This window comes from Phoca vitulina, unplaced genomic scaffold (assembly GCF_004348235.1).
Source record: "Phoca vitulina isolate PV1807 unplaced genomic scaffold, GSC_HSeal_1.0 scaffold17, whole genome shotgun sequence".
NCBI classification, from domain to species: domain Eukaryota; kingdom Metazoa; phylum Chordata; class Mammalia; order Carnivora; family Phocidae; genus Phoca; species Phoca vitulina.
This window is the reverse complement of record NW_022589720.1, coordinates 8,131,573-8,275,751: the sequence shown is the minus strand read 5'-3', so window position 1 is coordinate 8,275,751 and position 144,179 is coordinate 8,131,573. Positions and strand designations below refer to the sequence as shown.

The window sequence follows — 144,179 nt, the reverse complement described above, 5'->3', positions numbered from 1 at the left end:
GGGGCTCGACCCGGGTCATTAATGACCTCTAATCACGATCATTTACACACATTTCCCAAGACATTCTCAAGCAAGGTCTGGAACCCACACTCTTGGTTAATGTAGGAGACGCCCAGGGCCCAACTTGGATGGAAATAACCAGACTTTGAAGGGTCACTTCTGGAGAAGAGAAGGAGGCCATGGGCTGGAAGCGTGGGACCCATGATGGGGCTCCAAGGGTCTGGAGACCCTTCCTCCATGGACACAGCGGGTAGTGAATGCTGCCAACAGTCTCCTGATAACCAGATTCCCAGGAGTCGGGGGCAGGGGCTGCTGTCCAGTGGGGGCTGGGTGCACCAGGGGGTGGCAGGAAGGGCGCTGAGGGCCCGAGAGGTTCAGGACACAGGGACCCAGCGCAGGCTGGTGCTCTGCTACACCCTGTCACCTCCTTTCTCCAGAACCAGACGCTACCTCTCCAAGGAGCATCCTCTGCTGATTGGGCTGCAATTTTCTTATAGTCCAGTTCTGTGTGCAAATATGCATTTGTATACTTTCTACACACAGTAATATAGCGATTTTAACATTTTTTTTCCTTGTCTGCTTTTCAACAGTGAATGTATACATACATGTATATAGACAGACCAGGAGGGAGAGGGAGCATGTGTGTTTTATATATATAATGGCTCAAGCTTCCTCGGCCACCTTTTTGGGGCTCCCTTTGGGCAGGGAGCCACCCTACTGTGCATTTATGTACTCCCTGGAATGGTGTTCTAGTGTTCTTAAACTATGACATGTGCCGCCTTTTCAAAACATGCATAGGAGAGTGTGTACTAACACAGGCAGCGTGTGCTAACATGGAAGGATGCTCAGCATACCCTAAATGCAGAAAACAGGATGGCTCTTCTGTAAGAAAAAAGAAGTTTAATATGAAAACAAGTGCGTCTGTCTATCCATAGATAGAAAGATTGGACGGAGAGCCATGTATTAACTGTGACCATTTCCATGTGGTAGAATGACAGCTGATTTTAACATGTTCACACTTGTCTTCTTTTCAGCAATGGACTTGTGTTACTTTGTCCTATCTCCCACCTCCCCAGGAGTGTTGACAGGTGGGGGAGCTCAATACAATTTCAGATGTTAGGAAATAACAATAGCTTCACAAGGACCCTACGTTTTTAATACCTGGTCTCCTGAGGTCCAGGAGCTTTGCACTGGCTCTGGGATCTCCCCCGTTAGAAGATGCCAGAAGCCGTGGCAAGAGCCCAGGAGGAGAATCCCTCGGTGGGAGTCTCCACATTCAGCCCAGCATGACCCCACCTCTTCCCTGCTTTAGGAAGCACCCATGTCCATAATCTCATGAAACAAAAACTACTGGGATCGCCCACAGCCACCGTTTGAGAATGATTACCCCACCACCACCACCAAACAAAAAACACAAAGAAAACACACAACTCACCTGCTGCTTGCTAGTCTCTGGCTCCTGCCTGAACTCAACTCAGGAGATGGACCACAGATGGTCCTGGGGAGATGAAATAATACAGATGAGGAGGTCACTCCTGGGTCACTGTCCCTTATACTCCCCCAAACCTGCTTCCTCCATGCTCACTCTGCCTGCCTCCTTCCACTTCTGTTGCCTGAAATCGCCCTTTCCCTTCTTGTCTTGCAGCCCGCCCAAGGCGACCGTGTTCATCTCTGGTGTGATCGCCCGGGTAAGAGCCACTCCATCAAACCCTTGGCATGGGGTCGGACTCCTCCTGTCCTTGTTAAACCCCACTCATCTGTCGGGATCCCGGGCCCCTGGGCTGTCGTGTCCATGGGGCACTTCTGTCGCGAGCCCTGTGTGGAACGGTGACCGTATGGTGCACACCCCCTCTCCTCCCCTCAGGCCCCCGCTTGTCTTTAGACCCAACCAGGGCTCGGCCGGCCACCCCCGAGCCCGGAGTTTCTGGGTGACCTGTGAGCTGAGCATGCTTTTTCGTCTTTAAATGGTTGAAAAACTCAAAATAAGAAGTATATGTTATGACACGTGGAAATTACGTGAAATTCCTATCCCGGCGGCCACGGATGAAGTCTCAGTGGTACACAGCCATGACCATTCATGCACGTGCGTGTGTGGCCGCTTTCCCACCACAGTGGCAAAGCGTGTGACCCACAAAGCCTGAAATACTTACTGTCTGGCCCATTACAGAAAATGCTTGCCAACCACTGGACTGAATCACAGGTGTTTGTCGCACCCTTTACCTTTCAAGAGCCCCTTCTTCTGGTGAGACCCAACTTTTTTTCTTTTTTTAAAGATTTATTTATTTAGAGAGAGAGCGAGCACAAGCGGGAGGGGCCGGGAGAGGGAGAGAGAATCTCAAGCAGACTCCGTGTGAGCGTGGAGCCCGAGGCGGGGCTCGATCTCAGGACCCTGAGATCTCAACTTGAGCCAAAACCAAGATTCGGACACTTAACTGACTATACCACCCAGGTGCCCCCCCCAACATTTTTTTTTTTAACGACCTACCAGCAAAGTCGCGTTTGAGGGATGGCACAGGAATACCATCCACTGCCCTGTGGCTCGAGTGCATTCGAGCCCTTAGCATATGGTGAATGAAGAACAGGGCCCCTGGGACAGACCGGTGGTGCACCTACTACGTGCGAGAAAACTAAATGCTGACCCAAGTCCTGTTGGCTCAGCCAAAGCTGGCCATGGCCCTAGCCTGCTCGCGGTGGCCTGGGCCCCAGCCACCTCCACACCTGCACTGTTGGCTCAAGAAGGCAGTTCCGCCTGACAAATAGCCGGGTACCTTCTTTGCGACTCAGCAGGTTGAATCTGGCTTCACCTCCCGGCTCTCAGCCCCGCCCTGTGTGTCTCCTTCCCAACCAGTGCCCTGACTCAGCTGTGGCAGCAAATCAGGATTGAAGACACTGGATTTGGTTCTGTCTTGCCCCAATTCAAAAGGTCACAAGAACAGCTCTAGCAGAAGAAAGGCACCCAACACCAGCTTAGTTCTGAGGGAGTCCCACGATGACCTGAGCTCAAGGCGTGGGGGCAGAGACCATGAGCATCCTCACCCCTGGGATGGTTCCTGGGCCTCAGGGCCCCCCTCCGCACCCCAGAGAGCTTCAGGACCCCCAGAGTCCCAGAGGACAGCCGCTGCCTGCCAGTAGGTCCCCATGCCATCACCCACCGTGCAGGGAAGCCGGTAGCCGTGGCATTGGGGGCCTTGCTAGCACGTCGCCCCGCTGTTCACTGTCGGTGAGCCAGTGCATTCTGTCTCTTGACAGGGCGACAAAGACTTCCCCCCGGCGGCCGCGCAGGTGGCTCACCAGAAGCCCCACGCCTCCATGGACAAGCATCCTTCCCCGAGAACCCAGCACATCCAGCAGCCTCGCAAGTGAACGGCGGGGACCCAGCGCCTCCACCAGCAGTGCCTCAGTTTCCCGACCTTTCGTATTTCCCTGGCAAAGAGAACCGGCATTTTCTTAAAAACACTGCTCCACTGGGAAATCTAAGACAAAGTCAAGTGCCCCTGCCTTTGCCTTAAATTTCCATATCTGAAGCTAGAAAGGATCTGACCCCCAACCTTGTGTCCAGGGAGTCATGGTTTCCCTGCAAGTGCCATAAGCCGAACTTGCCCAGACCTGAGTCAAGGGAAGTTTCCAGAGCTCAGCTTTACTTCTCTGTCCGCAATCATCCAAGGCCCCACCTGTGGTCTTAAAAACAAGAGGGGCGCACATTTGGGAGGATGAGACAGATGAAGGCGAGAGAAGTCGCGCACTTCATGCTTTTTAGTAACAGGACACTGCGTCTTAACAGCTAGGGGAGAACGGGGCGTGAATTATGGGACAGGTTTCAGGAAGGCAGGGAAGGGTTTTGGTGAAAGTGACACCAGCGTCCCTGAATTCCTCTCCCCATGAGATGGGGGTCACTACACAGGGGACACCAGGTGCTCCCGGGAAAAGCCAAAGAGAAGCTCCCATCGTTGAAATGGCTCTTTAATCTCAGGAGCCACCTCCTGGAAAATTAGAATCTAGGCAGTCTGCCCAAAGGGAGCCCCCAGCAGGAGATCACAGTGTGCGTCCCAAGTCCGGCACCGCCTCCTGATCCAGACAGCCTCCACCGGGGCAATCAGGCAAAGCTGCGTGTTTCAGAATCCCCTCTAGAGCTGCTTTGGGGTTCTAGAAGTGCCCACCAACCGATGGAGGAATAGACATAAAGCTAGTTCTGGAATACTAAAGCAACAGCATTGCATGCATGGAGAGACCAGATGAAAACCCGCCCGTTGTCTCCTAGAGAAAGGTAGAAACACCGTGTTCCGATTGAGCTAGAAGAACCTGTCCCTCCAACAAGTGCAGGTGTGCCTGGGCCCGTGTTCACCTGGGCGAGTCCGGTCGTCCTACACTTTCAGCCCATTTTTCCTGCCCAGAGCTGCCCTAGACTGCTCCCCGGCTCATGGCTATAGAGTGCTTTTATTTTTCTGAAAAGCCAGCGGGCTGGTCTACTCAGCCATTGCAGCTTCCAGAACAGAGGCTTTGGGAGCGCGTACGGCGCCGACATCCCACTCGCCAACAGCCGTGTCTGCGGCGGGTCAGCGGCTGCACACACCAGCCTCGCGGATGTCCTTACCCAACCTGCGTCCGCCAGCCGGTAAAAGTGACGCAGACCTCATCAGAGCCGCCTCTCGCCCTTCCCCGAGGGAGAAGCAGCTCTGCTCCACATTCTAGAGGCCAGGTTTGGTTTCCCTTCTCGTTGATTTGCTGGGAGGCAGGGTCTAACCCTCAAGGCACCCTGTCATCACACCTGGTATTTCTTAAATGCTGAGATGCTGGTATGAACTGGCTTGCAGAGATGCAGACTGGGGGTGGGAGGCAGCATGCCCTGGAGCACAGCGAGCCAGCAGCCGCCCCCAGCTACCTCCTGGAGCTAGGTCAGGCCTGTGCGGACCACCATACCCTCCCCTACGAAATTCAGAAAGTCAGACGCATCCCTGATACTTTTTAGTTTTGCAGCCCGGAGTGTCGCGTTGTTTCCCAAGGTACATTGTTCATGACCTTTTCGCTACTCCTGACTTGTCTCCCTGGGCTCTAAATCATTACATGCAAAATATTTTCCTGAATGAATTCATCAATTGTGAACCTCGAGAATAATAATGCTTGTAATAAAACTCTTGCATTTCTTCTCAGGGCATGTATTTTCTTATATTTCAGAGATTTTTCTTGTACGTTTTACGGGGGTTCCCAGATGGTTTCAGTAGAATCATGAGCGTGCCTATGTGATGGATATTTTCACAAATTGTTGCCCAGCCACGAAGTCGAACTGTCGGACACCTGACACCTTGAGTCTCATCATCTACTTTAAAATGTCTTAAAATGGAAGAGCTTAATGCAGCTGATTAAAACCTATTACTTGTGCCCAGCAGCTGGCCCTACGCTAGGTAGGCCCTCCGGGACAGACTTAAGAAGGAATTAGTAGTAAGCTCGGGGGTGGCTGTGAGCAGCTTTTGATGAAAAAAACACATTTGCCTTTATCCAGAGCTCTCTGGGAACCCTACGGATGGGAGGAGAAGGTGAGCACAACTGTCAGACCTCGAGATCCAGACAGATCATGGACTTGGACTGGGAGGGTCCCTTGAGGTTCCCCCACAGGGACTCCGTGGTCGGCTGAGGCCCTGGGTGTCATGGCGGCGGGGGAGGGGAGGGACGGGGAGGGGGGTTGATAAGCCAGAGTCAGCATCTCCCAACAAGCCTGGTCATTCCTCAGCCCGGGTGTCCCCTCTGGGGCCACTGTTTGTATGAGTGCATCAGCCGTACTCAACTGAGACCTGAAAGAGGGTCTTACACATTTAGTATCACTCGGTGGACAGTTGGTCTCTGTAAATAAATGCTGGTGGCCAGAAATGCCAAACACACAGCCATCGTGGACAAGAATTGCCTCCAGGGCTTTATTATTAACACTGTCACCTGCGTTGTTCCCCCATTGTTGCCGTCACACGGTTCCCCAAACTGGCCGGCTTAAAACAATGGAAATGTATCATTTCATGGTTCTGGAGTCTAGAGGCTTGGAATCAACGTTATCAGCAGGGCCCTGCTCCCTAGGAAGGCTCTGGATGATGCTCATGCCCTTCTTATGATGGCTGCTGGTATTCCTCGGTGTTTACTGCTGGCTGCAACATAAATACAATGGATTTCTTTGTGTGCATCTGTGTCCACATCCCCTTCATCTTCTAAGGACACCGTCATTGGATTAGTGCTCACCCTAATCCCGTATGACATCACATTAAGGAATTAGATCTGCAAAGACCCTATTTCCAAATAAGGCCACGTTCACAGAGAGCGGGGATTAGGACTTGACATGTCATCTGGGGAAACGTAATTCAACCCAGAGCATCAGCCGTGTGCTGAAAAGCCAGGAACCTCCCTCCCTGCTCACACTGTTTGACGTACTGTTCATTCCGTAAATGGCTTTTCTGAATAAACTTCGCTGTGAGAATGCGTTCCCGGCTGCAGATTAGTGAGAGCCATCACAGCCTGCCTGCAGGAGACGGGGAGACGTACGGGAGAGGCATCCGCATGCTTGGAGCCTCCAGCCGGGTGTCTGTCTGTTGACAGCTCTCTCATTTTACAGATGGGAAGCCTGAAGCACAGTGCCCGGTGGCAGAAGTCGCTGTCAGCCAACGTTGGTCTAAGGGGGACCTACAAATAGCCCATAAGCCCATGAAAAGAGGCTCAGTATCATTAGTCACCAGAGAAATGCAAATCACAGTCCCTTCACACCCACTAAGATGGCTAAAATCAAAAAGTCAAATAATAACGAGTGTTGGCAAAGATGCGGGGAAATCAGAACCCCCACGCCGTGCTACTGGGAGCGTAAAATGGTGGCAGCCACTGAGAGCAATGAAAACACATGTCGACATAAAACTCACAAACATTTGTAGCGGCAGCACTCACAACAGCCTGAAGGTGCAAACAATCTAAACGTCCATCAACTGAAGGACAGTTCAACAAAATGTAGTATATCTATACAGGGGGTGTCATGTGGCCCTAAAAAGGAGTGAAGCACTAACGTAAGGCACAAGGCGGATGAACCTTGAACACATTACGCTCAGTGAAAGATGCCAGGCACAAAAGACCATGTAGTATAGGATTCCGTTCCTCGGAAATGTCCAGAACAGAGACTAACCAGAAACAGGTGCCAACAAGACCGAGCACGGACGGGGGGAGAATGGGTGAGGGAAGCGAGAGACGGGGTGGGGCCTCCGAGCAGAGCTGCCGAGCGGGGCTTGGGTACAGTGAGGCCACGGCGTGGAGCGCTGTCCGGGCCGGAGGGGGCAGCCTGCATCCACCCGCGGGGGTGGAGAATGACAGGACTGGGGAGGGAGAGAGGGTGGGGCCCTTGGGGACACACTGAAGATGGGACCCCAGGGTTCCAGGCAAGGGGAGAGAGGCAGGCAAGCCAGGGACCGCATGGGCATGGGTTCTGGAGAGTTCTGCTGGCAGGACCCAGAGACTGGGGAGGACCAGGAGCTCCATGAGGAGGCCTCGGTGACCCGTGAGCTGGGGTTTCCGGGACGAGGAGAGACAAGCCAGATTTCCCAGGAGTCGGAGTGGAGCAGCCTGCTAAGACCCTAGCTGGCAGGGAGAGTCGGTTTGAAGGAGAATCAGCACGAGCCAACGAGAGACTTCCTTGCCCGAGCTTGCGGGGGGAGCCCCAGTGCGCTGATGACGGGAGGAGATGCGCGCTGGTGGGAAAGGTGCGGGGACGCAGGAATGGGCCCCCCGCCCCGTGGGCCACCGCAGGAAGCTCCCACTCGGGGAGGATGGAACAGAATCCACGTGGGCCCAGGAAGATCCCACCGAGGTCAGGACAGCTGGCGCTCTCTCCGCACATGCAGGTGCTCCCGCTGAGCCTGTCTGCAGATGGGGGCGGTGAAGAGCCGGGGTGGTGATACGCGGGGCCTGGTGAAGGTGATGAAACCCGCTCCGGAGCGCAGGAAGAATGGTTGAGACACACACAGAGAGGAGCGGGGTCTGTATGGAACTATTCCATCCCGTCTTAGGGCTTCCACCAGCCCTGAGGGGAGGAATTGGAGAAAGGAGAGGCTGCCCTGCACTCGAGCTCAGGGATAGGTGGTGCGGCCAAGCGCAGGGACTCGGGACCGGGTGCAGGTGCTTCCTACAGCAGCTCGAGCTAGCGGAGATTGGGGGCCGCCGGGGAAGGTCGCCGCTGACCCCTGCCGCATGTTCGTGCTGTGCCAGGCATCCGTTACTGGGCTAAGCACCCTCCGTGCACCGGCCACCAGAACCCTCTCAGTGATCCCAGGAGAGTGGAGATGGCTCGCTGCATCATCACACCCGCTCACAAGACAAGGCAAAGGAGACTCGGGAGACTTGGACTTGCATGCAAGCAGTTTGGCTACAGAGTGCAAGTTCAATAAGACGCCCCACAGCCTGGTAGCCTGGAAGGGCAGATGCCATGGAAGGGACACTTGGGGGTCAGGTGACGGCCCGAGGGACTGCAGGCAGAGGAATTCGGGGGAGCCAGGCAGCGGGATGGCAAAGATCAAGTGAGAGGAGGCAAGGAGATGAGATGGCCTGGAAGGGGCAGTCTGGAAGCTGAGACCCCAAGGATTATGACTTGGATGCTGAAGTCCTCGGGGAGACAGGGAATCCCAGGGGTGACCGGATGCGAGCAGTTTGGATAGGCACGGAGTGAGTGTAAGCAGAAGGCACAAACCACAGAGAAAAAAGGTCTGTGATGAGGACAAATGCTGATCTAAAAACCCCACAGGGACAAAAAGCTCTGGTTAGCTGCTGCCCTTTGAAAGGGGAGGATAGGGCAGGCGCGGGCTGCGCTGTCCTGTGCTGAGCTGAGCCTTAATGGAGGCCAGGTCTTGAGCAGATAAGCCCAGACATGCCCCGTGATGGTGAGGTGGTGAGGGGGACTTGCGGCAAGGCGGGGGGCAGGGGGCCATGCACTGGGACGGGGTGGGGGTGGGGGGGCCAGCTTACACCTGCTTGCGCCAACCTTGCCTCTGCTGAGGCCAGTTCTTCAGTTAGCATCTCTGGTCCTCAGTTCTCCACCTGTCTGACTGGGCCGTTATGTAAGCAAAGAAAGGGGTTTTGCAAGGATGAAAAAAAATCATGGATATTAACTTCCTGGTTAATATAGATACCAGTTTCAAAAGAACAGAGCTCCCAACATGGGCAGGTGGCACTGGTAGGGTGCAGAGATTTGGGATAGCAGGGACAGGGGATTGCGGAAAGGGAGAGCTGGATCAATGCCAGCCCAGGCTGTGTCTAGGACCAATAGCACGCAGTTAGAGAGGAGACCACCGAGGCCCAGCTAATTATCAGCAGAGCAGGAATGGGCAGATCCCCAGGACCTGGAGGACCCTAGGGACCCCCTAGGACAGAGGTCAACAAGGCTTGCATTTGCCCCTAGCTTCTGCATGCTGTGCACTGGGCTTCTGTCCCCAGTAGGAAGCTCAGCCCCTTGACTGGTTTCAACAAGAAATCCCCTGGTAACGTTCACAAGTGTTATGGGGTTGATGGGAGACTTGAGAGGTTATGGGGAGGCACGTATGGTCTTCCTGGGCTGCCACCTCATCCAGCTGCTGCCCGTGGAGCCAGACCCTGTGCTCTGCCCTGAAATAGACTGAGAAGGAGACCACCTCTCCAGGCTGGATCAGCTGTGAGGCCCGCTGCCACCCTGGCCTGGTCTGGGGAGACCGGCCCCCCACTCTCAACACATCCCCGCCTCTGCCATTCCCTCCCTGGGTCCAGGGGAAAAGACAGGGGCCATATGACAGCCTCTCCTCATCCTCAGGTCCACACCTAGGACATCAATGCCCACCCACCTCAGAGGACCGCCTCGGCTCTACTCTTCATTCCAGGGTCAGCCCCTGATGGCGCTTGGGCGGCCGCCATCGGAGCTCAGAGCAAGGGTGGCCCTCCGAGGTCACGGTCCAGTCTCCTGCTGGGAACCTGCAGACCTGGGCAGCTGGCTTTTCTTCTCTGGGCCTCAGCTTTATCACTGCCGAAAGGAACCTTCCTGAACTTCCCGGGGGAGGCGGGGAGCACTCAGCCGATCTTAATTTATCATCATCATCGTGATGGTTGTCAATTTATGGTGCAAGAGCAGAGACACCATGAGATTCTGTCCGACTCAAGCAAACACCAGGCAGAGGCTGAGGAGCAGGGCAAAAGCAGTGGGGGGCCTGCGATGGGCCTTTCGAGCACCCTCAGGCACCACGATCTCAAAGGCTGAGTCCAGTGCACCCAAGCACATGCCCAAACCCAGACAATACTGCTCCCCATCCTTGGTCCTGGTGCTTTCACAAGCTAGGTAGGGACGCAGAGAGCCGGTGTGTGCACCGGGAGCAAAGCGTCTGGGTGCGACCAGCCCACAGCTTCACAGAAACCAGCCGGAAATGGTGGGAACCCCCGGGGACAGTGGAATGATCACCAGCCAAGTGGAGGGCACTGCCCGGCCCCGGGTGGGGGCGCCACGCTCGGGCACCCCGAGAAGGGGCAGGGCCGGAGGGAGGATCTGGAGGGAGAGGAAAGATATTGCCAGACCCAGCAGGTTTTTAATTAATGAAATATTTTTAAAACATCTGTCTCCTGCCTCGGTGGCCCGTGGTGCTCTTCTGTTCTGCAGCTTTTTCTAACTTCACAGCTGCCATGCTGGTTAAATGCTTCTTTTTACAAACCCCAAAGTAAACTTTTTTTTCCCCCCCAAGACTTGGTATCCTGCTGGCCTCTGCGGTATAAAAAACAAAAACAAACCAAAAAACCCACAAAAAACAAAACCCCAGGCATTTCGTAACCATCCCAGGAGGCGTCTACAGCCATATGCTCTTGGAGCCGAGGCGGGCTGAGCGGGTGGTGCTGGTTAACTGTGAAACTCGGAGTGTTCGAAATTTCCTCAGTAGTTGCATTAGCCAGAGTTCTCCAGAGAAGCAGAACGGACAGGAGGTGATGGTGGATGACGCTTGGTATAGATAGATGATCGCTAGCTAGAGAGATAAAGAGATTTATTATAAAGAATCAGCTCCCCTGTTTATGGAGGCTGACCAGTCCAAACTCTGCAGGTTGGGCCAGCAGGTGCAAGACCCAGAGAAGAGTTCAAGCCCAAGTTCAAGCCCAAAGGCCGTCTGCTGGCCAAACTCCCTCTTGCTGGGGGCGGTCAGTCTTTCGTTCTTTTCAGGCCTTCACATGACTGGATGAGGCCCACCACAGCATGGAGGGCACCTGCTTCCCTCGAAGTCCACCGACTTAAATGTAAATCTCAACCAGAGCCTCACAGAAACATCCAGAATCATGTTCTAACAAATACCTAGGCCCCGTGGCCCAGCCAAGAGGACACATAAAATGAACCATCTTGACCTTTCATTGCTGCTCATTTTTCTCGGGTTCCTCAAAGCATCTCGAACTTGTTTTCACTTCTACCACGCTGAAGCATCTGCATCTCTTTGCAACATTCTGTCGAACATCTAAGCAGACCTTTCAAACAGACTGTCTAAAATGCAATTAAGGGCATTCAGGACAAAAAATAATAATTTTCTCCCTCACCCTCCCCCTTAATCCTAAATATTATTATAAATTTATATTTATATTATAAATATTATTATAAATCCAACTATAAATCCAATTTAAGAAAAAAATCGAATTTATCAACTGAAAAAGACCCAACATGATCTGATCTAATGAACTGATACAATGAGGAAGATTTGGGACCTCACCCCAGAAGCTCTGAATCAGCTTTTTGATTACCTTTCAGCACTGTCATTCTGTGCTGCTGAGGGTCACCTAAAAGAGAGAGCCCAACATGTTGTCACACAAAGGCTCAGTTTCCATGCAAATTACCAGAAACCTGTTTGCATCATTCTTTAAATAGAGATGTATCGAGAACATGGAATGTATTTGGAGTATTAATGAAATCTTCATTATCTCTGGGGCAGTGGTTTTCACCTTTGGGCGATTTTACCCCCCAGAGAACTTTAGGCAATATCTGGAAACATTTTTAGTTGTCCCAGCTGGGGACTGGGGAGGAAGGGAGAGGTGCTAGGGGTAGCATCTGGTGAGTAGAGGCCAGGGGTGCAACCAAAAATCCTACAATGCACAGGACAGCCCCAACAACAAAGAATTATCCAGAGCAAAATATCAACAATACCAAAGATGAGAAGCCCTAATGGTCCTGTTCTTGAATTGCATGACGTCTAACAATGCAATTACATAATTAGAGGCAAATTTCCCTCATCCTGGAATCTTGAAAAAAATTATATATGTGTTTCAGTGACGAGGGCACGTTTGGTGCAAGCAGCTCAAGTAGCTTGAGCTTGTGTATGCTTTTCAGTCCCTGGAGCAGCAAATAGCAAATTGCCCTGATGCAGATCGGCTCCTGGATGCAATGGAAAATTTTAAAGAAAGCAAGCCTTTCCTTCAGGGAAAGCATGCAGTGCTTCTCCAGCATAAGAGTGACCTCCTGGGTCACCAATACAAGGAAGAGCGGAGATAAATGTCCCCCCCCCCCCCCCCCGTGGCTTCCCCAGCACACTCGCTAGGACAGACAGGACAGACACGCAGACTTTTGACTCAGCTACTTCATATCCTCATAAGAAGGTCTAGAAACCTCTGTCCAAATGACTGCATCCTGTTTTCCAAAATGGACCGTGTACATCTCAAGCTGATTAACCTCAGGGTTAGTGCACACGGCAGAGGAGTGAAGAGTGAAATTGGAAAATGGGCATCTCTCTGCAGAGCGAGTAGCCGAGCATCATGTGGAGGGAAGAGAAAGCTGTGTGGGTACAGATCTCCTTTGGGCAGGGACTTCGGCCGCACCTTGTACCCCTGTGTCCTGGCAGAGTCCCCAGCCACCCACCAGCAGCCCCTCTGCAAACCCTCGTTTCAGCCACCGAAGGACTAAGGTCAGCTGTGACCTCTTGGAGGGGGTGGCTGCTTCTGACCCACAACTCCACCCTACCTGGGTGACACACTGGGAAAGGTGACATCTCTATACCCCTCCAAAATGAGGATGCCCAATGAGCTGCTCTACATTTAGCAGCAGCGTGTACAACTAGACCACATTCCAAGGTATAGAGGAACCACATTTCAGAGCGGGAGACAGAACAGACGTTTGCAAAAGTCACGCGCTTCATCACAAAATTCTCCACCCTCAATGTCAATGATGCCTCAGCCTCTGTACGTCAGTTGGCTAGAAACTTTCGGGTTCAGTCATTTCTAGAAACACTCTTTGTCAGGGTGTCATCACTAACCGGAGAAGCCGTGTGTGACTATGGAAGTCATTCGGTACAAAGGAGTAGCTCTTTCAGTTAGGTTCAGACTCATCCTCATTCCGGTCACGAGAATTACCAAACAGCAGAGGCGGTGTCGGGCCGGAGCCAGAAAAGCAGCCCCCAGATCTCCTGTGCCCACAGCAACAGAGTGCTGTGGGCAAGTCCTCGTCCTTGCCTGCAGGACCAGTGCAAGAAACCCACATCCTGGCACGCGCCATCTCTCCAACTAGTGTAGACTGGGCCTCAGAAGGGAGATTTTTAGTAGAAAGTCCCTCTCAACAAAAATTACACCCAAACAAACAAACAAACCTAAGCAACAGGATTTGGAGTCACCATAAGTCAGATTTCCTTCAAACATAATCCAGAAACCCCCTCAAAGACGTATGATGTCAAATCATATACGTTTCCCAGCCCTAGGATGATGCCAAGGCCATCCTGCCAGTTAAGATAATTGATGAAGTCCTTCATAGATTTATTGTTTGGCTTTCATAGCTAAAGCTTTTTTCCTGCCTTAAAACGAATGTTGTTTTCAACTTAATAGGTGATTTTACTATCCTCATAGAGGCTCTTAGTATATTAAAAGGATCCCCCAAAAAAGTTATCCTAGGAAACAACAACAAAACCAAAGGATTATTACTTTGCAGGCACAAAGTACTGCGATGTCTAAGAAAGAGAACCCGCCTTAGCATGATAAACAAGTATTTTTTTCAAAGACAATTAGGTAACCTGAATATAATAAGAAAAGGATAAATGAGCACTTATTAATTAATGCTTTGTTTCAACTATATAAACTTAACCAGAGTTACACTATTTTCCATGACTCCCAAAGGCATCCAAGCAGATATATTTCCCACCCCCATACTCACCACCAGCATCTTCATCATCACCACAGCCATCCTCCTCCTCCTCACATTTATTGAGCATTTACTATGTGCCAGGCGCTCACGGCAACTCCACCTGGTAGACGTTACCTTCGCTATTATATAGACAAGACAACTGAAGCCTAGAGTGGTAAGCAACTTTCTTGTTCACACAGCTAGTGGCAAAGCTAAGATTGATCTGACACCAAGCTCTAGGCTTTCCACCACCCGATCCATCGCCCACCCACTGACAACCCAGACCATCTCTGGGATCCCCCACAGAAGAGAGCTCCAATGCTCCTCTGCCCACCAACAGAAGTCATCTTGGGCAGCAGAAGATCCCAAGAGCTGGAGGAACGGCAAGGTCCTCTGGTTGCCAAACATCTAGACTGAAGCCTGAGAGATGCCTAGGTTCTGCTCCCAGGATGGGTAGCCCTAGGAGAAATGTGAGCCCCATTCCTCTTGAAGGTCTTTATTGCGCCAGATCACAAAAGGGAGGAAATCATGACAGACTAGATTTAAGTCCTGCTTCGCTGTCTGGAAATCCAAGTCTAAGTTCTAGTAGACATTGTCTCCTCCAGCAGTAAATGGGACCCTTTTAGGCACACACTGCCAGTGCTCATCTCCAGTGGGGCTGGAGGAGCAAACTGGAAGGGAAAGTTCTATGAGGGGAGCAGGTCTACAGTGGTGAGGATCCCCCAGAATCAGATGGAGAAGAGGACAGGGCCTCCTTCTGCTTGCACCCCAGGAGATGATTGAGAGTAGAAAATACAAATAAAACATTGACCTTCTTCTGCTTTGGTGCAGGGATGCCAGTTTCTCCCCCGTGTCCACTCCCCCTTACTCTTCGGAACAGAGCCCCATTATCGCTGTAGAGGCAATGCCCCAGTTCCACAGCTCCATTTTTCAACGTGACAGGTAGGTGCAGGACAAAGTTCTGGTGAATGCCACACAAGTGGGTGGTGTCTTAAAGGGAGGTGAATCATCCAGAAGATTTGCCTCTTGTTGCCCTTGACCCCTTTCTCTTGTGGAAAACAGATGTGATGGCTTGTACTTCAGCAGCCAACTTGGATTATGAGGCAACCAAGGGAATGGGCACTCCTGCCAAGGATGACAGAACAGAAGGATAGAAAGAGCTTGGATCCCTGATGACAGCGGCACTACCGTCCCAGCCCCAGCTTGCCCCTCTAGACGTTGCCTAGAGAAAAACAAACCCTGACGTATTTTAGCCACTTTTTTGTCCATAACAGAAAAGTTTAGAGCACAGACCTTGAAGCTGGGCCTCGATTATATCTCAGCACCTCCACTCACTAGCACTGAGACCTTGCGTAGGTTTCTTGATCTCTCTGTATCTCAGTTTCCCCACGTGTAAAATGAGGCAAATAATAGTTTCTATGTGACAGGGTTGTTACGTGCCTGGCACACAGTAGCATGGTAAGCTTTTCTAGTTTAAATCATAATGACGGTGATGGTCACGACAATACCAACGACAATGACAATGACCATTACTGAGTTTTCGCTCATATGCAGCTCAACCTAATCCCATCTGACACAAATGCTCACAGTGGCCAAGCAGGAGTGGGTTTTCCCTGGAACCGAGGAGGAGACATCACTCCTTCACCTCCTCCAGCAGCTGCTCCAGGAAGCCATGAGGTCAGAAAATCACAGGCCAGTCTCCAGGAAGGAGCACCCGGAGCAACCCTGGGAACCCCAGTAAATGACTTGTTCAGCCAACTACCAGGTTCAGTTTTGCTAAGTTGGCCGATGAGTTTTAGGCAATAGAGAGGATGTCAAGGTTGTGTTGAGGGAAGGAAGGAGGAGAGACCATCCAGACACCACGGGATAAGAGTGAGGTCCCCTAGGGAGCAGATGCCTAGCCGAGGAGAGTTGGTAAGGTTGTCGGGGATGACGCTCCATGTGCCCAGCCCCCCTCCACCTCCTCCGAACCCTACAATGAGACCTCCAGGCTCCTCGTGTGCATTCCCGTCCTGAGTTCCTGAAGCATCCTATGCTCATGACTTCTTCAGCATAATTTCCATCTATTAGTAAATGAGAAAAGAGAAGCTCACAGTAATTAAACACTTTATTGGCTGTATTCTCCAATCTCTTGGGGCAACGCCAGGCTCCGCTGTCCTGTGCTCTAACCCTGAGGACACTGGCACAGACCAGAGTCAGGACCACTGGGTGCTGGTGGAGGGCTGGAAGTAAAGGCTCTCACTGCCTCGTGGAAGGCCCACTTCCCTCTTTGGCTGCTTCTCTCAGTTCCAGGTGGCTGGATGCTCAGAGGGCAGGTTAGCAGCAACCATCCGGCTCTGAGGTCCCCCTCCTCCCAGAAGACCTGAGGATGGGCCTCCTCACTAGGCTCCACTGCGGGCTCTGGGGAGAAATGAGGCACTTCTCCCAGGGGCCACCCTTCTTCCTTTTCATGGTGGTTAGAAAGATCTTGACCCAGGTGGTCTGGGACGCTGCTCCTGGAACTGAGACCACCAGAGCAGCTGAGCCAAACACAGATCATAGTCTGCTACACCATGATTGGCAGTGCAGCCCTAAGAGCAAAGAGCTGGGACACCTCTCCACCTGCTTGGAGACCATGCATGATCCAAGGCAGTTCACCAGAGGAGGGGCTTACACAGGGCCTGGGTAATGACGGTCCTCATGCCAACTGCAAGCCATTATTATGATGACCTACCTTCCATTGGGAATCACAAGGGTTCTTGAGAGGCATTCCTGATCACTTGGAGGTCATGGAGGCAGAGAAGAGATGGAGAACCCCTGAGGACTGCCAACCAACTTAACCAGCAAAGAGTCTAAGTTCAGAGTGGCCCCCAGCACTGTGTTCAGGACTGGCAACAGACAGGGTGCGCAGCGTTCATTCAGAGACTCATTCTTTAAGGAAATGATGAACACTGCCTGGGTCACAAGGAGAACTTGTAGCAAAGCCAGGACTGGACCTCTGTCTGTCTGTCTCCAAAGACCTTTCCCCACACAGCCTAGAATATGTATATTGTCATTTCATTTAATTAAGCAAGCCAAGCATCTTCTTCCCCGTATGCTTTTCTGGGAGAAAAGCCAGGCTGAATCTAATAAAGCAGGGTACTTTCCACGTTGCTGTTTTCTACCGAGCTGATTGAGCTAGTTTCCACTGTCATTTAGTATTGTCCTTGTGGAACACCAGTCCCCTCATCAACGTGGCCTGATCAGCAGTATCCCTAGCAGGACAGCCACCACTGCTCCCACCTCCCCCGGCGCAAGTCCGTTCTTTCACTTGTCCTGGGCAGATGAAGGGAGGAGGTTGGTGGCTGCCCCAGGTGTGCTTGGGGCCTCCTCCAGCTTCTGCTCACCTCCCCGGCACAGAGCCCAGGCCCCATGAATGACCCCGGGAGATGCATACAGAGAGCAGCTCAGATGGGGAAGGGAGCCACAAGAACCCGACTGACCCATGGTCGGAGGCTCAAGCTCAGCCCTCGAGGCTGTCCCAGGACCAGGAACAGAGAGGGAAATGACGCCCTCTTCTCCTTGCTTCTGTAGGATGGAGGGACTTTTGTCTGGGGGATGTCGAGTGCATTTGGTGCAGGTCCCAGCCATGGCCACTCTTGCGGCATCAGGATAAAAAGGTCCAGCTGGGCCATGGATGTGGCCCCTGACAGCCGAGGAGCTTTCAGAGCCAATGGGAAGAGAGCAGGTGTTAAGTGGGAGACGGTGCGGGGGAGGGCAGGCTTTAGCGCTCCACTCCCCACCTGGGAGTCTGGTCTAAAGTTAGAAAGCAGATGTCCCTGTGATTGTCCCTAGGTTTTAGTCTGGAGTAAGCAGAGAAAGGGAGGAAACAACTTTTCATTGGCTGCCAACTCTGTCAACCTTGTTGAAGATCTCGGTACAGTTTCTGTGTCATTTAATTAAATCTTCATGAAAACCCTGCAAACCAGGAAAATCCCCACTTTATTTATTTGTTTGTTTGTTTGTTTGTTTGTTTATTTATTTATTTTAGAGAGAGAGAGGATTGGGAGGACAGAGGGAGAAGGAGAGAGAGAATTTCAAGCAGGCTCTGCACGAGGCGTTCGATCTCACGACCCTGAGATCATGACCTGAGCCAAAATCAAGAGTCAGACGCTTAACCGACTGAACCCCCCAGCTGACCCCCCCCTTTAAAACCAGGGCACTGAAGCATGAGGTTAGGTTACTTGCCCAGAGCCCTGCAGCCAGAAGGGGGCAGAGTGGACCCAGGGTCCATGCTCTCCTCTCTCCTGGCTCCTCTGTTGCTTGCCTCCCAGAGCACGTCTGCCCATGGCCTATACTCAAGGGCCTCAGTCCCAAGTCAGGAAACCAGCGTCCAGCTCGCCAGTCTGCAGATACTACTGGACCAACTGCTGGGGGCCAAGCCCTGTTCCAGAGGCTGAAAGATGGCAGTGAACCACAAAGACGTGGCCTCTGCACTCGTAGCCTTCAGGGGTGCAGCGAGGAGAAGGGGCTGGTGACACCGGTGGCCATCAAGGTGGGGGCGCTGGACAGAGTGTTGGGAAGGAGTCCCGTGGGCAGGCAAAGTTTAGGGGGCAGCATTCCCAGGCTCCCAATATCTCTGACTCCATGGTCTGGGGTGGTGTGGGTTGAATTGTGTCTCCCAACAAGATTTGTTGAGGTCCTAACCCCAGATGCCTGTGAATGTGAAGCTCGTTTGGAAATAAGATCATTGCACATATAATTTAGACGGGGTCATCCTGGATGAGAGTGGGTGCTAATCCAATGACTCGTGGCCTCATAAAAGAGGAATATGTAGGCACAGACACAAAGAGAAGAAAGACAGCCATGTGGAGGTGGCGTGTCCACAAGCCAGAGACTCCAAAGGTTGCTGGCAACCAACGGAAGCTGGAAGAGGCAAGGAGGGATCCTCCCCTAGAGCCTTCAGTGGGGCACAGCCCTGCGGACGCTGTGATCTCAAACATCTAGCCTCCAGACCCTGGAGGGAATACATTTCTGGGTTTGAAGCCATCCAAGTTAGTTCCAGTTGTCACAGCAATCACAGGAAACTAATACAGGAGGGACCAGGATGTATTTCCGACCATTTTCCAAGCGATCCTGACGCTGCCGGTCCCAGACACGCTAGCCCTTGAAGAGCCACTGGTTTAAGTGACTGTGGAGATTAATCCACTGGCTCAGGGAGAACATGAGTGTCGCTGCGGCATCTCCAGGGCACCTGGCCTGCGTGTGCGAGTTCAAGAGACACAGGTGGGGGCTCAGCATGGGATGGGACTTGAGCCCAGCACCTGCACGGCAGTGGGAGGGAAGGCCAGGGAACGCTTTTCCCATCCAACCAATGACCTTTCCCATCCAACCCCACAGAGGGCATCATGTACTCCAACCAAGGGAGTAGGGCCATCCCAACGGGGTTTGGTGAGGAAGGACACCAAGCCTGCCCCTGGCAAGGGCCACTCAGGATAGCTAGTAGGTAAAAGCCAGTCTCCCATTCCCCGGGAGGCCCCCCAGGGACCGGGGATGATGGGGCAGTGGGACGGCTAAGGGCTCCCAGCCAACGGACTCCTTTGCCCAGGGAGTGAAGACACCTTGCCATCTTGTCCACTACAAGATAACTTGCCCACCACAGCCCCAAACCCTCCTGCTCCTGGTGGCCCAGAAAGAGGCACCCCGTCCAGCTTCTCATGCAGGCTCTTGGCACTATTAATAAAGCTCCTTTTTTCAATAAGAGCTAAAGAAAAGTTGATATCCTACCCTCGCAACTAATTTCTTGATTTTGTTTTTGAAATAATGCTTTTGAAATATCAAGGTCGATTAGAGTTTGAGTTATACATTTATTTATTTATCTATTTATTTATTTATTTTTAGCCAGGAAGATGTATTAACATTTTGTTAGGTTTTTGTTTTAAGGGAGAGCCATGACGAGCTCGGGCAGGAGAACAGGTCTTGAGGCAGCCGGGGCAGGGTGGGCGGCTGCTGGGTCGGGGAGCCCTGGGATGGGGAGTTGCTGGCCTACTGGCCATTTACCTGAGCCATCTGCACCTCAGAGCTTGTGTCCTCAGCAGACCGGAGGCTTTCAGAACACCTGGGCCACCTTTCCTGTCCCCGGCTGCAAACCAGCCAGGACGTCACAAGGGAGATGGCAGGAGTGACCTTGGGGAGCCAGCATGCAGGGCTGCATGCACGCAGGAGTCCTGAGGTCCTCCGAGGCTGACGTTCTCGACCACAGGACTGCCCGGTGGGGAGACACCGCTCCCGCGGCTGGGGGACAGGGCGGGCAGCGAGGGAATGCACCTGCCTGAGGCCTATCCCACCAAGCCCTCGGCTGCAGTGGGCGGGAGGCTGCAGCTTCACCGGCCCCAAGCACAATCAGTGAGGGAAATAAAGGGGACGAGACACCCCCGTCCCCTCACTTTTCACATCCCATTTTCACTTTTTTTAAGAACTATCCTTTGTACGTGTTCCTATTTTCTAATATGTCTACCCAACACACACACGTTGGTCACAAACAACAAAGACAAATAATCTCCAATCACAATTGTGGCCTAGAAAATTTTATTTAAAATTTGACTTCCTATTTAGGTCCTTCCTTAATAATAATGATTTTCAGGGAGTTGAATGACGATCTGTTAATGGGTCAGACTTCAGACTTCCTAAAGGCGAAGCGGAATTTCCCAAATAAATAGGAGCTGTTTTCAGTCTCATCAAAAATAACCTAGGGGCTCACGGTGGGGCATGGGACTCCTGATCTCCGAGCCGTGAGTTCGAGCCCCACATTGGGGGTAGAGATTATTTTTTTAAAAATAATAAAAATCTTAAAAAAAAAAAAAGAAACACAAATTCAAATATTAAAAAAATTACGTTTGGCTAAATCATAATTTCACACTTTTATACCAGACACCTTGACAATATGTGATAAAATGAGAGAAAAACCCCACAATCTGTGTCAAACAGCTATGATCTGAAATTTATAGCAAAATCCTACAAATCGGCAAGACTGACACCAAAAAGTACAATAAAAAACACATGAGAAACAGATACAAATAAGGAATCTGTCAAACAGGAAATAAAAATGGTTGGAAGACACACGAAAAGAGGCTCTACCGCACCAGTAATTGGAGAACTGAAAATTAAAATGAGATACAGCTTTTTAACCCGCCAGCCCGGCAGCCCTCAGCCTGTCAGATGAACAGCAGGTGTTGCTGCGGGAGGCACACGGCCTCTTTTGTCCACGGGTGGGTGGCCGAGGACTCAACTCAGGAGGCTGTGCAAAGAACAACGCCGCAGGGTCTACTGAAATTAAAATCTGCCTTCCCTTCACCCTGGTCAATCCTAGAGAAATATTCCCTGTGCAGGTCAAGACTCTCCATTACTCCTAAGTGGTAGGAACCAAAAATACTGCAATAACCCGAGACCAGGAAATGGTTCGGTGAACCAGGGCGCATCTCTACTGAGGAATACCGGATGGACCCCACATGAACGAAGGGGCCAAACGTGCTCTCCCCAAAACAGAAGTGAAGGAAACCGTGCATACAACGGGATCTCGTTTGTATAACACACAAAGGGAAGAAAACATTTAAAACCTATTTCTAGAAGGATGCATAAATAATTGGTCGGAGGGACTGCCCCCGGGGAGGGTCAGTTGCTTGTCAGCTGAGACCCTTTTACAGAGTTTGGTTTATTTTTTCTGAGTGCGTGCATTACTTTTTTAGCCATTAAAAGAAAATGAAGTTAATTTTAGAGTTCTTTGATTTAAGCTTTTCAAGGACATGTTTTAAATAAAGAAACTCCAGAACAACATTTACATTGTACCAGTTAGGTAAAAGAATACACAGAGAGATATGTGTGGCTCAGTCAGTCAACGGTCTGCCTTTGGCTCAGGTCATGATCCCGGGGTCCTGGGATCGAGCCCCGCATCAGGCCCCCCGCTCAGCTGAGAGTCTGCTTCTCCCTCTGCCTGCCGCTTCCCCTGCTTCTGCTCTCTCTCTCTGTTAAATAAATAGATAAAATCTAAAAAAAAAAAAAAAAAAGAATACAGACAAAGCAAAACTGGATGCCCCTGAAAAGATGAAAACTGCAACAGGATTATTTTAACATAAGTGAAAATATTCCTGGATGAATCATAAATTTAAAAATCTTACCGTTGAAAAGTAAAAGTGTGTCAGAAGAAGAAAGTTGCACATCTATTTCGAGCAAAGTAAGAGACATTAAAAATACTGATGTATTTGTCTCATTTTCTCATTTATACACACTTTGGTTTATTCCAATACCACACCATTGTACCAGGAGAGTGTTTATTTCACAAGTGATTTTTAATCCTGTAGCCACAATTCCCCCATATGTTTACATTATTTTTCTTCTATACTTTTTAAATATGAGATACAGAATTTGTCAGAGGTTAAAAGGGACACATTCTTCCTGCTGAATAAGGTATCCTATTTAACCTAAAGAGTATTATTAACCTTTTGGAGAGCAAGAATTTGAAGCTGCTGGGAGTCACATGTATTTGTAGGTCCCGAAGTAGCCCTGAGGTCTAAATAGGAAAATATCTTTTATAAACTGTAACAAAACTCACGTCAAAATAAAAACCTATGAAATGTACACAGTTCTATCCAGAGTCAACATTTTTACAATATCCATTTTCAGAAACAATGAAAATAGCTTTATGTTCAGAAAACAGAGCCTATATACCAAGGTGGCCTAACGTGCAATCTGGCTTCTCGTGCTGAAGTCTGTTCAGTCCTCTTATTATTAAAAATACACACCCTCACACGCCCCCAAAAAATGCCAGGCGGGACAAGGATTTGAAAGAAGAGAATTCCAAGGAGAGCGTTTTCTGTTCATCTGAGCAGGGGATCTCATTCCCATTCCTCAGGATGTCCCCAAGGCTCGCAGCGTTTATAGGATCCTTATATAGTTCGCATCCAGTTCTCCAGAGTCATACAGTTCCAAACCAGCTTCTAGAACATCTGCTCAAAAACTGGCATTAAAGTGCTTCAATGCAACCTCCCAAAACAGTATAAAGTGTCAGGGCAACACAGGTCACTGCTCTCCCCGGAATGACCAGCTTCATCTTTGTTTCTCGCCTACATTTCCTTTTAAAACAATACAGAGGTGTAACACTAGGATGAATAAATTTCTCTCAAAAACCCAACTGTGTTAGCTTTCACTAGACTACCTAATCCTTGGGCAGACTTGGGAAAATCCTAGCGCTTCCTCAGGGTAAGATGTTGATTCGACGGCTAACCTGGCACCAAATTCCAAGAAATTCAGGCCCCCACCCCGTGGCCACCGCTGAATGGCCAGTGGTGCTCCCCAAGCACAGTTGTCTCCGGCTTCCGCCTCTCGATGTGAAGGATGAACGTCAAAGGCAGAGAGGTGCCCCAGATCAGCTACTGGACCTCGCCGAGGAGCTCCTCTAGCTGCTTCGCGGTAAGATCTGGGTTCTGACACGCTGGCCGTGTTACGTGTCCCATTGGACAAAGTGCTTCCAGTGAGTCTTGGGCTGTCCAACCCCCCTGAACACACGCATCGAAGCAGGTCACCCCCGACCTTCCCCGGGAGCCACAGCAGAGGTCACCTTTGCGATCACACAGCCTGGTCTCCCTTCAGTTCATCTGTGTGTGTGCATGCCCACGCGTGTGCACGCTCACACCTTGGCACACCCAGCAGCCAAGGGCCATCAGAGCCCTGCAGGGGGCGCTGTGCCTGTCACAGGCCGGCTCACAGTGAGGAGATCGTGTGCACAACCCGGGCATCGAAAACTAGCCAAATCAGTTCAGGTAGTGGTGGGTTGGTGTTTTTGCCTTTTTTTTTTTTTTTTTTTTTTTTTTAATTTTTTTTTCTTCAAAAAACCACCTCCAGAAGGAATTTTTTTTTTAGCCTCTTCTTTTAAATGTTAATGAAGAAACATGTGAATTCAAGGTCCCAGAAATGAGCAGCTGACTCCAGAGTTACCCAGACGAACGAAACAAGTTCTAAATGCTTCAAGGTGTGAAACGGGGAACACAGCCATCAGTCTTTTAGGAAGAACTTTGTGGGTACCAGCACTCCCACTGTGACCATTGTCTTCCCAGTTCCAGTTGCTGCCAGAAACGTGACCTCATTGTTCTCTAAGGACCAGTTGCAATGGCCCCTCCATCTTCCCTCCCCTACAGCAAGTTGGTTCGGGAACCGAGGACCCCGCACACAGCGGACTTGGTGTGCGGAGAACCCACAGCCAGTGCAGTCCAGGGACCCACACAGGCCGGAAAGGGTCCCGAGCAAATACCAGGGTACCTGTTAGAATTTTCCCAAATGCTGTAAAAAAGAACAAGTGTGAGCACTCCGTCACCTAAAAGCCTGTGACCAGAAGCTTTACAATGGTTGATGATGGATCTCCAGAGCCTGGGGCGTCCGTGTGTGGTACGAGAATGGGCAATGAGCGAGCAGGGATCTCCAGGTGAACCCGGGGAAAGGGAACAGTTGACTTACATCAGGCCTGGAACTCCGAGGAATTTCCAGGAAATTAAGAAAAGACAGTCTGCTCTCCGACTGTTGTGGGGACAAGGGGGTAGAGGTAGGGCTCTTGCCAGACGCTGCAAGAGACAAACCAGGCCCACTTCTTAGTCTTGGCTCCTTTACTGAATTCTCGGGGAGACCTTTCTTCATGACTTGGTACCCCGGATTCTTCCCTGTCATCCCAAAGATGACAGGCTTTGCATCCATTTCGGGACTGGGGGCTGGTCCCACCTCATGGGATTCTGTTTCACACAAAACCGCCGGGCCCCCACTCGGATGCGGGATCCCCAGAGACCTGCTCACCCCCTAAAGCACGGAAGGAAGTGGGGAGAGGCAGTCTGCAACGGCCTTTCTGCACGCACAAGCCCTGTGTTCAGCTGACATCACGAATCTCTCCGTCCTTCTCCGCAGAATGAGCTTGGTGTCCCAGGAAGGCCTGAAGCTGAGACAAGGAACTGCAATTTCTGATCTTCATGTGGCTGAGGTACCCGGTACTGCCAGGCGCCTGCCGGGTGATGGAATACTCCTTCCTCGGAGAGAGGAAGGAAGGTCAACGATGTTCTGGTCCATGATGTTCTGGGCTGTGCTTCTCTAGGGTGGCCAAAGACATGGAGAGTTTATGCTCTGAACGCTGAGGTCATTCCAGACGAACCTCTCCCAGCTTTTCCCTCCTCCTGCCCAGCGGGGAGACTACGGAACACTGGAGTCACATAAGCCGGGACGAGAAACTGTCACTGTCACCCCGCCCACCCGGGAGCAGACGGGGAGGAGCCAGTTCTAGAGGTAAAATCGGTGAATAGCCATCTGTGTTATCATGACCACCACTACTTAACATACAGGCTGAATTTTTTTAAATACAAGGGTTCACATCCACAAGAGGTAACTAAGAGGTAACTGAGAGGTGCTGAGGTAACCTCACGTCCACCCCAGAGCCATTTCAGCTGCCAAAGTCCCGGGTCTCCAATAACTAGAAAATCGCAACGGAGATGGCGGACATTTCCCTAGAAGACAGCAGCATTGACATCATCTTGGAAATATTTCTTCTGTCTAGTGTAATCATAATTCACTCGAACATTTTAGCAAAAGTATTAAAATATACTTCATCTTTTCCTCTAACTACATTTATATATAAATCCCTGAGAAGGTACCTGTCAACTTGAAATTCACTATTTACAGTTAATAAACATCAGGGGAGCAAGCAGACCCCAGCTCCCCCATTCCCTCCGACAGCAGAGTGGTGCTGTCATCTGTCAGGAGAGCAAACTAGGTCCCCCTCCCTTAAATGGGCATAAGGGGGGTGCTGGGTGGCTCAGTTGGTTGAGCATCCAATACTTGGTTTCAGCTCAGGTCATGATCTCATGGGTTGTGGGATCGAGCCCCACCGTCGGGCTCCTTGCTCAGCGTGGAGTCTGCTTGAAAGATTTTCTCCCTCTGTCCCTCCTCTTCTCTCTCTCTCTCAAAATAAATAAATAAATCTTAAAAAATAATAATAATAAAAGGCGTAGGGGGCTGTGCCGAAATCCTAAACCATCTGCACAGAAGCTGGGGAAATCTGTCCTTCAGTCACTGGGTCGGTGGAGGTCATTACGTAATTCAGCAGGGACACCACACTGCCTCTCATGATCGCCTTGCTTTTCTGCCCTTTTTAGACCTCAGAGTGGTGGTGCCAGGGAGGATCAGGGCAGCTAGCCGCAGCTGCCGAAGAAAACAGGCAAAGGAAGGAGAGGCAAGCAAGGAAGAGAGCGGGCAGAGGGGAAGGCAGGGAAGAAATGTGGCAACGAAGCTGAGAGGACATGCGGAGAGCAGGAGGAGGTGACTGCCCATCATCACCCCTGCCCCTGACCGACGCTGGAAGCGAGCGAGCAGCAAAGGGTGACCCCTCAGTGAGAAAACGCAGCCAGCCATTCAAAGCAATGAAAATACATAAACCAGACAATGATCTCAAAGGATGCCGGGTCGTACTGTCAGGGAGACTAGGGATGTTTCTCTTCACCTCAGGGACCAGCTCTCGTCTCATCCAAGGGGACCTGGCCAATACCAACTCTTGGACACTAGGGTGACCTGCAGCCACACAGTGTCGGTGATGCTAAAAGCGGGTCCAGACCTCTATTCCATTCTGGAAAGAGGGAGGAGCTCACTAAAATCTGACTTATCATCACACCTACCCATCAGGCTGGTGCTGCGCAATGCCTGTTAATTGAGGTTTCTGGAGAGGTGAGTGTGAGACCCCAGATAGCTCAATGCCTCATGGTGCCAAGTGGGAGGGACTAGGGAGAGGCCAGTGCCATCCCTGCCCACGTCATGAGACAGGCACTCATCACACCCCAGCCAGGGAGCACGATTTGACATGCGAATCCAGGGTTGTAAGAGCTTCCAAATCGGTCTCCACTATTTTAAATCTACAGCTTCCGAGGAGGAGAATTTTTAAATAAAGTGCTGTCAGAGTGCATATATGACAGATACTCTGCAACCCAGATGGCCAGAGATTCAGTAGACTCTCTTAGTGCTTTGGAGATTAAAAAAAAGTATGGACAGAACTCCCACTGAGAGCTCAGGGCTCCGGGCAAATCACGTACGTGCTCTGCCCAAGACCCCGCATCTTGGAAATTCTACAAAGTCCGCATGAGGATGAACTGAACATCACGGGCAGTCCAAGGAAAAATAAAAGTAATTCCACACCAGGAATTGAGTCTGGAGGAGGGAGCCATCCAACCCACTCCGGGAGAATTTGCCTAAAACAAGTTTGCTTAATATTCAGTTCTAATCCCTGTTCTTCTAGCCCACCCCCCTTCTCAGCGGTTTGTATCACTCTGGTGCCTTATTCTTTTGCATCTTTTTTACATTTTAAGGATATCTGAATTCAATTTATCTAAGAGCACAGAGGACTTAATTTTGTATTTCTAGTAAAAATTTATTACATTTGCCCCCATTTTATTAGATAATAGATTTTTCTCGTATCTATTTTTGAATATGTTAAAGGCTTTGCATCCAGTTTATCTAAAGTCCCTTGCTTAAAATACTTAGTTCCAGCAATAAGTACATGCTTCTCTATGCATGGTTTCATACTTTGACAACAGGTTTTTCTTCATTCTTATTACCGTCTAAGTAAGAGAGCTTTAAAATAAGACACAAGAAAATCTGATTCCCCTGTCTCATGTCATCATTTTGCTGGAAAAGGAAATGCCTCCATCAAATAGAAACAAATATTCAGAATCACTGAATCAAATCAGTAAGAACATACAATGCTCATGTGTGCGTCCAATGAGAAGGAACGACAAACAGCAAGAAAGGGGAGACTTCGACAAATTCTGTATGAAATCATAGAGATATCACAAATAATTATTGCCAGAAACAGTATGTTAAACAAAGGGTCTTCGGGCAAATGTATTAAAACCGTCTTAAATACAAACAGCCCCATCACCAGTAAAATGCTGCAAATTTGATCATGATTAAAAATACAAAATTATTCAGACCCTTTGATAAACTGGTCTTATAAATTTCTCAAGTGAGGTTCTAAAGGTAGGCTCTGAGGCAAATTTGCCCGCCAGGTGTACTGATCGCTAGGGGAACTGGTTTCAGGCGAATGGACCTGTGCCCGGCCCAATTCACGCAAGGGTGCAGCCTGAGCAAACAAACAGGGAGCCCTTCTGGGTCCAGGTTCGAGGGAGCCTGTCTGCCGGGGATGTGCAGGGAGGTGCAGCGCTGCGGGAGGGGCGAGGGCAGGAGGGAGGCACACCCGCATCCTTCTCCGCGCGGAGCCCCGCTGCCCCCTCCCCCACCGCACACGCTTCCAGGCAGCTGACCCCTCACGTCCTTTTCCTCCAGGAGGGCGCCCGCTTTTCCTTCTTCGCCGCCGCAGCCACCCGCTGCTTCTCCGCCTCTTCCGCCTTCCTCTTTTCCTCCTTGGCCTCCTTGTACCGCCACTTGGGGAGCTGCAGGTGGGTGCTGTCCTTGGTGCTGCCCTTGGCGGCCGCCCGCTCCGGCTGGAAGGTGGGCGCGGGCGCCTTGCTGATGCGCACCCTGGGGATGACCACGCCGGGCCGCACGCTGCTCCTCCTCAGCAGCTGCAGGGGCAGGAGGCTGGTCCTCCGCGGGGCCCCCAGCAGCTGCGGAGACGGGAGGCTGGCTCTCGGGGCCACCTCTCTAGAGACCCCAACGGCCTGGGAGGTCCGGACTGGCTGCTCAGAGCCCTCGATCTCGTCACTCTCCTGGGCGTGCGTGTCCCGGTTCCCCCGAGCCTCCAGGATTTCCTGCACCGCCAGCCGCCTTTTCCCCACACAGGGCGGGTTCTCGGGGCACACAGTCTGGCAGACGATGGCCACGGCGGGGCTGTAGAGGCTCGTGGTCATCCTGACCATGTGGTCCAGGACACCCCCATCCTCCAGGCCCTGGCGTGAGCGGGAGGTCAGCATGGACCGCACAAGCTCGGTGAGCCTCTGCAAGCAGTTTTTGGAGCCCGAGGGCTTCAGAACGGCCTCCGGAGGCAGCGGCAGCTCTGGTTTGTATTTTTCCCCAAACTGTTCCGGGCAGGGTCGCTCCAGCAGCCTCTGGATGAGGCGGACGGCCTCCAACCGTCCGGTGTAAGTGGCCCACTCCTGGGGCGACATCCCACGGCGGGGGTCCCTGGCATGGACATCTGCTCCTGAAAATAAAAAAAAACGCAAACACAAGCAGTAATGGGTGAATGTGACAAGAACTCTCCCGGCCAATGGCAGGAAACGAAAGAGTGAAATGGATCAAAGGTAAAACTTCCAAAACCTAGTGACAGACTACCTGGAGCTGTGCCACCTGGATGAGCGTGCAGCTGACCGTGAACTACTGCATGTACTATTATTACAACACAGCCCACCTTTAAGTGCTCCATTTAATGGCCCACCTTTCCTAAACAAAACTGCCTGAACTCAGCACCTAAATCATGGAATTTTTAAAGAAATAAGATTTCATGGCTTTCCAGCAATGGAGAGAGGACTAGACAGCAAAGGTGCTCTGTGAACACATCAATGATGTTACTAGAATGTTCCGGAATACTAAAAGGAATAATCACTTGCAAAGCATCTGGTGTCCTATTTACTTATCATCTCATGTTTTCCTCACAGATCTCTTGTGAGGAATGTGAGGGTCCCTATTTTGCAGGAAATGTGTGGTGCTTCACTTCTTGTACTGAGTGGCTAGGAGGTCCTGGGTCTATCCTCTTTACCAGATCCTGGGCTTTTCCAGGGCAGAGCCCACATCTTACTCGTTTTCTTTTCCTCACACTTCTCACCCTGGCTGGTAGGAGGCATGCATTGAATAAAGGTTTGTTACAGAGCGGATGGTAGTCACAGTGGCCAAGGGACCTACCTGAGGCCTCGAAGATGGTAACAGGGAAAGTCTCAGCCCTGTACACTTCCTGCCACCCCGCAGAGAGAGGACCGCTTCCTCTGACAGTTACTTGTCTGTGCCAACATGGTCAGACTAAAGTACCCAGGGATTTAAACAAACACCAATCTAGCTAGGTGCCCGGTAAAGGTATTTCACAGATGCAGTTGGCACCCACAATCAGTTGACTGAGCCAAGATTATCCTCAATAATGTGGGTGGGCCTCATCCAATCAGTTGAAGGCCTTCAGACCAAAAGCTAAAGTTTTCGGGAGAAAAAAGAATTCAGCCTGAAGACTGTAGCATTAACTCGTGTCCAAGTTTCCAGCCCGATGGCCTGCCCCCACTAATTCTGGGCTCTCCCACCCCCAAAAGCACGTGAGCCAATTCTTTAAAAGAAATCTCTTAATGTATATCTCTTGTTGGTTCTGCGTCTCTGGAGAACCCTGCCTCCTACATCCTCAGTCTCCCTTACACTAGTCACTTCCTTAATAAATCTCCCCCATACCACCCACTGGCCCCTCCTAATACTGCAAATTTAAACTTCAACTCAACTTGATGAAATGTTCATAAATTTCAGTGTGGTACTATAAGAGAAATTAATAAGGAATTGCTGTTCAATTCATCTTGGTCCAATCTCAGCCTCATACAGTTAAAAATCATTCAGGATTTCAGGTCCCATTAGTCATACTTTCCCTGGCAAAGCAATGTGGAGAACTAGGGCAATTATCTAGTCTGTGAGCTCCCCAGGGACCAGGACTGGCGGAGGCTCCTGCATTTATATCCCACGCAGACCCAGGTGTGTGACGTGCGGCGGCAGCTCAGCGTGTGCTGAACGGAGGCGAGGACAGCTCACCAGCCTCCCTGCCCCGGCACCCCTCCCGTGGCCCCCCAGCCCAGGCAGGCCCAGCCCACCTGAGATCGCCTCATAGTGCTCTTCATCCTGGGGCACATTTAAAAAATAGGCATACTAGAGGAGTGGTAATTATTTGGAACTGGAAATCGGGATGGAACTCATTAGCCAGAGTACAATTTATAAACTGACAAAAATGAAAAGGGGGCAGTAAAAATGTCACCGCGAAAAATAGATGACACATTAAACCTTAATTAATTGCATGTCACTTAAAAAGGTACAAACTGCAAAATTAAAATGAACACGGCTGGAGAGAGACATTTTTCAAGAGCTAATGGAAAACTAAAAGAACAGCTGTCCACAGTGTAGCACACTTCTTCCTGTGCCTTCCTCGTGCCTTTTCAAGATGATCTTGGAAACTGCACACATTCTGAAGAACAAGGCCATGCGGACGGGAGTGCAGCCTAAGGATGTGAGTCATGCCATAATTTGGGGATCCACTTCCTTCAGCAGTCAGTAAGGGCAATATTAACGGCCTGGACGGTGTGATTAAATCATGGAAGGCCAGCACCAATGATGAACCCTATATACAGAAACCTTTCAGAGAACACGGAGAACTCTGATAGGCCTGTGTATGCATCTTCTGCCCATGAACTACTGGCACCCTCACCCCCTACCCAAGGCTGTTTCACCCAGGGCTCCAGCCACGCAGACAAAAGTTGGGCTCCCACCCATGCATCCATTTGCCGCCATGTTGAATGCTATGAGTTGTCTACACAAAGTCCTCTGTTTTACTCAAGGCAGCAACATACTCAGTTCTAGGCAATGCATCATGACTGGTGTAAACCAGGGTTTTGCCACCTCGGGACTGTTGATGTTTTGGGCCAGATCATTATGTGGTGTGGGGGCTCTCCTGTGCATTAGTAAGACTTCTAATGGCAACCCTTGTCTCTACCCAGTAGATGCCCGTAGCATTTCACAGTTGTGACAGGCCAAAATGTCCCCACATATTACCAGATGTTCTGGGGGGGCGGCGGGGGGCAACACCCAGTTGAGAATTACTGGTCTAACCCAGTAACTGCAATCCTCTTCCCCGTTTTCTTAGCCTCGCTTATAGCTGGTCATCGAGCCCCAAAGAGAAGGCTTTTGTACCCTGATAAAAGTGACTATGTGGTTGGTGGTGCTGCTTCCTGTCTGAAGCCTAGAGTTCTGGTGACCAAGTTTCAGGGGGGAGAGGAAGGGGGTGTCATAGGGGGAGCTGGGTGGACAGAAAAAGGAACCTAGTTCTGTGATGTCCTCATGGAGTTCAGGCCAGCTCTGCACCGTGACTGCCTACCTCAAGACTTCTGGCGAGGTGAGCAAAACAGATGCTTGTTTTCTTTCAGCCACTCTCAAGTCAGGATGTCTGTGACGGGAAGCAGAAAGCGTTCGAAAACAGGTGCTAAAGGAAAACAAACTACCTTCCATCACTCACCGTCAGAAGCTTTCTCCGCAGAGTCGTGGCCAGGTCATGGGACTAGCAGTAGGCAGGCAGAGCCTGGGGTGCGTGACTTCCTTTCCTGTTTCTCTGCCAGCCCCCCATGTTATCTACCCTTCTAAGCCCAGCACTGGTCCCCCTCCCACCAAGAGGCCTTTCTGGTCTCACGGGACCCTTTTGGACCAGTCCCTGCAGGTCTCCTCCTGTGCCATCGTGGCCTGTGTCTTGGGTACTTGGGATATAATCGATGTGAAAAATCAGGATGCAGGGTCTCAGGAAAGAGACCTGATTTGGGGGGTGGGAAAGATGGTGCGTTCTGCTTCCAGCCTGCCCCACCCCCGAAGGCATTTCCGAGCTATCTTGTACTTGGTCTTTCAGAGGGTCTCAACAGGGCTGACCCCCAGCTGCCCAAGGATCCCCCTTCCCCATCCTTCACGTGGCTTCCTGGCTCCCCTTCCAGAAAAACTAGTTGCCCCCAAGTCCTTGTCTCAAGGTTTGCTTTTGGGCCAAGCGAAATGCCCAAGCTAAGACCCTGCCCTCGGTGACATGGAATGCGTGACTTTTGGCCCTTTCCCTGCATAATCATTTGAAACTATTCCAACTCAGCAAATTCTCAGGTCACAGGAAATCCATGTTTTCCTTATAAACAGAAAGAAACCTCTGTAGTGATATCAAATCACTTGGCTTTCCAGAAGCACACAGTCGGGGCTTGCCTGGGACAAGAATGGCCACAGGCCCAACAACAGGAGTGCCTCTCCCTCGTTGAACAAGCCTCCTACACCTCCCGAGAGGTCTGCTTGGTTGCCCAGAATCACGGGAAGAGGCGAGCATCTTGTTTGCGCGTGTCTGCTTCCCAAATGCTACAGCAATCACACACTTCAGGGATAAAAGCCGGCTCTTTTAAGCGAGTCTGGAGCCTTCCAACCTCCACTGAGCTCTGCTTCTCTTCAGAGAAAATCACATCCTCGTTATGGCTTCTCAGAGCCACTTATTTAAATAGACCTGTCACTTCGGGGCATTAATATTCCATTGAATTAACAAGAACCCACAGCCCCATTTGCGATGCGTATCAGCAGAGCTGACATTATTCCTTGGGAAGCCAAAAACCAAAGAGCCAATAAATCAGCTTTTCGGAACCTGGTTACATTTTTATGAAAATCCAAAGTTTTGATAATTCTAACGTTACTTCGTTCTGCCTGACAAGGTAAAATAAGATGATGATATGTGTCTGGATGTTATGAACTACTGGAAAATCTAAACCATTTAGGGGGACATCCAACTCAATGATCCATCATTTCTAAAAGGAAATGGTTCCTATTGAGTATAATGAAGTTGCAATTCGGAAATTCAACTCAGGTGCAGAAGGATGCTTGCGCTTGAAAAAATGAGGATGAGATCGATGCACATCTCTACCCTAACCATTCAACATAATACTGTTTGTGCCTTTTGCTTTTGAAATGATCACAGGATGCCCATTCTGTGATTAGCTCTCAAGGAACCTTCCCCAGCCGCACACAAATGCACTCGCTGTTGAAATGCCAATCCAAAGAAATATTCAGGCATTATTATCTTTAAAGGCTTTAGTTTTTCTAAATATTGATATATTAAATTTAAATAACAAAACTTAAAAATACTTGTGCACATTTTTTAAATATCCCAACCAGTATCCTTATTGCTATCCACCCAAGCCAGGAGGGACTTTGATCGCACAGGTCTTTTTTTTTCTTTTAAGACATACATGCACATCTACTGTAAAAGGAAAACGTAATGCATTTTCCTGGGGCGTTCAGGAGGGCACTTGTGATGAGCTCTGGGTTTTGTATGTAAGTGATGAAGCACTACATTCTACTCCTGGGACTAATATTACACTACATGTTAACTAACTAGAACTTAAATAAAAACTTGAAACATTAAAAATCGATCAATCAATCATAGTTGGGGGGGGAGTAAATTACTAAAAACCTACACTCAATTATAACTAGCTCCAGAAGTAGTAAAAGCAGATGAAGCTTCCCCCAAACACAAAAGCATCATAAACACCGTTTAATTAGGAAGAACGACCTCTTGTTGCTATAGGACAGGCAAGGCCTAAGCTCAGTTGAAACTGTTATCTTGCCTTTAAAAAATGAACTGTCAGAGTCAAAAGCACAATCAATGGGATTAAATCTAATTACGTTCTTTTTTATTTCTGTGAAAGTTTTCATCTCTGAAGCCTGTCATCACTTACCGAATTTCTTTTTCTCCCAGCATCCCCTAAAACACTCAGATTGAAGTGGGAGAAAAGAATCCAAGCAAGCTGTGAATCCTAGAACCCCAATGTAATCACAAGGAGAATGACAGACAGGCTGGGGACACTGTGTACAGGCCATATGGAGACTGTCAGGTCAGGAATGAGGAGGTGAGACTGAGAAACTGTCCCCGGCCTCAGGACCCTGGGGACACGGGACAGTTACATGTGGGAGCCTGGATGGGAGCCTGGAACGGAAAGGGGACAGCAGTGGATGCATGGGCGAAATCCGAATAAAGTCTGGAGTTCAGTTAATAGTAATGTACCAGTGTAGGCCCCTCCGTGAGATGTTAACATGCAGGAGACAAGTGAGGGCCATCTGGGACTTTCTGTATTATCTCTGTCACTTTCCATACATCTAAATTAGTCCCAAATAAAAGTTTCCTTTAAAAAAAAGAAGAAGAAGCAAGTTGTCTAAAGAGGACTACCAGCCTAGGCTGATGCCTAGCAGAAGGCCGTTGCGCCCTCGGAGAACCACAGTGGGAGGGCAAATGCCACCTCTCTGGGATCTCGTGGGGCCAAGCAGGATGGGCTGAGCCCAGTGCCACGAACAAAGACAAAATGAAGCAAAATAAGGAAATTAAACCATGTGGGCACAGCATCTCACACTGATTGAATCATTAGATGCCAACTCTGCACCTGACCCTTTGTGTGTGCATTACACACATTTTCTCGTTTAATTCTCAAAATAACCCAACGAGGCTAGCTAAAGATGATCATGGACTGCATTCTAGAGGGAAGAGGGGAGCTGGGGGCTGACTGAATCTAACTGGGCAGTTCCTTAAATCTGCATAGCCCTGGAGAGTTTACAAAGCAGGGTCACATTTCATCCTGGGGGGTGGGAAGGAAGTCATGACACCCATGATGGGGAACGGGAGGCTCAGAGAAGGAAGTGCTCCCTCCAAGATGACCAGGTCATAAAGGGCAAGGTGGGGGTGCCCATCTTTCCACTCGGTGACATGTCACTGACAAAGGAAACTGCTGCATCCTGTATCAGCATGTGACTCCAACCACCAGCAAGTGGGGATCTAGGATGGCTACTGGGCCCACACCGCCATCCCTATGTCCACCCTCAATGGGACAGGCTTGCACTCGGAGCCAAGACCCTCGGATGCCCCCATCCTTGTGCTCACCGTCAATAAGACAGGCTTTCACTCGGAGCCGAGACCCCCAGATACCCCCATCCCTGTGCCCACCCTCAGTAGGAGAGGCTTGCCGCTCAAAGCCAAGGCCAGAACACACATTTCTAAAGAAGAACAAATATGGGCAGGAGGAAGCTAAGATGGAGGGAAGAGTTTATCAGGGAGCAAGGAGGGGTTTCCTGTAGGGTGACCAGTAATGTGACCTCCCGCCCCACCCGGAAGGGTTTGCTTTCCTTTCCGTCTGTTTCAGCTCAGTTGATGAAAACCACACCCTTCAAAGAAACTATTCGTTGCATCCACTAGGCTCCGTCTCTATGGAACTGATGCATCTCAGTACATGTTCTCCAAAGGAGCAAGATCGGCATTTCCCAAGACCCTTGGGGACCCCCCCTCCCTGCCCCAGGATGGGCGGAGACAAACCTGCTAGCATCAGGGCTCGGATGCACTCCGTTCGGCCCTGCATGGCAGCTTTCATTAGGGCAGTGAACCCAAACACGTTCCTCCTCTCAAGGTCAAGGCCAGGAAAATAGTTCAGCAAGTAGCTGGTGATGGTGGCATGCCCTGCGAAGAGAATCACACACGTTTATTGAGCCCATTCCACCAACGGTGTGCATGCCCCGGAAGCCTCCCCAGAGCCAGGACGGCCACACGGTCAACCTCCAGGACCAGCCCACCTGTGTGGGTGGCTGAGGCTGCCCCTGAGACACGAGAAATAATTCTCACGGCGTCCAGGAAACAGCAAGACACAGGGCGCCACCCCAGTTCATTCCGGTTCTCTGCGGCCCACCCACCGGGGAGCCCAGCTGTCTGTCAACCGGGTAAGGAAGGACCGTGGGGAGCCAGCATGCGGCGGGGGCGGCATATGGAAACTGCACTAAGCGAGCCTCTGGCGATGCTGGCTGATCGGGGGAAGGTCCTGGATGCTGTCAGCTCCCAGCAGGAGATGCCAACGCAAACAGATGCAAAACTAAAAATGAACCTCAGAGCCATTTCTCAGTGCTCCCTAGGAGAGGGTCATCATCACAGCGAGGGGATATGCCAATTCATGCTGTCACCTGCTGTTACCACTCAGACGTGTCTCTGTCTGTCTCTTTCTCTCTGTTACACACACACACACACACACACACACACACACACACACAGAGGCAGGAAGCAAGGAACGTGGGGAATGTTGCTACCCAGACCCACCCAGCCCCTGCACCCCCAGGCCCTTCTCTGAGCTGCCATCCCCAACCTCGCCCCTGCTGACCTCAGCTAATAGGCCCTGGAGAGTTCGAGCAGTCTGCAGGAGTCTCTCCCCTGGGCACCGGTGGAGGGGCTGGGTGCCCAGTCTCCTTCCTTACACGCTGGGAATCCAGCCCTCTGAAATCTCCCCGTTCTTCCCAGTGCACACATGTTCCTGGGGAACCCCCACTGTCAGGCTGCAGGCGTGGGGCCTCGTGGACACTCCGGTGCTCTCTGTCGTTAACTGAGCATCACCTCCTCTCCTCCCGCCCCGGCCCCCGGGGGGCCTCTGCACCATCGAGATGCCAGAGCCATGAAGCCCCTTCCCCAGCTGACTCTGCAACAGGTAGCGCATGAGATCTGGGATGTGGCAGAGGAGGTGAGGCCTCATGGCTGCCCGCTCTCAACAAAAAGTGCGGTGCGGATTCTTCTAGAACCATTGTTGTCTGCTTACCATGGACCTCAGCCCATCTCCTGAACTCACGGCAAAAATTAAAAGGTGAGCCATGAAGCTTTCTGAGAGAGAAACACTGACTAACATGACCTCGCCCGAAACAAGCTAGAAATGGGTACATGCGGGTGCACCCCACTATCACCATGACTCACGGATTCCAACCAGCAGCTGGTGCTTTTTCACTCAGTTACTCACTCGGCCCTCCATGGTCATCGAAGGTTTCAGGGTGGGGAAGATGCCAGCTGGCAGGAGCCCGGAGCAGCTTAACTGCTCTCAACTGTGTGTGTGTTGGGGGGGGGGGGGTCCTTTGATCTCAGTTAGGTTCGTCACCCAGCTAAACGCTTTGCAGCACCTGTCCGTTAGATTTAGAGTGAAACGAATTGCAATTCGTTTAGAGCCATTTCTTTTAAAACGTGAAAGCATCTGTCGTAATTTGCAGCAGGATGTCCTTTGCACCGTTATATCCCGAACACTTTGAACAGTCGGGGAGAGGAAATATTGAAAATCCACAAAGCGAACAGCCCATTATACAGAACTGTTCTGCTTATTATGTTGAGCTCTGGAAAACCAACATGTGGCCAACTTGTTCTGACTACAGGCACAAGCTTTCACTAATGCATGGAATGCAGCCCGCCTCCCCACTGGCTTTCTCAGGACACAGGTGGCCTCGTCCAATGAAATCAAGGGTGCACAAGACGCTTCTAAGTATATACAGATATTAACCTCTCTTCTGTTAAAAACAAGACAACAGGTCCAAAATGGAGTCGCTTATGCTAAGCCCCCAATCACCAAACCGAGACTTAATTACAGTTTGGGTTTTTCCAGAGATGGAATCTTAAACCAATCAATCAGGAATCACCTGATCAGCACTAGTGATCCTGATCATCTGCCTGATAGACCCCTGGTATCCCCTCAAGGAAAGTGACCTTGCAATAACCAACCCACTTTTCTGCCCTGTATAGTTTCCTTATTCTTCCTCCCCCCTTCCCCTTCCTTCCTCCTCTGACTATAAAAATCTCCTACTGTGTACAACTCCTTGGAGCGCCTTTCTATCTGCTAGATGGGATGCTGCCCGATTTGAATCAACTTTTGCTCAAACTCGACATTTTTAATTTGCCACAGTTTCTCTTTTAACACTTCTTTGAAACCATGACAATTAACCAAGGGGAGCTTTCCTTTTCTTTAGTAAGACAGATAGATAGTGATAGATAAATAGGTAGACGGACAGGCTAACGCACACAGCCTTCCTTACATAACAGAACCAGAATATGCACCATACCGAAATCTAGTTTGAGCCCAGTCCAACTTTCTGGGATAGGATTTCGTTCCTGAAGTCCTCCGACAAAGCCCTTTCTAAAGTGGGGTCACCATAGAGACCCCCAAAGTGCCCCCGATGAGCCTGCCTAAGGGAAGAGCGCAAGTGACCCAGGGGTTAAGTGAATTCTGGATGAATTAGCTTCAGTAGCACGATTAAATGCCAGTGTGGAGAGAGAACTTCGGACTTAGAAGAGCTGATTGTGAGAACACCCAAGGTCAAGTCCCAGCCTGTCACTTAAAATCTGGGCTGTTTGGGGCTACTGGATGGCACAGTCGGTTAAACATCTTCCTTCAGCTCAGATCATGATCCCAGAGGTCCTGGGATGGAGTCCCACATCAGGCTCCCTGCTCAGTGGGGAGTCTGCTCCTCCCTCTCTTTCCACCCCTCCCCCGGCTTGTGTTCTCTCTCTCTTTCTCTCAGATAAATAAATAAAATCTTAAAAAAAAAAAATCTGGGTAGCCCTGGGAAGGTGAGTCAACTTCACTGAGTCTCTGTTTCCACTTCTGGAAAATGGGAGATAATTTCAGCATCACCACTGTGAAACTTCCAGAAGACAGGGTGTGTAAAAAGTGCCCTGCAGAAAAATTCCAAATAACCGATGCAGGTACCACACTCTCAAGGAAGTGGGACATAACAACCAATTCCTTAACTCGTGGGCTTTGCATTGTGGCTTCCTTCCAAAGAGGGACTACAGCGAGCAGGTAGGGGACAGTGGAGCCACTTGACAAACATGACCTCAACCAGGTGACCAAGGTGAACAGCAGTGATGAGTCATGTCGACGGCTGTACTGACAAAGACTTTTGCTTGACCAAACTTTAGTCAGCCTCCTGAATCTTCCGGGCCCAGCTGTGCACTTCCTTGGAAAATCTAGTTTTAGCAAGAACTCTGCTCAGTTTGACCAGCACCCCACCCTTCATATCTGATCACGGTCCTCATCCTCTACACCCCCCGGGGGATGACGGATCACCCTGGCCTGCCTTCAGCAAGAACCGCATTAGCTCAGTTTAGCCACAACTTCCCTTACCCCTCTGAGTCATTTTCCACCTGCTGACCCCACCCTGCTCCTTGGCTATAAATCCCCACTTGCCCGTGCTGTACTTGGAGTTGAGCCAACATCTCTCCCCCACTGCAAAATCCCATTGCGGTGTTCCCTCCACCTATCACAGTGGTCCTGAATGAAGTCGGCCTTACCATCTTTAGCAAGTGTCACTCCATTTTTTTTTAATGGTACCCTTGATAAGATGTGAATAGAATGGCACTTTCCTCTGTGGTCCTCCCCGCCTCCGCTGACTTCTAACTCTAGTCTAATCATGAGCAAACATGAGGCACACCCAAATTGAGGGACATTCCACAAACTCCCTGACCAGTACTCCCCACACTGTCAAGGTCATAAAAACAAGAAAAGTGTGAGAAACCGTCACAGCCAAGAGGAGCTTGACATGACAGCTAAATGTAATGCGGGCCCCCACACGGGATTCTGGAACAGAAGAAGAGCATTAGAGAAAAGCTGAGGAAGTCTGAGTAAAGAGTGGACTTGAGTGAACGATAATAAAGCATTGATCCTGGTTCATTCATTGTGCCAAACGTATCCCGATACTGTAAGATCCCAATGACAGGGGACACCGCGTGCGGGCATATGAGACTCTCTGTACCCTCTCTTCAGCTCTTCTGTGAGTCTAACTATTCTAAAATCAAAAGTGTTTATTTAAAAAGGGTGATCTATAGCGCGCCTGGGTGGCTCAGTGGGTTAAGTAGTCTGCCTTTGGCTCAGGTCATGATCTCAGGGTCCTGGGATCGAGCCCCATATTGGGCTCCCTGCTCATTGGGGAGTCTGCTTCTCCCTCTCCCTCTGCCCCTCCACCCCTGCTTGTGCTCACTCATTCTGTCTCAAATAAATAAAATCTTTAAAAATTAAAAATCAAAAAATTTTTTAAATTAAAAAATAAAAAGGGGGATCTAGCATGGAGCCACTCGACAAGAATACAAGGCAGGACAATGATTCTGGGTGGGTAGCTGGGTGCAGATCCTCTCCCCGCTGTGCCCAAGCCTTCCTCAGTGGTGGGCATGCAATGAATCCCAGGAAGGCAGGCAGGGGGGTGGAGAGGCGTGGCCGACATGGAGGGCTCCTAAAGAAGTGAATAGACAGGACTCGGTGATCGTTTGGCTGAGCCAGCAGCAGAAACTAAAAAGCCGAAGATGACTTCTGGTATCGCCCGACCACCAAGTTTCCGGCTCCACCACCGCTGGCCAATGGCGTGTTCTCCGAGTGACGATATGAGGGTGGGAATCCAAGACACCTGTGGTGCCCATGGATGGACAAGCTCGCCTGGCTCCTCCACCTGGCCCACCTATGCTTCTGTTTCCCAGCTGACTATCCCCCAAGCTGCATGTGGAAAATTTTTAACTTTCCCACTGCTTTTTTTTCCTTTTTTTAAATATGGAACTTCATGAATTTGCATGTCATCCTTGCACAGAGGCCATGCTAATGTCTGGAATGTTCCAATTTTAGTGGATGGCTGCCGAAGCGAGCACAACTTTCCCACTCTTAAAATCACCTACCTCACAGCTAACCCCACTCTCAGGAGATGACACACCTCTACCTCACAGAGGGAACAGAAACCACAAGAAGGGAACCTGCTCAACTTTCCTTCATCATCCCACAAACTTCCCCACATCCACAAGCAGCCTCTCCTCCTTCCCTCCTTAGCAAAAAGGAAGGGTGACTCTTCTATTTAAAGATGCCAATCTCGGGCGCCTGGGTGGCTCAGTTGGTTAAGCAACTGCCTTCGGCTCAGGTCATGATCCTGGAGTCCCGGGATCGAGTCCCGCATCGGGCTCCCTGCTCAGCAGGGAGTCTGCTTCTCCCTCTCCCGCTCCCCCCCTCTTGTGCTCTCTCTCTCTCTCTCAAATAAATAAATAAAATCTTTTTAAAAAAAATTAAAATTAAAAAAAAAAAATTAAAGATGCCAATCTCTCCTCCCCTTCCAGTGCTTTAAAAACACTCTCCACTCACTTCCATGGAATATTTGTGCTTCAGATGACCTCCTCTTTCTCTTTGACCTCTCCCTCCTTGCAAATCCATTCCCGTCAGACTGCAGTGATGGCCCACATTTTTCACTTTGCCCTTTGTCACATTGGCCAGTGGGACATCTAAAGGCATGATGCAGAAGCCTGAAGTGCACTTACTTGGCTACACTTCCTAAGAAGTGTGAGAGGGAGTCTAGCTATCTTCATGAGTAGAACTTGCCCAGGCTAGGCTGATGGTCCCAGGAAGAGGACAAGAAGTGTGTGGAGCAGAGCTGTCCCAGCTGAAGTACACAAGCACACCCTAGAACAAGGTCCAGCTCACTCACACATATGTGAGCAAAAGCCATCTAGATTATCCGATCCCCAGGGCACTGGGGTGGCTCAATCATTAAACGTCTGCCTTCGGCTCAGGTCATGGTCCCAGGGTCCTGGGATCGAGTCCCACATCGGGCTCCCTGCTCCACGGGAAGCCTGCTTCTCCCTCCCCCACCCCCACCCCCCCGCTTGTGTTCCCTCTCTCGCTGTGTCTCTCTCTGTCAAATAAATAAATAAAACCTTTTTTAAAAAAAATAGATCACCCGATCCTCAGCCCATTCAATGATGCAGGAGCAATAAAGCATATTTTACACTAGAGTTTGGGGTTGCTTGTTATGCAGCAATACCTAACTGGATATGCATGTGCAAGGGTCTCCCACCTTAAAAAAAAATAATTATATATAATTAGGCTGCTCTAACACACTACCATAGGCCGGGTGGCTTAAACAACAATATTTATTTCTCACAGTTCTGGAGGCTGGGGAGTCCAAGATCAAGATGCCAGTAGATCCAGGGTCTGGTGCGACCTGCTTCCTGATTCACAGACTGCTGTTCTTCTTGTTGTGTCCCCACATGGCAGAAGAGGGAACTTTCTGGAGTCTCTTTTGTAAGGGTGCTAATTCTGTTCCTGAGGGCTCCACCATCACGACCTAATCACCTCCCAAAAGCCCACCTCCGAATACCATCATCTTGGGGGCCAGGATTTAACACAAGTTTGGAAGAAACAAAAACATCCAGTCCATTGCAATGACCAATAATAATTCTGTGGACCTGTCTCCCCACTCTAGCCTCTACCCTCAGTCCTCCAACTTCTCAGTTCAACTTCCAGAGTCATCCACTCTCATTCTTGCTACTTTCACTCCCCAAATCCTCCTGAAACTGCCTTCCATCAGTCCCCAATGACCATATTGTAGGGAAACCCAATGGCTATGAGTCAGTTTTCCTCTAATTTGACCTCTCCAGTGTTTACACCTTGTCCATTCCATCCTTTTTGAAACATTCTCTTTTCATGGATATCCTGATAGTTCATCCTTCTGATTTTCCTTCTATCTCTCCGGCCACTCCTTCTCAATTTCCTTTATGAGTTTCTCTGTTCTCTCCTTCCTGAAATGCTGTTGTGCCTCAGATGCATGACTAAGCCCTCCTCTTATCCATACACTCTTCCTTGGTGACCTATCCATGCTCCTGGATCCAGTTATCACCCTAGAACTCTTTAGCTCTGTCTCTCTTCCTGACTTTCTTATCTAAATATCTGTCTAATGGATATTTCATCTTGAGTGTCCCACAAACAAATCAAACCTGCTCCTCTCTCTCATGTTTCTTATTCAGTGATGAACAAAACTAATGGCATAGGTGTCCAAGCCAGAAATCTAGGCTTCATCTTCAGCCCTCCCTCACTTTTTCTCATTCTAACCATCATGCAATTCTGCCAACCCCCATCTCTTAAATGTCTTGCAAGTCTATCCTTGTTCCTCCATCCCCATATCTACTCCCTGATCTGGGTCACCACACCCCCACTGGGCTATAGCCCCTCTCCTAACTGTCCTCCCTGGTCCCATTTCTGCCCTCCTATCACTTCTCCACACTACCAACATGATAACTCCAAAACACTCTTCCAACCAAGACAACTATACTTAAAACACTTAACAGTTGCTCCTTCTTAGATGAAGTCCCAACTCCTTAACAAGCTAGCTCCTTTTAAAAATCTGGCCCTACTCCCTGAAATGTAGCAGAAGATGCCACCCAGAAATATGCTACTTTGACACAGGATTATTTTGAACTGAAGGCAGACACAAGAAAAGCTCCCTGCCCTCACCCATTTGCCTAAAAGCAAGACATACATTTCCAAAGGAGTCGCTCCTTCCCTTGTACCAGAAAGGACAGAAGTTAATCACTAAGGCAACTGCAGATCTTATCAGCCTGGAGATGGCACCAGAGAAATCTACATAACAAACCTTCCAGTCTTTATCTACCATTAGTTAACCTTCCCACATAGTGCCATCTCTGGAAGCCTAAAACTACTTTCCTCTGCCCTGTCATTTCTCCCCATATTTATTCTTTGTTGAAGATCCCATATGAGCTGGAGTTCTAAGTCACTTCTTTGAGTTACTCACTTTTCCCTGGGTATCTCCCATGTATACATGAGGTATACATGTCTATAAACTTGTTTTTCTTTTGTTACCCAGCTATTTGATGAGCCATCTCTTGCAATGGAAGCTCTTCCTTGGTCCCCCAAACTGGATTAGGCACCTGAACCATGATATCCCAAGTCCACATTCCCATGTGGCTATGGATCCCCACCCCCACTACAACCCTTATGACCATGTTCATACATCCAAAACTCCCAGCTGGCTGCAAACTCAATAAATCCATATTTGGTAAATGATAAGATGCAAGGATTACTACTCCCTTGGAAAAAATTCACTTATCAAAAAGGTTGTTAATTGTCAAACTATTACCCATGTTACCTAAAAATTACATGGACATCACAAATATTAATTGTTAATTCACTCAACATTTTAGTGAATACCAGTCTTGGGTTAAGAATCTTATTTACTCCTTTATTCAAGGGAAGCAAACAGACAATAAACCCGTGTTCCTCTAAAAATGGGAAAATGTTATAGAATTTGAGTTGCCTAAAGATTTGACTGGTTTGACTCCAGGTACTTGAAATGTACTTTTCCAAACCAGGCCAGTAGAGGGAACCATTGGCTTTGGAAATGTCACATCTGACCAAAGCGGCAGGAGTGAATAGATGTTCCCCAAGGGTGGAGGTGGGGAGTGGGGAGATACGGATAGGGGAGCGTGGAAGGGCAGTACAGACAGGCTTCCTCTTGGTTTGCTGGACGAGCAGGTGTCAGACTGAACAGCGGGGTGAGCTGCTGCAGGGAGGGGCTTTGCAGTGGCCAGTGAGAAGGGCTCAGAAAACTGGAGTTTATAGGAAAAGACAAGGCAATGCTAGGAAAGCCCAGAGACTTGCCAAGCTCTAATTTCTTAATAGAAACACTAGAAACCAAGAAAAAGGAAAACACTTTAAAAAGCTAAAAAGAAAAAATCTGAATGAAGTCAGACTAACATCATGATCATGTGAGGTGATAACAAAATTAATAAAAAATAAAGAGGCATTTAGGGGCATCTGGGTGGCTCAGTTGGTTAAGCATCCGGGATTCCTGATTTCGACTCAGGTCATGATCTCAAGGTGGTGAGATCGAGCCCCATGTCCAGCCCCTCACTCAGCAGGGAGTCTGCTTGAGATTCTCTCTCCCTCTCTCTCTCTATCTCTCTCCCTCTGCCCCCCCACCCATGCCCTCCAAGTAAATAAATGAATGAAATCTAAAAAAAAAAAAAAGGCATTTATTCCTGGCTTCGGGCCAAGTGGTACATTCTCCTCTGAAGGGGGCCCTCCCTAAATCTGGTTTATGAGCCAGGCCATGCACAAATGGCCTGAGGAGCATCCCCACACCCTCCCACTCCCCCCAACCCTCCAGAACCTCACTGCCACTCTACCCCTGCAGCGAGCAGCATGCATAATGCCAGGCTGGCTCTCTATGCACTTCCTTCAGAACTGTAAAAATAAGTTCAAGGAATAACAAGTTTCAAGGATGCACCAGAGGTTACTTATACCCAACCAACCCTATCTTATCACCAGTTTAAAAAGACACCCGCTACTCCCTCACTTTGCCTCACCCCTGCCCTTCTGTTAAAGAGGAAGGACACATGGAGAAATAAACGCACAACTCCAACCCTGAGTCCTACTCATTGCCTTGGTTATCTTACTTTATATTTTATTTTTGTTGGGGGAGGTAGAAGTTGAAATTGCTGGCTAAATGAGACCTAGAGATTATCGGAGGATTTATTTTCATACATTCATACATACGTATTTCATACATTTCACACAGTCTTTCCATCGTAAAGGCCTAATACAGATTCGGCTGAATGTTTATTATGCATTAAGTATCTGAAGAGGTTAGACTTTCTAGAGAACACCCGACAGGCAGATCAAGGCATTTGTGCCCTAGTGTATACTCACAAATGCTGAGTGAGTGCCGTAGAAAGCCAGGACCCCCAAATTCCGGACGGTCAGTGAGGTTGCAGGATCAAATAATATAAATATACGGTTGCTTTAAGGTTTTCCTTAACCACACAGATCCTGCTGGGGCCAGCGTTGACTAGACCAAGTCATTCGGGGTCATTCTACCACCCTTGCCAGCGACGTGTCTTGGCCCGGGGCGTGTGACACAGCCCTGGCAGTGAGATATAAACGAAACTCTGCTGGAGGCTTCTGGAAATGTTTTCCTGCCCTAGAGAACAGGACACACAGACAGGGATCTGCTCCTCCCTCCTGGAGCCTGTGCTGCAGTCCTGGCATCATGAGGAAAAGGTCACCAGCCCTGGTGAGAAGCTGGCCCCAGTCCCGGCCTTATGGGGCCGCTCAATGAAGCAACCCCTTAACAGGGGCCTTCGAACACATCGTGTTGCAAAAGAAGGCAGTTTCTTCATTGCCGAAGTCCTGTTTTGCTGGGTATTCAGTAAACTGCACCCAGAAACACAGATCCTGGGCCCCAATGAGAATCAGGGAAACACAACTGCAAACCGTCATTCAGGGACTGGCAAACACTAAAAATTGATCTTTCCCAGGGTTGGCAAGAATACCCTTGGGGACCTGGTAGGAAGTATAAACGGGTATGGTTTTCCCTGAAGGCCCCTTGGCAGCGGCTACGTACACACGTGTCCTTTGATGAAGCAGTTGAGTTCTAAGACTCTCTCCGCACATCGTTTCCTCTTCCTTCTCTGCCCTGGCTTTCAGGCCCCGAGGCTGGCCTCCACACAGCACCTGCCCATTCTCGGCCCTCGGGTCTCTGGTGTGGCTCAGGAGGGGCTGGGGCAGAAGGAGAGGGAGACGGGGCGGCGGGCGGGGGGGCTCACCCCTGCCTCCCCGCCCATGTCCCGCCCCACAGGCTGTGGGCTTACTGAGGGGCAGCCCCCTGTCACCTCTCAGGGTCCCACCCCTAGCCCGGCCCAGCCTCCACGGCTAGTCAATTCTTCACTTCGGCCCCCTGAGAACAACTGCCGCTCAAAACTCCCTCCTCCAAAAGGCACCCCCAGAACACAAATGGCTTCACGACAGTGCGGTCTGGAACGGGCTAATTCGGGAACCCTGCACGCACCACCCTCTAAAAATTTGGGAGGCTGGAGTCTGTGTGCTTTGGCTCTGGGAGGTCCTGTCACCACCTTCAGACACAAATTAGGGAAAAATCACTTCCTCCCGTTGCGGCAATTAAGACAAACTAGGAAATGCTTTTTAATCAGATTTTTTTTAAGGCGGCCAAAAAAAAAAACTCCTTACCCCTCCCCACCCATGTCCCCCAAACAATTCAGTTCTACAGCAGGCCTGGGGTGGGCGCCCCAAGGGTCAGAGCCCAGGTGCAGGGAGCGGGCACCAGACAGAAGAGGGTGGGCCCGGGACCTAGCCAGCTGCAGACACAGCTTGAGCAAATCAGTGAACGAGCTAAGGATCTGGACCCCAGTAGAAAGAGAGAACTTAAAACAAGAAAAGAAAATACATTATAATGATACACACTTTTTTTAAGATGGAAGAAAACCCATATACCCATCAAATTAACAAGTGTTACCTCCAGACAATAGAACTGGAAGGCCCTGGGGGCGAGGAGCTAAGTGATTTTCACCCTGAACTTGACTGGCTTTCTGTGTTTAACTTTGGTTGCTTACGTGGTTTTCTTCGGAACACTGTGTATTATATTTTATAATCAAGTTAGTAGACCAGCAGCGGTGCCAAGTAGAGAAAGCACCCGGGACAGCCACTCTCCGGCACGACCCAGCCTGGGTCACAGCCTGGACACCTCCCCGCGACACCCCGACGTGTGGGGCCCAGAGAATCACATACAGGCCAGCCACGGCAATCCTAATGGTCTAACCACACTACACTCTCCCTCCTACTGCAGGGGACACTCCACCGGGGCCATGAACACCGGAGTCTTATCCCCTTCCCTGCTTCCCATGGGTGACCAAAGGCGCAGAGGGAAGGCCGTCACGATGCCCGAAACCACAGAAGGCCTGCTGGAGGTGGGGACGGGGCAGGTTGCAGGACATCCGACCTTGGGAAAGTCCAGTCGTGGCCCCAATGAGCAGGGTGGGACCAGACTGATGATGAAGGTGATGAAGGTTAAAGATGGTCACAAGGGTGGAGCCCTGACCCAAGAGGACAGGTGTCCTTATAAGAGGAGACACCAGAGACCTCACTGTCTCTCTCTCCACCATGTGAGGACACAGCAAGGAGGTGCCCCGTGCACAGGAGGAGAGCCCTCACCAGGAACCAAATCCCCTGCCTCGCACCTTGGTCTTGGGCTCCCAGCCTCCAGAACTTTGAGAAACAAATTTCTGTTGTTTAATTCCCCCAGTTTGTGGGATTTTTGTTATAGAAGCCCAAACACACTGACCTCAGGGATGCTCGAGAAGAATAAAGTAAATGTAATCCGATGAATGGCATAGAAACACATTAATGAAATAATATGCAGAATTTGCTCAGACCTTAGAGTAAAAGGATAGGGGGGAAAAAATGAGAAAGAACATTGTGGCGTGAGGATCAGGTGACTTATTCTATGTCTAAAAGGGAATCTCAGGAAGAAAGAACAAAACAAGACAGACAGTGTTTCAAAGAGATTAACAGAGAGTTCCTAAAAATACACCTAACGTAAGTCAAAACAAACGCAGAGAAGGAGCTGAGATATACGACAGTTACGGGGGCGGGGGGGGGGTGTTTTCATTGTCAAAGATGAGGTGGGAGATATTTCCAATCTCAGCAATATCAGGGTCTCAACAAAGACAAAAGCAGGCTGGACTCAGACTTTTCCCCTGCAACACTCAATGGAAAAAAAGAGAGGGGAGGTCAAAGGACAAGTCGTTATCCTATTATTTCAAATAGGCAAGAATTCAGAAGGTACCTCATGGGTAACCACAGCCTATACCCTTAACACACAAAGAGTTCTGGTAAATCAATAAGAAAGGAACCTCGTCTTACTGCATATTCTCCTAGTGTTCATGTCTAGCCTGTGCTATAAGCCCCCCTCTCCGGCAACCCCCGAACCCTCCCCGCTCTGTACCCCAGCGGACACTGTGGAGTTTGGAGCTCTATACCCTCCACCTACCGCTGAGGCCTCTGACTTAGATATGTCACGTCTCAAAGACCTGAGTGCCAAATGGAGCCAATGCTTCTCCACCTATTACTGTACATATGGCCCTTGGCAATTCACCATCCCCTGTCCTGATGCCAGAAGCCATCCCAGAGGCCGCCTCTCCTCCACCAACACCCTCATACCACTTTCTGTCAGGCAGGTCTTGCTCCTTCTCTGCTTCTGAAGCCGCTTCTGGGCCCATGAGGATTATCCAGCCCCTGTCACCACACACCCAGCCTCATGGCACTCAAATGCATTCCCTCATGTTCTCATGCTGCACCTAGACCCTTAATGATCCGGTCCCTGCCTCCTCGTGGGGCCACCTCTCATCTCTCCTAGTCACCCGCAACCCTCCCGCCACACCACCTGAGATGGGCCGGGCCCCCTCTTCGCCCCGTGCACTTGGATACCTCGGCTGCAACGGCCCCCCTCTGACTCCTTCAGCATCAGTTCAAACCCCCTTCCCCATCCCCCCTCTTCACAACCCCTGTCGTCAACCAGCAGGCCAGGTGGGGCGTTCTCGCTCACGGCCCCCAGCACACCCTCCATCAGAGCTCCATCGGAGGCCTACTGAGCCGGAGAATTACTGGAGGGCAGAGCTGCCCTTGACTTGGGCATCCCCCATTCCTGGGCCAGTGGGAGGCGATGAATGGGGAGCCCGGGGTCACTGAATGCCTCCCGCTACCCACTTCCACTCTTGCACTTGAGGATCTTGTGGGTCTCGGCTTTCGAAGCCTGGAGTGCCCAATGGGGGCAGAGCTTCGCACCGTTAAGACCTGCTGAGGCGAACATGGCTTTGCACATATCTGGCTCCTCTCTAATTCAGGGGGGTTCTCCACCTTACCCAGCTCGACTAAAAAGCAATGTGTACATATGGACTACTCCCTATTACATTACAGGGAATGAAGCTGCCAGATGCTGGCTTTGCTGGGCTCCCTGGGCTCCCCGGGCTCCTTGGGTCAGAGTCACCCCCATGCTGGCTTTGACCCAGGAGCTTGTGATGCAAAACAGGACAGGGAGGTCTCTTTTTGGTGGCACAGCAGATGTTCCCTTTCCAGAATCAAAGTGCGGTGTGGTCTGGGGCATTTTCTCCAGCTTCCCAGCCCTGAGTCCAACACCCAGCAGCTCCCCATGACATCGTGAGGTGTCCTACATTCCGTCAACAAGCAAACATCTCTTCTTCCCAACTCGGCAGGAAGCAGCTTCTTTGCAGCTGGGAGCCTGACTGATCAAACAGATCAATCTTGCAAGCCAAGAATTTTCGAGGTGGTCAAGTGACAAACCCACTTAACACCAGAGGGACAAACGACGTATGGTCCAGAACGGACGAGCATGTGCTTGTCTCCAAAAACGTCTGAGGACGATTCTAGGAGAGGACAGCCACAATGCGCTCGGTGGCAGGGCTGAAGGACCCTTACTGGGAGGCTCTCTCCCTAACAGTCCCGCCTTGTTACACCGATACACTCTCGGCAAGTAGCTCCTGGCTTTTCTTCACATCTACCTGCAAGTGTAAGGTTACCTTGTAACTATGTCTATCAATCCAGTCACCATCACTTGTAACTATGTCTATCGGATCCAGTCCCCACCGCCCGTGATGGTAGTGAGTTCACCAGCATCTCTCCGTTCCCCAACTCCAAGCACTGGGTGGGGCACGGTGCTCTAGGGGAAGGGATGACGAGGCTTGGGTTTCCGCTGCAGCTTCACCTTCAAAGACTGTGCAGTATCAGGGCGAGATGTGCCCAACAGCAAGCTCTGCACAAATAAACTCTGCATTGTCCCCAAGGCACAAGGACAATGTGTCCTGACTGGCCTTCTCCTATACCTCTCAGCAGCAGAACAGATTTCTGATCAATTCCAGTCCTTACGTTAATCTCACGACCTGAGTTCAAGTGCAGAGCCCCCCCCCCCCCCCGCCTCGCAGCCCCCCCCCCAGCCTCAGCTCCGGGAGGGAAGGCAAAGCCGGGTCTTACCTGCCTGTGCAGCTGTGATTAGGGCTGTGTTCCCCTCGCTGTCCTGCCAGTTGACATCAACGTGGGGGCACTCTGCTAAGACCACCACAGTATCCACAAAGCCGTGGTAGCAGGCGACAATAAGGCCAGTCTAGAAGTGAAGAGGGAAGCGGGTCAGAGGGGCAGAGCCCGAGCATCACCACTGCAGACCCCATGTGCACACACTGTCCCCCCCGGGGGGACACAGAGAACCTCGGGTCCCGGTTCTGGCTGGCAGTTTAGAGCAAGCCAGGCTTTTGTTCACTTTCAAATGTTCACTGGGTGCTGCCCACGAGACAGGCACGATGCCTGGGAAACGTCTGAGAACCAAGATCCCTGCCTGTACGGTGTGCCTTCTAACGGGAGGTCAAACAGCAAACTAGAGACCTACCAGATGAGTGAGGACAGAGTGTGTTAGAAAGGAGACTAGGGTAAGAGAGGCTGTGAGTGCAGGGGGGACATGGCTCCGGTAGGGTGCGCGGGGTGGGCTCCCTGGGAAGGAGACGGTGGACGAAGATGGGAAGGAGGTGAGGAAGAGCCTGGGAGGCCCAGGGGTGGAGCCTCGTGAGCCAGAAGGAGGACGTCAAGGGGCATCGGAACCCCAAGAGGCCACAGCACAAACTGTTCAGCTTTTTGAGCAGTCAGTTGTCGGGTACCCTCAAGTCTAGCCGCTGGATGGAAACAGCGTCTACGAGACCAGTCTGGATGTGGGGAGACCAGGTGGGAGGAGTGGTGTCATAAAACATAAATATTTGGTCTTTGTCCCCAGTTCCTGGCACACAGCTCTGAAAACCCTTAGAAATTAGCTCCTTACATGCTAATGAGATGATGCACATCGGGGGCAAGGTGCTGGTAGCTTCAGGATGGAGGCCAGTCTCTAGAAAGACCGACCGCCCCACAAGTAGGAGGTTAGATCTTGCCCCTTCTCTGCACAACCCCCCAACCCCACCTCCGGGGAGGGGAGCAGAGCTGGAGACTGAGTTCAATCACCAATAGCCAATGACTGAATGGTTAGAGCAAATCATGCCTACTTAATGAAAGCTTCTTAAACACCCCTAAACAATGGGGTTTGGGGGGCTTCAGGGTTGGTGACACATTGAAGTGTTGGGAGGGTGGTGCCCCCAGAAAGGGCACGCAAATTCTGCACCCCCTTCCTATACCTCGCCCTGAGCACCCCTTCCGTTTGGCTGTTCTTGGCTTTTATCCTTTATAATAAACCAGTGGCAGTCAGTAAAGAGCTTTCCTGAGTTCTGTGAATTATTCTAGTGAATTATCAAACATGAAGGGGGGAGTGTGGGAATCCCCAAATTTGTAGCCAGTTGGTCAGAAGGTGAGCCCTGGGTTGAGACTTGTGGGACGGAGCTGCACACTTGTGGGGTCTGCGCTAACCCTGGAGCGTTGGTGTCAGAATTCCTGGAATTGCTGCAGACCCTATTGGTGTCAGAGAATTGGAGACCTGGGATGGAAAAACCACACATATTTGGTGTCAGAGAAAAAAGACATCACAGGGGACTCCTGCAGATGCTGGGCCAACGATGATGGCGGTCAGCCGTGAGCCAGGAAGCAAGCCCTCACCGGACCCCGACCTTGGTCTTGGATTTCCAGGCTCCAGAACTGTGAGAAACGAATTTCTGCCGTTTGATCAGCCATCCACTTTCTAGTATTTTGCTGCAGCCGCTGAGCTGACTAAACACTTTGTGACGAAGGAAAATGATCTAAGGCTCCTCACACCATGGATTCAGGGACATGCTAAAATTCAAGACGTGGCAATCCGGAGCTAAGGATCACGTGACGCTGAGCACTGCCCACCATACACACCACCGCATGGGGGATGCAAAGCTTACGTTTAGAGCAACTCCACGGTGACCCAGCTCTATGTGGGCCAGGGGTTTAACAAGAATGTCATTTTTCGTGGAACAAGGAAAGGGCACGGGCAATCCCACCTGCTTATCTCAATAAGCTCCTGGTTGCTGTCCCAAAAGAATACTGAATCACATATATTCGAATTTTTAGTTTTAGAGACGATCACAGATTTTTTTTTTAAATACTGACCTCCCTTAGGCAGCATAAGGAACTCCATCATGCTGTGACTATCGTAAAGCCTATTTAATATGCCCCAGCTCATGCCTTCTTTGAAGTAAGTCATTCCATCCATAGAGTGAAACGGTTCACAATAATTTAATTTAAAAGAGAAGAGAGCACGAGTGAGTCCGGGCTTTCGGTGTCTCTGATAACTAGAGTTCACTGCCACCAACATCTGCCTTCTCCCACCCAACTTGTCTGCTCACTGCTGCATAAACGGCCCGGAAAACCTGCAACTCCACTTGGTAGGCACCAAAATCTCATTTTGAAATTCTTTGGATGGAGGTTTTTCTCAAGTGTCCGACAATTTCCTGACTTATAAATAAGGCGTGCTGAACACAGTGTAACCTCTTCCTTTTTACATAATGACACAAGAAGCTCTTATTTATTACAGAAAAGAAATCCAAAAACAGAGAAGACAAAAAATTATCCAGACACACACAATCTCACATACACACGTGTGTGCACACATGTCCATGTTTTCTGTACCAAAATAGGATAACTTGTTATATGTTTCAATGAGGACTATATCAGCAATGTCTTTTCACATCAATCAAAACACTTGTGTGTCAACATTTCCACCAGATGTGGAACACTCTACTCTAGTAGGGCAGAATCATAGTTATTTAATGCATCCCCACTCTTGGATGCAGAGATTGATTCCAGTTTTTCCAAATTATGAGTAAAACCTGCAATGAAAATCCCTAGAACCACGGCTTCATGCTTCTCATTCCTTACTGTCTCAGGAGATATTCTTAGAAGTAGTATTTCTGGATTAAAGGAAAGAGATATTCTGAAAGCCTTGAACACATATTGAAAACCTGTCCTTCAAAAATATCCCAAAGGGCCCCCACCTTTGCCGATCTGGCCATCCAATCTTTACTTAAGGACTCTGGGTTAAAAGGAGGAATTTCCATCAGTGGATAATAAAGCAGTGCTCCCCAGCACTCCTCAGCACCTGGTTCCTGGTTCCGTGCTCTCTCTTTTGGGATCATGCACACCTCCATTCCCCGCTACCACAACCACTGGGAGGGTCCATTCTGGAACCACAGCCCCTTCTGGCCACCTAAAGTAAGACTTCCCAAAATGTGCAGCACACCGCTGCTGAGAGTAGCCTTGGAAATCTCAGCACAACCTTAGGTCAGAAATGAAGATTATCAGGGGAAAAAAGAGAAACCTAAATTTGAGGGCTCAGGAAAAAATGGTATCGGATACCTCTCGTCTCCCAGCAGAGACTGACTTACATTACTATTAACACAATAACCTTCATTCCCTACCCTCTGGGGGTCTACTGGCACTCTTGGACCATGGTCTCCCAAGACAAACAGCAACAAAAGACTTGTCACAAAGGCAAATAAATATTACCTACTTGCTAAACTGACAGGGGCACCTGGGTGGCTCAGTCGGTTGAGCGACTGCCTTCGGCTCAGGTCATGATCCTGGAGTCCCAGGATCGAGTCCCATATCAGGCTCCCTGCTCTGCTGGGAGTCTGCTTCTCCCTCTGACCCTCCCCCTTCTCATGCTCTCTCTCTCTCTCTCTCTCTCTAATAAATAAAATAAAATATTTAAAAATAAATAAATAAATAAAAAATAAACTGACAGAAGCCCATTTGCAGATGGTCCCCGAAGCCACATATAGGCTGTTTTTTTTTTAATTACAAGCAAAGTGTCCATGAGAATAAAATAATATTATTAAGAAAAAATCAGTAAACTACCTACAAGTAGAAGCTTCCATTTGGACATCAGCTAGAAATTCAAGTCCCTCAAAACATAAGCTTAATTTTTAAGTCTACACACCATAGAAATGTTGGCGTGACAACAACAAAAAAAATGAGTTGAGATGTTTCTGCTTAAAACTGTAAGGGTTTGCACATCAAAAAACAAAAATATACAAACCAAAACTCCATTTCTCGCAGGAAGAAAGGAGGATCTAACACCAGGATCTTAGTAACATTATTTATTGTATTGACAGATGAAAGAGGTGCAGGCAGGAGGAAGAAAGGTCATCAAAACACACACACACACACACACACACACAACCAGAAAATGCACAGGAAACATCTAGATGAATTACACCAAAGTATTAATGTCCTCTGTGAAAGGAATGAGAATAGGGTGTACATGATGGTTAATTTTAGGTGTCATAATTTTATGTTGTACCCAGATATTTGGTCAAACATTATTCTAGACGTTTCTGTGAAAGTATTTTTTTTTTTTGACAAGACTAACATTTAAATCATTATACTGAGTAAAGCAGATTGCTCTCCCCGATGTGGGTAGGCCTCACTCAATCAGTTGAAGGCCTGAATAGAACAGAGACAGACCTCTCCTACGCAAGAAGGAATTCTGCCAGAGGACCACCTTTGGACTTGAACTACACCTTTTCCCTGGGTCTCCAGCCTGCCAGCCCACCCTGCTGATTTTGGATTTGCCAAGTCTCTGCAATTGTGTGAACCAATTCCTTAACAGAAAAAAATCTGTACATGTGTGTATGTGTCTGTCTATATAGTTACACACGGTTGTTACAATTATATACAGCTAGATAGATATGTGTGTGTGCATCTAGCTAAAGATACATGGAGCCACATAGACATAGATAGACAGATACCTACAGACACAGAGACTCTATTGGTCTGTGTCTCTGGAGACTCCTGATTAAGACAAGGTAGGTGGGAAAGGAACACTTTGAAGGAACTGTTTTTTACTCTTTGTAAAGTACAGTTTGTGTTCTTTAAAACAAAGTTGTATTTGTGAGGAACTTACATGGTTTTAATTCACAATGAAAAACAAGTACAAGTAATGATGTTTACATTCATAACGCTCTCATTAGGAAATACAGTTTTATAACAACCCCTGGAAACAGTGGAGAAGAGAACCATCTATGAGGAGGGGGGAGGGGCAGTGGGCAGAAGAAACCAGGAACTGACAAGCAGCCAAGCGAAAAGAGACCGGTACACCAGGAAGCACATACGAAACCCGTGGCCGTATGGTACAAAAATAGATCTAGTAATTATCCTGATCATCCAGAAGAAAAAGGATATTACCCATGTTCTAATGTGAGAAAGAAACTCCATCATTCGTAGTACAATTTTTTAAAGTTGGGTACCAAGAGAAGAAACCTCAGTGACTCGAAAATCCATTTCAATGCAACACCTTTCTCCATTCTCCATAATAGTACCACCAGCAGGAAGCAGGAAATGTTCATGTGGCTTTGTGAAAGAACTTAAGAATCCCAGTCCTCTAAAATACATGGTATTTCTAAAAACTGCCATGAGTTACTGCTAGCATGGGTGTGTTCTGTTGGGTCAGGTGTGTTTGGTGGCATAGTTTCAATAATCTTATTTATGATGAATAAGCACCAGATGAGAACGTAAATCCCAGGACGGGAATCTGATCATGTTGGTCACTGCTGAGCCCCCAGCTCTAAGAACAATGCTGAGCTGTGATATATTTATGGAACAAATAAATGAATACGAGGATTTTTAGTAAACAGTTTCTTCCCAGATGGTCAATGGATTTGCCCTTGGCACTACCACATTTTGATGGCAAGGTCATGGCCAGCACCTTTCTGGACGGCAGGTGATGTCCACCATCAGCCTTCCACCACCCCCAGCTTGGCCTGGACGCTTACAGACATTGCTCCCGCCCATTTGGAAGGCAAAAAACATCTAGCAACTTCACTCACACTAACATTGCCTGAGCTTGCAGGCTTTAAATAATTCTCACCAAACTATCACTTCGTAAAATGTTGCTTTTGTGTTATACACCTCGTAAAACATTTGCAGCTTCTGTGAGGAGACATTTTACTGAGAAATGTTTCTGGTCCCCTGAGACATGCTCACAACTGGGATGGCTGATGAAGTCAAGGGAGCAGTGGGGGAATGGTCAGGAAAACCCACATAATCTTGGGAGAAGGGTTGTTTGCAAGCCTGGAAGTGAGACAGACGTTATAAAATACTCTAGGCTGGCCTTCTAGAACGAAAATCACAGCCAAGTTTTCCTTGGTTCACTTTTAAGATGATGTGAATTAAAATCAGGGGCCTAAGAAAAGAATATTCCACTGCAGGGCGGAGGTGGGAACCCAGGATAAAAATAACCCAGACCACTGGTTGCAGCAAAGACAATGGCCTGAGAAGGGTGAGGTCCCTGCGAGGGGTCGGCTCCTGGTTCAGCCTCACACAGTGGTGCGGGCACACTCAGACCGGCACAAACACAAGACTGGCTCAGATTTTCCACTCTGACAGTCTTCTGAAAACACCTCCTTACCATCTACTTAAGCTATTCTCCCAACGAGATTCCAAAGGAAAGGGTTTCTATAAAAGTCTTCCCCTAACACTGGCTCATTATTTCAACACAGTACAGGGAAAAGGTGAGTAATGAAGCTCTAAGACCAGCTCCACAGGCAGGAATGCGTTCCATGGGCCTCACATGGACAGCCTAGGAGAGGTTACGCACCTGCAAGGTACGGAATCCCCAACACGCACCGTCTTGTAGAGAAGCCTGACTGCACATGTCAAATAGCATCGCTCTGCTTCAGTTCTTCATTAAACTAAGAAATGGCTGTCGCCGGAGGCAAACCCTTCCCAACCGTCTTGGGGAAGCTGAATGAGCTCAACCACAAAGCCCAGGCAGCAAACTTCCTCTCTGAAGTGTCTCCCTAAGAACTCACATTAGCATGCAATTTCTATGATATGACATCTGTTTTCCTTTGAAAACACACACTTACTAGACTTCCTAGGTGTGATTTTTTTTAGTGTCTTGATCTGAATTACTTCCTGTGATGTGTTATGAGAAGTTTGGAGGGTAAAGAGATGTGTAGGTCTGGTGCAGGGGGGTGGAGGTGACCACCTGGCCAGCAGGCAGGTCCCAAGGGCACCTCCCACTGTGGGGCATGGCCCCAGGACCTCTCACGAGCCAGCTCACAGGACCGAGTCCCATGGAACATTCCATGGACAGTTGGCCCAACACACACTTACTGAGGGCCTGCTTGTGCCAAGCACAGCTCAATGCTGGGGGGACGCAAGTGAACCGGATAGAAACCAGCACAGCCCCTGATAATCTGCTTGGGGTCGAGCAGCCCCGACTCTGGCAGCTCTCTCCGGGAGGTACGCGTGAGCGTTCACTGTAAACAAATTCCAAATATTGAGAAAAGTAAAATAGGAAGTAAATAATATAACAAACACCCTCGTCACATTGACTACGTTAGCAAAAGCTAATATTCTGTCATAACTGCTTCACATTTCTGTAAGAAATCAACATTCCAAAAAGAGCTGACATCCTTTTTGGGGCGTCCTTCCTCCCTGGAGGCAACCAGTTATGTGCTGATAGGTATCCTGACTTGGCTTTTGAATTTTTTTACCTATGCCATGTATCTATAAACAATATGTTGAATATAGAGTGTTACTTTGTATTTGAAATATTTACAAAAAAGCAGTATTTCTGTGTACCTGTGAGCCTGCAACCTGATTTACTCAGTGCTGGATGTGAGATAAACCCAAATATCAGGCAAGCACAGCATCTCCACATATGGGTCCCTCCCTAGTCATTTATACCCCCAAACTGATAGACATTTAATTTAATTTGGTTCCAAAGTCCCACAAGTGTAAATACGGAGCACTGAGTTAGAACCTTGGTCCGTATCTCCTGATGCACCTGAGCTAGGGCTACCCTGGAATCGGCATCTAAAAGTCAGGGTTTCTCGACCACGGCACCGTTTACATGAGGGGTCTTTTTTTTTTTTTTTTTTAAGATTTTATTTATTTATTTGACAGAGAGAGAGACAGCGAGAGAGGGAACACAAGCAGGAGGAAAGGAAGAGGCAGGTTTCCCGCTGAGCAGGGAGCCTGATGCGGGGCTCGATCCCAGGACCCTGGGATCATGACCTGAGCCGAAGGCAGACGCTTAATGACTGAGCCACCCAGGTGCCCCTACATGAGGGGTCTTATGGCTCTATCCTGAGAGGCGATCCCACGTATTGCAGGATGTTTAGCTGCATCCCTGGCCGCTACTCACTAAACACCAGTAGTATCTCTTATCCCCAACTAATGGCAACCAAAATGTCTCCAGACATTGCCAAATGTCCCGCCCCCGGGGGGAGGGGGGCCAAAATCGCCCCCAGGTGAGAACCGCCTATAGAAGTGAACTAGATGGGAGTAGAATCTGCCAAAATGCTCTCCGAAGTGGCTGCAATTTCTTACACTCTACCACTGGTGTACACGAGTTACAACCTCCTTCCTACAACCTCCTTCCTACAACCTTCTTCCTACAACCTTCTTCCTATAACCTTCTTCAACCCGCTTTTCTTTTTCACCAGTCCGATGGGAAGTCCTTGTTACTGTCTTTAGCTTGCATTCCCGATCACCAGTCAGATAGAAGATCTCCCACAAGTTCCAGTGAATGACTGGTTTATATCCTTTGCCCATTTCCTGCTGGCTTCTTTTCCTTATTGATCCGTCTGAGTTCTTCATGTATTCAAAGTCAGCACTATCCAACAGAAATATAACAGGAGCCACAAATATAAACCACATACTTAACTTTAAGTGTTCTGGTGGCCACATTAAGAAAAGCAAAAAGAATCAGGTGAAATTCATTTTAAGGATGCATTTTATTTAACCCAACATATCCCAAATGTGATTATAACACGTAATCAACATTAAAAAGTTTAATGAGATACTAATGAGGCAGTAAGGGCTGGGAGGGGGCCCTGAGTCGTGCTAAAACTTCCACCTGTGAGCTTTTGTAGCATCTCCTGGAAGGGGGCAAAGGAAATCGCCGTCAAGAGTTGTTGATTCAGGGGGCGCCCGGGTGGCTCAGTCGTTAAGCGTCTGCCTTCGGCTCAGGTCATGATCCCAGGGTCCTAGGATCGAGCCCCGCGCATCGGGCTCCCTGCTCCGCGGGAAGCCTGCTTCTCCCTCTCCCACACCCACCTGCTTGTGTTCCCTCTCTCGCTGTGTCTCTCTCTGTCAAATAAATAAATAAAATCTTAAAAAAAAAGAATTGTTGTGAAGCTATAATAATCAGATGCACTCACTGAGAGTCTAGCAGAAAAACAAGTGGTTGGAAGCTCACCATCTAGGGTGTTTTGCCATCCCAAGTAACCCTTAGCAGTCCCCAGAAAAGTCCTGATCGACATCCTTTCTCCGCCTCTCCTGTCTTCCACATGCATAGGACACACACTCGCCCACGTGTGGGTGACAGTCCACGACGGAGCTGGTAAGGTACACAACAGAACTTTGTCCCTGTTTTCTGCGTTGACTATCCTTGAAGCTCACAGATGGAATGTCTCTCAGCCAGGGTCTGGGTGAGGGCTTGGAGAGCAGGGCCCCACCCGCAAGTCCAGCCAACCCACAAGAGCATGAATGAGCAAGAAGCGAATCTTGGGGGTGATCCTCATCACTGCAAACACACCATATCCAAACATAACCTACAAATACATACCCATATAACAGGTACAGTAGTGTCAATCGTGTTCCTATTTATTTTTTTCCGTGGGAAAAACTGTCCTTTATTTTAAGATTATGTCCTTGCTACTTGATTGGGCATACAATGTACTTTCACTTATAATAGGATGGAAAAAGAGTTTCTGATGACATTTTCCTTTCTTAGCTTGCAACATCAAATCTTGATAACTACATCCTGCCGCATATTCCAAACACACTTACACAAGGCCAGTCCTCCAGCCTGGTAACCACTGTTCCTCGTGGTACCATCAAGGGTACCCGAGTGCCTGAACATGCTGCCACCCATGGCTTCTGACCTCTAATGTGGCCACACAAAGTCCCCATATGGGGCTCTCGCCAGCGCCAACCTTCGCCACTAGCCCTCACTCAGTTCTCCATGCCTCCAAGCCTTTGCCCCTGGAGTGGCCTCCACCTGATGCACCTTCCTCCCCCTCACAGCTGCAACCCCAAGCCTCCAGGCACACGTCTGATCCTCCCGCATGTCATGGGTTGGCCCCTCTACGCCCATCTGCTGGCGCTCTCATTGGGCTGGGAGGACTCCCCACTGGAAGGTGGGCTCCAAGTGGAGAAGCACCACATCTTTCTGACTCTGTTTCCTCAGTGCCTGGCATCTACAACACACTCGATAAGCATCTGTTGAATGAATGAAATGCCCCTGACATGTTTTAGTACCTCCCAGCTCACAGTGCTCAGCTTACTCTCTCAACTGAGGCACGGAGGCATGGTGACGAGCTTCAAGCTTTTTACAGTACTGACACATTCAAGCAAGGGAATTACTTGGGGTCCCAGGGAACCTCCGAGAACACAGGTACCTTTAGTGGGCTAAATATCACTCTAGGCTGGCGCCGCCAGATCTGGGGCTGAGTAACACAGATGTGAAAGCAACAACCAAATGCAAAGAAATCGAAAGCAGGCTCAAGAGTTCCACCGTGAGGAATTCACTTCAAGGATATCAACAGTATGTCAACAGATCTGCATGAAGAGCTGTAACTGCAAAAGCCTGAAAACAACGCAGGCTATGGGACACTCTGTCGCCCCCAATGGAATGAGGAATGAGGTTGGAATGCAGGTCCTGATGTGCAAAGATCTTCAGGGGACAGTATTAGTAAAACAACCGTAACCACAGGTCAGAACAGGGCATGGGATATAATTTCTTTTGGGATGAACTGTTCAAATATGTGCATGGCTCCTGGAAGGTCTATGTTCATAAATGATCTTTCATTTTCCTGAAAGGAGATGTAAGGGCGCCTGGGGGGCTCAGTTGGTTGGGCGACTGCCTTCGGCTCAGGTCATGATCCTGGAGTCCCTGGATCGAGTCCCGCATCGGGCTCCCTGCTCGGCAGGGAGTCTGCTTCTCCCTCTGACCCTCCCCCCTCTCATGTGCTTGCTCTCTCATTCTCTCTCTCTCAAATAAATAAATAAAAAAATTTAAAAAAAAAAAAAAAAAAAGAAAGGAGATGTAAGAAATCTAACTAGAGGGGCGCCTGGGTGGCTCAGTCGGTTAAGCGTCTGCTTTCAGCTCAGGTCATAATCTCGGGGTCCTGGGACGGAGCCCTGTGTTGGCTCCCTGCTCAGTGGGGAGTCTGCTTCTCCCTCTCTCTCTGCCTGCTATTCACCCCACTCATGCGCTCTCTCTCTCTCAAAACAAATAAATAAAATCTTAAAAAAAAAAAAAAAAGAAAGAAATCTAACTAGCCACCTTGAAGACACATATCATAAGAGAGGGGACTTAGAGGTTTTATTAAATATTTTGGATTTGTTTCAAAGTCCTTTCAAGGGGTACACATTTTTAAGTATACAAGTAAAATTATTCTGGCAAAAATTATTCTGGGTTACAGGCTATATTTTTATTCATGTGTTCTTATGTCAAAGAGATGCCTAATAAGTTGTTTTAAATAAACAAAAACAAACATTACTATGGATAAAATGGACAAAATATATCAGGAAAATTCTTTCAGAGGCAGGGCTCACCCAACGGCCTTTGGATTAAGAATAGACAAATTCGAAGTAATTCAAAACAATTTCCCTTTAGACCAAATTTTGCAAACAACGTGAATTTTATAATCACTGCAAACCTCTTGTTTGGATTTATGATTTCAAGGATGTTAGTCATTTTAGGAAGTGACTTTGTTCAACGATAGTGTCTCTTTAAATCCAGTATATATATTACATGCAGTTATATACATTATTTATTATATACATATCAGGCTTATTTTCCCAATAACAGCAATGGTTTTCCCACAGTCACCTTACCATCAGTGAGAGGAAGCCAGGCCTGGTTACCAGGAGAGGCCCTCCAGGCAGCGACTGTCAGTACCCATGACATGTTCCTCTCACCGTTTATCCCGAGTTTTTACGACATATACACAAAGCTCAGCAAAGAACTTTAAAGAGAGAGAAGAACTCGAGGAGCAAAATATAGAAAACAGAATGGCACAGAAAGTACCCCACCAGTGAGAAAGGGCTGACGGGGGGGATGCTGGCAGCTACCCCATGCGAGATCCTGAGTCAGAACTGCCCAGCCAAGCTGCTCCTGAATCCAGAAACTGGGAGAGGATATGAATACTAACGGTTCTTCGGGCCACTATATTCTGAGGTGATGTTATGTGGCATTAGATAAACACCAGTGAGTCGTAACAGGAGACCCCAGACACACACAGTCATAATCTTCCGCACCCCACACACATTAGCAACTTATGTTTCCGTCTTAAGAACTGGATTCTTGGACTAAAGGTTGAATACATGTTTATACAAAGATATACATAATTAAATAAAGTATACTACGATTTCATTAATAACCAGCCATTAAAATCTACTAAGTATTATGCTAGGTACAAGGAGATATAATTAATGCCACAAACCAGCTAAGAAAATTTCCCCTCTGGGCTTAAATCAGAACTCACTATATTCTTCAGAAGACATGAGCACAATGCTATTTTTTCCTTTATTCAAAAATGTTCTCCTTTTGGGGCGCCTGGGTGGCTCAGTCGTTAAGCGTCTGCCTTCGGCTCAGGTCATGATCCCAGCGTCCTGGGATCGAGCCCCACATCGGGCTCTCTGCTCCGCGGGAAGCCTGCTTCTCCCTCTCCCATTCCCCCTGCTTGTGTTCCCTCTCTCGCTGTGTCTCTCTCTGTCAAATAAATAAATAAAATCTTTAAAAAAAAAAAAAAAAAAGTTCTCCTTTTGAAATTAGAAAAAAAAAAGTTAAAGAACATTTTTCTGGGAGGTCTGGGTGTCTCAGTCGGTTAAGCGTCTGCCTTCGGCTCAGGTCACGATCCCGGGGTCCTGGGACTGAGCCCCGCATCGGGCTCCCTGCTCAATGGGGAGTCTGCTTCTCCCTCCCTGCTGCTCCCCCTGCTTGTGCTCTCTCTCTCTGACAAATAAATAAATAAAACCTTAAAAAAAAAGAACATTTTTCTATTATATAATCTTACATGTTATCGAGCATTTGTAAAAATGAGGTATACAAAGAATTTTAGTCATGAAGAAAAGGCTTAAATCGTAATATAAAATGAAAAATATATACTTTAATAAATAGGCTTATAAAATTATCAACAATGCACCAGAATTTCAGTAGTGATTGATTCTAGATGACATTACAGGTGGCTTATTTTTCTTCACATTTTTCTGTAATAAAAAGTCCCATTTTTACTACAATGAACACTTCTGTTTATTCATCAGAAAATTTAAAGTTTTTAAGGAAGAAAAAATTCTGATAAAACTTCCCAGTGTCCTGCTTGTTCAACTTCATAAGCAAGTTCATAGATTGGGAGGAACCAGTACAAAAAAAGAGAGAGAGCAAGAGAGCTGGGGCTTATCCTTTTCTGGAAAGAGCTGAAAAGGGTAGAAATAGATTTATAATCAAGCAAGCAATCCATAAACGAAAAAACGAATTGACCCTTTCAGGACCTGGGGGTTACCATCAGCCTCATTTCTTGCAAAAACGCTCCGTAAAGTTTCAAGAGAGGGACCCAAATTGCCCACGACATTGGCCTCAAAGAACTGAAACCCTTGTTGGAGATTCAGCCCGTCACGCCAAAGCACTGCCCAAGCAGGTCTGCTGGGGGGTCTCAGACAACAGTGCGCTCTACGCATGATAAAGAAACTCGACTCGGATTTTTTTAAAGCAATTTTTTTCACAAATACTGAGTGTGTAATGCACAGATACTGGTCTTGTGTCACACAGAGTGTGATGTAACCCAGTACAATCCAAACCAGTCAATGGCGAATAAACAACTTGGCTAATTATTCCCCCAAACCACCTATTTACTGTGTTCTGATTGGTTCGTGTTCAACGCGGGCCACTCGGGGTGGGGTCCCCGGACCAGCAGGGGCAGCATTCCCCTGAAAGCTTGTCAGGACTCCAGAACGCTGCCGCTCCCACCCCACCTGTCCAGACTTAGTGACTCAGAGTGTGCACGTCTCAAGCCCCCAGCTGGTCCACGGGACAAAAAGTGTGAGGAGGAGCTCATGGGAGGGGGACGGGGCTCTCAGACGGACATGATGATGGGCGTACTGCACCTGGGAGCCCAAGGTGCGAGACGTCCCAGTCAACCCCTTCTGGGATGCCGGAAATACAGCTCAGCTTGCTTTTCCCGTTAATTTTTATTTTCATTGACTTTATTTTATTTTCATTGTATTTTATCTTGATTTCCTGTTCATTTTTATTTGAATCTGATTGATTTGATTTTGATGTTTTTGGATTCTGACTTTACCTGACTGTCCCTAGTCCTGACCCAGATGCCTCCAGGCACCCCCTCAAAATGCCACCTCATTGGTCCTGTCTGCCACCTGCTCTTTGATCCTTCCCCCTGAGTCATCCCTGGTTGCAGGCTGGGATGGAGGGGTCACAGAGAGAAGGGGAGATCGCAGGATTTTACGATTTGTATTTGCCTTACAGATCTAGGCGTAGGAGCCCTACGAGAGCGTAATAAAACAAATCCAGGGCAAAGAAGGCTCCCAGGGGAGGAGGCGGGTCACACTGCTTTCAGAAGGCTCTTTGGTCAACCCGTGAGTATTTGGTTACCACCGGACAAGCCGGTACTGAAGAGCTATGTATGCCCGGCTGGCTGTTAGGAAAGCAAAGGTGAACTGTGAAATCAGACGGTCCTTCCCCTGGGGAAAGTCAGTCTGGGGAAGCAGACAGGGAAGTAAACAACAGTGACGAGGCCTGCCCAGAGGACTACGGGAGGACAAGGGACTGGGAACGGGTGGGGAGAGGAGGCTAGCAGTCACCCCGCTGAGCCCAACAGCAGGAGGCCCAGTGGTGTCAGGGAAGAGGGGGATGGCTTCCCAAGTGGCGGCCAAGCATGTGCAAAGGCCGGGAGCTGGGAGCTCCAGGGAAATTCGGGAAACCGTGAAGGGTTGGCAAGGAGGGCTAAGGAGTCTGAGTCTTGTCTGAAGCTAGGGAGAACCAACTGAGGTCTGAGGCAGGATGCATCATGATCAGATATTCCTTCTAAAAACCTGCCTCCGGGGGACGCCTGGGTGGCTCAGTCAGTTAAGCGTCTGACTTCAGCTCAGGTCATGATCGTGGGGTCCTGGGATCGAGCCCTGCATGGGGCTCCCCCCTCAGCAGGGAGTCTGCTTCTCCCTCTCCCTCTGCCCCTCCCCCTGATGCTCTCTCTCTCTCTCGCTCAAATAAATAAAATCTTAAAAAAAAAAGAAAGAAAGAAAGAAATGAAAAGCCCACATCATAAAAGAAAAAAAAACACCTGCCTCTGGTGGGAGGTACGGTGGAAGGGGAGAGCTTTGCCATTTTCTTCTATTTTCAAAATATTCATTAAATATGTGCCCCCTCCCCACCTTTTTGAGCTGACTTGGCAACTCCTTCCTGACTTAAGATGTAATTGCAACTGACATCTGTCTGTCTGACTCATATCTGTCAGGGCTGACAGCTTCAACATAACATTCCGGGCTCTGGGATGTCTATTCCCCAGGTGTTCATTAATGTCTTCTAACTTCACTTTTTTTAATGTAAAAATTTAAATTATAACCTTTTCCAAATGTGAAGGTTCTTGATATCATTAGTCATCAGGGAAATGCAAATTAAACCCACACTGCGATACCACCACACACCCACCAGAACGGCTAAAATTAAAAAGACAATACCAAATGCTGGGGAGGGTGTAGATCTCTTGTGTTCCCAGCAGGTGGGCATGTAAAGTGGAATAACCATATTTGAAAACTGGCAGTTTCTAATAAAATTCACCACACGCCTACCTGATGACCCAGCAATTCCACTCCCAGGTATATTCCCAGGAGAAATAAAGTCTATATCCACATAAAGAAGTGTATAAGGATGTTCAGTGCAGTTTTATTCATAACAGCCCAAAACTGCAAACCACCCACATATTCATCATCAAAAGAGTGGAGAAGGAAGCTCTGCTCTCCTCAAGCTTAGGAATACCACTCAACAACCAAAAAGAACAGAATCCTAATACATGCAACACCAAAAGGTCTCAAACACAGTGCATCAAATGAAATAAGCCAGACATAAAAACGTACATGCTGTTTGACTTCATTTAATGAAATCCAATGACAGGCAAAATTAATCTGTAGTGATAAAAAACAGTAAAGGGGATTATTGGAAGGAGTAGGAGAGAACTTTCTAGGGTAATGGAAACGTTATATCTCAATCTGGGTAATATCTATACGTGTATGTTCATTTGTCAAAATTCACTGAGCTGTACCCTTAAGAGTTCTGCACGTCTCTGTGTGTAAATCATTATCTCAATGAAGTAACAACCGTACAAAAACCAAGTAGCCAAAGATATACAAATGACCAAAACCACAATGAGACTTCACGCCACACCTGCTAGGATGTCTATCATCAAGAGAAACAAAAACCAACAAGTGTCGGCAAGGATGAGGGGAAACTGGAACCGTAGCACCACCGCTGTGGAAAACGGTTTGGTGGCTCCTCAGAAAGCTAAACATAGAACGGCCATGAGGGCGCCTGGGTGGCTCAGTCAGTTAGACGTCCAATTCTTGGTTTTGGCTCAGGTCATGATCTCAGCGTCATGGGATCGAGCCCTGCATCAGGCTCTGCGCTCAGCACAGAGTCTGCTTGAGATTCTCTCTCCCTCTGCCTCTGCCCCTCCCCTCACCCGAGCTCTCTCTAGCTCTCTAAAATAAATAAATAAATAAATAAATAAATAAATAAATAAATAAATAAATCTTAAAAAGAAAAGAAAAGAATGGCCATATGACCCAGCAATTCCACTCCTAGTATGTACCCAAACGAATTTAAAGCAGGGACTCAGATATTTGTACACCCGTGTGCAGAGTGGGAACGTGATTCACAAGAGCTGAAAGTTGAGGCAGCCCAAGTGTCCCTGAGCTTACGAATGGATGAACAAAATGTGGTCTCAGCCCCTGGGGTGTTATTTCTTTAAATTAAGGACTGAAATTCTGACACCTGCCACAGCAGGGATGGACCCTGAAGGCATTATGCTGGGTGCAAGAAGCCAGACACCAATTCCATCTATGTGACAGATCTAGAATAGGCAAACTCAGAGATAGAAAGTAGGTTAGAGGTTCCCGGAACCAAAGGGGGGGAAAGAATGGGGACTTACTGCTTCACAGTTACAGGGTTTCTGTTTGGGGTGATAAAAATAGACGGCAGTGACAGTTGCACAACAGCATGAGCGTAAGTCCTGCCCCTGAATTGTACGCCGGTTACAGTGGGTACAAGGGGAGTTTTATGTTTATATATATTTACCACACTAGAAACAGTCATAATGGAGTGTGCCCAAAGCCATTCAGATCTATACCTTACATGGACAAAGTATATGTATAAATATATTGAATTATCCCTCAATAAAGCTGTTAAAAATGAAAAAAAGAAAGAAAGAAAGAAAGAAAGAAAGAAAGAAAGAAAGAAAGAAAGAAAGAAAGAAAGAAAGAAAGAAAAGCAACTCAGCGATACTTGCATAACACGGACAGATCTCAGGACCATTACATCGCGTGAAAGAAGCCCAGGCATCATGGCACACGCTGTATGATTCCATCCCTGTCCCAACGCCGATGAAACTAATCCACGGTGACAGAAATCTCAGTGGTTGCCTCTGATGGGGGGGGGGGGGTGGCGGGCGTTGAGCAGAAACTCGGGAAAGTCTATCCTGAGCTGGGCGATGAGGCACAGGTGGATGAGTTTGTCAAAGATCATCCAGCTGTTCATTTAGAATTTACTATATGCAAATTAGACCTCAATAAACTACTATTACTACAAAAAATGGGGCTTAGGAGCAATAAGGCATGGATGGTGCTATGAAGGGCGTGGGGAAGAGCAGGGCCAGAGGTGGGCAAGCACTGAGGAAAAACCCTGCCATCGGTCACCAGGAAGGAGACGGTGCTACTGAAGAAGGTGGCATGGTGGACGCTGAGGCAAGCAAAGCCAGGAGAACAAACACTCGGGCGCGGGGCGGGACGTTAGAAGAGGAGATTGCCTTCTGACTTGGGCCCCTGAGAAAACATCGAAGTCGTGTGCCAAGGCAAGAAACACAGCAGGAAAATCCAGTGCTCCTGGTAAACAGATGAAGGCCCAGAAATCTAGAACCAACTCAAAGAAGAGTCTCACATACATACAAGATATATTCAACTTGAATCAGAGGTTCGTAGTAGAAAGCAGGGTTAATTTTAAAGGGCAGTGGTGCATAGTGAGGTCATTTTGTTGTTTTCTTTTGCTTTTTTTCTGGCTGGCAATCGTTTGCCTGGCTTATGCCAAAAACAATATATCCTCCAGGCACATGCAAGACAGCATGTCCTCAAACTTTTCCCTGAGTCAGTGGATGCAATGTCTTCTGAGGAAAGCATTAGAAGGGCCTCCCTCCTCGTTCACACCATCACACCTGCCCGTTCACTAAGAAGGCAAAAAAATGGACAACGGACAGAGATTTCTAGAGTCATAATCATCCAGACGGTTGTGACTAATAAGATGGGACAAAAATGCCCAGTTGGGGTGCACGGATGAGCCCAGAAAGAGGGCCTCGTAGGCAATGAGGGCCCTCTGAGGATTTGTTTCTTCTCTGGAAGGGCGCTCAGGGCCTCCCCTTGCCACACCCTGCCCCCACCCCCCCACCCCCCGCCCAGGGCCCTCTTCTGAGAAGACTCCCTTCACTCAGGCCTCTGAGCCACGACCCTCTGTCCCTCACCTACCCGCTAACCACCTGTCGTAGGTTGAACCATGCACCCCCCTCAAAAAAGATATGTCCAAGTCCTAACCCTTGGTACCTGTGAATGTGACCTTATTTGGAAAGAGTCTTCGCAGATATAATCAAGTTAAGGATCTTGAGATGAGGTCAGCCGGAGATGAGACAGACACAGGGAGGCCATGTGAACTTGGAGGCAGCAAGAGGACTGGTGCAGACACACACCAACAACGTCTGGGGCCACCAGAGGCTGGAAGAGGCAGGAAGGACCCCCTCTAGGGTCTTCGGAGAGAGCACAAACCTGCTGTCACCCTGATTTGGGATTTCTAGCCTTTGGAACTGTGAGAGGAAAAATTTCTGTTGTGTAAGTCACCAACTTTGTGCTAATTTGTTATCAGAGCTCTAGGAAACTAATACGTCAGGACTCCAGCACCACATTCGCCCTGTGTCCTCCGAGCATCTCCTCCACCTGACCTTCCCCCTCCTCTCCTACTCGGAACACCAGCCTTGGATAAGGCCCTCCCTGGTCCGCAAAGGCAGCGAAAGCCCCCATCAGGTCACCGGCCTCCTGGCCTGACTCCCCTCCACCCTCCACCCTCCACACTCAAGTGTATCCATTCCTGCAGCTCCCAGCTGCCTGCGGGAGGAAGAGCCCGGGGCTGGCCCCTGCCCCCCGTCCCTAGCCTGGGCGGGCACCATGTCAGTGAGACCTTTGCAGTAGAAGCAGGTATCGTGTGGGGCATCTGCAAAACTCAGATCCAACTGTGCTGTGCATGAAAATCCTCAAGATGTCTGGTCCCTTGTTTAGCTTTTATTCTTCCAGCCACCAGCAACTTCAACTTTTAATACATGGCAAAATATGGCTGCTCTGGGAAATGAACAGGATAAATACTCCCCAAATAGAGCCTTGAGACATAAACATGCCTCCAAAAGAAACAAGCCCATCTGGGCAGCTAAGCCCATCAGAGAGCATCCCATATCGGTAACAGCGGAGGGGGGCCCTCACTCGCCTAGGCTTCTGATTAGTCCCCTGCAAGACCAGCTCTGAGCAGGGTCCACCCGCCTTCACCCACTCGTCTGCTCCAAGATCCTAATTCCCTACAGGAACATTAGGAATGCAGGGCATCTCTAATCCCTTCTACTTGCAGCTCTATAATTTAGAGTTAGGTGTGCCTCTCAGACTTCCCAAAACCAGTGCTCATAGACTGATTCGATGCTCCAAACATCCACCCGCAAAATGTTGTTGTCCTTGGACTTTATTTTCTCGAGCAGTTTCGGGTTCACAGCAGAACTGAATGGAAGGCAGAAAGGTTTCCCAAACTGCAAAGTTTTAATACCTGAAATGACATCCAGAACAAAGTAAGGCCCATGCTATATTCCAATTCCAGCAGGGCAGCAATAAAAGCTAAGACCCGTCATTTTTTTAAGAGCTTAATGGGCTGATTAGCTAAAGCGTTACAAAAATGAAAAGGAAATATGGAGTCAATATATACCATAAAACTTAACAAAGAAGGAAAGGTGGTCTAGCACCCTAGTGGAGTCTTAACTAACAACAGCTAGCTTGTTAGAGGAATACCAATGTTACTTGCTTGCAACTGCTGGAATCCAGCCACAGATAAAGTGGAGATATACGGAGGCATAATTAGAGATGAGAGAAAATGCTATTAATCTCATCAGTGGAAACATAATGAGGACAAAATGAGAGGTGGGCACGGGGAGAGGAAGTAAGGGTGAGGTTGGGAACATCCTTCCCTAACACGGGAGTCCAGAAATACCGACTAGAACTATGGAAAAGAAATCAAGGTTGAAATGAAAGATACTATGGTGTGTAGTGTAGGTGCTCGACAATAAGCTTTTTCACTTCTAAGTGCCTGACATTAAGCTTTTGATTCTGGAGGCATCCACTTCCAAGACCTCCATCTTAAACACAGGGCCAGTTACTCAACTAGATAAGGAGCCAGGATGCCCCACCCCTGATGTTCCCCTTTTTAGAAAGCCCTGGGTGACCTAGATAACTCTAGATGGCCGGACTGCTTGCTTCCCCTCCTGCACCGTAAGTCCCACTTTGTGTTTTAAATTCACCAATAAAGAGTGAACCCCCAAAACCCTAGCCCCCACCCTCAACCCCAATAAATGCAGAACGGCAGACCCATGAGTGTTCTCCCTCCTCCTCCTTGCCCAGTAAGAACCACAAGGGCCAATCCAGCACAACATGGGCTCTGGTTGGGGAAATGCCCAGGTGAGAGCCCCAGGCTTTTCTAGCTGGTAGCATCACCACTGATAGGCAAAACAGAAGGCATTAGAACAATAAATATGAAACACTATGGATGAGTGTGTCTGACTGGAGAAAGAGGGGTAAGCACTCTTGTCAGCATCCATCTGTCATTGCAGGGAGTCATTAGTATTGTCCCAAATGGATAAATCGAGACACCCATTAGGAGCAAGCTGTCCATCAGCAGGGCGGTGAACGGCAGAAGACAAGGAAGTGGGAATGATTCAAAGCGACCCCTTCTGGAAAGCAGACAAAGAAAAGGTCTGGGGCGCGTCCACTACAAGCCGCACCGGCAAGATTATCTTCTAGCAGATAAATGCAAGACTTTAACAGAAATGGGTGAAGGGGGTCAAAAGGTGTAAACTTCCAGTTATAAAATAAACGAGCCAGGGGAATGTCATGCCCGGCACAATGACAATAGTTAACGATACCGTGTTGCATATTTGAAAGCTACTAGTTGTTAAGGGTAGATTTTAAAAGTTCTGATCACAAGAAAACAAAGCTGTAACTCTGTGTGCTGATGGATGTTAACTGGAGTTATTGTGGTGATCACTTTGCAATACGTATAAATATCAACTCATTACATTGTACATCTGAAACTTATGTAATATTACCTCAATTTATAATTATATTTATACATATAATTAATTTTTAAATTAAGGTATAATAATTAAATTATACCTCAATTAAAAAAGAAAACAAAAACAGGAGGAAGAGAATAGAATACTAACAAGAATTTCAAAGCACATTAATGGGAAAAGGTAAAACAGGCAGATGGCACAGAATACGACGCTTGTGTTTACAGGTCAAGGCATGTTAAAGGAATAATATGGAAAATAGATGAATTATTTAACCAACATTGTTGGGAAAGTTGATTATTAAGGAGGCAAAGTATACGCACATACACCATATAGCAAAATACAGAGCAAAAGGACTAAAAAATTAAGTGCAAAAATATATATATATATACACTTACATCTTAAAATAGTTAAAATAGTTAATGTCCTTGACCCGCAAGGCAAGGAAGGGCTTCAAAAGCATAACAACAAATAAAATAACAAATAAAAATATAAATTTACATGAAAACCTAATATTCATTTATATTTATAAAATCATAAGCAAAATTAAAAAGAAATTTAAAAACAACAACCAAAATTAATGACATATACAGGATTATTTAAATATCAACAGAAATGTATTAAATATCAGCATTAAATAATGGATAAAGAACAGAAAATTCAGAAGAAAACAAAGAGTCAATAAATATATGTGAAATATGTATAATCTCACTAGTAAGCAAAGTAGTGAAAATTAAAATATTAATGAGACACCATGTACTTAACAAAAAAGATTATATTTCAGTTATTCGCAGAAGAAGGATTACTCAGTTAATGGTGTTGGATAAATGCCCTAGCCATATGGGGGAAAATAAGATTGGACCTTTACCTCGTGGCTTATGCCAAAATGAATCATTAAATATACAACCAAAAAAACACTGGAAGAAAATTTAGATGATGATTTCTATAAACTTGGCTTTAGAAAAGCATTTTGAAGCATAATAGCAAAGCCAGAAACCATAAAGAAAAAGACAGATAAATCTGACTATACAAAAATCGACACTCTTCAGCAAAACAACAGGATGCACAAAGTAAAAAGACAAACGACAGGAACTTTCACCTTCAGCTACGAACAGCTAAGTTCAATTACATCCACTCTGCCACTGAGAACACAAGTAAAATTGATTTTTTTTTTTTAAAGATTTTATTTTATTTAAAGATTTTTTGACAGAGACACAGCGAGAGAGGGAACACAAGCAGGGGGAGTGGGAGAGGGAGAAGCAGGCTTCCCACGGAGCACGGAGCCTGACGCAGGACTCGATCCCAGGACCCTGGGATCATGACCTGAGCCGAAGGCAGACGCTTAACGACTGAGCCACCCAGGCACCCAAAATTGAATTTTTAAAAAAAATCTGTTTGGAAGCATCCGACTTCCAAAACAACCAGGACTTGCAGGCTCTATATCCCAGAAAGAACAGAAAAGTCCTGAGACGAACTTCCATTCTCACCACTGTCCCCTCCTGGTATTTGCTGATTCATAAGGCTGAGAGACCAAGAAACCAAGCAGAGAGCACTAGCTACAGATCAGAGGCATTAGGCAAAGTCTATCAGTCTCAGGGGTTAAGGAGACAAAATCGGAGTTCATAGCCTGCCAAGGAAGACAGGCCTATTAAACATGCCACATTTTCTGTAGCAAGCCCAAAGGGCTAGCCCCTGGTGTGGGGCAAGCCAGAAATAGACCAGACCTCACAAAGACCACAACCTAGCCTACTTTCACCCGCCCACTCTGTCTGCCAGAAACAAATTAAATCCTCTCTGGAGGAAGATAACACCATTTAAAGCTACTTCAATTTTTCACATACAGTATCTACCATTTAAAAAAAAAAATTACCAAACACATCAGGAGACAGGACCGAAAGAAAAAGAGACCATAAAAAACATCTCCAGGAGATACACATATTACAGTGATCACTTTACAGTAACTGTGATTAATATGTAACAGAAAATAATGACAAATGGGAAGTTTTAGCAGAGAATTAGAATCTATAAAAAAACAAATCAAATTTTGGAAATAAAATATAGAATAACTGAAACTAAGAATTTAAAAATGAGTTAAGGTGCACCTGGGTGGCTCAGTCGGTTAAGCATCTGACTTCGGCTCAGGTCATGATCTCGGGGTCCTGGGATCAAGCCCCACATTGGGAAGCCTGCTTCTCCCTCTCCCTCTGCCCCTCCCCCCCAGCTAGTGCTCACTCTTGTGCTCACTCTCTCTCAAATAAATAAATAAAATCTCTTAAAATAAATAAACAAACAAACAAATAAATAAATAAAAAGGAGTTAAGAAGCAGATTAGGACACACAGAGAATTAGTGACTTGGAAGATGGGTAAACCAAAAATGGCCAGACAGGAAAAAAAGGATGGAAAATAAGAAAAAAAAACTACATAAGAGTCACATGGAGCATAGTGGAAAAGGTCTAGTATTTGTGAATCTGGTGTCACACAATGGAAAGTAAAAGAAAATGAGACAAAACAATATTTAACAAGACATCAGCAGAGGACGTTCCCAAACTGACAAAAGCTATCAAGCCATAAAGTTGAGAAAATAAAATCAATACAAACTGGAAGAAGAATGTGGAACATAAGCTAGACAAAGAATAACAACTTTAGCATATTTTAAAAATTCTTAGAACTCAAGAAGAGAACACAGACTAATCCAAATAAATGGACAGAGAAGACGATGCTATATGAAACAAGTTTCAACCTCACTAATCATCCAAGACACGCATGTTGCAGTGAGGTATATTGTTTTTTTACCATGACTTAGGAAAGATTAAAACGAGTGAAAATAACTAGCATTGGCCAACTATGAAAGGAGAGGTACTTTGCTATCTTGTTAATGAGCATAAGCAGGTTCACTCTTTCTAGAGGGCAAGTTGTGATTACGTATCACATCAGCCAGGATAGGCTAGGCTCTGTGGCAGTAATAAGCAACCCCCAAATCCCAATGGCTTGGGACAAATGTCTGCTTGCTCACATGATACAACCACTGCAGGTGGGCTGGTGCTCTTTTCTGTGTTGTCTTCCCTCTAGGATTGGGGTTGATGGAGGAGGCTCTATCTGGAATATTGCGAGTCTTATTGCAAAGGGAAAACCCATATGCCATGGGTCTTACAAGGATGACCAAAGGTTACACTATTTGGCCAGAGCAAGTGGAATGACCAAATGTAATGCTATGGAGAGAGAAGCCTACTCGTGCTCCAGGGAGAGGCAGAATTTTTCACAAGAATAGGACCCACCATGTGCATCCAAACTCAAGACCTAACAATTTCCTTAAGAAAAAAAAAAGCGGGGGGGGGCGCCTGGGTGGCTCAGTTGTTAAGCATCTGCCTTCGGCTCAGGTCATGATCCCAGAGTCCTGGGATCGAGCCCCGCGTCGGGCTCCCTGCTCAGCGGGGAGCCTGCTTCTCCCTCTCCCTCTGCCTGCCTCTCTGCCTACTTGTGCTCTCTCTCTCTCTCTCTGTCAAATAAACAAATAAAATCTTTAAAAAAAAATGCAAATGTATATGTAAACTGCTATATTGCTCATAAAGGACAAACTAGAAATAATCTCAGTGTCCACCAGGAAGTCATAAGCTAAATAAATGAAAATGTACAGAAAATAGAATATATTGCAGGAATTAAAAATAATGATGTGTGTTTGCTGGCATAGAAAGATGTCCTCAATAAGTTGCTAAGGAAAAAAGCAGATTATATGTACCATATTATATTAAATTACTGTGAAGTCATACCTAAAACATTTAATTATCTCTAGATCAGAGATTTTCATCTTTGGCATTTTGCCTTTCTATGTTATTTGAATATTTTACAATAAAAATGCATGACTTTAATCTTCCAAAAACCAACAAACCCATTTTGATATTTTGAATAATTAATGTGCAGTGTCACGAGGATCCAGCAAAACAGGCAATTTCATAAGCCTACTGGTGGAAGGAGAAATCAGTCGTCTTCCTAGAAAGGAAGATGGCCTTTAAAAGGCTCATACTCTTAAACCCTATAATACACCTCCTAAAACTTGATCTAAAAAGCAATGCTCCGAGTGCCAATAAAAGATACACTAAGACATCCATTCATCAGAGCATTATTATAAATAGCAAAATTTCAGAAACACCAAAATGCCCAGCAGATGATTAAATAAGCAACGATGTATGCAGGAATAGGTTTTAAAAATCAAGATTCTAAAGTACTTTTAACAGAAATGAGCTCAGACTATGCTTATAAGTGAAAAAAGTAGGATCCAAAACTGTATTTATAGGATAAACTTTAGAGATAGATAAAAGAGACCAACAGTTCATGTAAAACATCAACTTCATTATCTCCGGGTACCAGTGGTACTTGTTTATATTTTCTTCTTTGCACTTGGCTCTTTCTTGTTTTGTTTTTGTTTTGTTTTCATTTTTCACACCTAAATACTTATATTGGAAGCAGAAAAAAAAAATCTAACAAATATTACTGTTAATATATCAGAGTAAAGGAGTAAAGATCAGAGGGTAGTGTGATCATTCACAGGGAAAGTCAAACTCTATCCAGAAGGATCTTCACAAATCACTAAAATTAGAAACATTCTGCCACAATGAAAACTTCATGTACTTCAACTTCATTGCACCTTGAAATTCAGCAAGCCCACGTGGAAACCCATCAAACACCACAGCCCAGCACCTCCTCATGGGAGGGCGCCCAGCACACCTTCAGGCAGTGGACCTCTGGGCAGCCAGGCCGCGGGGGCTGACAGAGGAAGCCACAAGGACCCCAGATGTGCTTTCCAGGTCTGGGGTTTCTCTCGGGGTCTCCTTTCCCAAGAGGAAAGCCTAGCGCTCCACAGACTCACATCATCACATTTTTAAACTTCCTGCGTCAGAGGGAAATGATCACCGAGACTTGAAGTCAGACCTAAGGAGCTGAAGTTTAAGGACATCAGTGGGCAGCCCAAATACAGATTTGTAAACCAACGACCACGTTTGGGGATCTTGGCTGCCAACCCAATAGGCATCCAGGGAATACCTGATTCAGTTACAGGACTGTTGGGAAGATGTTCATCCAGTTAAGTATGTTGTACCGGACGAGCTCACCACAAGCAGTCCTGAAGGCAAGAGCACCGCGGGACATTACTCAGGCTCACTTCTGAGTGCACCTGGGTCTTCCTCCTGCCCCTCCAACTCTGGTTGCCCAAGGCTGGCCTTCTCTCATTAAGGGAGCTCACCAGTCCCTTCTGACCTCTCCTGCCTCTTCATTCTGCTCTTGCCCTTCTGGCCTCCTGGCTGTTCCAGAACATTCCAGATGTTCCCACCTCACAGCCCTTCAATCTTGTTGCTGCATCTGGACTGCTCTTCCCCTAGACAACAGCACAGCAAGACTCTCATTTCTTTCCTGCCTTTACTCAAAAGTTCTCTCCTCAGCGAGGAGGGCAAGTTTCAGATCAGCCTGGCACATGCCGCTCATACCCTGCTTGCTTTACCTTTCTCCTCAGCACCTGTCCCATGCTAGGGATTTTATGCCTTTTACCTAATCGTCTTACTTATTGTTTCTCTCCCCCAAGAGTACAGGAGCTCCATTTGAGTAGGGATTTCACTCTTCTTTGTTCAGCCCTCCGGTCCCTAGAACACTGCCCACCGCAACCCATTCAATAAATATTTGCTAAATCAATGAATCCATTAAAAAGAAAAGAAGGTAACTTCAAAACTCAAGAACCAAAATCAAGAAGCATAATTCATGCAAATAGTTTTTACAGTTTTTTTTTTTAAAGAACTGCAGCTCAGTGTTTGCTTGAAGTGTTATTAGTTAATAAAAATCCCCTTGAAACCAAAACCAAATGCACAATTTACTTGATAGAATGCACACTGCAAAGTCTTGCCAGGCATGAAATGGGTCATCTCTGGCTCCTCATTAGCTTCATTATCAATTAAATTTCCACGAGCATGTGGTGGCCGCCTCCAGACGTCCTCCCAGCGCCGGATAGAGCTGGAGCGATCATCACGAAAGGCAAACTCTGTGAAATCTGAGTGGATGTGTCATGCCTCTTGCAGCTCATCTCCTCATATTACATTTTTAAAAGCACAACTTGTCTTATTATGAGTATTTTCCAAGAGGAAAATGAAGTATAACATCAAGATTTGGACAACAACAAATACTCCAACTGAGAAACTAATAAGTGTTTACAGTGCTGAGGACTGCAGCTACGGGTTTTTCTCATTTTATGGAATAGGAGCAGCTCACAGGAGCTGGTAAACACAATTTTCCAATGAAGCTGTGTCAATTTCAAAAACACCTGACTAAACATTTGGTGAGTAAGAGGCAGAAGAGAGCAACCGGGTGTGCCAAATACTAGAGATTCTTCTATGATCGCAGGAATTTCTCCATGTAAAAAGGCACCCACAGGATCCCTTTATTTTCTATCTCAGTCATCGTCAATTGGGGAGTGATTTTGTGCCCTGAAGGGACATTTGTCAATGTCTGGGGACATTTTTGGATGTAACAGCTGGGGAGGACGGGAAGGGTCCTACTGGCATCTAGTGGGCTTTCCGCTAAGGTCAGGAACAAGACAAGGATGCCCACTCTCACCATTTCTACTCAACACAGTACTAGAAGTACTAGCCAGAGCAATCAGACAAGGAAAAGAAATAAAATGCATCCAAATCAGAAAGAAAGAAGTAAGATGATCTCTGCAGATGACATAATCCCATATATAGAAAGCCCTAAAAACTCCACAAAAAAAAAAAAAACCCTGTTAGAACTAATAAATGAGTTTTGTAAAGTTGCCAGATACAAAATCAACATGCAAAGATGAGTCACATTTCTTTACCCCAATCAAGAAAACAATCCCACTTATGATAGCATCAAAAAGAATAAAATACATAGAAATAAATTTAACCAAGGAAGTAAAAGATCTGTACACTGAAAACTATAAAACACGGATGAAAGAAACTACAAATAAATAGAAAGATAACTGTGTTCATGGATTAATATTGTTAAAATATTCTCACTACCCAAAACAATATGCAGACTCAGTGCAATCCCTATTACAATTCCAATGGCATTTTTAACAGAAATAGTAAAAAAAAATTCTAAATTTTGTATGGAACCACAAAAGACCCCAGATAGCTGAAGCACTCTTGAGAAAGAAGACAATGCTGAAGGCATCACACTCCCTCATCTCAAGTGATATTACAAAGCTATAGTAATGCAAACAGTATAGTATCGGCCCAAAAAACAGACCCCCAGATCAAGAGAACAGAGCCCAGAAAAAAATTCAAGCACGGAAAGTCGACTGATTTTCAACAAGGGCACCAAGAACACACACAATGGGGAAAAGATAGTCTCTTCAGTAAATGATATTGGGGAAACTGGATATTCACACACAAAAGAATGACATCTGATCCTTATCTTACACCATCCACAAAAATCAACTCCAAGTGGATTAAAAACTGGAGCATATGACCTGAAACTGTAGTTTTAAGTATTTCAAAATCAAGGTATAGGGGTGCATGGGTGGCTCAGTCATTAAGCGTCTGCCTTCGGCTCAGGTTATGATCCCAGAGTCCTGGGATCGAGCCCCGAATAGGGCTCCCTGCTCTGCAGGAAGCCTGCTTCTCCCTCTCCCACTCCCCCCTGCTTGTGTTCCCTCTCTCGCTATATCTCTCTCTGTCAAATAAATAAATAAAATCTTTATAAAAAAAAAAATCAAGGTATACAACTGACAGGCAGACATGGCTCCCCAATCTTATTCAAAGAGCAGGTACAAAGCACCTACTATGTGCGCCAACCTCTGCCAGGCTGAAGACGACATAAACTGAAGGATGCTGACACTCTCCGTCATGGAGCTTACCAAGCCTAGAGAGAAAATACCAAGCATTATCGAACAAAGCCGAGAGAAAACAGTTTATAAACAAGTTGCAAAACATGCTGAGAACCCAGAGAGAAGCCACCCCGTGAGGAGGCGCGGGAGAGAGTTCCAGCAAAGGTGCCATCTGAGACTGCCCTGCAGCAGAGAGAGGGGAAGGGTGGGGGTCCAGGGACAATAAGGACCTGCCAGGGTGTGGAGGTGGCACAGCCCGTGGCTGGGGGGACAGCAAGCCACCCGGCTCAATCCCCTTACTGACACAGTAGAAAATCAGGCATTTGGAGCATTCTTGTAGGGGGACTTGAAGGAAGAGCTTCCGAAGATGCTGCTGTCGTACTAAAGCCACACATATGAACAAAAATTGAGAAGTGGCAGGAGAACAGAGTGGAAAGTGGCAAGATGCAGCAGGGGTGGAGGGCGGGGGGGAGGTGGGGGAACCAGAGAGGAAGTATAGCATCTACTTCAGGGGCATGTCGCAAAGCCCCAAATTACATCAGTGTGACCCCAAAGAAAAGTGGGAGCCCATCACGGGACTGTCCAGTATTTAGAAAGTGACTAGATGCAGCAGACGCGGGCAGCTGGGCCTACTCCAGGGTTGCAACCCTGGGCAACTAGCCAGATGGGGACAGCCAGAGTCGGCTATGGACTTTGCAGCCCCCGGGCAAAATGAAAATGCCGGGCCCTGGCTCAAAATCGTTAAGAACTTCCAGACAGCCACAGCAAAGCATGACACCAAACAGGGGGCCTTTTTAAGCACAAGGCCCTGAGTACCGACTACCCGGGTTGCACGCCCACAAAACCAGCCCTGGAGGCAAGCGGCAAGGATGCCAAACGTCCGAGGGTGGTGATGAGCTGTGTTTCAAACATGTCAAGGAGGAGATGTTGGGCGAAGGTTGGCACGAGAAATCCTGCAGCTGACGTGAACACAAGTGTGACTCTCGGGAGAGCTGTCCGGGGCCGAGAGCTGGCATCAGCAGAACAAGCCTTGAGGGGGCTCTACCAGGCGGCAGTATTCCGAAGGCGGGGTGTGAGCCAGGGCTCCGGAGAGACAGAACCAGCAGGGGACACAGACAGACAGAGAGGTATTTTAAGGAACCGGTCAGACAAGCACGAGAGCTGGTAGGCTGGAAACTCAGACAGGAGCTGATGCTAGTGTTGAGGCAGAATTCCTCCTGCTCCGGGGGACTTCAGTTGTTCTTGAGACCTTCAGCTGATCGGACTCGGCCCACCCACATCAGCAGTGGTCATCTCCTTAACTTAAGTTACTGCAGCTGGTAACCACGTCCACAAAATACCTTCCCGGCTCGCAGAGACAAGTGTGCGATTAAGGAACGTGGTGCTATAGCCTCGCCTAGTTGATGCATAAAAATAACCGCCACGGGGAGTGAGAGACAAACCGGTGGAAAGAGCCTCAGGAAATGGGCCAAGAAATGGAAACCAGAAAGTCAGGTGAGACCAGGAAGCAAGAAGCAGACAAGAAGCCCATGGAGTCCAAGGAGGCGGCCTCAGTGTGCATGACCCCAGCTTGCAGACCACTTCACAGGGGCTCAGGGATTTGGGGGGTCCCGAGGTCAGGCCACTGTCAGGATCAGACGGCTTATTCCAGGGGCACCTGGCTGACCAGCAAGGAAGGGGCTCTGAAACCCCGCCGAACTGTGCGCCAACCTGCACCGGGCACAGGCCTGCCCTCCTCCACCTTTGTCCCGGAAGGGATGTCATCTTCCAACTCTGACAGAAGCGCCCAAAATCCTGGGGAGGGCAGGGCAGCCCTGTGCAGGCCAGGGGCAGTTTCTGTGGGTGGGCTGGGGGAAAAGAAATAAGAAATAAGAACTCCAGGGGATGAGGCCGGGGCCGGGCGCCCCGGAATGGATGCTTTCACAACAGCCGACAACAGAGCCAGAGGGACAGCTGCAAAGCCAGAGAAGGTGGGAGTCCTGAGTGAGCGGCGCAGAAGGCCGGGCCCTGGGCACCCGCCACAGACCCGCCCGCCCCACGCGACTTTGGCCTTGGGAAGCAGAGGACTTCAGGAGCCTATCAGAGCCAAGCCCCTGGCAAGTGAGTCTGGGACTTGTTTGCTTTGGGATTTTATCCCCTTGTTTATGAGAAGGGTTCCAAATATGATGTAACAAGAAGAGAACTAGCAGAGAGGGCAAGATGGGAGAGCTGGTGGGGGCTGGGGGGAGGGTCCAAACCCACTCGGGGAAGAGGTTCGTGCTGGGAGGGGGGGGCTCCGTGCCCAAAGGGAGGGGCTCCATGCCCAGAGGGGAGGGGTGTAGGCTGTGCGGCAGTGTGTCCTTGGCCTTTACTGAGCCACTTCCCCTGCCCCCTGTCCCGAGACCTGTCAAGGGCAAAACCAGCCTGGCCAGCCTCACTGCTATCCCTGAGGCAGGAGCAAGAAAAGGGGGGGACAAGCCTGAAGAAAGCTAACTCCCTCTTCTCCAGGATGAGCCGGGGCGGGAGAGGGTGAACTGAAACACGGACCAGAAGAGGTACCTGCCACCCACCAGTGGTTCTCAAAAGTGAGCGTCAGAGTCCCTTGCCGGGTCGTGGAGCACAGAGTGCCGACCCCAGCCCAGAATTTCGGATTCAGGAAGTCTGGAGTGAGTCCCCAGATGCTGCTGACGCTGCCGGACTCTGCAGCCACACTTTGAGGACCTCAGGGACAGGTCAGCAAGACCAAGGAGGGACGACCAAGAGGGCAGTTCGGCTTGATGCTCAGTGTGAAATGGGTCATGTGTGGGGCTTGGCACACTTGTGCAAAAACTTGAACTCCTATCATACATTGTAACTCATAGGTAATTCACGGCAAGACCCGTGAAGGTAGAGTCTGCACCTGTCACCGGGTCTTGCACGCGGCACTTCCTGTGGTGAAATGAATGTTGTACTCTTTTATTGGGTAAAAGGTCAAGATAAGCGGTCATAAAGTGACAAGGATCTAGTTCTTCTTTCATAACAGTCCTGTTATAAATCATGTAAATGGTTAAAGGAGATTAGTGGTTGCCTAGGGCTGGAGGGGCCGGTTGGATAGAGGGTCACAGCCGGAGGGTACAAGTTTCTCTCGGAGGTGATGCCTCCATACATCTGTGAATGTCCCCAAAACCACTCATTTGTCCACTCTAAGAGGGAGAATTGGATGGTATGCGAGGTATGTATCAATGCACCTGCTGTTAAAACACTCTTATCTTCACTTTCCCCTTCAGACTGCTTCCTTTTAGTTTGCATTTGGGGGATTTCCCCTGACTTAGAACTTTAAAGGCTTAAATTAGTTTTCTTTGAAAAAATTTTTTTTCTATTCCTGGACGTTCTATGACGACTTCATTATTTAATTTTACTCATGTCAACATTTTATTTTTAAATCACAGAATAACAGAATCCTATCCTTTCACAGATGGAGATCATCCATATGTGAACCCATCCAATTCTCCAGGCGGACACCCTAGGCTTTTTTGGAGCGGAAGCCATGCACGTGCAGTGCTATTCACATATTACACAAATAAACGGCCCAGGTCTTCTGCAAGTGGAAAAAAATATTTTAAATGCATTTTTTAAAATTTCTTCAGCATTTCATGTATTAGGAAGTGGAGCCTTTGGGTGTGATTAGATCAAGAGGTTGGAGCCCCATGATGAGATGAGTGCCCTGATAAAAGACACCCCAGAGAGCGCCTGCCCTTTCTCCCATGTGCGATCAGGAGGAAGACTGCCCGCTCGGAGCCAGGATAGCCAGGAAGCAGGACCTCACCGGGCACCCATCCTACCAGCACCTGATCTGGGACTTTCAGCCTCCAGCACTGTGAGCAATAAATGCTGTGTGTGTAAGTCACCCAGTCCACGGTGTTTGGTCACAGCAGCTCGAATGGAGTCAAACATGTTTTAACAGCAAACATTCAGGAATAGCCACTTCTTTGAAAAATGAGCTTTTTTCATTTTTACGGAGACTTTCTTCTAAAGTACGTATGTTACTGATAAGGAAAGAGCTTCTATGTATTGCTAAAACTCTTATGTCCAAATCAAGCCATTTGCAAGCTGGTAGATGGAAACAGATGCAAACAAATGGCTGATATGAATTTTTAGTTATGTTCAAAGGTCCCCTCCACCGAAGTAACATTAGGAAACCTTTCAAATAAGTTAGTAGCATCTTAAGTATTTGGGGACCCAATAAAATTATTAGTAGAATCACTGTAAGACGCTGTTTTTAACAAATGAGATAGGGTTTTACTTTTTTTTTTTAATAACTCAATACACTGTACCTCATTCTAAAACCAGTGTATTTAGATCTATTTACAGCAAGGAAAATTCCAAATTCGCCAGAGAGTTCATGGTAACTGAATTTTTTAGAGAAATGTATCTATTCTACTTTTCACACATGGCAGTGAAGATTCAACCCTTCTCTCAGGACCTTCCCGAGGGCCCTTCCTGATCAAGGGCTCCCCGGTCTCCCAAAAGTACCCTCAAAGAGATACACCTGTCATGTGTCCCACCTGGGTGACAGCTCTCTGGCATGTTTAAAAAACAACAACAACAACAACAACAACAACAACAACCCAGTCTAGGGGCACCTGGCTGGCTCAGTCAGTGGAGCATGCAACTCGACCTGGGGTTATGAGTTCAAGCCCCACGTTGGGCATAGGGCTTATGTAAAACAAAACAAAACCAGTCTAAGCGACTAAATTTGGGCAAAAGCTTCCCTCCCGGTGACAATCCCCTCCCCCACAAAAATATAAATTAATACCACCGCTTTCCTCCAAAGTAAGAATTCCAGATACTGCCAAAGGAGGAAATCTGTGGTCCAGCAGGCCTTTCGGCTTCTCTTAGGTGACATCTGGTATGTGGCCCCAACACATGAGTGCCTTCTTCACACGTAGGGTGACCGACCATCTCAATCTGCCAGGGGCACAGGGGTTTTCCAGGATGCAGGACTTTTCGGTGCCACCGTGGGAAAATCCTGGGCAGAACAGGGCGAGCTGATAACCCTCGAGGGCCATTAGGTGCCTGCGAAAATCAGCCTCCCCACCCCTCACAGTGCATGGAGGATGTGCCTGGAGACCTCAGAGGTGGCCTGTGCCAGCCCACCCTTCAACAAAGGAGGATGTGCAGGTCACAAGATGCACCACAGTCGCTCCTCCCCCTACTCCTCGGTGCCTCTGATGTCCCTTTCCACGGTGCAGGAAACAGGTCCCCCAAAGATCTGGACCTCCTGAAGCATGACAGGCGGCAGGGAGATGTGTCTCCCAGCAACGACAGGCCTCCACGGCTCAGCAACCTGGCTTCCAAGTCTCCTCAGCGGCGTCCAGGGTAGCCTGGAGCTGCTGTAAATGGAATTCATTTCCTAGAAACCCGCCCATTATCTAACACCAGAGAGAGAAGCCCCGTGTCCCCTGGCCACGGGGACAACCCTGACCTAGGAGCTGAGTCTCAGCGGCTGTTTGTAGCACATGACTGCTGCCCCTTGTTTCCCCTTATTACGATTTTTTATTTTTTATTAAGTAGGCTCCACGCCCAGCGTACGGAAGCCATACAGACAGCAGTGGGCAGGGCCAGGCCCTTTAGAATGCCCGGCTCGACAAGGTCAGGGAAAAGCAGAAAGTGAAGGGAACTCCAGGACCCCACGACCGTGGCTTGTTTACAGAACGTCATGGCAGCGTCAGTCTGTGGGACGTCCCAGGATGGACCAGGGCTTTGACTCCAGCGCTCTCCGCACCAGCTTGTACCCAAGGACAACGCTGAAGGAAGAAAAAGGCTTGCAATGATCCCCGGCATATGCACCATCTCTCCCCTCCTGAACTGCTCTTCCTCATCGTTCCTGAGTCTAGATCCTTCCCATTCTCCTCCCAGCCTCGGACGGCTCCAACTCCGGTCTCCACCCACCCAGATTCAGAGGTGCTCCCCAGATGCACCAAGATGCGGCCCCAGCACCCTTCTCTCCCTCCCACCTACCCCACCACCTTGCTTCGTTTACACCCGTGGCACCAACTGCCACTCAACAGGAGCCCCCCCCCTCAACAAATTCTCGTGGTTACGAGAGTCCTCACCAAGTAGACGCGCCGTTCTCTTGCTTCTACCTTTCCCCTTGCTTAAAACTGAAACAGCAGGACTGGAAACCACCTTGAGATTAACTCGTCACAGAAACAACAGTTCCATTTACCAAGTGCCTGTGCTGTTGCACACAGAATTACTCCTACACCCCGCCCAGAGCCTCTACGAGGTACTGTTATCCTCAGAGTAAGATGCCCATTTTATAGATGGGGATCTAGAGGACGCTCAGGATCCAAAGATCGTGTGGCTTGTCCAGGATCATGTAACCAACCTGAGCCTGCCATCTTTGGCCACCAAACTTGTTTTCTGCTCTAAGAAAAGTCCTAGTGCTCTTCCAACAAGTGTATGTGCCAATCACCTCAAGAGCTGCATGAAGTGCAGACCGCGGTCCAGCAGGTCTAGGGAGGGGCCTGGGACCCCGTATTGGGGAGAAGCTCTCAGGCGATGACAGTGCATGGCAGCAGCGGTTCAAACATCTAATACGCCCAGTGGGTGCCGTTCCCACATATTTACCAGGTCTGATCCTGCTTTAGTTTCTAGAAATCGATCTATTTGTGGTGGTAAGGCTACAGGTAAAAGGTAATGCATGAGTTCATTTAATTTTCCAATTTTTTATGGTGGCAAAACTGACAAAGTTTTTCCATCTTAACCATTTTTAAGAGTTGCTTTCCTTCATTTCATACTTGTGATTTTGAAACAGCCATAGACCTACAGAAAGCTACCCACTTCGGCTTTCCACCCCAACGTCAACATCTTCAATAATTACAGGGCAAGAGCTCCACCATGAAATGAGCATTGCTGCGATCCAGAGCTTGTTCGGGTGTAGGGTGGGGCAAGGGGTCCTGTGTCATGTCAACCCACGTGTAGACCACCGCAGTCCAGACGCAGGGCTGGCCATCACCACAGGCCCCCTCCTGCTACCCCGCTAGAGGGGCACCCACTCCTCCTCTCCCCGAAACCCTAACCCTGGCAACCTATAAGCTGTTCTCCGTCGCTATAACTGTATTATTCCAAGAATGTTACACCAATGAATCATACAGCATCATTTCCTTTGAGATGGACTTTTTTCACTCAGCCTAATCCCCCCATCTTCCTTTATGTATAAACCAACTTCACGCACCTTCCTTTGTCTCAGAAAGTGGGCTATGGTAAATTTATTTAACAGCCTGTGCTACGCAGCTCCCCTAAGCACGCTCCTGCCTCTTCACTGGCCTCACCTCCCCACCTGCTGCCCACGCCTCTCTCAGCTGGAACGGCCCTCCCTCCGCAGGTGTTCCATCTAATCCAAGAGTCAGTTAAATCCAGAAACAGAAGCCAGAGAGAAATGCTTGACTCCATATCCCATCACTTGCCTACTTTGGATTGAACTTATTCAGAGCTGACATAAATACGCCTTGGGAAGCATACATCTGTTTTTGTTACTTTGAAATTGCTCTCAATCCCACGGCTCCGATCCAATTTGGCCGCCAAGCCAACTGTCACTGGGGATTTCACATCTCCCTTCATTTCCTATCTCTGACTTGGTAGAAATAAGTAAAATTCACCTTCAACTGTCTTTCAAATTTAAGAACACTGCTTGAAAATAGTCTCTTTTATGTACACACACGAATGACATCAAGGATTCTTAATATCCTACTGCATCTTAAAATCTGAGCTCTTAAGAACACATACACACATGCACACGCATGCACACACGCACACACGTGCACACACGCACACGTGCACACACGTGCACCTATACCAGGATTCCAGCAGGCTGTCTAAAAAAATTACTTCCCAATCATCTTGAATGAAACATATTTTCTTTGTTCACATATTTTAACAACTTCACTACAACCTTCTTATTTCTTTTAATTAAAAGGAATTACGTATTATCTTATGTATGGAACTGTTTGACTTAATTTGGAGAAATCACAGACTATCACATGGTTATAATTTAGAATTACTGGCCCAATAAAAGGCTGTAAGGCCAGTCTCGAGAAATTTCAAAGTGTCACAAAGACCATATTCTCTGAATCAGGTTTTAAGAATTCATTTAATAAAGCTCAAAAAATATATTTTTTTAAATGTTACACATAATTCTAAATAACTTCTAGATCAAAAAAAGAAGAAAAGAAAGCCTAAGATAAATTAGAACAGAACAATGAGAAAATACTACATACCAAACTTGGGGGAAAAGCAAAACTGATACTTCAAGAGAAAACTATAGGTAGAATAAACCTGACGGTAGGAAATAATTTTTTTTAAAAAAGCAGAAACTGATGAAAGAGTGAAGAAACGGATCCAGAGCAAAAGCTGACTCTCCGAAAGGACGGACTGGATAGATTTTTTTTTTAGAATATTTGTCACAAATGAGAAACAGCACAAACTCAAAAATATAGAAAAAGAGGATATAAGACAGTAATAACAAACATTAAAAAGAGAACTCTATAGAAACTTCAGATGATTGGCCTTTAAAACTTAGAAAAAAATAGGACACTTCCCTGGAAAAATAGATGTTACTATAACGGACAGAGGTATAAGAGAAAATATGCATTATCCTATAAGCTTTAAAGAGTTACTGACCTAAAGTTCTGATAGGATGGCTTGGATTTTAGTGATTTATAATTAATTAAATAGTACTTAGAGCATTTGCTATGTCATAGCCACATGTCATGCAAAATCGCTTTGAATGGTTTGCCTATTATACTGATATAAATGTCAGATGAATAAATGATATACCCTGTTATTATTTTAGATTTCTGTAACACCTCTCCCTCGGTCTTTCTTTACAAGTATAGGATTTCTTTACAAGAAATCAGATGCTCAAAATCAGCCAACCACTCTCCCATTTCTCATGCACAGCCGGGAGGAGGCAAGGGTAGAAAGCTCAGAAGCCCCTTGGAGAAGCCCACCGGGGTTCCAAGGAGCAGCAGAAGCAGCTCCAGGGTCCCTCCAGAACCCAGCTCTCCTGACGCACTAGATGCCCTCTCCTCTGAGCCTCACTCTGTCCTACTGCAAAAAGGTGGAGACAAATAACCCGGCTCTAAAATCCCATGACGATGGGGGCGCCTGAGTGGCTCAGTCGTTTGGGCGTCCGACTTTTGGTTGCAGCTCAGGTCGTGATCTCAGCTTCAGGTTGGGCTCCATGCTGCGGGGGGGGGGGGGGGGGGCAGGTTCTGCTTGAGGATTCTCTCTCTCCCTCTCCCTCGGCCCCTCCCCTCCGTGCTCTGTCTCTCTCTCTCTCTCTCTTTCTCTCTCTAAAATAAATAAATAAATCTTTAAAATCCCATGACAATGGTCTTCCTAAATTTCTGAAATCTTCATCCACCTAAACACACGAAAAGTGGCATCAAAAACCACCCTTTCCTGTGAAAATTAAAACAGGACTTTGGAAGCAGATGGCTTCCCGATGCTGGATCGTTAGGATGTGGAGGCTTTTGGTACCCTCTACTTGGGTACCCACCTGAAATGTTCCTTCATAAAACTAAATTTAAAATAAACAAGTAAGTGCTCAGGGTTGGCAAATAACATCCTTTTACAAACAAAAGCAAACTCCCCCTGAAGAGGGTAGATCTGGGGCCTTGAGACTTCCGTCAGCAGAAGTGACCTCGAACCTCGTAAGCTCCGCTTGCTCTCTTGAAACCCTTAGCCCGCCCTGGAGAACCAGCCCAGGCCAGCCTGCTGGAGGATGAGAAACCACACGGGGCAGAGTCACCCGCAGAGAAGACCTTCCTGGTCCTGCCAGCCGCAGCCGACTCCAGCTGAACGCAAGTCCAGCCCAGATCAGCGGAGCTGCGCCATCCTTAGCAAAATGTTTACCGTTGTACACACCCTTGAGTTTTCAGTTACGTGGCATCTGGCATAGTTGTGGCCACAGAGACCTGCCACACTTGTATCAGAAACACGTGGGATACTCTTAACAATATTATAATGGTGGACACATGTCATTAACACTTGCCCAAACCCACAGGATGCACAAAACCAAGACGGAACCATAGTGTAAACCGTGGACTTTGGGTGATAATGTGTCAGTGTGGGTTCATCAGTTGTAACAAATGCACAACTCTGCTCGCACATATTGGTCATGGGGGAGGCTGTGCACGTGTTGGGGCAGGAGGTAGATGGGAAATCTCTGTACCTTCCCCTCAATTTTGCTGTGAATCTAAAACTGTCCTTAAAAAATTAAGTCCTTTAAAAAAATAAAATAAATAAAAAACAAGATACAAAAAAAAAGGCATGGACCTCTCTACTGCTGCTGGGCCCAGAGGGACGCCCCTAAGCCCACCCACCCACGCCCCACCCTCGCCATGGTCCGTGGGGAGGAAGAAGCAGACAGACATCTGTCAGCCTGCCTGCCGCACGCCCACTTCAGCTGACCGCTTCTCTGCTCCTGCCCCTTGGGCTCTGGTCTAATCTGCTCATCCTCCCTTCCGTGTCCCTCCCCCACACATCAGAAATAACACACTAACATACATCCCCAAGTAGCAAAGTCAAGCTCCCTGCCCACAAGCTCCCCAGGCTTGATGGCCCCCAAACCTATGGAGGCCAGAATTCTCTTTCTATCGAGACTAGCCCCATTCTAAGCACATGCAGTGCGAGAGGGCTGGGTGTGAATTCCCAACAACTTGATTTCTCATTTTCGGGAAAGGGGATTCCAAAGTCTATCAATCCTTCTGTGGCATTCGAAAAAACAAAACCAAAACTCAAACACGATTTTTTTTTCTCGTGTGTGTGTCAAGATAAAGGTCCCGGTCACTGCTGCAAATCTATAAAACATTAAGCCCCCCCACGAGTAAAGGGAGACACCCCCATGCTGGGTGGGTGGTGTGCGCTTGGCCGAGCCTAGAGAGCAACTGGGGGGCGGGGCCTTTGGAGAGCCCCTAGAATTTAAACATGCCTGAGAAGAATGACATCAAGAAAGGAGGGCAATATTTTAAATTTAGCATAATTGGGCCTAATTTGGTTCAAGAGCTGTCTGACATTCGAACTGCCTTTCTACAACAATGAAAGCAGCACAAACACGTCCTTTTGGTTTCAGGGCTGTCTCCAGAGCTGTCACCTCCATAAAGGTGAATCTCGGGAGATAATAAGAGGAAGAGAAGAATTATGAAAAAGAATTATGGCAGCTTTCACCGTCCCCAAGTCACAGGGAACAAAACAACCATAAATCTAAATGACAGCAAGAGCACACTTTGAATGTTACTGGAGAATTATTTGACAAATATTTACATGTTACATATTAAATTATGCGATCCTTTTAGAGCAATAAATATTTTAGAAGAAAATTGTATGCTGAGCCACATCCAAGATAGTACCCATCTCAGGAGCCAGGAAAGAACACATCTTCTTAAACAAGACATATCTGATCCTTGGTTACTCAAACCGAATGAAACATCTGTCAGCTTGGGCAGAACTCCCTTCTTAACTGACCGGAGATCATTAGCTCAACGAATGTACCCAGAAATCCTTTCAAAGCCTTTAGAGACATTTTTCTTCTAGGAAGCTGGCTGTGGGCAGGACCTGTGAGCTGCACATTCTGTTGATGGAGCAAGTACCCCTCTATTCCACCAAACTTCTCTCTAGGGCTTTCTGTAAGGTTTTTACTATCACTAATCGTGATAAGCTTGTAGATCAGGCCCAAAGGGCTCATGCCTCAGGGCCTTTGCACTTGCCGATCCGCTACCTGCAGCGCTTTCCCCCACATTATCTTCTCTACATCTTAGTCAAATGTCAGCTGCTCTCTCAAGTGACCACTCTCAACCCCTGAACCCCTGGATTGTGTTTACCCCGCTCCAAGTGCTGCAGGCTAGACTGGGGTAAGACAAAAGCCCTTCCTGAGAAGGTGCTACCTGAGAAGGTGCCCCTGAGACCTGAAGGCAGTGAGTGAGCACACCTCTGCCCCAAGGTTGAACACTGTCACACTGAAACCAGTTCACTTCCTAATTTCCTGTTTCTTAGCCAGCTCCTCTGGGCTGGCCTCTTGCCACCAGACCCGGGTTGGCCTCGCCTCTCCAGCTTTGGCTCCCATACACCCCCCCACCCCGTACCACAGCACAACCAACCATACTGCCCCCACCACCACCCCCTTGGCTTGGTCAGCTGACCAGAACATCCTCCCTCCACAGCCCCCCAAGTCTGTCCTCACTAGGCTCCCAGGATTGTCGGAGCTCCTTGCATTGAAGACACTTGCTCTGTATCTCTTTGGACTGCCTTCTGGGGCCCTGCCTCGGGCTCTAAGCACCGGGTAGTCTTCCTCTCTAAGCACCAGGTACTATTACTGTGAGTTCTCTCCTCAAATAAAGGGCCAACTCTCAAAGGCAAGGACTGTTGATTTCTCTTCCGGTCTCCTACAGTACCTGACCATTGCCTAGCAAGAAACACATCTGCAATGACTCGCTGTCCCATTTGCCATTGGTTGTGCATTGGCCCTTTACAGCACTTTATTCACAGTTTTTATAGGAAGACGGAGGCTGTTTGATCAACAGAATCTAGGAGCCACTGGGAAGAAGAGAAGCTCTGGCCTCCCCCTCCCCCAAAGCACAGAACACAGGACTTGCTCCTTCTGATCAGAAGATACAAGAGCCCAGGGGTCTTGCCATTTGCCAGCCATGTACCATTTCTCCATCATGATTTGGTGGGGAGCAGAGAGGAGGAGACTCAACACAGAGAAACAAAGAGAGATGCTGCAATCAAGGGGAACAGCAGAGAGAAAAAGAGCTTCGCCTGGCAGAAGGAAAAAGTGCTGGAGGATGTGTTCTTCCCAGCCGGGAGGAGGCTGACAAGAAACAGGAGGGGATGGTTAACGAGGGCTATTGTCAGTGTCATGTGCATTAGGGGGTTTCATGCTCACGACCCTGGGAGGTACAACTAGGAAACCGAGGCAGAGAGGCTGGAACCTGTCCTTCTGTCCAGTTCCATTGCCCTCCCCGGACCCTATGCTGAGGGAGTGGCTTTCAAAAGTAGCCCAGAAACCCCCTAGCCATGGTCTGTTTATATTGTTCTCAGATGGCTAGAATGCCCCAGTCCCCAAACTTTTATTTGTTGCCCCCAAAGGAAACATCATAAAGCTGGGCCCAGTGGAGCCTCAAAGCAGCTTGGCCTCTGCCCACCCCAGCCTCCTGGACACCCCAGGCTGCTCAGGACATGGGACCGACCAGCCCCCCACCATGTTCTTCCTGATCTTTGCGAGGCTTCCTTAAAAGCAGGCCCTGCTTCAGGCAAGAGAGGTCTCCTATAAACACCTGTGTGTGAAAACGCACCTTAGTAAAAGCCAAAGGAGAGCTGCAGAAACAGCCCCAGCAGCCCACCCACGGTGAGGGCAGAGGGAAGGAGGGGTGCAGGCACCGCCCCGGTCCTAACACCTCCAGGGCTCCGGGGCCTCTGGGTCAGCGCCGGCGACACACGACACCAAGCACAGTCCCTTCCCTGCTTTCAAATGCTGTGTCAAGCAAGCCGCCCCTGTGGAAGCAGAAAGTGACACTGGCAGGCTCCTCCATGGCTAAGCCCAGCCCAGACCACAGGGGGACACACAGCACCCCGCTCCGGAGATAAACGGAAGGCACAGGGTCCCCGAGATCGCGAGTGAAACTGCCACAGGCTCGGAGTAAAAAGCACTTGCACTCCCGCTCTGTGCGAGGCTGAGGCTGCGGATCCCACGGGACCCGGAGACTGACGCTCAGGTGAGCAGCTGCCGACCCACACGGACTCCCGGCGCTCGGCCGCTGGGCTCCCTCGGCAGTGTGTCCCCCCGAGTGCTGGGTGGGTTGTTCCGTGAGCCAGGCATTCTCACGTCTTCGAAAGCCAACTTTGTCTTTCCTTTTCAAAATGTTTCCTACCTCTGAGTCCTGACATGACTAATGGATACGTCGGGCCTCCCTCCACCTCCCCCCATCCTCGCCTGCCCTACGGGGTGGGTGTCTCCGCCTCCACCGCCTTCCCAGGCCCTGCTCCGGGGACCCCGGCCGGCCCTGGCTCGGGGCAGTGGCCACGCGGACGGCGAAGTCGGAGACCACGCTCACGGGGCGCCGCGGGGCTGGGGGCTCCGGGAGGGGGGCAGGCGATCCGGGAGGAAACTCCGACTCCCCGGGGCCTGCAGGAGCCCGTCCGTGTTCGGGCGTGGAGGAGAAAGGGCAAGGGCAGCGGGAGGGGCCGGGGGTCCGGGGTGGCAATTGGGGCTCGGGACAGGACGTTGTCCCTGCAGGCCAGGAAGGGTAACGGTCAGAGGGGGCCCAGATGGAGAAGACCCGGTGAGGGGTTTCCAACCCGGATCCGAGCGCGGGCCCCCGGGGGTGGGGGCGGGGGAATTCAAGGACAGGAGGACTCCGGGGGCGGGAAACGAAAGGGAGGCGGTGAGGACTCGAGACTAGCGGCGTCTCCCGCGGCGCTGTGACCTGCGGCAACGCTCCACAGCCACCCTCCCACCCCGCCGCCGCCGCCGCCCAGACTGCGACCCCGGCCGGGGAGGCGCAGGGCCGCCCAGGGCTCCACACGAGCCGCAGGACAGCGACCAAGACGCGCGCTGGGCAGCGGCACAGTCCCCGCGGGACCGGACAGAGCCGGGATCAGGGTGACGCGGAATGGGAGGGAGGGCGGAGGGGATCCCACCCGGCGGGGACGCCGACTTACCCGGCCGTTGCGGTCGGTCTCCTGCACCTCCGCGGCGCTCGGCCCCCGCCGCACCAGCGCCCTCAGCAGCCCCACGTCGTTGGCGCAGGCGGCGCGCAGGAGGGTCGCCTCCTCCGGGACGCCCTCTGGGACGCTCTCCGCACTCGCGGTGCCGTATTCCTCCTCGCCTCCGACAGGGTAGAAGGAGTCGTCCGAGGCGATGCTGTGGGTGTCGGGCAGACACGAGAAGTCCTCGTACTCCTCGTAGTCAGCAGGGTCCTCCCCGGCCAGAGCGTCCCGGGGTGGGGACGGCGTCTGTGGGGACACGCGGCGCGCCCCGCCGCCCTCCGGCCCGGGCCCGGCCAGCAACACCATGCTGGCGGCCGGGGCGCGGGCCGAGAGACTGGGGCGCGGGGCGTGCGCCGAGGTCACCGCCCCTCGTCCCCCGCGGCCCCAGAAGAGCGGTGCTCCGCGCGCTCCAGCCCGGCGGAAACGAGCGCCGGGCAGCTGCGCTCCGAGACTAAGTCACCGGAGGCTGGAGAAAGCCCCTCGGGGGTGGGAGGAGCCGCGGGGGCTTTCCGGGCGCGGCGGGCGGGCGCGGGCGGGGACCGGGCGGGGAGGAGGGCGGGGCGGCCGCACGGGAGGAGGCGCGCGCCCCGGGTTCCCCCGCCCGGCGCCCGGTGCCCGACAGAAGTTCAGAGCGGAGCGAGGGCTTCTGGGCGCCGCGGGGCCAGCGCGCCCGGCCGCCTCGCCTCCGGAGCCGAGAGAGGCACGCGCGGGAGAACTAGAAGCAGTAACTGGAGAAGCCGAGCGCCAGTGTCTCGGGCGGCGAGCGGCCCCGCCCCCCCTTCAGCGGCCCCGGGGGATGAGGGCGACGGTGGGGGTCGGGGGACGCCGCGAGCGGAGCCTGCTTCCCGCGTCGGGAACCTCCAAACCCCCGGGGCCCGGCACCGCCCAGGGCGTCAGGCCTCCCGGCCGGGGTTGCAAGAATTTCTCGGCACCGGAGCCACCGAGCTCGTTTTTCCACCTCCTCGGGAGACCGGGCTCCGGGGCCAACTCCACTCCGAGCTTAAGACCGGGGAATCGCCGGGGACAAGGGCACGGAGGACGAGTGGGTGCATAGTAAGCGGAGTCCACCGAGGGGGCCCGGGGCCGTGCCCCTTTGAACTGGGAGCTTCCGGAGGGGACGGTCCGCAGTCCCCCGATCACGCAGAGCTCGGGCCAACTGTGGCTTGCAGGTTGCTCCTAAGAGAGCCACGCTAGGGTGATGTCTTAAGGGCTCGGGTGGGAACATTTGGTGAAAATGAAAGGCTCCAGGCCAGAGCTTGAGGGGTGCCCTCCTCCCCCACTCCTAGCCCATGTCACGGTGCCTGGATCTGCGGAGTCAAGACAGAGAACCGCGTGAGGCCGCGACCGGGCTCTGGCTCGGGGCTGGCTGCCAAACGCAGAGAGCGGGCCCGCAGGAGGCTGCCGCGGTCCAGTCCCAGCCCCACGCCGCCCGGGCCTGGCTTCTCCGGGTTTGTCCCGGTGCTGGGGGTGATTTGCGGCGGGGAGCCCCTGACCTCGGGGAAGAGAGTGTGCGGCGGGCCAAATCCCCGCGGAAATGGCTCTGCGTGGAGGCGCTGTGGCGAGCCTGGGTTGGAGAAGTCACACCTTTGGCAGAAACTGTTTGGATCGGGGAGGGGGGGGGGTCGGATGCGGATACCACCAGGGACACAACCACCCCTCTCTCTGCCCCTCTCCCTCCTTGCCTTTTCACCGCTGGTGATAGCGGCCCACCGTGGGCCAGCCCGTGCAAGGCCCTCGGGGCCCAAAGGTGGACACAACTGGACAGACGAAGCCATCGGGGGCCAACTTGAGGATCCCTGGCCTGGGAGGGCAAGCTGAGGGGCTCAGTGGGGAACACGGTCAAAACTACCCTGCGTGAGCCGTGGAGGGCCTGAGCAGGGTTGACCTCCGAGGCCTTGTAAGCCCCGAGACCCTCCGTGGCGGTCACCGGGGCCTCGGGTGTGCTCGCTGCCGGCTCAGAACCTGGCGTCCGCGGGGCTCGGGAGGGTGGGAGGCGGGGGGGACCCCGATTTCTAGTAAAGACACAACCATGAACTGAGCTAGTAGTGACCTGGGTGCACTGGCTTCCTTCGGTACTCAGGGCTTTCTTTCTGAAGCCCAAAAAAACCACATCAAGGTCTGCCTCTATCTTTTTCTGTAGCCGGCCAAATTTACATAAATTCCCGCTGGGAATTTCCCCCTTCCAAGGTTGACGGTGGTTTTAGCCTTTCCAAAAGCCTGTTACTTGAGGTCATGGGGATTTACAAGTTGAAGTGCCCCCTCAGGGCAGGGTTGGGTTTGCAAGCCATCTCCTCCCAACTAAGTAGGGCGCCGGCAGGCGAGGGGTGGTATTAAAGAAAACCCTAGCGGCCTGTGGCAGGATCCCGGGGGGATGGGGCCGGGTCTTTGCGGGACTGCAGCCCTAGAACCAAGCAACACGCACCCATTTCTGGAGTCGGGCCGCCCCGTGGTCCTCATCACTCAATCACTAAGCAACGGAATTCAGGCCCTATCTTCCGAGTTCACCACTTCCTCCTTTTCTTTCTTAGAAATTTGGATCCAAATAGCACTGGAATGGGGTTTTCCCTCGAAAGATAAATTTCTGGAGCCGTTTGCTCCAAATAAGGACTAGCTGGTCATTTGTGAGTGACCAGACCCCAAACCCAGGCAGATCATTTTCCCCTTTTAGAAATGCACCCCTTTTATCACAAAGACGAAAGATTCTCAATGTTGCTAAGAACAAAAAACGAGGCATATGCATGTTTAATAAAGTCAACACTTACGTGTACAAAATCTGCATAGAAAGGACAAAGTTGCTTATCAAAACTGCCAACACTCAGGATAACTTTAAATCTCAAGAAATTGTATTGTCTCCAAGACTTCAGTTTCAATTAACTATTTCAATTTATGAGGGTTTTTTAAGTTTTATATATATCACAATTACACAATTTGTTGATTTAGTTGGATAATTTGTCTTTGGACCATAACAAAAAAAAAATACACTACTTCAGTTCTATTTCTGGAACAGGCCACCTAACCCTAACACCTACAACAGGAGAATCTTTCAATGTTCCAAGCAGTGTATTTAAAGACTGAAAACGGAATGCACCTGTAGGAGCCTCCCACCCCCAACTTCGTTTGGAAGGCAGAGGATGGAGGATGGAGTGAATCCAAGTCCACTCCACTGTTCACAACCAGGGCTGGAGGGAGGATGGAATGGGAGAGTGGTTTTAAACCTTTGCACGTCCATCTAGAATTTAGCACACAATAAGTATTAACTTACCCTGTTATTAAAATTAAGATGTCCATAAGTCTTGATGATATAAACTGCTCCAGGGAGCTGGCTCTGCAAATATGTTGCTGTTTGCAGAGAGAACCAGCGCATGTGAGGTGAATGAGAAATGCTTTTTATTTTTTCCATAGGAAAGGCAGTGTGACTTGGGGTGAAGAGCGGATTGGGATATCAGACAGACCTGGCTTCTTATGATGATTCTGCCACTGTTGAATCGCAACCCAATGGTTCTAGACTTTGAATGTCTATTACTGTGGGTATATAACTTAATTCAGAAAATAAAATAAAAACAAACCAAAAAAAGCCAAATGGGGGAAAAACCCTAATTGTAGGGAAAACATTAATTATGCTGCCCATTACAAACGATTCACACCAGAATCTAGTGAAATTGTTTACAAATCAAGAAGAAAAAGCAGCATGTTTACCGATTTTGTTAGCCCTATTGTCCCCTGGCGGGTAGCAATAAAATTCATTAAAATGAAAAGAGCTGTTTGCTTGCTTTTAGGGCTTTGGAGAGAGCCCCGTTGGCTGGCTTGGGGCTTGCTTTCTTGGGGTCTGGACTGAGTGACGGCCACAGTTAAAAGGAAATTAAGGCCAGCCCCTGTGTTTGGTGTCAAAGGAAGAAAACGGGGTGTCGGGGTGGGTCTAGGGCCCCTCGGCTAGGCTTCATAAAGACTGAGAAGCTCCACTGTCTGGCTCCCAACTTCCCCTCAGAATTCCACTCCAAGACCGGGGTTTGGAGAAGAGCATTGCCTTTGAGTTTCGCAGCTAGCTACTGCAGAAGCAGAAGCCAGTGGAAATGGGACACATTTCAGTCACTCGTTTTTAAAAAAAAAACAGTTTCAGTAAACCAAAATTATTTGACGTGGAGTTTTTGCAAATTTCCCTGGGTTGATTATAATGTGTGGAAGCAACCTAGAATATCCTGTAGTCAGTCAATCTATAGAATGACGGAGACCAGCTTACGCTTCTGATCTGCTTAGAAATATAAAGAAAAGTCTCTGTGTGTATTTCTGGATCTCCTTATTAAAGCGATTAGCGGCTGTCAGGCCCTAACTTAGTTCAGTTGACAGACACAGGATCCCTCTCGCTGTGAGCTGAGTGTATCTAACCATTTAACAACTTCCCTTGCTTTTAGGGAGGATTTCTGCCTTTGTGGTTAGATATTTGGAAGAAGTACATGGCTTGTGTGCACCCCCTGCCAATTCTTCTGCCTTTTTCCTGCTCTTGACGGGAATTAGCAGTAACAGGGTAAAGCTAGGGAAGCCCTATTTACTCAAGGACAAAAGGCCTTGGGTCCTCATCTGAATAAAGTTGGTTATTTTTAAAGATTGAGGTTAAGGTTCTGAAGGCCGATTCTGGGAGTCAAATGCGATGTCAAAAGTTGTTTTTTGTTTGTTTGTTTGTTTGTTTTTTTAAAGATTTTATTTATTTGACAGAGAGAGAGAGATAGTGAGAGAGGGAACACAAACAGGGGGAGAGGGAGAAGCAGGCTTCCTGCCGAGCAGGGAGCCCAATGCAGGGCTCGATCCCAGAACCCTGGGATCATGACCCTGGGACCATGACCTGAGCCGAAGGCAAACGCTTAACGACTGAGCCACCCAAGCGCCCCTCAAAAGTTGTTTGTTAAACAACTTACACAGCAGGAGGCTTCTCCATGCCCTCTCCCACCTGGTGTAAGGTGTAAAAGGGCAAAGGCCACCTCTCCCATCACAGCTCCATTGTTCATGCCCTCTTAATAGCTCTTAGGGCCCTGTGCTCCAGTGATTTTTGCAGAACTATCTTCCTTATCATAACCTGAGAGTTCACCAAATTCAAAGACCAGGTTTTAGTTTTCTCAATGCTCAGCATTCAAGAGGGGATCCCACCATCTTGGGTGATGCTTATTAATCCCTGTTAGCTGAGAGAGCAGGCAAGGCTGCTAGGCCGGCCCCAGCTGTCTCCGGGGACCTTCTAGATTTATACAAGACCAAGCACAGGACATGAATTTCCTTTAGCCACTTGCACTTCCAAGTCTTTGTGTCTTCAGGAATGAAAAAAAAACAGTGCACCACCCTAGGGAGGAAGACTTATTAGGACCCTGGGGGATGTCCAGGTTCTGTACCAGCCTCCGACCTTCTGTGGTTCCCTGTAAAGCCAGATTCATATCCGGTGGTGTGTGACTACCACACTCAGGCTGCCCGGGGACACAAACCAAGGGGGCTGGGGGGCTCGCCCAGTGCTGGTGGTGCTGCTTCTAGGGGCGGATCTTACGGAGAGGCATCACACGAGGCTCTGGGCCTGGACCCCCACGTGCTTGGCATGGGCCTCTGAGCTCTGCCTCCCTGCTACTCTCCCCCACTGAGCATAAATTCAGGAATCAAAGCAAAAACTAAGCCAGAATGTTTAAATTACTGCCGTGAATCATACGTTTTGGTTAACACCTATCACTTGGCCTAATCTCGTTAGGGTGGGTTTCAGGTCAAAGTGTACCCATGGGGACAAAGCTAAGGGCAGAGAGAGTTTGGGCTGGGCATGCAAGGCATGATGGGAGAATCATGGAGCAAATATAGAAAAAATGAAACAGAAAATTTCAGTCCCCTGCGGTATTCGTTGACTAAGGCTGCCGCAACAGAACATCACAGAGTGGGGGCCTTACACAATTCTGGAGGCTGGAAAGTGGGAGATCAAGTTGTCAGGAGGGTTACTTTCTTCTGAGCACTGTGAGAAAGAATCAGTTTCACAGTTGTCCCCAGATTCTGGTGATTTGCTGGCAATCTTTGGAGTTGCTTGGCTTCTAGGAGCACCACCCCATCTCCATCCCCATCTTCACATGCTGTTCTGTGTGTCTATGTCTTTGTGCCCAAGTCCCCCCCTTTTTAAGAACACCAGTCAGGGATGCCTGAGGGGCTCAACTGGTTGAGTGTCCGACTCTTGGTTTCGGCTCAGGTCATGATCTCCTGGGTCATGGGATCGAGCCCCGCCTGGGGCTCCACGCTCAACAGGGAGTCTGCTTGAAGATCCTCTCCCTCTCCCTCTGCCCCTCCCTCAGCACTCCCTCTCTCTCTCTGAAATAAATAAATTAAAAAAAAAAACACCATAATACTGGGTTAAGGCCCACCCTAATAACCTCACCTTAACTAAATACATCTGCAACAACCTTAATTCCAAATAAGGTGACCTTGGAGGTACTGGGGTTACGACTTCAGTGTATGAATTTTAGGGGGACCCAATTCGACCCATAACCCTGCCCTTGGAGTGCTTCCATTCTGCTGGGGAGATATGTAATAAACAACATAAATACATGAAATACACAGTATGTTAAATAGCATTAAGTGCCAAGGAAAAACTAAAGCAGGGAAAGAAAATGGGAGGGGTCCAGGGTGTACAACTGTAGATGAGAGAGCTAGAGAAGTTCCCACTGAGGAAGGGGCTTTTGAATTAAGACCTGAAGGAAGTTGTAGTGGGAGCTATGCTGGCCATGGGGTCCTGGTCTGTCCCTGCCTCCCGTCCTCATGCCCATCCCCATCTGGGGAGTGTCTTGTAATCCCTGTCCTACCAGCTCCAGGAGCGCGAGTCCCTGGTCCCCCCCCATGCCCCAACCCTAGCTCCAGCAGTGCGGGCTTCCCAGAGGGCTGGACCCGCCACCCTGTCTGCCTTCCAGTGCCTCTCTGACCCTTGTCACCTCCCCGTCTCCAGCGGAAGAGGCACCTTCCCCTACAGCCAGACCCAGAGCCCTCCTCCCTCGGGACACTTAATACCCCCACCCCGAGGGTCCTCACGCCATCACATGGCACCTGGCCTTCAGCATCAACCACCCCACTCAGATCTGCATCTTAGCACAGACTCTGCTTCCCCCCACCTGCTTTGCCTTCACAACCAAACCTTTGGCAAGAGAAGTCTTCAACAAGTCCCAGGGTTCATGTTTTAGTTACTCCTTTTTAAAAAAAATCTGGTTTTGAAAATATCAAAAGTAGTACGTGCTTTTTGGGAAAGCCCCCAAACACTTGAGTCCACAAAGTGCGAAGACAACGTGTCCCCTCTCTGTTTCCATTGTTACTCTTTGAATGTCTGTCGTCTGCTTCTTCCTCTCCCCTACTCCCCCAGGGGTCCTGCAGGGGCTTCTTTTCTATTGAAGTCAATGGACATTTCCAGCTCTGACCCAAACTCAACGTTCCCACAAGGCCTGCTCTCTGCCTGAACAGTGACCACCTAGAGGAGACCCAGTCCAGCCTGCATTCACTCTGCAGCTCCCCAGGGGAAGGCAGTGGGCGTTCTCCCCACGGGGCTGCAGAGGGGCAAGGCTGGCTGAAGGATCGTGAGCTGAAGTGCGAAGTTCAAGAACAGAGACTGTTCTGGCCTGGTGGTATCTTCCAGCAGCAGGGGTCCAGACTATGCTCCAGATATGTGCTTCGGTGAACAAGTGCAGGAGACAGCTGAGCAATCCCACCTTTGCCATGATACTAAATCTAAAGCCACCTGACCGCCCTGACCGACCTCGAGTCTCCTACCTGGGCACAGAGTTTGTAGGAACGAGATCGGCTCCCTTACGACATGGATGGCAGTGGTGCCCGCAGTTACTACTTTTTACTGGTGCATCTTTTTACACTTGAATGTGACTGTCTCCCGTTCAATGGCTGGAAGGGTGTAGGTGCTCTCCACAAACCCAGGACACTTTGGTGTTTTATTCTTGAACCAAAAATATCCCCCGTTTATGATGATAACATCCGAAAGTTCTATTCTTCTCTCTCCTAATCTGGAGTTATTCAGTCAACTGGTATACTGAGCGAGGCAGATGCACAATCAACATCTCAATACGCACATTTTACCATAGATTTCCTCCACGGAATCCTCCCCCCGCCCCCCAGTGGCTCATGCCCACATCTGCTGCCGTGGCACCTGGCTTCTGAGTCCCCCTCACCCACCGGGCTGCAAGGAGGTCTCATGGATAGGCCCCCCTTTGAGTCCTGGCTTCTGGTTTCTTCTTTATTAGCACAGACCTCCTGTCCCTTGTCCTTCTCATTGATAGTATTTATTAGTTAAGCACTGATTTGATGGGAGGGACAGAAAAGCCTTCCAGCTTGGTCCTGCTCTGAAAAGCTGCGGCTAGTGTGGTGAGGACCCCACAGAGGGCAGGCCCTCGATCACACCCTTGAATTTAGGTGTTCGTGCCGAGAGGCTGCCTCTGTTGAGGGGAGCAGCTCGACCAGAGTCTGTCTGTGACACAGAACGGGAGGCATGCTGGTGGGATGTGGGTGCTTTGGCTGGCCTACCACACATGTTGGCTGTGGCACTGGTCGTTATAACCCTCACTCAAACCTAACAACGTGTGTGTGTTGGGTGAGAGGTGCGGTAAGGTGACCCGCGTCGCTGTTGTCTTGCTCTAGATGGCCAAGGGGCGGCTTTGGTGGTCCCCATTCTCCCTGGCAGGACCATGTCCCCCAGCACGCACCAGAGGACGCAGCATCACAATTGTTTTCATGTCACCTAATTCTCTCGCTCTCTATTGGCAAATAGTTTGTCACCACTCACCATGCCAGTCTCCACTCCTTGAGCCCCAGATTCCCGGGCCCTTCTCTAGGTGGTCAGGGGAATGGCCCCATTTCTGAACTATATATCAGTCTATTTTTCTAAAATGTTTTCCCTAAATCCCCAAAATATCTCATACTAAACTGTTTCTTTTTTCCCCAAACCAGCACTCTTAGGGCTCTTTGCTTTAGCATCCCCTACTCTAGCTCACCATGCTAAAAGAGAAGGGTCCTAAAAATGTGGGTGTGGTCACCACACTAGGAGGTTCTTCCAGCCATTTGCCAATGTTTGTGCCCATTCTTGGTTTTTGCTAACTAGACACTTCCCACTTTCTACCCCCGCACCCCTGCCACGACCACTTGGTCCTAGCAGACAACCTGACTCTCCAGTGTCAGGGTCCTCAAGGCTCTTCCCTCTGGGACCATCCTCCCATCTCCCTGGCTTTGCCCACACCAAGAGCTCCCGAGGGAAGCGTTAAAGTCTCGGCCATACTGCCCCCTGGATCCCGCCACTGGAGGTCCTTCAGGCATCTTGGGACTCTTCCTGGGCCAGACTGACCTCACACTCTTCTCCCACAAATTGGCTCCTCCTTCTGCTCTCCTTAAGTTGAATGACATCACCACCTCCCCAGGAACCCAAGCCAGAGACTGGATCCTTCTGCTCACCACACTCCCCCCCAGGTCTCCCAGCACTACTATTCTTCTCTGTTCCTCATCCATTCCCACTGCCACATCAGGTCTCTCCTCAGGATACCAGTCTGGTTTTGCCTCCATAACCCCAGCCTGACGCCTACCATGGCACATGGTGGCATATGACACAACTGCTAGGCTTAAAGTTGACACATCTAGTTCCAAATCCCAGTTAGCACCAACCTTGTGACTCAGTCATTCACTCTTGGGTACGCACCCAGCCCAAACGTGTACATGTGTCCAGTAAGATGTGGACTGGGCCATTCACAGAAGCTTCATTCATCATGGGAAAGAGGAGGAGGAAAAAGAGACAAGAACTAGAAGAAGAAGAGGAAACAAATGTTCACCTACAAGAGATTGGATAACTCTTGTGGTATGCGCATACAATGGGACACCATAATGCCATGAAAATGGATGAACTCTGCTACACTCAGCAACAAGAATAAACGTCACCCACGTAATGTTGGCCAAAAGAAGCCAAACACAAAAGAACACATGCTGTATGATTCCATTTATACAAAGTTTAACATCAGGCAAAACTAATGTTTAAACACACACAGACACAGAGACCCAAAATGGTGTCACTTAAGCCAAGTCACCAAATCTGGACTTAATACCTAAGCTACTTGCAGTTTCAGCTTCCCCTTGAAATGTAGTCTGACCAGGTCAGTCAGGAATTGTCTGACCAGCACCCATGAAGTAACCTGTCACTTGCGCCTTCTCTGTCCCCAGCCCCCACCCGTCACAAGGCTGATGAGGTAATCTGCATAACAAGACCCCCGCCCTTCCCCTTAAGGTAGGGTGATCTCCCCTGAACCTATCCTTTCCTTTTGCTAATAACTTTCTATAAAAAACTTCCATTTTGTAGGACTCCTTGGAGCTCTCCCCCACTTGCTAGATGGAATGCCACCTGATTCATGAATCATTTAATAAAACCAATTAGAACTTCACATTTGCTTGGTTGAATTTCATTTTTTGAACACTGAACTCTTTTGCTGGAAATCTGAATAACGTTTACCTTTGCGGAGGAGGTGGGAGAGTGATGGGGAAGGGGTCAAGGAGGTGTGTGGGACACTTGGAATTTCATGCCCTTATTTGTTGTCCTGAGAGATGGTTGCACAGAGGGGGTTCACTTTGAGATAACTCATCAGCCTATACCCTTACAATTTTCCCCAACATATACCACACATCAGTAAATTTCTTTAAAACTCTTTAACTTAAGCAAGTTATTTAACCTCTCCAGGACTAAATATCCCTCACTAGGGATAATAACACCTGCCTTACAAGGTTGAGGAAAACATTACATGGAAGAGGGTTAACATGGAAATTAACTGAATAAGCACTCGATTAATATTAGCTGTTCTTATTCATTCACCCTCAGCAAACCTTCCCGGAGGTCAAGATAAATCAAGTGCCCAGCTCTCTCCTACCCCCAAAATTATCTTAATCCCTGTAGTTGGAGACTACCCTGGGGAGGAGAGTCCACCACCCCCCAACCTCCCACTGAGAACAGAATTCCTGCCTCCACCCTACCCAGTGGGGTGAGGAGGGGCCTCCTCGGGGCTCCAGATCCCTGCAGGATCTGGAATTCGGGACTGTTTCTAGCTTTACTCATGTTTTAGACATTTCTTCTTGGCTCAGGAGCTTAACCATTATTAACATCATTGTTGACCCCAAATTCCCCATGGCCAGATCACCGATTGGAATGCCTACCCAGTGTGCCCCTCAGACCTCCTCCTGCACAGTTTAACCCAAAGAATGACACTGGCAATGAAGAATGTGCCCAGTAGCTCTCAATCCCCAGCTAGCCCACCAGAATGCACACTATTCAAGATCAGCCTGCTCTGGGAGACATTATTAACATAATTCCCAGGCAAGGAAAGACATGAGTTTTCCTTGACTAGTGGAAGAGTCTCTCAGCTACTGTTTAACCTCTTTGTGCTTCAGTTTCTCTGTCTATAAAGATGGGAATAGTAATAGTGCATTCTTCACGGTTTTGTTAATGAGGATTAAATGAGCTAATTTATGTAAAATGTTTAAAACAGAGCCTGGCCCATAATAAGCATTACGTAAGCGTTAGAATTGGCATTCCCGTTGTTCTTTAGAACACAAGCACATTGGTTGCTCAGTGTTAGCTCGTGAAGGATGAACCCTGGTATTCCTCTGCTTGAACTAGCCTCCAGTTATACCCCATTCCAGAAAAAAAAAACCCATAGGAGAAGCAGGGTGGAGCATGGGGAGAGTACCAGCCACCTGAGACCCAGGTCTAATTCTGGAAGATTACAAAGGGAAGCAGTGAAGAGGGTAAAGAGTTTAGGCAGGATACCATCATCATACTCTCCAAACCCCCAGTGCCTTAGGTGTCCCAAAGCTGAGGCATTTGTGGACCCATCTTGGGCCATCTCCAGGAAGCCCATGGCCACCGCCCAGCCTCCCAGCAGCTGTGGCCGCAATATCCCTTTCCTTGAGCCAGTCCCTCTTTAACACAACAACCAGTAGCCCTTCCACACCTAAGGCCTTTCTCCAGCAGTGCAGTGAAACACGGTCACCTCCAATCTGCCTGCCTCCTCTCCTTGTGGCCTGGGATAGAAACACAGGAATAACAAGCATGGGAAAGCTTCTAGAAATTTACAGACTACCTCAACCACAGGCCTGAGCTGGATTGCCAACTCCCTTCCACCATGATATGTGGACGCCGCATTGGACTTTTACCCTCGGCTTTCAGTGGGGCAACTCTGGCCTCCTAGAACCTTCCTCTACCCCCTGCCAATCCCTTCCTGGGGCAGGCCTGATGTTTCCTGCCAGAGGGGCTACTCCCCAGTCTTGAGGCTAGAAGAGCCACCCAAGGTACAACCATGGATATTTCCCGGTCTCGGTGAGTATTTACAGCTTTGAAACCTTCCAAACCTGAAATCCATTTATCTGACTTCAACTCTATTGAGTGAATGCCACAAAACATTGAAAATCTAACTTTGAGTAGCTCACGGTTTCTCTTCAGTCAGAACCCATTCTTAGTAAGTACAGCTCTGCTTCTGGTTGTCCTTAGAAGTTGACACATACTTCCCCACCAAACCTGTTCTGTAATTAAATGAGACAGTACCATGCTTGCTATCTTTTTACTAGCTCTTTCTACTTAAGAGTATGATGTAGATATCTTGACATGCTGTTATGGGTTGAACTCTATCCCCCAAAGAGATATGTTGCAGTCCTAACTCCCAGCACCTCAGAATGTGACCTTACTTGGAAATAGAGTCATTGCAGGTATAATTAGTTGTTGTGGGTTTTTTTAAGATTTTATTTTTAAGTAATCTCTACTCCCAATGTGGGGCTCGAACTTACAACCCGGAGATCAAGAGTCACATGTTCTTCCGACTAAGCCAACCAGGCGCCCCAGATATAATTAGTTAAATTAAGATGAGGTCATACTGGAGTAGGTTGGACCTTAATCCAATACGACTGGTGTCCTTTTAAGAAGAGACGAGAAACACACAAGGAGAAGGCCATGTGAAGACAGAGGTGGGATGTCTGGCAACCACCAGAAGCTGGAAGAGGTGAGGAAGGGTCCTCTCCAGCTTTCAGAGACAACACAGCTCCCCTGACACCCTGATTTCAGACTTCTGGCCTCCAGAAGTGGGAAGCAATAAAGTTTTGTTCTTTAAAGCTACCGGTTTCTGGTACTTTGTTCTAACAGCCACAGCAAAATGGCACACACGCCCCAAATACTAATCTACAAAATTTTTTTTTAAGATTATTTATTTGAGAGAGAAAGAGAGCACGTGGGGGTGGCAAAGGGAGGGGCAGAGGGGGAGGGAGAGAGAGAATCTCAAGCAGACTAGGCATTAAGGCAGAGCCCAAGCAGAGCTCCATCCCCAGGACCCTGAGATCATGACCTGAGCCGAAACCAAGAGTCAGGTGCTCAACTGACTGAGCCACCCAGGCGCCCCTAACCTACAAATTTCTTAATGGTTATATAGCATTGAATTACACAGTTACACCATAATTTACTTAAACAATCCAATGTTGATGAGCTCTTAATTTATTTCCAGTGGGAAAGTGCAATGCACATCCTTGTACAAATATATCTTCTTTTTTAAATTTTTTAAAAAGATTTTTATTTATTTGAGAGAGAGCACAAGAGGAGGGAGGGTCAGAGGAAGAAGCAGACCCCCCCCGCCGAGCGGGGAGCCCGACGATGTGGGACTTGATCCCAGGACCCCAAAATCATGACCTGAGCCAAAGGCAGACGCTTAACCAACTAAGCCACCCAGGCGCCCCCTTGTACAAATATATCTTTAAATCCTTAAAGTTATTACTGAAATTGGAATTATTTATATACTTTTCAACACTTTTGAAAATTTATTTATTTATTTATTTATTTATTTTTAAAGATTTTATTTATTTATTTGAGACAGAGAGAATGAGAGAGAGAGCACATGAGAGGGGGGAGGGTCAGAGGGAGAAGCAGGCTCCCTGCCGAGCAGGGAGCCCGATGCGGGACTCGATCCAGGGACTCCAGGATCATGACCTGAGCCGAAGGCAGTCGCTTAACCAACTGAGCCACCCAGGCGCCCTATTTTTATTTTTTTTAAAGATTTTATTTATTTGACAGAGAGAGACACAGCGAGAGAGGGAACACAAGCAGGGGGAGTGGGAGAAGGAGAAGCAGGCTTCCCGCGGAGCAGGGAGCCCGATGCGGGGCTCGATCCCAGGACCCTGGGATCATGACCTGAGCCGAAGGCAGACGCTTAACGACTGAGCCACCCAGGTGCCCCAACACTTTTGAAAATTTAAACTAAATCACCGACCAAAGAAGGGAATAGAAAAATGTACAAATAGAAAAAAGTTTAAGCAAATCAATTGCCCTTTTCCAAAAAAATAAGATTAAAAGGAAATGTTTTATCTGATAATTTTCCCAATTCATAAGAGCTGACTTCCTAGCTATCTACATGCTGCTAGGCCATAAGAAGCAATTGAAAAAAAAAAAAAACTTTAGACACTTGAATTCAGCAGCAAAAGAGGAAGAGACTGGAAAAAGGAGGAATAGAATCTCAATTCCACTACTGGAAATCATATTGAATAGTGGTTAAATTGGATCAGCGAGTATTGTCTTTTTAAAAGGCAGGAGTTGGTGAAGGTGTTCATAGGGACAGGGGGTCAGTTAATCCCTGAGGGTGAACTCACCCCAGAGCCACTGAGGACAGTAGGCCTTTGGATGGGGAAATGTGGGCTGGGTTCACGAGAAAGCATTTGTATCTGTGCTCAGGCCCCAGGTGAGGGCTCCAACCACTTGGTATGCAGGACAAAGAAACTAAGAAGACATCTCCCGGGAGGTGGAGCAGGTGTTGAGGGGAAGGCAGAGGTGGTTCAAGGTAGCCTTGACCTACTTTGGTGGTTTGCTCGGGGCTGGCCCAAGGCCCAAGGAAGGGGAAGGGAATTCCCTTGTGCATTTTTTTTCCTTCCTTGTCATTCTAGATCATTTTTTTTAAAAGTAAAATGATGACTCTCATACAGATATAAAAATGAGTCCTTGTTAAAGATTTTAACCAGGCAGATGCTCCAACCCATTTAAAAGAGAATCTGAAGAGCAGATGCATTTATAGATCAAGAATATTGAAATGAAGGTGCAAATAAAGGCCATGCTGGTTTTTTCAAGGTCGGAGGGAGAGAAGTCAATTGAACCTCTCCTGAACAGGACAGAGTCATGGGGTGTTGCTATTAGTTACTACACTGGGCTGAAGAGTGTCCCCGCAAAATTTGTGTCTACCCAGCACCTGTTAATGGGACCTGATTTGGAAGTAGGTTCTTTGCAGAGGTCATCAAGTTATGAAGAGGTCATCCTGGATGAAGGTGGACCCTAAATCCAATATGACTGGTGTCCTTATAGGAAGGGGGACATTTGGACACAGAAACCCAAGAGAGAAGGCCACGTGAGGACAGAGGCCAGATTGGGCTGATGCACCTCCCAGCCACCGGCCACAAGCACAGGCCTCCAGCAACTTGCCAGGAGCTGGAAGAGGTGATGAAGGATTCTCTCCTGGAGCCTTTACAGAGAGCACAGCCCTGCTGACCCCTTGATTTCAGGCTGCTGGCCCCCAGAGCTGTGAGGCCATCAATTTCTGTTGCTCTAAGCCACAGTTCGTGGCGTTTTGTGACGGAAGCTGCAGGAAGCTAACACAGTCACGCACAACTTACTGAGACATAAAATTGCTCAAAGACCATGAGAGGCTACACCCAGACAACCGGGAAGGTTGCTGTAGGTAGACGATGTGTGGTTTCTCACTGAAGCATAGACCTCCCACATCACGTTAGAATTCCTTGCTTCCAGCATCGAAACTTGAGCTTGAAGATGGGCTGGTCAGTTTCTCTGCATGAGTCCACATATGTCATAAGTCACTTGATCACTATAATTCAATTTACAGATAGAGGACATCGCTGAGCCACCATTTATAACATTTTGCTTAATGGAGATAGGATTCCATATTCCAAATAAATGACTGACGAAGAGCATTTTAATGCACATCTTCGTTCATAACCTGAGGACTGCCTCTTTTAATGTTTTTGTCTTACGTGCCCTTAAGGAAATCAGTGTAGTTGAGATGCACAAAATAACTCTTGCTTCTCTAAGATTCATTGTTGGGTCATTTCACGTTAAGCACTTTGTATGGAAGTATTTGGTAAGAGAGGATGTCAGAATACGATGGCAGGAGTGAAGATATTAAGTATCCTAATCTAAAGTTACATTTGGAAAATTAAAAATGCATACTTATTTTATTTTTTTTTTTAAAGATTTTTTTTATTTATTTATTTGACAGAGAGAGAGACAGCTAGAGAGGGAACACAAGCAGGGCGAGTGGGAGAGGGAGAAGCAGGCTTCCCGCCAAGCAGGGAGCCCAATGTGGGGCTTGATCCCAGGATCCTAGGATCATGACCTGAGCCGAAGGCAGACGCTTAACGACTGAGCCACCCAGGTGCCCCAAAAATGCATACTTATTTTAAACACAAACTACAGAGAATAAATAACAAGCCTCCTGAACGGTGGGGATGAGCAGAAAACAAAGCAAGAAAGCCTTGAGAGGAAACTCGTGTGTTCATATAATGTGTTGTGTTCATCTGGTCTATAAAAATTTAATTCATTCAGGGGCGTCTGGGTGGCTCAGTCAGTTAAGCGTCTGCCTTCGACTCAGGTCATGATCCTGGAGTCCTGGGATGGAGTCCCACATCTGGCTCCCTGCTCAGCAGGGAGTCTGCTTCTCCCTCTGCTCCGCCCCCCAACCCCTGCTCGTGTTCTCTCTCTCTCACTCACTCTCAAATAAATAAAACAAATCTTTACAAAAAAAAATCTAATGCATTCTGCTGTTTCCTGCTACACAGTATAGGAGCTTTCTGTTTTAATACAAATAGACATATATCTTGGGTGCCTGGGTGGCTCAGTCGTTAAGCGTCTGCCTTCGGCTCAGGTCATGATCCCAGGGTCCTGGGATCGAGTCCCACATCAGGCTCCCTGCTCTGCGGGAAGCCTGCTTCTCCCTCTTCCACTCCCCCTGCTTGTGTTCCCTCTCTCGCTGTGTCTCTCTCTGTCAAATAAATAAATAAAATCTTTAAAAAAACAAAAACAAAAACAAATAGACATGTATCTTAAAAATAACATTGGATTACATCATCATAATTATATCCTGTAATAAAGTATAAGAAGAGACCCTGGGATGGTCTTCTGTGTGTACAGGTCAGCCGTCGTCCTGATTCTGTAAGGGTGACATCAGATCATTGTTGAGAGAGGGGATTTAAATCTTGCCTCCGTGCCATTGGATGTGGTGGGCTCAGGCCAAGGACAGGACTGGGAAACCGAAGGTGGTCTCAGCCCCGTGGTCTCAGACATGCCTGGAGTCTGGACCAGGCACCACACCACACCCTTCATCATGTTCCAAGTGCAGAACAGGTATTTGTGTCAAAACCTTGCTTTTTTTTTTTTCCTTTTGGGCAGTTGAAGACGACATCACAAATGTTTGACAATGTCAGATAAAGATTCACACAAGTGGATGGCGTATTTTTTTTCCCAGTATGTTGGACTTCCATAAATGTTGTGTAATTATGTCAGGAACTCCTGATTTAAATGATATTTTGGTCAGAACATTTTAAGAAGGCTTTCTGTATGTTTATACACTTGTTTCTTCTGCAAAAGGAAATTTTCTGCTGCAGGTAAGACTGGACAGAACTAGAACATAATATCAGGAACCTACAAAGCCCTGAAGGTTCTGTATGATTCAGCTGTTTCCATTCCCCAAACTGAAGCAACAACAGCAGCAACGAAGTCAACCTTTCGCGGTGGAGAAACTCCCGTGAACATTTGCATCCTGTGAACTGCCAAAGTTGTCTTTGGAGAAGAATCCAAGAAAAAAAATTAGATTGTTGTTTAAGCTACTCCAATTTTTCAATCAAATAATGATTAGCTGAATTTGCTTAGGACATCAAGCTTCAAGATTTGCAAAACATTGATTTAGTGTCCCTCTTTTCCCTATTACTTGTGATGAGTAAACCAATCGAGGAAATGGAGCTTCATAATCCGATCGGGCACCGTGGCTCAAGAGACTGTGGGACAAGAAATGTGGCTTGCTCAGGTCTTCGAGAAAGCTGATGGTATTTTTGTAGCAGAGTGAAAACGCTTCCAAGTAAATTGGCCAAATAGAAAAAAAGTATTAATGGGGTTCTGCGCTGGTGGTGTTCCAGAAATGCTGGGCTTCGCAGATACCGAATGAAAATTAAAGGAAAACGCTCATTTCTGGAACACACTGGGTCATGCCTCCTCAGCAGTCCCTTTCAGCCCACTGTCCAGGAATTGATAAGAAAATCTCAACTAACGGTAATCAATTATATGAAAAGCTATGCGTCAGCCCCCAGATGATTCACTTTGCGCTGCATGGCGACCTGAATGCCAATGGGCTCCACTGAGGTTTGTTGATTGGCAAAGTGAAATACACATTTTCACCTTCTGCAAGAGGCAGGTGTCCTATTTTTGAAAAACTAGAGAAAAGATAGACAGCTGTAAACTTCTTTAAATGACATCTTTCAGCAAAGCTTTACCATATTTGATAACTATATTTAGAAGTTTGAATGTAAACTTCCCCTTATTAAGACATTTAGTGCCCAAATCAAGCCATGGATGCTGGGAATCTTTGCTAAAATTGTCTTTTTATACTTTTTTTTTTTTTTACTGAAAACTTTCAAAGACAAAGTTCTTGAATTTCAAGAATTTCAAAAAATGAATTTGTATCTAGGGTGTGTATTGGCTGAATTTAGGGACTATTTTCTAGACAGCATGACTGAAAAATCTCTTTCCGGAGCTTATCAATAAACTCCCTTTCCCCCTAATATTCCATCTGTGCCAGAAAACATGTCCAAGAAGAAATTTTGAAATTTGAGCATTTACCAAAGGTAACTTCCAGAAAATGACTACAGAGCAGAGGTCCCTGTAAGGGGTCTGTTGGGAGCATCTGTTGACATTTCCCCCCTTCCTAAGGGTAACCAGATTTTCATTTGGGTGCACCCCCTCTGCCCTAGAGAAGCCCAGAGTTTTGGGGTAAGGTGATACCATTCCAGGCGCTGAGCTGACTTATGCACATCCGAGCCCCACAGTGCCTGTCACATCACTGGTCCAGGGATGATCATGTGATGGGAACTGTCCGATCACGTGACCCTCGCTCTTGGGAGATTTGCAGACAGACCCACTCTGTCTCCCACTGGATGTTAAGGAGGAAGTAGGTGGCTTTGACCTCTACAGGTCCACAAGGGGAACACGCCCCACAATAAAACTATCTTTATGAAAGGAATAGCAAGAAGACAACCCGGGTTTCTGCATCACATAACTGAGCCATCCATCAGCCTTCTGGGAAGTCTGCCCACCTCTGGCTTTCATTATGGCAGCCAGTGAATCCCCCGTGTCATTTAAATTGGATTTCTAATTAGTTGCCACATCAAGTATCTTGCTGAACTGAATTTGGGGCCAGGAGGTAGGTGTGGCAAATCAAAAAAATCCTAAAATGCTGAACTGCCTGGAGAACAGGGAGGACGCCATTAGCAGAGTTTTGAAACTGGCAATTCTTGCTAGTATTTGCAAAATGATTAATTAAACCATCTTCAGTTACATCTTAGGAAATGGGCCATGTATGTGTCTACCAAGATAGTATTAGGGTCTTGGTGCAAAATGTTCTGGAATGTGTTAGTTAATTCTTGTGATCTTTTGCAAGATTTAAAACAAAAAACAAAACCCAAAAAACTTACCTTGGGTTGAAGGTGGCTCAAGTGCTCTCAGAGCCCACAGTCCCTGCCAATCACAACAGGGTCTTAACCGGTACAATCACTCTGGAGAATTTCTAGGTAAAATACCTCCCCTTAAACTGAGGGAGAAGGCATTCTCATAGTTATCCAACTTTTACCCACATGTGCTTGATTATTCCTCACTACATACTTTGAAAACCAAACAGGCTGGGGCGCCTGGGTGGCTCAGTCGTTAAGCGTCTGCCTTCTGCTCAGGTCATGATCCCAGCGTCCTGGGATCGAGCCCCACATCGGGCTCTCTGCTCCGCGGGAAGCCTGCTTCTCCCTCTCCCACTCCCCCTGCTTGTGTTCCCTCTCTCGCTGTGTCTCTCTCTGTCAAATAAATAAATAAATTCTTTAAAAAAAAAAAAAAAAGAAAGAAAACCAAACAGGCTGATGCTGAGGAGCGGTGACAGCCCCACCCTCCTCTTTAGGAAGGACAAACAGTAAAGCCCAAGCTCACTCCATGTTTCTGTGAGCTGAGGATCTTTTTCAATGTATCTTTAAAGAAAAAAAAATCATTTCTGCTATTATTACCATTGCAATGATTTGGTTTCGATCATGTTATTTGTTTTAAAATTTCAAATAACATTAAAGGAAAGCATATGGTTTGGGGTGGTTTTTTGTTTTTTGGTTTTTTTCTCAAAACAGGGATAGATTTTGAAGTCTGAGAATATCCTGCCAGAGAATCTGAAAACAGAGAAACCAAAGCTGCTTGGGTATATTGTCAAAGGGAGCTCAACCAAAAATAATTGAAAGATCATAGAACAGTAATGTTTGACACAGGAATGAAGGAGGAATTTCATTTACCAAAAAAAAAAAAAAAAAATCACTTTAACTTTTATAGAACTTGTCTATTTTGAAAGGCAAGAGTTAATTGAACTAATTTCCACTTATCTCCACCTTCCTGCCAAAATTTCAAAGCATGTTTTTTCCTAATGATGATAATACATGTTCCTTGCCTTTCTGTAGCTCCAGGGAGCTGAGAACATTTTGCAAATATTATCTCATTAGCCCCGATTCTGTCCCCAGATACTTCAGACACATTATCCTGCCTTTCTAAAATGATTGTAACTCAAAATGGAAAATGACACCAGATCTCCTGCAGCTCTTTCTTTTTTTCAATGTCGTATGTAAATATGGGTATGAACGTCCTGGTCTAGGTTCTTAGTTGCAAACTACAGAATTCCCACTGCAGCTAGCTTCTGCAGAAAATGGCTTTAGTAGAAGATATTGAATAGCTCACCAAAATGGAGAGCTAGGGATTCTGGGTCTCAGGCTGGCCATCCCAAGTCTCAAAGCTGCAGGTGTGTTTGTTTTGTTTTGTTTTTTTAAAATAGATGTTAGGTTTTTAGAATAGTTTTAAATTTACAGAATATTGAGCTGATAGTACAGAGAGGTCCTTATATGCCCTGCACCTAGCTTCCCCTATAATTAATAGCGATCATTAGTGCAGTACATTTGCTGCAAATAATGAACCAGTATTGGTATATTATTATTAACTGAAGTCTATAGATTATTCAGATCTCTTTAGTTTTCACCTAATATTCACTTTCTGTCACAGGATCCCATCCAGGATTCCACATTGCATTTAGTTGTCATGTCTTCTTAAGGCTCCTTCTGGCTGTGACAGTTTCTCAGACTTTCCTTGTTTTTGATGACCTTGACAGTTTTGAGGAGTTATGTCAGGAATATTGTAGAATGCTTTTCTGTCAGAATTTGCCTGGTGTTTTTCTCCTGAATAGATGAAGACGGTGGGTTTTGGGAGAAAGACAATCGAGGTAAATTTCATATTCATCACATACCCTATGAAGGGCCCACATTATCAACAGGATTTATCACTGCTGGTGTTGACCTTGATTGTTTGGAAAAGGTGGCATTGGTTTTTCTCAACGTAATGTCACCTTTCCCCGGCTTCCGCTGTGCACTGATGGATTTTTACTGGGTCTAGTTCCAGAGTAACAGATCAGAGAAGCACCGGAGATAACGTGCCAGCGATCACTAACACGGCCTCAGGGGCTCCTGGTCACCTCATCCCCTGCTGCCTCCTTCCCGTGCTTCTCCTGATGGAAGGTTCGCATCCTGTCTCTGCCCTCCGTGCATCCTCCACAGCCCCGCTGCACTGCCCTGCACACAGAGGCCATTTGATCAATCTTTACAGACTTGGAACAGAAATGGATTTCACCTGATAGTTAATAAAACGGCTGCTGGGCTGCTGGTAGGTGGGGGGGTGAAGCGCGGCAGGAGCAGAGGGTGGCCTGGCCGGGAATCACCCACCCACAGGAGGGGCCAGGCCCTGGAGCTCTGATCAGGGCCCTGTCCCACTACGAATTTTATTTTATTTATTTATTTTTAAAGATTTTATTTATTTACTTGAGAGAGAGAGGAAGTGCATGAACGGGGGGAAGGGCAGGGGGAGGGGGAGAAGCAGACTCCCCGCTGAGCACAGAGCCCAACGCTGGGCTCAATCCCAGGACTGGATCCCAGGACCCCGAGATCATGACCTGAGCTGAAGGCAGATGTTACTGAGCCACCCAGGCGCCCCCCATTACGAATTTTAAAATCCTGCGTGGCAGAGGCTGATTTAGTTACATGGGTTTTCCTTTTTCCCTCAAGCGGCAGAAGCTCCCCCAGGCCTGTCAAGTTAGGAGATGGAGTTTATTGTCACAGAGGTAATAGGGTCCAGAATCTCCTGAAGGTCTGAGCCATGATATGTGTGGGCCAGGCTTGGGTAACACTGGAAGTGAACGTCCCGCGGGTCCAAGGCATGGTGACCTGGGCTCGAGAGGTGTCTGTGGCAGGTCAGGCCACCTCGGTCTGGTCTTTGCATGGCCGTCCACAGCGCTGGCTTCCTTCCTTGAGACCCCACATCCTTTATCTGACTCATCTTCTCTTCCACTCACAAATGTCTGATAGGCCTGTGGTCAACCAAGGCCTCAGCTCCACCTGCAGGAAGCTGATGGGCCCAGTCCTCTCCTCACTGGGCCAGACTCTCTGTGCCGGTCCATTTTGCAGGCTGCCGCGTGAATTTCTCTTGGGCTGGCAGTCCACCCACTCCTGGCCAACTCAGCTGAGGCCCAGAAGGTGGCCAGCAGGGAATGGGGCAAGTTCCCTGAGATGGGGCTGTGGCAGGCCCAGCAGCGTTTCCATGTCAACCCAAAGACATGAAAAAAGGCTTGCCGAATTAGCAGCTGAAGCTCAGCTGGCCAGGTCTCAGAATCCTGTAGAGAAACCGGAACGGTGACCTCCAACCTGCATGGTGGGACATGATGGATGAGGACCTGCCTGAAAATGCTCCAACCCCAGTCGTGTCCCTACTCAGCTTCCCCGGTGCAAAAGGTAACTCAGTTCACCCCACTTCCCCAGACGACGCTGTCATAAAATCATCGTAAGCTAATCATTAACAGCGTCCTTCTCCAGACTGGGTGTTATCAGGCTATTTTTTATTTTTATTTTTAAAGATTTTATTTATTTGACAGAGAAAGAGGCACAGTGAGAGAGGGAACACAAGCAGGGGGAGTGGGAGAGGGAGAAGCAGGCTTCCCGCTGAGCAGGGAGCCCGATGTGGGGCTCGATCCCAGGACCCTGGGACCATGACCTGAGCCAAAGGCAGACGCCTAACGACTGAGCCACCCAGGTGGCCCTATCAGGCTATTTTTTAAATGAGTCATCTTGTGTGTCCCTGGGCATCAGGGGGAGGGGGAGCCCAGAGTAATCCCGAAGCTAATGTTTCAGGGACTCCCTGGACGTAGCGCGACACGAAAAGTAATAAGTAACGAAATAGCAGGCCATGCAGTTGTGGTTTGTCTGCGTCTGCCTCAGCGTTCCGTCATCCCCCTTCCCTGCCAGAAGTCCCCCAGGGCGTGGGAGGCGTGGGGACTTTCTACTTGTTCCTTTCCACCTTGCACAGCGTGTTCTTCTACCAAGTGATTTATTCTCGTCTTAGAAGCAGGGCCTCATGGTGGGTGTGGTGATGGAACCAGCCTGCCCACCCCCTGCTCCCTCCTAGGAGGGCCACCTGGGACGCCCTGCAGAGCCACCAGTGCCCCCAGGTGGAGGTGGGGACAGCAGCGCTCCTGACCCCGAGCAGAGGCCGTCCGGCATGTCCACGCTCGCTCGCTCACTCTCCCACACTCGCACATACACTCACACACACACACACATCACACTTCATCTCTCTCTCACACACACACACACACACACAGGCTTAGGGGCAAGACCAAGGTCAGTCAGGGCTTTCTTCTCCGTTACACTCCTTCTGGAACGTTCTCATGGCCATCACCTGGTCTGAGCCCCTCCGTACTGGACTTCTAGGGTTTGGGCTCTTCCCCTGACATCTTCTACCTCCTGGAGATAGTCATTAAACAATGAAGAATAAAAGGAAGGGTCAGGAATAGGGGCTGATAGGGGCAGCACCTCAACTCTTCACCTGGACCCCAGAGCACCCTCCAACTTGGCCCAGCTCAGGGCACTGGCTTCCCCTCCCCCTTCTCCCTTCCCCTTCTCGTCTCTCTTCTCCCCTTCCCTCTCCTCATGTTGCTGCTCCAGCCAAATATCCTGAGTCACAAGCATGTGAACACATTCCTTCCACCTGGAATTTTCCCCTTCTAGGCTTTGCCATGCAAACCTCCCTCCTCTCAGCCCAGCTTAGGGCCAGGACAGGTATGGAGGGGGCAGAAGAGGCTGAGTTTCCTGCAGGTGATGGTAGGGCCTCTAGGAAGGCCGTCCAGCAGGTGGGCAGCGGGCTGTGGTGGGGGAAGGAGGGCAGCACTACAGTCGCTGGGAAGTGGGTGTCCTCAACACGAGCAGCCCTCAGGAGCCCCACGCCTCTGTGCCCCGTTGGCATCCAGACCTCTGGGAGAGCCTGGGTTGGGCCTTCTCCGAGAGGACAGATTTGGATCCCCCCCTCCCCTGACCGGGCCTGCGGCTTGAGCAGGCCCCACGGACCGGCTGCATCATGAACACGTTTGCTTTAAAAAGACAAAGGAGACACGTCAGCAGGGAGGGAGGTGCTGGGTGCCTTTTGGTTAGTTTGGTCTGACATGTGACATCTTTCATTAACGGTCACGAGAGCTCTTCCTTTAAGACGCCGGCATCCCCACCGGCCGAGGGGGAGAGGGGCTGTTTGGTAACAGTGATGATTCTAGGTCCAGTTCTTGCTGGGTTTGTCTAGTCCCGGATGAACAGATAGTAGACATTTCAGGAATTTCACTTAGTGAGACCTGGTCTAAGTTTGGGAGGGGATTTCATGTTTTGGGGACTTTTTTTTTTTTTTTTAAATAATACCAGTATACAGGGGAAGTCCTGCAAAACACATTTCAGGAGGCTGACATGAATCAAAAATTATTTAAGGTCGTCAACAGGTCGTGACTAATTGTCAAAGAAGGCAGTTCTCCCAGTTGAAGACGAGATAAGCTAAGAAATATATTTGCAAATATTCTGGCTGAGTTTGCTTCCCTTAAAGCCTGGAAAGTAAGAATAAAATCAAGTCTGATCTGGCTCTTAATAAAATGTTTAAACTTGAAAATAACACGAGGGGACGGGTGGGGTCAATGAGAGAGCTGCACACCCCAGATCCAGCCCCTCGGTGTGGGCAGCACTCTGAGAGAAGTCAGGCTCAGGAGGCCTCCCGGATGGGGCAGAAGGCAGATAGAGTCACAAGGGACTTGGGTTGGGGGGAGACCACCTCCAAAGGAGCATAATGATCCAGGGAGTTTCAAAAGTGCTAGATCTGTCTATGTCTTGATTATGATGGTGGTTACACGTCTGACAAAAATCACAGACTTATATATGCTATAAATCACATAACACTCTAAGTTGTGTTATATAATTATTATACTATATATACATTTGTATTATATGATTTGTAAATTATACTCTATAATACTATATGTAAGTATATAAATTATACTATATTATTATTGTACTATGTGCAATACCCTATTAGGGCATTACATAATTCTCCAAATTACACACGAAGTAGACACAGTGTCATACTTCAGTGAACTGGCTTAGAAAGAGAAGACATCCAAGGCAGAGGGTGGCTTGTCACAGCATGGGTGCCTTTTCTGAGAGTGGATCGCCTCACCCACAGGACGGCTGGGTTAGCACCGGATTTGTCTCTGGACAGCCCCACACCGCCTTGTCCCCTGGGAGGAATAGAAGGAAGCTCGCAAGCATCTCCCTAGTCCTGCAGTTGTGGTTCTATGGCCTCCTGTCCCCACCCTGTGATGGGGACCTTCCCAGGCCCGTGTGTCCAGGGACAGGGTGGCCTCGAGTGTCCTGCTGGCCAGGGCAAGGCCGTCCCCAGGCTCTGCTTCCCCCACACCATGTCTGGTCTGCGAGCGACGATGCCCCGCTCAGCCCAGGATGCCCTGCTCCTGATTAGGATGGGGCCAGCTAGTCATCTCGGGGACCGGGGGTAACTCCAGGCCCCTGCTTCCAAACCCCGGTCTCTGTTTCTCTCTGCCCTGACAGCTCTTCATAATTTCTCTCAATAGCTGCACAGCAGACGTTGTGGCCCCAAAAGAACGTCCTAGAATTTGCCGCTGAGAGAGTGGGGGCCTCTTCACAGCCAGTGAGCTTTCCAGGGAGGAACGGCTTGGCTTACGCATCGAGTGGCTTATGATGGGCCAGAAGAACAAGTTTGGGGCGAATCTCATAAACAAAAAGGAAAAAAAATGACTTTACATATTTTCTGCCACCAGAGAGGAGCTGAAATTGGTTCACTCAAGGCTCCCAGATTGTACCTCATTTGCTTTCTGGAGACACATTCCCTTCAGGGTGTGTGTGTGTGTGTGTGTGTGTGTGTGTGTTCACACAGCTGTTTTTCAAAGTTACTTTGCTTGCTAACTTGCTTTCCATTGGATAAAGATAAGAAACGAGGTGAAGTTCCTTTTCCTGGCCCGTTTCAACATTCTGATTTTTTCCAGCACGGAGCTGCCTCCTCTTTAGATTTAGTCTGCATGCCAAGTAAGAGAGGGCTATGATGTTTCCTAGGCCTTGCTCCCCCCTGACATCAGGAAGGACACAGATGCCGTGTTATGTCCGTCCTGGGCAAGTATTTGGGGTAATTTCCATGGGGCCTCTGTGGTGTAATCTGAGGGGTCCCAGGAAGGCCTTCCTGACTCACTCCCCTGAATGAATGAGCAATTCATTCCCAAGGGTTCTTGTCCCTGCAGCGTTTTTCTGAAATGCAGACATTCCTGGCAGGGCTATCAGGAGTCACCTGGGCCCTTGAGCCAGTCACCCACTCCCAGGCACCCCCTCTGTCACCATCCGCCCTTTCCTGCAGGAGCGCTGGACCCCCACCCCAGGACTGCCAGGAAGCTCCCCCTGCAATCTCTCTCTGTGCCTAGCCTCCTAGAAGGATGGGCACATCTCTTTAAAGCTGCGGACCCCGTTTGGAGGGGCCTGGAAGTGTCTCGCCTGTCCCCTCTGCACCCCGAGCATGGAGCAGGGGCATCTGGGGGGCTGGACAGGAAGCTGGAAAAGAGGATGCACAAAAGAAGAAACGGGTGAGGGAAGCAGACTAATTCCTCTGACTTCATCATTTTTGTGTAGGAAGAGTTTCTAAAATGGCTTACTTTTATAAAAAAAAAAAAAAAGAAAGAAAGAAAAGAAACAGATCCCAAAGCCTCTGCTTTTTATAGAACATCAGTCCCTGGTTCCAAATTAGCAACCCTTAATCTGCCACCGGTCTAGTTCTGAAGTGACTATTAAGCTGCCGGGCGAGGCCTTCCCGTCCGTGCTCGGGATGGTCCCTGATGAGCTGGGGGAGGGGCAGATGAGCCTTGGGACCCTCGGCACTGCCACCCTGGGGGGTCCCCAGAGCCGGGACCCCTTCCTCCCAGCCACCCAGGGAACGACCTGCTGAGCTAGCAGCTTGCTTTCCTTTCCCTTTTGTGCATTGAGTGGAGGACATCCCCACGGATCATGGCACCCAGTCCTGCTGGCGAGGAAGGATTCATTTCCCACATGCAAATCAGAAAGTTCATGAAGGAAGCTGTCCAGGGCTCCAGCACACTCCGGACACTGCGGGGTCGGGGGCTCCCCCCCAGCGACAGCCTGGGGGCTGGCCATAGAGGAGCATCCACGGTGGGGCCCTTCTTGGCCTTGGCCCCGTGTATTCATTTTGGGTGGGCCACTGTAACCAAGTACCACTAACTGGCTTGCATCAAAGAACGGAAATCTATTCTCTCACAGCTCTGGAGGCCAGAAGTCCAAAACCAAGGTGTCCGCAAGCTTGACTCTTCCTGGAGGCTCCGAGAAAGAATCTGTTCCCTGCCTCTCTCCCAGGCTGTAGTGATTGCTGGCAAATCTTGGGGTTCCTTGGCTTGCAGCTGCATTACCCTAATCTCTGCCCTGACATCACGTGGCCATCTTCTTCCTTATAAAGACATTGGTCACGTTGGTTGAGGGGCCCATCTTACTCCAGCGGGACTTGGAATGATCTCATCTTAATTACATCTGCAAAGACGATTTCCAAATGACATCTCTTTCGAGGTTCCAGGTGGACATGACTTAGGCAGGGCAGGGGGCACTGTTCAACCTGATACACCCAACAGTGATGCCCACAGCCCCAGATAGAAATGTAGCTGGTTTTCTCTCGCTATATTCGGGAGGTAAGATGTGCCCAGAAAACATCAACCCTTTGGATCCGAAGGAATGCTGGTGTCATGAGCCACTTACTGGGAGATCCAGTCCTCCAGCAGCTGAGGAGGCCCCTCCACCCAGGCAGCCCTCTGCAGGCGCTCTCCTCTGGCCGGCTTTCCTCCAACCTCGTCCCAAGAGATGGTGTTTTCACCTTCAGAACTCCCACCTTTAAATTAAATCAAATTAGTACATCATGTTATGTGCTAATTGTGCAAACCTTGGGCAAATCCTCAAACCTATGCATATTGCCCACAATCCCGCCCCTCGGCATGTTGGTGAACTTCATTTTAGCCACATACGTATTTAAAAATTGTTTTTTGGACCTCAGATGTACAGAATTGGTTGATCATCACCCTGGATCCATCACACTGTGTCACCTGCACATGCATTGCTCCTTCTACGGATTTATTTTGTTCCATGTTTCAAAATATAATAGCTTGACAGTGATGGTTGATATTTGTCTTTTGTGCTACGCATTGCTCCAAGCATTTAATACATACATGAGTTTATTCCCCACAATAACCCTGGCAGTGGTTTGCTGGGGCCAAGCCCTCTTCACCTCAACTGGCTTCTGAGGGTGACAGTTAAGTCCTCAAGAATTCTGTAAGTCAGTTGTTAAACCATCCAGAGCTTGAAAGTGGCCATTATGGGAGCACAGGTGCCTCTCACTTTTGGAAAATTTTTGTTATGGAAGCCCTCACTTCGCTTTCACAAAAGACCCACCTGTTTTTGCTAACTTGAAAGAAACCCGAAGAGGCTGATTTTCACTTTCAGGAAAGAAGGTGAAAAACGGCAAGAGCGTCCAGCATTGGTTTCACCGGGAGATGAGCCGATAAACAAAGGAGCAGCAGAGCCCCCCCCCCCACCCCCAGCAGCAGGAGAGAGGGGTACCACTGAGCTCTGTCCGCTGGAACCAGGCTCAGTGTCCCGGGGCCAGCTGCGACGCTGTGCCTGTGAGCATCTGGGCTTTATCTCCACGTATTTTGTGCATCCGTTAGCAATGTGCCCTCAGGCATCAGAAAAGCCTAAGAGAGGTTATTTTGGGGGTCTGGGATGGCTCAAAAATTTTCACATCAATTAATGGTAATTGCTCCTTTGTTTTGCATTTTGGCTTAGGAGAGTTTTCATAGGAACGCTGTACTTTGGGATAGTGGGGTTAACCTATAGCTACTCCCAGATAAGTCAGCAAGGCTACAAATGGGGGGGTGCTCTGTATCAGGACACCTTTTAATATCACACCAATGCCTAGGGGTTGGCACTCTTGTCGTTCCCATTTTTCAGGTGAAGAAACCGAGGTAGGGAGGGAAGCTCCCCGCTCAAGGTCACACAGCTACAAATGGCGACCTTGACTTTGAACTCAGGATTTGAGCCCAGAAAATATTCCAGGCTCCTGAGTCTCATGAAACCACAGCTGTCGCTTGAACCCTGGTGTTTTCCACCATCACAAGCAGGTTTCTTTCTTTTTTTTTTTTTATGGTTTACTTATTTTTTGACAGAGAAAGAGCACGCGCACGAGAAAGAGAGAGAGAGAGCACAAGCAGGGGGAGCGGCAGAGGGAGAGGGTGAAGCAGGCTCCCCGCTGAGCGGGGAGCCCGATGCGGGACTTAATCCCAGGACCCTGGGATCATGACCTGAGCCGAAGGCAGACGCTTCACTAACTGAGCCGCCCAGGTGCCCCACAAGCAGCTTTCATAGGCATTAAAAATTCTTGAGAATTTAATTTTCAATGGCTGGGTGATATGCTATTATATGGGTGTATGGTGAGTTATTAAATTATCCCCAGTGTGGAATAATGAGGCATTCCCAGTGTTTCCAGCCTCTTCCCATCCTTGCGGTGCATGTCCTGGGGATCTGTTCCCAAGGACCCCCCTTGTCTACAGGCGCCAGGGATCAGGAGGGGAGGGCTCAGAATCACCCGGCCCCTTTGAGACCCAAACCTTCTCCAGGGACAGCAAGGGACCCTTCAGTGGTCTTTTCTCCAGTGGGGAATTCAGACTCCACTAGGAGAGTGACAGGCGACAAAACCTCTGACAGATTTATTGTGACATCTACCGCACGACTCACTCCCACACATACCATCACACACATGTGCATGTTCACGCGCACGCGACACTCCTTCTCTCCCACATGCTCGCTCACTCACACACGTGCACACAAATGCACACACGCATATACATGCCAACACACATTCACAAACACAAACACAGCCACACTCACACACGTCCACACATATGCACACACACATTTACACACATACCTATACTCACATGGTCCCACATACACACATCACATACATACACTCACACACATATACACACTCACACATACACACACACGCATGCACACACACCCATACTCACACACACGTACACATTCACATATAGACACACACATACATGTATATACTCACATGTACACATATGTATGCACCCCGCTCTGTTGCATGCCTCTCCCCTGCTTCTGGGGGTATGCGGGAAATCTCTGATGCTCCTTGCCTTGTGGACTCTTCACCCTAATCCTTATCTGCATCTTCTTCATGCGCCCATCTCCCTGGGCGTGTGTCTGTGCCCAAATTTTCCCTAACTGAAGGACACCAGTGTTACGGGGTTAGGGACCAGCCTCAGGACCTCATCTTCACTAACTACATCCGCAACAACCCTGTTTCCAAACAAGGTCCCATGAGGAGGTACTGGGGCTCAGGATTTCAACATATGAATGGAGGGGACACAATTTAGCCCCCCCCCCTTCCTCCAGAGTGGGTCTTTTGGGACGGTGGCATAAGAAGACATCAGTTTAGACTTGCTCAGCTCTTGTCTGTGCACCAACTGGCCTTGCAGACACCCTCAATCCGCTTGCTCAGTCGCAGGACTGCGCTCAGGACTTTTCTGAGTAGAAATGAAGCTAACTGAACAGACGGTGTGGACACAGGATATTTGCCTACACTACGTGAGACGCGGACCCCAAGCTCTGTCCACACAGGTAGCGGGAGGAGGGCTGTGCGGGCTGTCCTGGGGGGTGCGGGCTGGACTCGATCTCGGTTCTGCTGTGTCCTCGCAAGAAGAGAGGAGAATTAAACAGATGGGCTCTTCCGTCTGTTTCTTATGAACACGGCATTGGTTGAATCATGACAGAAACCTCACATCTATTAATGTCTCTTTCAGCAGTTCCTAATTCACATTCTCCCTAAATACTCCGGAGAGCAACCCAGCAATTTCCTTCAACTAATGCACCAGAGGAGGAATTCAGGAACCTTTAGTTACGAATTTTGCTCCCGCCTCCCCCTCCAAAGAAACTGTATGCTTCGCAGGGGGGGCCCGGGCTCTTCTCCAACAGATTGCCATCAAGAAATTGTGACTCAAGTCTAGTCGTGCATGAGCCAGGCTTGAGATCTGCTCTACCAGCCGTGTGATTTTTCACAAATGACATAACCTCTCTGAGACTTGTGTTCAAAATGTATAAAAGAGAGAGAATAAGGCCTCTTTGTCAAAGTTGGGTGCGGGAACTCAATGGAGTGATGTGGGTGGAGTCTCTGGAACAGCGTGGGCACGGAGCAGGCGTGTGCTAAACACCAGATTCCTTTCATCTCTGCCCTGAGCAGGGGTCCTAACAGCATCTGATCCCCTCCCCCGCCACCCACTAAAGACTATGGCCTCCCAAGCGCATGAGTCATTTGCAAATTTAAACTATTAATATACAATTGCTTTAGTGCATTTTACATAAGAAACTAAAAATTGTTACAACTATTGATTCCAGAATTCTGTCAAGACAAGAATTATCAGCCTCAATGTTCCTTCCATGGCTCTTCCCACCCTGCCTGCCTGCCGCACAGCTGTGCTTGCCATGTGTTTGTTGAATAAAGGGATGGCTGGTGTGTTAGGTCAGGCTAGCAGAGAGCCTGGCCACCACAGCAAATGGTCTTGTGCTTCTTGGATGCTAAGAAGCCCAGAAGTCTGAGATTGCTGGCCTTGTTTTCACTGCTGAAGAATGGCATCGGGGCCCCAGGCTCATCCCCGTCCTTATCAAGTTGCTTTTTCATCCTCAGTCTTGTTTCCTCTTGGTTTCAAAATTGCTGCTGCAGCCCCAGACATCATGTTTACCTTCAAGACAGCAAGAAGGGAGACAAGAGGAGGCTGTGGCCATGTCTGTGCCTTTCATCAGGAAAGCTAGAAATTTTGCAGAAGCCAGGGGACTTCTGTTTTCATTCAGTGGGCCTCTGGCTGCAAGAAGAATGCATTCATCTGGGTTGAATGGTGGTTCTTTGCTAACAAGGCAGAGGGCAGGGGTGGGTGTAGGGGGGATTGCCAAATGGGTCTGTCATAAACTCCAAATGACCCGAGTGTAGCCACTTAGGAGAGAGGCTGGAAATAGTCTGATGGAGAGCCTCTGTGGGATCTTAGGGACTAGGGCTAGTCCTGCCCTAGGGTCTCTGTCATTCAGAGGCCTATGTTACTTTTGTGAAGACTGAAAGGAAAGAGAATGGGAAACAGTCCATATACACACAAAACAACTATTACTTTCTAAAGCTAGGACATCTTACAGAACGAGTAGTCTGATGTCTGTTGGGGGACATTACCTTGATCCTTCTGGCTTATTCAAATTTGTTTCTAGAAGGTACTTGTTGTGGCAATAAATGAAAATGATTGGCTTTTGAAACAAACACGCCTACATTTGTCCATCTAAATGAAGGTCTTTGTGGGCAATCTTGGGAAAAAATACTTTTAAGTAATACAGCTGTCTTTGCCCAAGACATCTATGTGGTACTTAAAAATTCAGGTTAAGAGTCACGTACAAAAACCAGTTTGCTTGTTTTAAGGCAGCCCTCAGTTTTCCTAAAAATGCCTTATTTATTCAAATTTGATCATTCGCCTTGCTCCCCAGACTCAGCTCTGAATGACTCAGCTTTTTCTCGCATTCGAATCAACCCTTAGAGTTTGACGGCTTTCAAATTGTTTTTAATGGGAATCCATTCAAAACAACTTGCCACAAGGTTTGAAAGCAGTTCAAGTTTTAGGGACACTGAAATATGCATCTCGCTTCTCAAGGTGACTCCTTTGGGGGACCTGGGCATCCGGAGGTTGCGAAGAATCAGTTGCATAATCGTGATGTATCTTCCCCTGCTGTGGAGAAGGCTGTTGTGTCTGCCTGAGGCCAGTCACGCTGGGGAGGCCCACACTCCCAGAGGAGAGGCCTGCAGAGCACGAGTCGGCACCTGGAGGAAACCAGAAAGAAGTCAGCGTCCCCATGAAAGACACGGAGGTGAAAAATGATGAGCTATGCCACTTAGCTGGACAGGCGGACGGGCTGTGCCCAGAGGCCCATCTGGTGTTGGGAGCTGCCAACGCACGGGGCTAATGACCAGGTAAGATCACCCACAAGGGCGTCCCCAAGAGGCCACACCTGCCCCTCAAGTGCTGTTTCCAGGGGCACGAATTTGCTCAACCCCATTCTAAGACCCTTGGAGCCCCTGGCCCGCGGGTTGGGAACCTGCCCTTAAAGACGAGGAGGAGGCCCGGGGCGGGGGCAGATGCTGGCCGGGACAGGCAGGTTCGTTGCCGAAGGAGGTGCACAGCATTAGTCCGTCCGTTATTCTGATCTTTTTCCTTCTCTTTGTAGCGTCCAGGTGCTGAGCAAGCACGTGCGCCTTGCATGGGTGACGCTGGAAATCACAGCTGCTCCAGGCTGGGAGATTTAAATTAGAACAATTTTAATTAGGGCCTCATAACTGCCAGGGCCTTCTATTCCGTTTTTCATTCACGCTCGTCCCACAAACATTTATTAAGTACCCACTAAGTGCCAACTACTGGTACCTTGACGCTTAGCCGTTTGGGAGCCGAAGTGATTACAACGTAAATCTGCTTTTCTGGCCGAGCCTGAAACAGCGGCCAGAATCCTCTGCAGGAAAACCAGCCCATTATTGTCTTTAACGAAGGCAGGTGGCGCATACAGATAATTTATCACACGCAGCACTTTCATCCGAGTAATGTCAAGGTCTTTAAAGCTATTATAACTGCCCCACACCCCGGGTTCAACGTTTCATGCGCCCGGATGCAGTTTGCTGGGCATCCAGGGCAGGCGGCGATCAGCAGACGGTCCAGGGAAGCTGGCAAGGAGGGCTCTGCTGTTTGGTGACCAGGGACAGTGGAGCGAGCTCGTTCACCAGGAAGAGAGAGGCCGCAGGAAAATCAGCCCAAGAACGTGTATCCATGTATACCCGCGTACAGAGAATTGGATTCGATCCCTCCAGGTTGGAGGACATGGAAGAGGGTTGTCCTGGTGTGAGCTGAGGACCGGGACAGTACCACGCTCTTGGGAAGCATGGAGGTTGTCACGCCTGTGCCTCATCCTGTGCCCCCCACGCCCCCTCCACCACTGCCAGAGGCTTTTTCTCAGAGGGACTTCCCATCCCTGTGCCTGCCGCCGTCTTGCCTAAAATCCCCAACTCTTAAACCTCGGCGTGCAGTGGTCACATCTCGTGAGCCCTTTGCTGGGTAACCCTGGCTCACTTCTCCAGAGGCATCTCCCATCCTGTCCTGGGATCACCCCCCACATGTACACGCACACACACACAACACATGCATTACACATGCATGCACAACACACATGCATATACATGCACACGAATACACACACACATCCACATGCACACATGCACACAGGTAACACATGCAGACATGTACACATGCACACAGGTAACACATGCACACAGGTGCACATGCACGCATACACACAGGTAACACGTGCACACATGCACACATGCACACAGGTAACACACGCACACAGGTACACACGCACACATGTAACACATGCACACATGCACACACACAGGTAACACACACACACTGGTACACATGCACACGTGCACACATATACACATACACTTACAAGCACACACCCCAGTGAAACACCAACCCTCCCGCCTGGCCAGGCTCCCTTCCTCTCCAACTTCTTTGCCTGGTTCTCTCCTGCTTCACTTTATTCTCGATTCCACCAGCGTGCTTTTCCCCAGGAACCCTCCAGCTCCTTCCAGTGGGAAGGCAGCTTCTTTCCAGATGCCCCGAGTTCCCAGCTCACAGACAAGGAGAGACACATAACCGGAGATAAGCCTGTCCTCCAAGTATAAATGCCCACAGGATCAGAGCTAAATCCTCCAGTGATCAAATTCGGGCCAAGGCCTGAGCAAATTGCAAATGTTGCCAACACTTAAGAGTGTTTCCAGCGAGCCAGGGGCTATTCATACATTAATATATTGAATCCTCCTAACAACCTTCTGGTGACTGCTTTTATCATCTCCACTACACAGAGAACTGAGAGGCACAGAGAGGTTAAGAACTTTCCCAAGGTCACAGAGCTGGTAAGTGGAAGAAACCGGATTTGAACCCAGGCAGCTCTGGAGCTGGTCTCTTAACCAAAGCCTAGAGAGCCTGGCCTCCCTGAGGGTCCCCACCCCCAGGGCTCTGTCACCCAAGAATCCTCATGACATGACACCGGAGAAGCCCCGTTCTTCTGGTTACCCATGCTGTATAACAAATTCAAGGGCATCAAACAAGAACCATTTTATCATGCTTAGGGGTTCTGTGGGTCAAGAACTTGCATGGAGTGGAATGGGGATGGATGGAAGCCTCAGCGGGGAAGACACGAATGGCTTGGGGAGGGCGTCATCTGGAGGCTTCTCGGCTCTCAGCACCTGGGCGGGGATGACCTGAAGGCCGGGTTCTGCTATGGCGGATGGAGGCCCTGCACATGGCTTGGGCTTCTCCCAGCATGGTGACTGGGATCTGAGCAGGAGCACCCCGAGAGGGAATATTCCAGAAGAACCGGGCAGAAGCCTCGGGACTTGTTCTGACCTAGCCTCAGAAGTCATGCAGCATCACGTCTGCCACATTCTATTAGTTACAAACGAACCACAGGCAGCCCAGTTTCCAGGGGCTGGAAGAGACTCTACTTCTTGACAGGGGAGTGACAAGGTCAAATTGCAGAAGAGCATGAGGGATGGGAGGGAACACTGTGGAAAACACAGCTTGCCACACACCTGCCTACTTCAGAAACTTCCTTGTCTCAATTTGAGGGACCTCAGTCCTCAAGGTATGAACTTCTCACCTTGGTTGTCTTCTTCCTGTGCATGAGAAACCACCATGGATGGGTAACATATGAGCATTTTAGGTGGACTAATTTACCTAAAATTGTGATCTAGTTAGAGAAGGCCCAGCTGTTCCTGACAGTGGCCTCTGGAGTCTTACCTGGTAGCTGGGTGATAGAAGACAAGAAAAGCACTACTTTTCATCAACTCTGTACACTTCTGACCTAAATCCATTCGGCAATTTTGTTGCTTGGGAGCTTGTTGAGAACATAGGTTCCGGGGCCCGTCCACAGAGTCTGGTTGAATTGTCTGGGGGCTGGGCAGCATTGGTATTTTTCACACGGTCCCCAGGTGATGCTGCTGTACCCCTGATTTGGAGGACACCTGTGTTAGATGAAGAGCTTTGTGACTGTCGGGTTAGACACCGGTAGGTGCGTGATGCTTTCACTGGCTCCCCGAACGACATACTCTTTTTAAAGCATTTAAAGCGTTTAAAGAATTCGGCCCATTGGCCAAGGCTAAGTAGCTATTTGTGCTGAAAAATTATGGGGCAGATGCAACCTGCTTAGCTACTATGTTCCTTTGTGGTGGCCCGTAGACGTGGAACCAAAATGCAGACTCATTGCGTGGCTGTAATTCTTTATAATAACTCAGAAGAAGGGGCCAAGAGCATTTCCTCCAAGGACTACTTGCCTTTAAATGACCCTCCAGAGGGAGACAGAAGGAGGCTCCCACTAACATTTCTCTCCCTGGCCTTGGGCAGTGTGGCAGGGTAATTTGCGCAAATGATGCTCAAATATGTTGGCAGCAATCTGGGTTTTTTGTTTTTTGTTTTCCTTAACAGGGAGGCACAAATGCTTGAGCTGGTACATTTAAATATTTTAGATACTCCTAAAATGCCAACTGGCTGGACCCATCTTTTTTTCCAGTTTGGTGTGAGACACACGAATGCCAATTTACGCAATTGATTCATAACTGAGCCATAAAAGCGCGACAAATGCAGCTCACGGTGCAAGTGGGGATGAGGCCACAATGCTGTGTATGAACACGCCACATTATTGCAAAACTGTGGGCTCATCTCCCAGTGTGATAAGAACACCGTGAACGTTTCCTTCAAGCTGCTTCTTATTGGCAACTCAACCAATGCTCCAGGAGGGCAAGATCAAGGAGAATGGGGTGTATGGAGAAGTGCTCAGGAGGCCACCTCGACTTTGGCCAAGAACCTCCCATCTTGGTCACTGCCGTCACTGGCTGTGTGGTCTTGGGCCAGCTATTTTAACCTCTCACATGCAAAATAAGAGATAATAGTGATACACCTGGGGTTGCTATGAGGGTTAGGAGTTAACGTGGGGGAAATATTTCAAGTGTCCCTTGACACAGAGTAAGTGCTCATGAAGTACTAACCGTTGCCCCACCATATTGAAATAGTCATTGCCGCCACATGGGTTTCTTGGGGGAGTGAGGTTGCCCACTGCCTCCAATGCAGTGATAATCGCAAAGCTTTGAAGGCTTCCCCCACCCCACTTCAAACACGCATGTGTACACACACACACACAAACACAAACACAGAGGCACACACACATACCCAGGCCTCTCCTGGTGGCCTCCTCACTCCCACAGGATCCTACACACAGTAGGTGCTCAACATTTGCACCTTGGCTTGAGATAACGTGGCTCTGGTCACCTGGGGCAGGAAGGAGCAGGCTTAGGAAGGTCACAGTTGGCTTCACTGAGACCACTGAGGACACAGGCAGAGCTTCCAGGTTCTTGGATTCTTCTAGAAGCTCACTTAGTCCCAGAAGTGATTTTCTCCTCCTCCTCATCTTCTGCCAGGAAGCGATGCTCTTCTTTTCCAGGTAAGGCTCCAGGCCTCAGGGACTCTCAGTCAGGGTCAGTGCCAAGCTTACTGTTTGTTCCATGTCAACCACTCTGGCAACTGGGGGCTGCACTGCCTGCTAGAGGCTGGGGTTGATTTTGTCCCCAAAGTTTGTATGGCAGACACCCTTTTGTTTTTCTAACTTTATATTATAAATATTTTATTTTTTAAATAAGATTTGTATATATTTTGTGCTATAACTTCTTATTTTTTAAATAATAGCAAACTTGCAGATGAGTTGCAAGAATATTATGAAAAATTCTCATGTACCCTTCACCCAGACACACCCATTGTTAACATTTTGCCCTATTTTGCCACATCACCCCTCTTTTTCTAAATAAGTGTACATATTATTTTTCCCCTGGTCATTGAAGACTTCATGCAATTACCCCTAAATGTTCCCACGTGTATCTCCTAAGAACAAGAACATTCTCTCATGTAACTGTGGTATGGTATCTGAGCCAGGAAATTCATCATTGATAGGGTACTATTATCTAATTATCAAGTGCCCCATGATGTCTCTACAGAATTTTCTCCCAGTCTAGGGTCCTATTTGGTTGCCAATCCTCTTCAGTCTCCTTTAATCTGACATCTTTTGTTAGCTATTTTTTGCCTTTTTTTTTTTTTGTCTTGCATGACAATGATGTTTTTGAAGGGGACACATAAGTAGCTACCAAAAAGTTATAAGAGAATAGTATTAAAAACTCCCATATGCTCTTCATCCAGATTTTCTGAAATTTGGGTTTATCCGAGGTATCCTCATCACTAGATTCGGATTATGCATTTTTGGTAAGAATATATAGTGAAGAGTCCGTCTTGTTGCCTTGCATATGGAGGCACTTGATGTCAATTTTATCTGTTTACTGATAATGTTGACTTAAGTCTAAGTCACATCTGTTTATGTGTTTTTGTATATCATCTTTGGGAAAAGGTCTATGCAAGTCCTTTGGGTTGTTTGTCTTGTTGTTGAGTTGTAAGAGTTATTTCTATATTCTGGATATTAGACTCTTCTCAGTTACATGGTTTGCAAATATTTCCTCCTATTCTGTGGGTTATCTTTTCACTTTCTTGATGATGTCCTTTTCCATTGTAATGAAGTGCAATTTATCTACTTTTTTCCCGTGTGCTTTTGGTATCATACCTAGGAAACCATTACCAAATTCAATATCATGAAAGTTTTCCCATATAAAACTCTTTTAAATGTTTTATAGTTTTAGCTCTTACATTGAGATCTTTGATCCATTTTAAGTTGATTTTTGTATAGACATGAGGTAAGAGTCAAAATTCATTCTTCTGTGTGTGGCTATTCAGTTGTCCCAGCACCATTTGTTAAAAAGACATCCTTCTCCCATTGAATGCTCTTGGCATTCTTGTTGAAAACCAATTGACCATAGACACATGGGTTTATTTCTGGGTTCTCAATTCTACTATATTGGTCGATATGCTTATACTGTATAAACACCATGTTGTCTTGATTACTATTGCTTTTTTGCATGTTTTGATAGAGGGAAGTGTGAGTCTTCCTACTTTGACCTTCTTTTTAAAGATTGTTTTGGCTGTTCTGAATTAGCAATTAATTTTTTTAAAGATTTTATTTTTAAGTACTCTCTACACACAATATGAACTTACAACCCCAAGATCAAGAGTCGCATGCTCTTCTGACTGAGCCAGCCAGGCGCCCCTGAATTAACCAATAATTTTTTTAAAAAGATTTTATTTATTTATTTGACAGAGAGAGAGAATGAGAGAGAGCACAAACAGGGGGAGTGGGAGAGGGAGAAGCAGACTCCCCACTGAGTCTGAGCAGGGAGCCCGACGCGGGACTCAGTTGCAGGACCCCGGGATCATGACCTGAGCCGAAGGCAGACGCTTAACCAACTGAGCCACCTGGGCACCCCAAAACCATTAATTTTTGATGCAAAATAAATGCCGGGACTTTCTTTCGATAGCAAGTATATGTGTAATTATTCAATTATCTTATTTTTTAATTGTTTCATTTGTATTTGTGTCAATGATTGTGCTCATCAGTTTATATATATAAAAGTCTTCAAGATGAGTACATAGATTAGATAGATAGATAAATAGATAGATAGATAGATAGATGATAGATAGATAGATGATAGATAGATAGATGATAGATAGATAGATAGATATAGAAAAAGAGAAAGAATGGATTTGCAATGTGCTTCTGGATTGTGAAACAGATATGCACACACGGAGGAGGATTTGCAGGGCTGGGGGATACTTTGACCCAAAGCACTTGCCTGGCTGAGCCAATAATGAGTAGCAGAGGTCTAGGGAAGCCTTTGCGGCTTTGGCTCCAGGTATGTATATTAACCTGAGTCTACAAATCCCAGAAATTCCAAAAAGCAATCAACCCTGAAATTTGCTCTCCAGGGACTTTCACCCCACCTATTCCCCTCTGCCCAGACATCATTCTTCTCTGCCACCTGTCTTCCAGGTGGGTGGACCCTGGGGCTGTGAGCTGAAGAGGAACTCCTTGCAAGGGCATTATAACTGGAGCTCCTCGTTTACCTTGACTACTCTCACCTTTGGTTCTCACAGCCCACGTTCGAACGTGGAGGGAGTCGGCTGTACGGGGCTGGGTAGCATCCGGCAGAATAAAGACGAAACGGGCTTTCACTGCTTCCTTTTGTGCATTGCAGGGCCCACATCTCCCTAAGTTTGGTGAGTTGCTAGGAAGACTGAAAAGACTCCATAGTAATTGTACTCAGGGCTAAGATTTATGACAGCGAAGGATGCAGAGAGCCAGCAGCTGGAAAAGCTACGCATCCGGGGAGGCCAGAGAAGTCCAGCACTCCCCTGTCCTGCCTCCTCATTTGAGCCCACTCAGAATGTGCTTTTCTCTGGCAGAGAACTCTGGGGTCATGTGTGGAAGGCCTCTGTCCAGGGAAACCCATGCAGGTCTCAGGGGCCAAGGTGTTTATCCGGGGACGGGTTGCCGGATAGACTTATCCTGCTATAAATCACCCATGGCAACTGAAACTCAGGACTCCCAATAATGAAACCAGGCATACATCGTCAATCTTAACATCTGTGAAAGCGTCCCAGCAAGCTGGTAGGGCCTGGTCCACTGCTCTAGGTGTAACAGCAAAATCATCCATCACTGACATAATAAACCTTCTGAGAGCCACCTTCCCAAGGACTGGCCAAGGGTTCATCATGCCTCCAGGTTTCCTTGGAAACATGCAAGCAAGGAGCCAGCGACCAGGCCTGCTGTCCTGGCTCTTTTCCCCCCATTTTAACATTGGCCAAGTGGTCGTCAGCCTACAGTTAACAGATGCATCTATACAGCTTAGGCAGCCTTAGGAAACCATTTACTGGCCACTGGACGTCAGTGCCATGGCCCTGGTCATAGGAGACCCAGGCAATGAAGCACACACATGGCCTGTCTTTCAAATCTCTGCTCCGTATGTGTCCTTGAGAAAATCACGTCACCTCTCCAGGCCTGCCGTGGTTTGATGCATCCCACCCAAGGGAACGTTTGCAGGATTGCTATGGCAGGTGACACGCAAGGTAAGTTCTTACTCTGACTGTCACACTGGCTTAACCTCTGTCTTTCCTGTGTTGGCTCCTCATATCTGAGAGGATCTGGAAATCCATAATCTCCACTTACAGACTGATTCAAGAAATCAGCACCAACGCCCTCTAGGCCATTGGCTGATCTTTTTTAGAGGATTTATCCTGCTAAACTTATCCTACTCGGCACTTTCTACTTACGCAAAAATCTCTAATTCCTTTCAGACGAATCTGTAAATCCAGTCTGTCCCATTTTGTGTTAATATATTATCATATGGAAAACAATTCATTTACTGGCAAGGGGACATTTATTCAGCAAATATTTACTGAGCATTTCCAGTAATCCTAATTCCCTTTTGGCAAACATTTATTGGATGCATACGCTGTGCAAGGCACCGGGTCTGAGCGGGGTACAAAAGATGCCACAAATACCAGACACTAGGGCCCTGGCATGGAAATTTCCATCTGTCTGCAGAGTAGGGTGACCAAGGGTTCTGGTTTGCCCAGGACTGAGCGGGGGCCCTGGGGTGCAGTATATTCAGTGCTAAAATTGGGGAAACCATGGACAAACTAGACAGGTTGGCCGCCATATTTAACAGATAGCTGGTTACCTTATTGCTGAGGCAGATACGTCACAGTTAATTATTGCCTGGAATTGTTGTCAGTGCTATGCAGGGGTGCGGGGAGTAGGGGGAGTACAGGGTGCGGTGGGGCTCCTACCAGAGGACTATACACTCAACAACACACTCCCAACCCAAGCCACTGCCTCTGCCCCATAGAACCACCCCTGGGACCGACACTGCCTTCCAGGACCGCCAGAGCCTGGGACCCCAAGGCCTGCTGCTGCTGGAGCTGAGGTCAGAGCCTCAATGTGCCAAAGCTGGGCAATAGTCTAGAACAACCCCTCAAGCTCTCCACTGGGGCCACGGTCGCCATGGGTGCTGCCCTGACTCCCTCTAAAGCTTGGAAAGGTCTCACCGGACCCTCTTCAACACCCAGGAGTGGAAACCCCCGTTCATGGTGGGTGTCTTGCTGCCCTCTGCTCTAAACACTCATGGAGGTCTCCTTACAGCTTCAACAGCAGAGGAGTTAAGCACCAGGCTTTGGAGTGAGGCTCTCTTGCCCCCGCGCTGGGGGGGGGGCGGCGCACAACACCCCTGCCCAACCCCACAGACATGGCCCTCCCAGGGGTATGCATGAGCCGCCTGACCCCCCCCCACCCACTTCTGCCCTAACCTTCCTCATGTGACCCAGCCCTGGGCATTGTATTTTCTGATATTTTGCAAATTTCTTATAAATGGACTTGTATGTTTTATAATCAGAAGAAAACAGGTTTTTGTTTGTTTCCTTTTTGGAGAGAGCAAGTGAGAGTGGGGGGGGAGGGAGGGGCCGAGGGAGAGGGGGAGAGAGAATCCCAAGCAGGCTCCACACCCAGCACAGAGCGGGAGACCCTACGACCCTGAGATCATGACCTGAACTGAAATCGAGTCGGACCCTCAACCGACTGAGCCACCCAGGCGCTCCGGAAACAGTTCTGTTTTAAACAAGCAAACAAGAGAGCCTCATTTTGCCAAAATATACACCAGTGTCCTATTTCTGTCCCTAGTGTGGCCACAGCCGTGAAGTAGAAACAGCTTGTCCAACCAATTCATTGTCTTGAATTATTTATCTCTTTTAAGATGAGCTGTTTGAGAAGTAAAATCTAGACTTCCTTTCTTTATTTTAATGAACTATTTTTGTCGTCTGAGGTTGTGTGCTAGCTGACTTCTCCCGAGTGGGCTGTGCTGAGCCCCGCAATCCGCTCACTGCGCGTCTCCACAGCTGTGCTCCCCCGGGGCGCCCTGCTTACACCGGCTTTTCCTCTTTAATCCCCGAGTTCAGGATGGAAAACAAGGCTGTTCTGATTTCATTAGGCCAGCAGATTGTTTTTGCAAATCACCTAGACAGTGTCTTAAAGGTGCCGGTTAAAACAAATGTTGTTCAACATGTTGGAAATGACCCCAAGGAAGGAAGTGTGCTGCGGTTCTGACGGACCAGGTTCTAGAAACGGGAACCTAACGGCAGAGACGGCAAACACTGATGTCGACGACGTGTCCCTGAAACTTTGCTGTTTCATTCACTCGGTGATCGTGTGATGTGTGCCGTGCACCCCACTGCCTACCCCCTGTTGGAGACGCAGAGAAGATGAAATATGGTCTTTATATGAGTGAGGGCTTTGAGGGGAAATCTGACACATGGCCCGTATCACTCAAAAAGGGCGTCGGGTGTGGCTGGCTCTCAGCGACACCGGGGACAAAGCAGACACTCCCTGCAGGGATTACCTTGGCTTCCGTCTTACTTCCCTTTCTCCTACCCCCATCCAGGCTCTGCCACCAGCCAGGACCCTGGGCGCTCACCACCAAAGAACAGCCGCCATCCACTGCTCCCACCCAAGCTCAGAAATCCAAGGAAGGGCTCTGATTGGCCCAGCGAGGGTCCGGTGCCCGGCCCTGACCAATCAGTGCTGGGCATGTGGGTGGAGTCTATAAGACCAAATGGACTTGAGATGGGAAGGGTGGACCCTAATCCAATATGACTGAGGTCCTTATAAGAAGAAGAGAGGAGACACAGAAATGCATGTGAAGATGAGAGGCAGAAATTGGAACATCTGTCGGCAAGTCAAGGAATGCGAAGGATTGCCGGCGACTTCAGAAGCCGGGAGAAAGGCAGGGAACAGAGCCTTCCCTAGAGCCTTCGGAGACAGCACAGCTCTGCTAAGACCTCAGCCCTAGCATCCAGAATGGTGAACGAATAAATTTTTTGCTTTTTAAGCCACCCAGGTTGTGGTCATTTAGTACAGCAGGCCTAGGACATGAATACAATATACAACAAAACATCCTAAAAAGTTAAATATTTAAATGCTTAAAAATAAAGCATGAGAAGAATAAGGGAGAGCATATAATTTGAGGAGAGTAAAGTCTTTCTTGTCCTACCACTAAAGCCTGAAATTATGAAAGAAAAGACTGGCCGATTGACTACATAAAAATTATGTATTTGTGTATGGTTCATAAAAAAGAATAAAGTTAAAAGGAAAATATTTGCAGTATGTGACAAAGAGCTAATACGCACAATGCTTACTGGCTTCTATAAATTAGGAAAAAATAACAGTGACCCAACACAGACATAAACAAATTCAATGACTAGACAAAGTACAGAAGAAATCCCAATGGCCATGAAAGGTGCGGAGAGTTTTCCTGCTTCCCTGATAAGTACATGAAAATTAGGATCAAAACATCTCATTTCTCCCAAAACATGCTGGCAAAGACGAGTCAGACTGGTAACCCCTGGCATGATGGTAGCAGCTCCCAAATGTCTCAGCCAGAGGGACTTAGCGATGCCAGTCGTACCGTGCAAGGTTAGCTCGGCAGACCTGGGAGCTTACGGCCCAAGGGCCGCCCCTGATTGGCTCCTGGCTTCCTGCTAACAATGATTTTGTGTGTCTGAGAGTGTGGGCCACACCAGATAGTTGACGCTCACCACGGAATTTATGGAGAGCACCTGTTTTTGTACGTCTGAGGCTATATCGAACATTCTATCAGGCTGTGGAGTCTGGGCATTTTGCCTCAGACCAAAACACAGCCTGGAAGCCTTTGGGAGCCACTTAGCAGTTACTTCCTTCTTGTTATGGACGGAATTGTGTCCTTTCAGAATTCATACACTGCAGCTCTAACCCACAATGTGGCTGTATTTGGAGATGGGACCTGGAAGGAGGTAATTGAGGTTAAATGAAGCCAAAGGGTGGGCCCCTGACCCAACATGACTGGTGCCCTTGTAGAAAGACAAAGGGACACCAGGGATGCACATGCACAGAGAAAAGGCCACATGAGGACGCAATGAGAAGGGGCCATCTGCAGGCCAAGGAGAGAGGCCTCTGGAGAGGCCAACCCCACCAGCACCTTGATCTTGGACTTCCAGCCTCAGGGACTGTGAGAAAATTAATTTCTGTTGTTTAAGCCCCCCAGGCTGTGGTATTCTGTTATGGCGACCCTAATCTACCTCTGGAATGGATTAAAAAGAGAGAGAGGCTGTTCTCAGGTATTCACTTGGCCCTATAGCTCCGCTCGTGGTTCTTCTTCTGCTCTCCGAGGATCCTGAGGAGCTGGCTTTGCAATAACTTTGTGGATAGTTAAGTCACATTACAGCACTGACGTCCCAGCGCAGAACTTCTGGTCACCCAGGAAGGCAGTTTCTCTTGGAGCAGGGCTGGGAAGAGCTCTTCCCACTCAGGCTCTTGCTCCCATCGAGGATAGATGAGGCTGGGGGTGAGGGGACAGTCCCAGCCAGGCTGAGGATGTTACCCCAGTGAGCAGACAGGGAGAGCCTCTTTTCCCATGACCTCAGCCCAGCCGGGGCTCCTCCAACCTGCCCCGAGGAGCCTGTCCCCACCCCTGGGAGATGACTGTGTCCACCACCATCCCCCATTCTGGGGACCCTGAGCCCCAAGCCCACCACAAGCTCTGGAGCCGGGGTTCCTGCTGCAGCTGGCGGGTACCTGGGCGCTCGGGGGTCTGGGGGACAAGTCTCTACTCCAGGTGGGCTGGGGAGAGGGATGCGGGAACTTGGGTCCAGCGTCTCTGCTCCGGGCTCATGTAGGAGGCCCCCTAATTTCTCCTGCCCTGACCCAGCCTTCACCCCGACCTGCCCTCATTTCCAGGGTGTTACCATTTGCAGTAATGCTATTTCCAGGTAAGGCAGGGAGGCAGCTCTTGCAAGACAGGGCGCACCCACTGGGGTGTTTCCACGGGCAGGACAGGAGGCAGAGAAAGTGCTCTAGCAAGTTAGCTCTGAGTTCATTTGTTTTAATATTATATAATTGTGTACGTTATGATAGCCAGCATCATCTTTTTACTCCACATTTATTTCATGACCACTCCGAGCTGAGCACCGTGCAAGATAAACTATTGAGTTTTGTCAATGAAGCCAAAACAAGTCATGGATTCGATTTAAAAAAAAAAAAAGTGTATTAACAGAAGGCATAAAGCACCTTATGCAGTTAAGATGATCCGGAAAAACTATTTGGAACAAGCCAGCGTCAGAACAGGGCAGGAGGGGAACTCTTTGAGGGGGAGCAGGTCACAGGGTGGGGGGGAGACCTCCTGCTGAGCTGAACTTGGTCAGAACTGCTGAGAAGCTGAGAACGAGCTTCCCAAGGCCCCTTCGCACTTCCCGGGCTCAGCTTTTGTTTTCAGAGCAAATGTCCCCTTGCCCCTGGGACGGTGTGATGCAATCCTCTCTTTGCTTTCTGTTTATAATTTCTGTGAAACAAAGAGGTAATTGCGGCTCGCAGTTTGGTCTAATGACTTGGCTGATGCCCTCGAAGGGAGTTCAGCCCTGTGGTTCCCGGGTGGGTGCCAACCCTCTCCTGAGTTGCGTTTGAATTGCAGGCTTTCTCTTGGAGGCAGTGTTGACTCCGGGCGGGGCGGGGGCGGGGTGGTACAAGGTAGGACTGAGGGTTCCTGGGTCTCTAGTCTTTAAAAACTGTAATATGCCAGTTTATTGACATGCAGGCACATCGTTATCTTTCCTTCTGGAAGCCACAGGGCCAGATGCGAGGGTCCCTTCTTCTCAATTTGAGTGGTTAGTTCCTCTGATGCTGAAAATTTGGGAGAGCAGCCCTTGTCTCGAGGCCCTGGGCGGGGGGGGGGGGGGGGGCGGAATCTGACTTCACACCTCCAGAGCCCTCTTATAGCGGTCTTCCAGCAGCTTGCTAGCCAGGCTCTCCCACGGCCTTCCAGCAGCTTGCCCATCTGCTTATATTTAAGGATTCTTTAAAGCGTCCGAAACAAAATCATGGTAAAGAAACTGAAAATTGTTCAGTTCTGTGGGCCAAGCACTGTTTCCACGTACATCAAGTCACTTGGGCATATTACCTGACTTCCATGTGCCTTGGCTTCCTCATCTGGACAGATACACCTGATGGTGCTGGGACTTACTCAGAGGAACACTGTAGAGACGGACACAAAATGCTCAGAAGGAGCTCCAGGATGGGAAGTGCTTGATAAATGTGAGTCGCTATTTCCTCCTCCTCATCAAGGTAATCATTTAGCCCATTTTACAGATGAGAAAATGGAGGCTCAGGGGAACGCAGCAACCCTCCCAAGTACTTCCTGGAGGGGGAAGTCGTTCAGCCACGATCCAAACCCAGCCCAGGGTTACACCATCTCTCCTGCTGGGATGCACAAAGCATTTGTGAAAACCAGAACATCATTATCCCCGCCCTGGTGTCTGTTTATCATCTACTTTCAAGTTTCAGTAGCTTTCAAATGGTTTTGATTGCAACCCTTGGTAAGAAATGCTTTATATCACAACCCAGAACAGATATATATAAAGAGAAATCAAAGTTTCCCGAAACGTATTTTCTCTTACTATGTTCTATTGTTCTGTGTACCCTGCTATTTTTCTATTTGGTACTATTTTATTTCATTTTTAAGAACTGGCTTCTTCCTGGCCTCATGTGGCAGTTTGAAAACCACCAGCCAGGTAAGTGAGAGAGTGAGTTTAATCTTTGGAGCAGCGCTGTCCAGGTGTGGTCCTGGGCACCCCCTCTGGCTACCTGGGCCCCCAGCTCCCCCAGGACCAACCCCTCCCACCAGGGCCCCAGTCTCAGGAGGCAGGGTTGCAAAGCCCCTGGAGGCAGAGGTAGCCTGAAGTTCATGAATCCCATCCGCAGGCCCCCTGCTCTGGGCCATCCAGATTCCCTTAGGCTGTGTCCAAGGACACGGATTTAGGATTTATCCAGTGAGGGTCACCCTTCAAAAGGCCGATGCTCCTTTGATGTTTGCATCTTGGTGTCCAGGGGACTAGCTCTACAGAGTAGGGAGACTAGGATGTCCGAATGGAGGCCAGCTGGTGCTTAGCAAGATAGACAGAAGAACCAGAGG

At 48.6% G+C, this 144,179-nt stretch overlaps 2 protein-coding genes and 1 non-coding gene across 3 annotated transcripts in view; 1 reads left to right on the top strand and 2 right to left on the bottom strand.

Moving 5' to 3' along the window:
• DAP (death associated protein) overlaps window positions 1–5,608 on the top strand; it is a 66,654-nt gene extending 61,046 nt beyond the window's left edge. Inside the window, exons 3-4 of the mRNA XM_032415246.1 lie at window positions 1,646–1,688; window positions 3,250–5,608. Coding sequence (XP_032271137.1) covers window positions 1,646–1,688; window positions 3,250–3,363 — 157 coding nt within the window. The 3' untranslated portion in view covers window positions 3,364–5,608. The remainder of the gene's footprint in view (window positions 1–1,645; window positions 1,689–3,249) is intronic.
• A 20,424-nt stretch (window positions 5,609–26,032) lies between these two features.
• ANKRD33B (ankyrin repeat domain 33B) lies at window positions 26,033–95,826 on the bottom strand. Its single transcript, XM_032415222.1, has 4 exons — window positions 95,285–95,826; window positions 51,208–51,337; window positions 36,126–36,266; window positions 26,033–29,231 (listed from the first exon to the last, which is right to left on the bottom strand). Exons 1-4 carry the CDS (start codon window positions 95,636–95,638, stop codon window positions 28,396–28,398), a joined length of 1,461 nt encoding a protein of 486 aa, XP_032271113.1. The 5' UTR covers window positions 95,639–95,826; the 3' UTR covers window positions 26,033–28,395.
• On the bottom strand, window positions 41,134–41,232 carry LOC116639281. Its single transcript, XR_004300793.1, has one exon. It is a non-coding gene; the product is annotated as a U6 spliceosomal RNA (small nuclear RNA).
• Window positions 95,827–144,179: the final 48,353 nt, after the last annotated feature.

Coding starts and splice junctions, on each gene's coding strand:
- ANKRD33B (XM_032415222.1), bottom strand. CDS start 95,638: ATGGTGTTGCTGGCCGGGCCCGGGCCGGAGGGCGGCGGGGCGCGCCGC. Junction 51,338..95,284: donor AGACCGACCGCAACGGCCGG/GTAAGTCGGCGT, acceptor CTTCACTTCTAG/ACTGGCCTTATTGTCGCCTG. Junction 29,232..36,125: donor CCGAGCCCTGATGCTAGCAG/GTTTGTCTCCGC, acceptor TTTTATTTTCAG/GAGCAGATGTCCATGCCAGG.